This window comes from Helianthus annuus, chromosome 7, assembly GCF_002127325.2.
Source record: "Helianthus annuus cultivar XRQ/B chromosome 7, HanXRQr2.0-SUNRISE, whole genome shotgun sequence".
NCBI classification, from domain to species: Eukaryota; Viridiplantae; Streptophyta; class Magnoliopsida; order Asterales; family Asteraceae; genus Helianthus; species Helianthus annuus.
In genome coordinates this window covers 69087802-69231980 of record NC_035439.2, presented here as the reverse complement: position 1 = coordinate 69231980, position 144179 = coordinate 69087802, and the positions used below count along the sequence as shown (strand labels likewise).

The 144179-nt window shown below is 39.2% G+C and overlaps 5 protein-coding genes and 2 long non-coding RNA genes across 18 annotated transcripts; 3 read left to right on the top strand and 4 right to left on the bottom strand.

The window, feature by feature from the left end:
- Positions 1–9514: 9514 nt before the first annotated feature.
- Positions 9515–11431, bottom strand: LOC110944025 (zinc finger MYM-type protein 5-like). Its single transcript, XM_022185751.1, has 2 exons — positions 11323–11431; positions 9515–10236 (listed from the first exon to the last, which is right to left on the bottom strand). Exons 1-2 carry the CDS (start codon positions 11429–11431, stop codon positions 9515–9517), a joined length of 831 nt encoding a protein of 276 aa, XP_022041443.1.
- A 24773-nt stretch (positions 11432–36204) lies between these two features.
- LOC110944024 lies at positions 36205–36743 on the top strand. The gene is made up of 2 exons (XM_022185750.1): positions 36205–36246; positions 36330–36743. The coding sequence occupies exons 1-2, from the start codon at positions 36205–36207 to the stop codon at positions 36741–36743; spliced, it is 456 nt and encodes a 151-aa protein (XP_022041442.1).
- Positions 36744–57734: 20991 nt separating this feature from the next.
- LOC118480525 lies at positions 57735–60679 on the bottom strand. The gene is made up of 2 exons (XM_035975481.1): positions 60096–60679; positions 57735–60005 (listed from the first exon to the last, which is right to left on the bottom strand). Exons 1-2 carry the CDS (start codon positions 60292–60294, stop codon positions 59092–59094), a joined length of 1113 nt encoding a protein of 370 aa, XP_035831374.1. The 5' UTR covers positions 60295–60679; the 3' UTR covers positions 57735–59091.
- A 7450-nt stretch (positions 60680–68129) lies between these two features.
- LOC110941988 lies at positions 68130–73938 on the bottom strand. 12 transcript variants are annotated; one of them, XR_004863124.1, is made up of 12 exons: positions 73819–73938; positions 73669–73728; positions 73196–73243; positions 72908–73015; positions 72697–72830; positions 71809–72318; positions 71651–71715; positions 71435–71575; positions 71169–71319; positions 68580–68763; positions 68384–68446; positions 68130–68288 (listed from the first exon to the last, which is right to left on the bottom strand). It is a non-coding gene; the product is annotated as an uncharacterized LOC110941988 (long non-coding RNA). The 12 variants fall into 12 exon arrangements; XR_004863127.1 differs by having other exon boundaries at positions 68431–68446; XR_004863123.1 differs by having other exon boundaries at positions 68384–68763.
- Positions 73939–87052: 13114 nt separating this feature from the next.
- LOC110944023 lies at positions 87053–87676 on the top strand. The gene has a single exon (XM_022185749.1). The coding sequence runs from the start codon at positions 87053–87055 to the stop codon at positions 87674–87676; it is 624 nt and encodes a 207-aa protein (XP_022041441.1).
- A 16603-nt stretch (positions 87677–104279) lies between these two features.
- On the bottom strand, positions 104280–105864 carry LOC110939423. The gene is made up of 4 exons (XR_002592245.2): positions 105833–105864; positions 105693–105718; positions 105517–105607; positions 104280–104573 (listed from the first exon to the last, which is right to left on the bottom strand). It is a non-coding gene; the product is annotated as an uncharacterized LOC110939423 (long non-coding RNA).
- Positions 105865–136201: 30337 nt separating this feature from the next.
- LOC110941986 (protein WVD2-like 1) lies at positions 136202–142721 on the top strand. The gene is made up of 8 exons (XM_022183686.2): positions 136202–136390; positions 140039–140122; positions 140207–140576; positions 140756–140841; positions 140941–141031; positions 141113–141184; positions 142003–142113; positions 142218–142721. Exons 3-8 carry the CDS (start codon positions 140211–140213, stop codon positions 142506–142508), a joined length of 1017 nt encoding a protein of 338 aa, XP_022039378.1. The 5' UTR covers positions 136202–136390; positions 140039–140122; positions 140207–140210; the 3' UTR covers positions 142509–142721.
- Positions 142722–144179: the final 1458 nt, after the last annotated feature.

The following is a 144179-nucleotide window of genomic DNA, read 5'->3' as shown; positions in this document are numbered from 1 at the left end:
CTTATAGATAAACATATCTATATAATCATATATTTCACATACGGTAATATACACACCATTCATAAGGTCAATGTATTTAACAGATTCATATTTCCAAAAACAGGTGAGACATTAAGTCATGGTACTATTTAGGGAATTCCATTAACATAACATATACCCCATCTTATCCGGTCTCGCCGGAGAGGTACCCTCATCTTACCGGGACAAGCTGGAGAGTCTACCACACCATACCCAGTCTTGCCAGAGAGGTAATTATCATTGTATTTCCCATAAATAGATTTTATCAAATCATGATTAAAAGTTCATCATTTATTATGGCTTGCATCAAGAAATAAGGAAACTAGTATTCTCATGATGGATCTAATTCTAGAACCGAGTAGTACCAGTAAACAAGAAATAACAATGGCCAGGTGTTATCGCTTATTTATCATACTTGCACTGTTCTAGTTATTATCCTCACGACATACTAATACCCATCACACTTTATTTACACAAATAATTAGCTTATTTCGAAGCTTATACTAAGGCATTTTTTCTTAGGTTCAAGTCTAAATACTATCCTGGTTGTCACCAGTAAAAATCAATCTCCTAACTCTTTTGTTTAAGCATAGATATTATTATGGTTGTGGCTTTCTTTTGTTTGGAAAGTGGAGTTTTGACAAAAATATCATTGTCTTCATTAATTCTATGGCTAGGTTCAATGTGATGAGTATGTTTTATAGCTAATTCTATTTATGCTTGTACAACATTAGATTCCTTTGTAAGGAATGTTTTATTGAGACAAATGGCATTTTCAAAACATAACACGTTTCATGACTCATTTTTATAATGACTTCATGTTTTTATATGAATCATTAGTGATATTTTCTCTTATGTTTATCTTAAAGAAGATATTTGATTATTATATTATGTATACCATCAAGAAATTCAAATCTCTTGTTAATATAAAAAAAATTCATAATATCTATATATATATATATATATATATATATATATATATATATATATATATATATTGACGAGGTATGACCCGGAACGACTAACCCGACCCGGTCATTACCTATTATTTTGTTATAAATACTTAATTACACATGTTTATTCTAGAATGTTCCATTCTGCATGGATAAACTACGTAACTAAATCCCCAATCTTTTGGCAAGATCATGCAAATCCCTAACTTATCGAAGCCCATCCTAAGTTAGAGGAAACCCTAAAGGTAAACTATAAATAGAGGTAAACATCAAAGGTACGATTCATTCTGCTCTCGTTTACTTTCTCTCTCTCTCTACATACATTCTATTACTCCCAAACCGAGACTTATTCTCACGTCGGAGGGTGGTTACAGGAATAACCCCATTCCTGTAACGAGTCCTAACGGTGTTTTGTTTTGCAGTCAGCTGTTCGGATCGCCAAGAGTTGAAGTCCTTGTCGGAGCCTACCGCTCAGGTCAGTGTTTCTTCATTGGCGCCATCCGTGGGACCCTTCGGTAGTATCTGTGAACCTAGACCCAACGACAAGCGATCAGAACACGTCAACAACACCGAACCAAGCAGTGATAACCAGTAATCCTTTGCCGGTGACAAGTTTAGTGGTTACAACCATGCCGGTTTCACCCGCCATATCCAGGTCTCTGGACCTGGAATTTGAAGCACAAGCACCACCGGGGTTTGCCAATGCCTCAGTTACTCCCTCGGGGACAGCAGCCATTGACCCCCTTGCATACACCTCATGGCAGCTACGACCGGTGGTTCCAACCACCACAACCACCGTTGTTTCTACTCCACTATCGATGACAAGTGCACAGGCTATACGTCAAAGCACCATGCCCGTTATCACCTCCGCGGGTCCAGGCAATATTGCACAGCAGATGAGCATGGCGCAATACTATCAGCCGCCTATCATGCACGCTATGCCACCGCTATATACAACGGCACTTACAGCAGCATTATCCACTCCACCACATCAACCGGTTATCATGCCTGCTTGAATCATGAACGCTCTAGTCACTCCTGGGAATCAAGCTTATTTCCCAAGTTATTACTACGCACCTCCTTACGGGTACTTGCCCCCGTACAACAATCAGGCTTACTCGCCTCAGATGACAGCACAGAGTTATGCTCAGCAGCCGCCATACGCGGCCTACATGCCGCCCTGATGGACTTTCCCAACGTCACAGCAAACTTATGGTCAATTCCCGCCTACAGCGGAGCCTGTTTACGACAGAGGAAACACATCAAGACCTCTTTTTTTCACCAAACGGGGGTCCCGGCTCCACAATCAATATCACTACAGCCCAACCCCCTATCACTCAGGGAACAAGCTAGGGCGGAGCAACTCAACCGATATAGCCCGTTAATGTGGAAGATGACGACCTTACCAGGCTTCAGCCTACGGATGCTACTTTCAGGTCCAAGTTTACAAGGAGAATTGCTGAGGCCCCGATCAAGGAAAAACCCAAGATGGCCCAGACAGTAGGAAAATACGATGGTTTAGCTGATCCTGGTGACCATCTAAACCTGTTCAAGAGTGCCGGGGAGGTAGCCTGCTGGCCCATGCCTCTTTGGTGCAAGATGTTTGTCCAAACGCTGGTTAGGGCAGCCCGAGTATGGTGGGATAGTATACCTGTAAGGGAAATCGATACTTTCGAAGACCTCGAGTCCAAATTCACGTTGCAATTTAGTCAACAGAGGCGACAGACAAAAGATCGAAACGAACTCCTTCACATCCATTGGCGAGACAATTAAACAGTGGAGAGTTTCATCATAAGATTTAACAAAGAGAGCCTGGCGATCCCAGGTATAACAAATGATCTGGACTGCGGTGCTTTCTTACAAGGAGTAAATGATGATGAGTTGTTAAGGACACTATATGGAAGGGATGGCGTGCCCTCCACCATTGATGAAATCCTGAGGATAGCCAAAGTGTATGTCACACAAGAAAAGACTGTGGCAGCCAGTCACACGGCTAACAGGAAAAAGGAAGCAGAAAAAAGCCAAGACGATAGAGAGCAGCGAAACTCTAAGGGCAAAAACAGAGGATACAGGTTCCAGAAAAATGACAGGTCAGACTCACAATATGACAGATCCAGGAGCTCATATTCAAGAAACGAATCCTCCTCCAAGTCAAGGTCTGATTACCCTAACTTGAGTAAAACGCCGGCAGAAATCCTGGCTTCTGAGAAGCTAAAATTCAACCCTCCCAAGCCATTGAAAGACGCGCCCAACAAAGACACCATCAAGTACTATGAACATCACAAGGGCGGTGGCCATGACACCAACGATTACTATCAGTTGAAGAAGCAAATCGAATACTTCGTGAAGGCGGGTAAGTTGGCTCACCTGGTTAGAGATATAAAGCAGGGCCGACTCCCTAACAAAGAAGATGCTGACAAAGGGGCGGGCAAGAGACATCGGGAATTAAATATGGTCTACGCTGATAAGGGAAAGGGAGCAAAGCAGAGTTTCTCCACGCTCAAGCCCTGGATGCTGGCAACCATAACCGTCGAACCACGCGTTGAGGATTTGCACCTCACCACTGACCCCCTCATTATATCCGCCGATGTAGGCGATTACAACATGCGAATGATCCTGCTAGACACCGGAAGTTTTGAAGATATAATCTACGAGCACTGTTTCAACAAAATACAACTGGAAGACAAGAAACTTCTCGAATCAGTACACAGCGGGTAAGGCTGATCAGAGTCGGAGCACAGGTTAGTTTTGCAGTCAGCTGTTCAGAGTCGAAACACTCTGATATGACCGGGATACCATGGGATAAGGCGGAGCACAGGTTAGCTACGCTCACAGGAATCAAGCCAGTGGCCCAGGGTAAGCGTAGCATGGCCCCGGATCGAAAAGAAGCAGTAGTAAGAGAAGTAAGAAAACTGGTCGAAGCTGGAGTCCTCCGTGAAACTAAATACCATACATGGGTATCAAACCTGGTTATGGTCAAAAATCCGGATGGCACATGGCGAATGTGCGTTGACTTCAAAGACTTAAACAAGGCCTGTCCCAAAGACGCTTACCCGCTACCCGAGATGGATTTCAAGGTGGACTCATTGGTCCCTTTTAGGTACAAGTGTTTCTTAGACGCCTATAAGGGTTACCACCAGATCAAGATGTCAAGAGAAGACAAAGAAAAAACGGCGTTTCACACTGATATAGGCATCTTTTGCTTCACCAAAATGCCTTTTGGTCTACGAAATGCCGGGGCTACTTATCAACGTCTCATGGACAAGGCCTTTGAGAAGCAAATCGGCATAAATCTGGAGGTATATGTCGACGACCTAGTAATCAAGCGCAGGGAGGAAAAACAAATGCTCGAAGATATCGAGGAAACCTTTCAAAAGCTACGAGAATACAACATTAAACTCAACCCCAAGAAGTGTTCGTTTGGGGTAGAAGAAGGTAAGTTCTTGGGGGTAGTGGTCACCCGGGACGGCTTTAAGGCCAACCCGGATAAGATAGCCACTATAGCGCGAATGCCCTCCCCCAGAACTTTAAAAGAGGCACAAGCGTTGAATGGGCGTTTGGTGGCCATAAACAGGTTCTTGGCAAGACACGCCGAGAGATCTTTGCCATTCATAAAAACATTGAAAGCCTGTCTCAACAAGAAAAACTTCAAATGGACCAGTGAAGCTGAAGAAGCCTTGCAAGACATGAAGAGGTTCATTGAAAAGCTACCTATGTTGACGGCACCTTACCCAGAGGAACTTTTAAAGATGTACCTAGCGGCAGCCCATAACGCTGTAAGCGCGATACTTATGGTTGAAAGGGATGGTAAGCAAACGCCCATATACTACATCAGCCGGGTACACTTGAAAAGTTGGTACTTGCATTAGTCCACGCTACCCGTCGTCTCCGAAGATACTTCCAAGGGCACCGCGTGCAGATCTTAACAAACTATCCCCTATAGCAAATCTTACACAAGCCAGAAATTTCGGGAAGATTGGCCAAATGGGCGATTGAACTGGGAACCCTAGACACTGAATATCGAAAACGAACAGCAATCAAGGGGCAAGTGATCGCCGATTTCTTAGCTGAAATTCCTAAGGGAGAAGTGATACAAGACCCTGCGGTTAATGACATACCCGAGTCTAGCACAGCCAGGCAAACCTAGAAGTTATACACGGATGGATCTTCCAGTGGAAAAGGATCTGGGGCGGGCCTCATGCTGATAAGCCCAGATGAAATAAGGTTGATGTACACCATGTGGTTTGACTTCGAATGCTCCAACAACGAGCCAGAGTATGAAGCGCTGCTAGCGGGCTTGAGAATGGCCCAGTCTATGGGAGCCACAAGGGTCTATGCATATGTCGACTCTTTGTTAGTCAATAACCAGGTGAATGAGACCTATGAGGCCAAAGATGAGACGATGGCAAAATATCTGGCTAAAACCAAGGAGCTCATAGCTTCTTTTGAAAACGTCACACTCAATCACGTCCATCAGGGAAAAAATCAAATAGCGGACGCCTTGAGCAAGCTAGCTACCTCGGGCATGGAAAAGGAAGTGAAGATTGAAACGCTACAAGCACCTTCCATAGAAACCAGAGAAGTGTCCGCCGTCATAGCGGAAGAACCCTGCTGGTACACTCCAATTCTAAAGTTCCTCACAAAAGGGGAATTACCCCCGCCAGAGGCGAAGCCCAGAAGATACAAACCAAGGCATTACAGTACGAGTTGAATAACGACATCCTATACAGGAAGTCGTATTTGGGACCACTATTACGGTGCGTATCCCCAGAAGAAGCCAAGTACCTGATCCAAGAAATACACGCTGGTATATGCGGCATCCACGCCGGACCCCAGGCAGTCGTTGCAAAGATCCAAAATGCCGGATACTATTGGCACGGGATGCACGAAGACGCAGTAGACGAACTCAGAAAATGCCGCAGATATCAAAAGTTTGCCCCTCAAACGCTCCGCCCTAAAAACAACTTAAATCCTGTCACGGCGGCCTGGCCTTTTCAAAAATGGGCAGTCGATATCGTGGGACCATGCCCGCTGGCCCCAGGGAAGCTAAAGTACTTAATTGTGGCGATTGATTATTTCACCAAGTGGGTTGAAGCAAAGCCCTTCGCCAAGACAACTGCTGAGAACGCCAAGAAATTCCTATGGGAACACATAGTCTGCCGATTTGGATTACCGCTATACCTTGTGAGCGACAACGGAACACAGTTCACAGACAGGGTCCTACAAGATTGGTGTGTGGAGCTTCAGATTCAACAAAATCTTTACATCGGTTGCACATCCCTAAGGAAACGGCCAAGTGGAGCGGGCAAATAGGAGTCTGGTTGATGGAATCAAAAGAAGGTTAGGCTACGAGGGGAGTTCTTGGGTAGAAGAATTGCCAAATGTCCTTTGGGCACATCGAACCATGCCCAAGACAATAAACAACGAAACCCCCTTCAGCCTAACCTATGGCGCAGAAGCAATGATACCCGCAGAAGTTGGATTACCTTCGCTAAGGCGCCTTACTACTGATGATGATAATGACAGGCTCCTGCGGGAAGGCCTAGACCTCCTGGAAGAACGGCGTGAGGCAGCCACCATCAGCAAGACAAAATACAAGAAAACCTTAGAAAAGTACTATAACCAGTGCATGGCTCAGCAAACTTTCAAGGAAGGCGAGTATGTCATGCGGGATAACGAGGCCAGTAGGGCGAAACCCTCAGGCAAACTGGGACCCAACTGGGAAGGCCCATACATTGTCCAAGAAGACTTAGGCAAGGGGCCTACCGCCTATCCAGGCTCGATGGCACAGCCACGTAGTTGGAACGCTGCTCAGTTGAAGAAATGTTACATGTAGACTCCCGCCCCTAACGGCGGGACTGACTGATTTTTTTTTATGAACAAGTGTAATCCATCATTAACGATGTCTCTTTTTCTTTTAATTCATTGAGTTAATAAAAAGTTACCTTTTTATTCTCTTTTATTACTTACATGTACAATATCAATTACCATCGCATTCAAACTGCATATTACGGTACAAAAAATTACCATCGCATTCAAACTGCATATAACGGTAAAAAGCGTCCCTGACACGAAACATTTTTCATGCATAAGTCAGATGACTAAAACTATACAGCGCTAAGAGTGGGTATTTTGGTAATAGATACATTAACCACTACAAAAGAGAGGTATTTTGGTAATAAATATATACAACTATCTTACAAAAACCAAGTACTTGTCCCTGTTGTTAAACACCAACATACGGGAATACCAAAAAACGAAGATGTTCTACTTATTTACATATCAGGGAACATTGCTAACACCTCTGCAGGGGTATACAATGCTTCACCATAATACTCCAACGGATGAGGGTCGATGATCAGATCATCAATATTCACCCCGTCTACCGGAGAAGCTGACATCCTCCGATCACCAACCGGGTTAGCACATCGGCGGCCACTCCGGCGTCGTTCATATACCGCCCTACAACGTTGGACATACTCAGGGCCGGCTCAACCATTTTGGTGGCCTTAAGCGAAGTACAATATTGAGGCCTTAAAAAAAGGAAAAAGAACTGGCTGTACAGTTAAGAATGAAAAACATACCTGTTGTACCCATTCACAAACCTAGTGCCTTGATAAAAACCCTCCTCCTTTATCCGGGCTTGGGACCGGCAAAATAAACTAAAAAGTTTATACTTGGCGGAGTAAATTTTTTTTTTTTTGTGTTCTTATATATTTTTGTATGTGTAAAGATATGTTTAGATTAAGTTTACTTTTCTAGCTTTAACAGAAGCAAACTTTTTAATAAAATTTTCATAATCAGTTTCTTCTAACAAATCGTTTTCAATTGACAAAGTAGCTAATCCATTTAATCTTTCTTATGACATTGTAGATCTTAAATAATTTTTTAACAATTTTAATTTAGAAAAGCTTCTTTCGGCGGAAGCAACAGTCACGGGAATAGTTAACATAATCCTATAAGCAATATAAGCATTTGAAAAAGAGTTAAAAGTATTAATATAGTTTAGTATATTAATAGGAGTGTCACATTCTAAATGTATGATATGTCTTAGAACTTTTAGTTCTTCAAATAAATCTAAACCATCAATATCTATACTAGTATCATGTTTTAAAGAACTTTCAAGATTAATACAATGTTGTTTTAAGGTATTATCATCCAATAATTTCAACTTTTTTATACGTATCATGTTTTAAAGAACTTTCAAGATTAATACAATGTTGTTTTAAAGTATTATCATCCAATAATTTCAACTTTTTTATACTAAATAGAAAACCAAAAATACTTTCAAACATTTTAAATTGATAAAATCTAGTCTTTATTGAAGAAATAGCTTGATCTACTATATATAAAAAGTAATCGGTTTTAAATAATTCAATAGGAGTTTTAGTAGTTTCATTAGCAACATTTTCATCAAATCATCTATTTCTATGGATGATACGTTTTTCTTGAAACATACGTTCTACATCCATCTCTAAAGCAATTTCTTTTGCATCAATAATAGCATTTTCGAATCCATTTTCTCTATAATTTTCAAAATAACACAAAAGGCCATTTAATTTTTTTTATAGCACTATCAATACACATATCTTTTTCCTGTAAGCTCTTGCTAACACGATTAATAGCACACAAAATTTCATACCAAATAGCTGTTCCTAATAAAAATTCAAACTTATTGAATTCAAAATCTGCCAAGGATTTAGCCTCACTTAAAACTTTTACATCATCATCACTATATAATTTCATAAGTGCCTTTTTTATTTGTGGTGCTTGATATCTAATTGCCTTAACACTTTCTACCCTACTTTCCCAACATGTTTGTGATAAAGGTTTTAGAGTTAATTTTGGCAAACAATCTTATAGTATTTTTCACCTTTTGGTTGATGAAGCAAAAATTGTATAAGTACGTTGTATAATTCCAAAAAACTCACGAGCTTTTGTACACGAATTAGCCATATCACAAAGAACTAAATTTAAACTATGACAACCACATGGTGTATAAAGGCTCTAGGATTAATATCAAACAATCTTTTTTGAACACCTTGATGTTTTCCTTTCATATTTGAACCATTGTCATAGCCTTGTCCTCTAATATTATTTATGTCAAGTCCTATATTACTAATTTCTTCAACCATAGCATCAAATAGACCTTTACCGGTTGTATCATCTACTATTATAAATTCAAAAAAAAAATATTCTTTAACTTCAATCGGTATTGATGAGATATCTAAGCATCGTAAAATAATTGACATTTGTTCTTTGTGACTAGTATCGGGTGTGCAATCAAGTATAACTGAAAAGTATTTAGCTTCCTTAACTTTGTTAACAATTTTATTTTTAACTTCACATGCTAATAAACTAACTAGTTCGTTTTGCATATTATAACCAGGATAATGATTGTAGATCTCTTTGTTCTTTATTCGTCTAACATGTTCTTTCATTACAAGATCAAATTCTGCAATCATTTGAACAATAGCTAAAAAATTACCATTGTTTTTTCATAAAGTTTTTTGTTATCTCCACGAAATGGTATATTGTTCATGCTAAAAGTTTTTTACAACGCCAATAATTCTTTTAAGTACATCTTTCCAATGTTCCTTATCTTTATTTATAAGAATTTGAGTTTCTTTATCAATTGTATTATTTTTCGCTAATCTTGATTCTAACTCGAACCATTTGCTCATATTCATAATATGTTCTTTACTTGATTCATGCTTTTTTAGTTTATCATTCATATTTCTCCAATCCTTACTACCTCCTTTTGCTAATTTACTTTTACAAGAATTCACATCAAATAATTTGCAACAAAAACAAAATACCCTATCTAACTTTATTGAGTAAGGCAACCATTTTCTTTCGTACTTTTTCCCATTTGCCATTTTTTGCATATAAAAAGAAGAGCTAAAGTTTCTAGAATATTCATCTTTTGGAAAATCATAATCATAAATCTTTACCTGTCCCTTTTCTACAAGCAAATCTCTTAAATTAGTATTAATAACAGTCCATTCAGTTGGATTATCTAAATTTATAGTTTCGTCTACATTCAAATGTTCATCACTATTATTTTCATTAGCATTCAAATGTTCATCACTATTATTTTCATTAGCATTCAAAGGTTCATCACTATTATTTTCATCAACATTTAAAGGTTCATCACTATTATGCTCATCCACATTTAAAGGTTCATCGCTATTATATTCATCAACATTTAAAGGATCATCGCTACTAAGGTCATCCACTTTTAACGGTTCATCACTATTGTTATCTTACACGGTTGTTACATATTTTAATAAAGATCCTTTTAATGATTCCATCTGAGCTTCTAATTTTTGTTTCTTTTTTCTCTTAGAATGACCCGATTCATGCTTTCTATATCTATTAGACATTATAGATTCAGAAACCTAACAACTATCAACAATTCACACAAAATCTAATCTAAGAATTCAATTATCAAATAAATCAACAGTAATCTCAAAATCAACAGAAATCAAATTAGAGCAAGTATTGTAAGAGTACCTTAGAAGAACAAATCTCGGATTAATTGGCAGTAATCTCAAAATCAACAGGAATCAGATCTCTGCAACTTTGAAATTGGCAGACTCCAAAGTCCAAAACAACGTCCAACAACGGCTCCCTCAATCGCCTGTATTTTATATTCCAAATTTGATTGTCAGAAGAACTCAGAACAAAAACAATTTTGCAAAATCAACTATCACTTGATTCAGTTTAGAAGAACAAATCTAGGATTAATGAATATATATATTGTAAACTGAAGAACTAAGAAACCTGAATAAAAAACACGTTATACGGCGATTAAATCTTGCCTGTGAAGTGTGAACCGGCGCTACAATCTAGCATCTATCAGACCATCATTCGAAATCCATCAGGCTTCATTTCCCAAACTTTGCGCCGGTTACATCTTGATTCTTGCCTGTGATTGGGAGTCCGTGCGGCGTGCGGCCTTTCCAAGTTTCCAACTTTCCAAGTTCCATTACGTTCTAAATGATTACATCAGAAAGAACAGACTAAATTCACGCTTGTTTTGTTACTTGTTAGCCATACAATTGGCCCAATACACATATCCTGCTTTGTTTTAAGGCCCAATTCAAAAATAAGCTGTATAATTAAAAAAAATTATTGGAGGCCCTATAAATTTTGTGGCCTAAAGCCCTAGCTTGAGTACACTGGCCCATGGGCCGGCCCTGGACATACTCGGAGGGAAATGCTTGCATCAGGCTGTCGGCCGATAGACGAGCCACACCTACTTCAGCCTTAGAAGGGGCGTCTTCTCCGATATTCTTGCAAGACCTGTTTATCTAGGGCATGGTATCACCGGAGTCAGTTTGCTAACCTCTGATCATCTCCTCTGTCACCGGATCCTGGAGACGGACTAGACCCTCTGCTGCATCCAAATTAAGAAGTACGTCGGAAATTTTCCGATTATGGCATTGTCGGCCCATTTCTTCAGTTACCAAGTTTGGAAAAAGAATGACATAATTTATAGAAGATTAGGAGGTCTGACAATAGTGACGACAGCAAAATTAATAACAAGGCATCATTACATGTCAAATCGCCACACTTATGTAAAAACGGCGGCGTTATCATCATAACAATCACATTAATTGTCTGACAGAAAATCAAATGCTTACACGCACCCCAAACAAAATAGTGATTTACAAAATATCTAAGGAACAGTGTACATAGCGAATAAAAAACACTCATTCCTCTCCGGACTCCTCCGCCATGTCCAACATTTGGCGTAAGGAATCAACGCCATCTTCGGCCACTTTGTCAACCAGCTCCGCATATGCGGGCAGCGGATCATTGCAAGCCGCCTCAAGAGCATCCGCCATTTCCGCCTGTAGTTTGCCTCTATTCTCTTGGAAGGCAGGAGTAATCCTATCCGTTTGTTGACAATTAAAGTAACCCTAGTAGACACCATCATGATGCACTGACTGATACGCGGCAGTAGAAAAGCGGTCCAAAAGAGTCACAAAGGACTCTGATTGGCAAAGGTACTCGAACGCCCCAACGAAGCCATTAGTTATCAACCAGTTCCTATCACCTTGTAAACCAGCCAGGCGGCTGGTCAGGCTATCCACTTCAGCGTTTGACAGGTCCAATGCACTTTCCGCCTCTTTAAGGCGCGCCTGGTGGGTGGTGGAAGTCTTCACAAGCTGGTTCTTTTCAGAGACTAGGGAATCTCACATCTACTGCAACTCCCTAAGATTCTCTTCCCGCTCTTCCAACTCTGCCTGTTTGGCTCGGGCTTTGGCACTAGACGCCTCTAACTCCACGGCAAGACTTTGACACCTCTCCTGCACCTGAGACACAAAATCGGTGTCAATAAGGAACTTTTCGATCTCAACTGACAGCTCAGATCTCACCGTTTGAGCATTAGTAACGGCTTTACGTTCCAGCTCTTCCTGAACAGCTTTGGCGTGAGAAAGGACATGATCCTTTTCCGCTATATCGCGGGCCCACAATATCCTTTCCTCAGCAAGGTTGGCCGTTACACGCTTTAGGTCCTCCTCTGCCTTATTTTTCTCGGAGACAAACCGACTCTCCCTGAGACCAGCAGCTTGGAGTTGGCTTTCCAAGCGATACTTTTCATCCATCAGCTCCTGAATGGTCACTCGCACCTGGTGGAGCTCATTGTTATCATGCATCCACCGGCGCCGGATTTCTGCCAACCTCCGCGGTTGACTGACAGCGTCCACCATCGACGCATTCATCAAGTTCTCATTATTCAACCCTCTACATAGGCCGATTCAGCCGAGGGATATGCCCGCTCCACCTAATGATGCACCACTGGGGGGAAGATCAATCTGGACGACTCCGCTATATTCCTGTAGGATCGTTGATACGACCAAACGAGTCGTTCAGAAGAGTTTTTGATCAATACGAGAGGCGGAAACAGATGTATTGATGTTGAATCAGCTTGATATGCACTTAGAATCACTTTAACTATCTCTTGTATTGATTTCAGAACGTTTTACAAGCTGGAGATACTTCGGCAGAGCTTCGCTACCGGAATCAGGAATGTTGCAAATGAAAACACAAGACACCTATTTATAGGCCAGCCACTTCCCACGAACTAGTCATCCCAGTTCGCACGAACTAGCCTTGTCCAGTTCGCACGAACTGGTCAGTTCATGTGGACTGGCTTCTTTTGACCTTTTTCTCGTTTATCTCGTACTACGTGTCTTGTTCTATCTAACCTATTACAAGACTACGATACAAGACGAAGTCGACAGACATATGCACCAACAGACTCCCCCTTGGATGTTGACGAAGTCTTCGGTACGAGTCTTCAGTATGTCAAATCTTCAGTCTTTATCAGTCTTCTCGCTCTCTCCAAAGTATTTGACATTGTAAGCATCCTCAATCTCTATCTTTCTCTCGCTTATCAGCATCAGCAGCTTCTATCTTAAACACAGTTCCATGATCAGACACTGGCTCTTTACATCTTCAGACTCTCTCTTGGATGTTGATCCAAAATCTTCAGTATTAGTAGACAAGATTCGAATCTGGCTTTAATGTCTTCAGACTCCCCCTTTCGATAAGATGGGATCGCAGTCTGGAATTTACAATCTACAGGCTTTGGATCGGAAACCTGGCTCTTTCAAAGCTTTTACCTGCACAATCTCTACCCAAAAGTAAGATTTTTATTTATAACTATATTAATCTCTGCTTACCACTTGTAAAATCAAACTCAAAGCATCACTTGTAGATATCATTCAAAATGATTTAACATTTATAATCTCTGATGACCACTTGTAAGAATACCATCTTTCTTATTTCTAAACAAACTCTCCCAAACCTGTTGTTCATCATGTTTAGCACTTGGAATTTTGAAAATCGGCTTTTCAACATCAGTTGTCAAAAATAAGATGAAATAGAATCATTTTGAATTTTTCAAAAACTTTATACTAAAACACATTCTTTTTGGATTTTGTTTTTAATGAAAAGCAGTAAAGGAATATTTACAGACAATATTTTTGTGAGTTTATGTAAGAGGATCGTATCAGTTTATGACAAAACACTAGCACCGTTAAGCTTTAAACATTTTAAGTTCTAAACGATTCACTTAGATTGTCAGTATACTGATCCACTTAAATTTTCACACAAAGTTCAATTGTTTCGAGATACGAGAATTAGTGTTTTAAGGACTTAACTTATTCGCGTGTCCCACCTCAGAATATACTCTCGTATCCAGACTCCTATATTCAAACTTACAGGTGAATGTACACTAATGATATCTGTAAACGGGTAATGCGAGACCATGAGAGCTCAGAGAGATGATGGCTCGTCTTTCGGTGTGTCCCGTTTGTGGATCTTTTCTTCAACAGCACATGATTAGCATTTTTTTAATGTTTCTTCATTTTTTATGTTGAGGGTGGGCTTTATGATTAAAGCAGTGCAGAGTATTATACGAGGACTAGGCTATTGCTTCCGCAAAATCAGAAGTCCTGGTATAATACCCCAGATATCATCATGCACAAAGACCTAGTATGTTAGAAATAGAAAGCCCTTCAAACAAGATTTCAGGGGTTACCTATATATCCGATAGATGTTCCCCACGAAATAAGTAAGTTATGATATTTAGGTTTATATCTCGAAAACAATCTACTGAATGTGTAAAAACCTACTGGCATATCGTCAGTGAGATCGTTTATCACATTTGACATTCCAATTCTTTAGCATGTTGTGATCGTCAACTGATGTACTATCGTTTCCTCTTTTTTACAACAAAACTCATTTTTTATTTTTTCAATGTTTTTGGCTTTTTCAAATTTTCTAATGTTTTTGGATTTTCTGAAATTTCTTACTCCCCCTAAAATTCAAAACCATTTAAAGAAAATTTGACAAACCGATGTGAATTGCTTCAATTCTCCATTCACTTGGCATAAACAATCAGAACTCCCCCTGACAACAAACTATTTTCCCATTATGATTTCAAAACACTTAAGTTTGTTTTAATCAAAATGTTTTTTCCGGAAAATAAGTTTTGTTGATTTCACACACCATTTGTAAGATCGGGGATTTATTCATCACTTTGTTTTTCAACCACTTGTATGAAAGTTAAATCAAGTTCAACTTAATGACCTTGATTAACCACTTGTCGGTTCACTTATCAACAATACCATTTGTAAATTGAAATATGACACTTTTGAATTTTTCAAGAAAGATGCCGATTCATGCTCCACGATTACCAACTTGGGAGCTCCGGCAAGTCAGGATTTTCAGATATAAAGATTCTCCCAGGCCTGACGGTCCTTGGGAGATTTTGAGTCATCAACACTCAGTTTCTTTCCTTTCTTTTTCTTTTAATAAAATTCCTTTACCCCTTTGACCTTTTTGTCAACCATTTTTCCGAAAATATTTTGAACTGTAGGGTTAAAGGATTTTTCAACATCAAATTCTTTCTTTTCAGAAAAAATTGATTTGAAATCTCAACTTTTCCAACTTTTTGTTTAAAATTTTCAGTCTGCAATGGTGGAAAGTTGACATCATCCATTGGCGGAACTGAATTTTCTTCTTTTAGATCAACTTGTGGCTCTTCTGATTTTGACGAATCAGATTCATCGCCAGAACTAACATCTGAGTTCTTAACAACCCACTTTTGGTTGTTAAGCTTCACTTTTCTTTTGTAAAAACTTTTTGAACACTCACCAACCTCAAATTTTGAATTTTTGAAAACTTTAAATTGTTTGGTTGGTGGTTCATTCTCAACCATCTTTTCTTTCAGTTTTTTCAGAGACTCCCTGTTTTGTATTAGTTGCCTTTGGACAGTTCAAAGCAATGTGACCAACTACTTTGCATTGATAACAGGTTCTTGTCTCCTTCTTCTGAGCAGCTTCATTCTTCATTCCTTCTTGCTTCTTAGCAAGGAATTCTTTGTTCGTCTGTTACTTGAACAAAGTCTCTTTTTCTTCTTCAGAAGATGTTCCTGAAACAAAAACAGTTTTTGGTTTATAAATTTTCTCATTTTTTTTTTGATTTTCTGGTGGAATAAACCTAGACCTATCTTTTTGAAATTACCGTTATGGTTTGGTTTCTTTTGAAAACTCGAACCAGAACTGTAACCTTTTTTCTTGTTTAACCTTTGTTGAACTCTTGAGGTGTACTTTTTAGGTTTTCTAGAAAGATTTACATCTTTTATTTCAGAAATATTAATTTCTGTTAGTTTAAAAACCTTGTTGATCATTTCAGTTTTAACACCTCTTATTGGAAATTCTTCATTAGAATATAATTTGTCTGAATCATTCAAAGTATATGCTACTTTGAATGTTTCGTCATTCAAATTATTTTGTGACATCAGAAATTCTTTAGTGTAAACCCTTTTGACTTTTTCAACTATTGGACGTTTGTCTGATGAACTCGGATTTTCTGATTTAGACTCTGACTCTTCATCCTTATCCAACACCTGATCGAGCACTTTCTTTATTAACTCAGACATATGATCAGTGTCAGACGATGTGAATGTGACGTCAATGTTATCTGGCAATCCATCTGAAGGTTCATTTTCCCACTTTAAATTGATTGCCTCTTTGACTCTTTCTGAATTAGGATTTCGTGGAGAATATCCATTTTCAAGCGGCGGTGGACACTTGGTATAATCATGTTAGGATCGGAGGCTCTCATGATTGTGTTTGTTTGTAATAAATAAACAATGAATGAACATGATTCAGTGATTTATGCAGTGGAAATGAACACAATCTTTGTAAACACAATCAGTGAGGAAAATAGTTTTGATAAACACATGCTTTCAATTAGTCGAAAGATTACAAGTCAAATCAAAATAATACAATGCATGCTTACAAACTAAACTCCCCCTCAGCCTGATGCTCCCTGGTTGATTGCACAAGATGAAAGGATTGGATATATGGAGATCAACTCACTCAGTCCATCAAATGTAACAGTACAGGGTATTGTTCCATTTATAGGCAAATCAAACCACTGAAGCATCTAAGCTGACGTCACCATGAAAGTGACATCTAACCTCCTAACAAACTCTAACATCTGATCTATACAAATACTGCTTATGCTAACTACTATTATACATTACATTTCATAATATAAACTAAACAACTGTTGTATCCTTCCACTGATGTGAACCCAGCAGTACTTGATATATCTAGCAGAGCTTGACCCATAGCAGTAGATTGAACAGCAAAGCTTTAGTCTTCCATCAGTCTTTGATTTGGGCAGCAGTTGTAGGTCAGCAGTTTGTAATGATCAGTAGATTGGAGGTCAGCAGATGTTGAAACCACTTTCAAGGGGAGAGACTTGATTACATAACTTTTGCTTATTCTGGATCCACTGCTCTGACCCAGTTTTGGCTTTAATTATCTGTTCCTTTGATAGGGTTCAATCCCAACAATCTCCCCCTGGAACAGATAATGCCAAAACTCTTCATTATTGGTAGATCTTTATTGCCTCATCAACAGTTCCCTTATTTGCCCTTTGAGTTGTAACTCAAAGGCTAAGGCATCTGTGTCATCATCATCCCTGCTAAGTGGAAGATCAAGGAGATCTTGCAAATCCTCAAGACTTAGGCCAAGTGCTTGTTCCCTTGTTATTTTCTTCACTTCTCCACTAGACTTGATCACTGTCAGTACATGGGTCTGTTTGTCAGTTTTCCACTTTAGTACTTTTGAGTCTGGTGGGTTTCTTGGGAGATTTTTATTAGATGAGGTGTTTGGTGATGTTGGCCTATTGATGACTGACTGAGCAGTACTTGCAGGTTGATTCAGTCCAAGTTTCTTCAATCATCTTCTTAATGCCCTCTTTTACAAGTTCATCACCTGCCATTAACTCTTGCACTGTTTCAGCATCCAACTGTTTTTTGTTGCCTTCTTTTGAAGATGGCAGCACCAGCTGGAGCAGTGGCTCTTTTGACTTGCAGCTTTGGTGGTCTTGTTGTGACCTCTGCTTTGGAATAATCAGGTTTTTGTGGAACCTTTGGATTTTTCTTCCTTAGTTCCTCCAACCTTTTGTAGGTGGCCCTGAGTTTATCTTCTCTCCATCTCATCACTTGATTTTCAGACCCATAACCAGCAGCAATTAGTTCTTCTTTCATTCTCCTCAGCTCTACCTTTTTATCAGGTACATTCTTTTTGTATTTTGACCAATCTGGAGGAGTGTGCTTGACCTTATTCTTAATCGTTTCTTGGATCCTGGCTGCTTCACTTTTAAGCTCAGGAATGGTCCAGTCTTTATACATGTGTTTTTCTCCCTTGTATTTCTTGTGAGCCATGATATTTTCAACATAATCTTTTCTCAGGGATTCATCTGCCCTTTCTGAGATTTGCTGACATACATTCTTTGCAAATTGCTCCAAGGATCTGACTTGTGTAAGCAAAAATTGGTAGTTCTGTTGAATTTCTTTATCAGATTTCCCTTGTGAATTTCTTTTAGAGATATCCTCTGCTTGTTTAGCTTTGACCTTCAAATATTCTTCAATATTATTGGGCCTGGGATATCCTTCAACAGATGGTAAACTCCTTTTTGTAGGGTCATCCTCATAATAGAAGGACTTGATTTCTTCTCTAACTGCTATAAGCTCAAGAGGAAATTGAACACCTGCAGGAGCTAATAGCTTTTGAATCTGAGCTGTTGAGAGAGGAACAGGTTTTGGTATTGTAACAAGTGATAGAGATTTTGAAGATGTTGGTGGTGGTGAAATGTCATCATCTTTCAGAATTAGCCTTCTCCTTTTGGTTGAGGAGAGACTGATGATGTTTTGGGTGGATCAGTGGTGGTGATTTGAGTGAGAGTGATTTGTGATTGACTAACAGCTGTTGAACCAACTGGTGTTTCAACCACTGTTTCCATTACAACAGATGTTGTAACATCTGTTGTCTTCTGCTTTTTGGCAGGAGATGAGGATGGATTTAATAATGTTTCTTGTGGTGAAGTGATTTTTGGTGGTGGTGGTAAGGCAGTGGTTGTGGTGTGTGTTGAAGTGATGACAGGTGTTTGGCTAACAGTTGTTGAAACTACTGAAGTATCAGCAGTTGTTAATACAACAGGTGTTACAACAACTGTTTGGGTGGAAGAATGATGTTGGGGGCTTTTGGAAGATGGTTTAGGAGTATGCTTTGTGAAACTGGATGGTGTGGATTTGGGTTCCCTCACTTTTCTAGTGGGATTCTTTCTTTTTGGCTCAGGATTTTGAACATCCTTTGGCTCAGAACAACCCTGCGCATTCAGTTCCATATAAGCTCTTTTCTCCGCATTCCATCTTGACAAGTCCTTTGCCGCTCTGTCCCTTTTTACACTTGCTAGTGCTTCAGCAAGTGCATTTGTGGTAACATCAATCTTTTTGCTACCATCTGGCATGGGAATCTTTTTAGTCATGTCATCTTTTTCTGGTTCAACATAAAGACCATCATCTATTCCCTTCTTCTTCCACTCCTTGATTTTCTCCCCTTTTTTGGCATTATCTGGGGGTAGTTGATCAATGAAGAGAGCAGTGGGAGGAGTAGTACCAGTGGTATTCAGTATGTGGGCCTTTATAGCCTTGATGTCAGCTTGAGTGTTTCTAAACCTGGACTCCAGCATGTTTCTCAGCTCTTGTACATGTATTGCATGTTGCTGATCAGCCAGTTGCCTTTGTTGTTGGAGCAGGGGTTGAAATAAATTCCATAACTCATTTTCAGCAGGTGCTTGTGATGGAGCAGGTGCTTGAGTTGGAATAACAGTGGATTGCACCTTTTGAACTTTCAACAACTGGTGCAGCATTTCCTTAATTTTTGAAACAGAAGTATCTAGTTTTTCAACTCTATCTGTCAATTCTAGGTACTTTAAACCATCACCCAATTTAACGGGATCATCTGATTTCCCACTAGCAGTGGTTGTAACAGTGGTTGATGCAGGGAGTGTACTCCAAACATTATCCACTGATGCCCCTTTTTCTTGGTTCTGGGGACTTCTTTTTTCAACACTCGATAACCTTTGGATGGTACCAGTGGTCAAAACAAACTCACCTGTGGTTATCAGAGGTGCTATAGAAGGAATTTCCTCCAAGGAAGTCTTATTGATGTAACCACTGTCAAAATGTAAACCAGTGGGTTCAACATTTGTAGTGGCTGGTTCACTTGGACTACCACCAAGAGTTACTTGTAACTCAAGGGATGTAACCTCCTCAGGTTGTGTTGGTGGGTTAGCAATGATTGAAACATCAGACCCAGTCATTTGTTGAGGCATATTCTCATTGATAGGTGATTGAGAAGGACTGGTTTATGCCTGGTTCAAATCAAGAACATCCAACAAGATTTTTGTTTGTGGGGGAATTGTGGAGGTGAGGTTTGGTGTAGAAAGAGAATTGGCCCCGGGCATTGGGCTGTGGATGATGGAAGCAAGTGATTCCAGAGCATCATATTGTGGTGTCCCTATATGTACAACCTGTTCTTTTTGAGAAGAGGCAGGAGGAGTTTCAGCCATGGGTTGAGATATTTCTACCAACTATTGTGAGGAAGTAGCAACAGTGGTTTCTTGTGACTTTTGTGCTGTCACTGGCAGTGGCTCTGGTATCTCATCCTCCAGAGTTTCCTTTTTGGTAGGTTTGGGGGGCTTTTGAGTTTTCTTTGATTTTGGCTTTTTGGTAATTGTAGGTGTGGGTTTCAAAGCAGTTGTTTTGCTGTTTTGATCACCTTGAGCAGTAGGCTCAGCATCAGATACCTGAGGAGCAGTGGTAGCTGCTAAATTCTGCTCAGGCACCTCTGCTTGTGTTTTGCAAGGTGTTGACATTCTTGTAAAAGTTTCAATAGTTAAGCTGTTTATTTGAAAAGAGTCACCTTGTTTTATTACATGACCATCATCCTTACCAAGTTTCTTTTCAAAATAATAACTTAGAAATCTTGGAAAGAGTAAGAATGGCTTTTTATCAACATTTTTAACCAATTCATTAAAGATTTCCTGGGAATAATTGAAATTTTCATCTTGAAGAATAGCATACCCCAGGTTTTGAATCGTTAATGGTATCTCATTAAAAGAAGTGGTTTTGTTTGAAACACACATCAACAGGGTATGAAATAAAAATCTTGTTGCAGGAGGGAAGTAACCTTTTTGTAAGGTATCCCTTTTCATCATTGTATCTGCATACCCTCTTTCAAGAAAATCAATTTTTAATTCGTTTTTAGGAAAAGAAGTTTTACCTTGCTGATCATCGAGTTGAAAGACTTCTAAGATGGATTGTGGTGTGATTTTGACTGCTTTACCTTTTAGAGAAAAGTTAATGGCTATGACATCCTCACCTTGTTTTTCAAGGGTACAATTTTTCCAAAAACTCTCGTTGGGTTTGCAAGTAAATTGGAGCATCTGCGGTTAACAAAGTTTTGTACTTTGATGCAGACATGATGTCGATGATGGAATCGAAAGCATCGGTGGTGCCTGGTTTGGTAAGAAGACCCAGAATGTTATGAGAAGCTTTGTGTGGAATTTCAATGGGTGTCGAAGATTTTGAAGTGGATTTTGCAGATGACTTCAATTTTGTCATTTTGGAGAAGATGATTGAAGTAATTGTGAAGAAATTTGTGGAAAAGAGATGAAAAACTGCTTTGAGAAAGGAATTTTTAAGAATTCAATTCGACAGTAAAACCCTGTTTGGGATTTTGAAGGAGGGTTTTATAGAGAAAAAGTGAATGCTGACGTGGCAGCGGTTACAAAAGGTCTGACCACTATGTACTGTCCGCGTGTCAACCCCTGATGAAAAGATGAATAATGGAGGACAGTTGTTTCGGGGAACCACTGATGTAGCGAATATCAATGGTTGCAATGGTCAAAGTGAGGACAGTGGATGATTTTAACTATCAGTGGATAGCACATCAGTGGATAAAACACTGATTTTAAACACCAGTGCTTATCAAGAGAATGAGAGAACAGGGGTTGACTTTTAGCACTGGACAGTTTTTAGAAAATAGATGTTTGAGCACAACAGTAGTTAGGGGTAAGGAAAAGGTAGGGATTTGAAAGGCTATTAAGTCAGCAACTGTTAGTGCAACAGTGAATAGGCTTTTGACAAATGTTTTGAGTATCTGTTGATCTGTTGAAAGGAATGATTTTGTCTTGTGTGACCACAACATCATGTCCAACATCTGCTACTCAAATATCTGCGAGAATGCTATCCTTAACAAAATACATTTTAGATGCAAATTGTCAAGTTTAATATGTCAGTGGTTTAGTACCCCAGATGATGAAAACCTTTTTACTATGGTACTCATTTTGTGTCATAGTTTTTGAATTAGAACATGAGTACCCAGTATTTTAAGGTCTGTTAACAATCAATTTTTGATCTGTGTTAAAGCAAACTTGAGTTTGACATGACCTTGACACTTGCACCATTTCCTTTTGATCTGTTTTCAAGGATAGTATCACCAAAAAATAAGGGTTCTACATCCTGACAGGAGATTGAAACTTTTACTATCAAAAACAAGTAAAAGTACAAAATATATCATTCTAAAGAAAAAATGAAGATTAATATATCCTGTTTTATTTGAGAAAGACCTTTTTAAGAAAAATAGATAAAGATTATTCTGAAAACAGCATCAAAAAGGATCTGGCATACTTTCCATTTAAACTCATAATCACATCATTCTCAAGTTTTTATGAAAGTGGTCAATGATTTGAAATACATTGTAATGACCACTGTGTGAGACCATTTCCTTGTTAATTGATTGCAAAAATGAGGAGACATGTACACATAAGTTTTGAAAGTCCTGTTATGGACTTTGTTACCATGTGATGATTCTGAAATACTTGTCTAGTCCTCTTATAAGTTTCATCACTGATGATACTATTGTTACTTGGACTTCCCTGAATCAATGAATACACATAGTTGCTTGATGACCATTGTTCACCCAATTTTGGACTCTTAAGTGTTTTATATTTATACTCTTGTCTTTTGATTTCAAATGTTTTGAGATATACACACTTTTGAGTCTTTGTGATTTTTCTTCTTTTCCTTTTTACACTTTCCATTTATAAGTTTTGAAATACTTATTGAAAGGTTCCAAGGAAAGAATATTCAAATCCAAAATCATTTTTCATCAATGTTTTGAGAGATTTGGTCATTTCTGCACATGCTTATGCCAAATTTCACATTACTTATGATCTGGATACTTTGACTACTGATTTTCTTAATGTATTATTAACACAATTGATTTTGGTCCTTTTAGAGGATTCTCAACCTGTTTTTTTTTTCAATACATAAGATCAAAATAGCTAAAGTTTTAATTTCCCTCTTTTTATGCTAACGAAAACACTAATGTTATCATCCGAACATAGATTTTCGTTGACATGAGGTAAACACCTTAGCAGCAGTCATGATAAAAGTGTCACAACCTTCATAAGAACAACTGAAATCAATTTTGTAAAATAAGGAGATTATACCATAGTTATCCGACATCAGCTATAGGTGATTTATGCATGACATCACTTGTTGGGTGAAGTTTGTGTGTCTTATGACATCTTGGTTGTTTTACAGAGCTTTTGAATAATAATTTTGAACATGATTACTCGTTACTCTGTTTTACAGAGCTTTTGAATAATAATTATGACATCAATGATTTTTTGAGTTGAACTGCTATGTCAAGTTGATTGTTAGATCGAATTTGACTGTCCAAGCTCTGATACCAATTGTTAGGATCGGAGGCTCTCATGATTGTGTTTGTTTGTAATAAATAAACAATGAATGAACATGATTCAATGATTTATGCAGTGGAAATGAACACAATCTTTGTAAACACAATCAGTGAGGAAAATAGTTTTGATAAACACATGCTTTCAATTAGTCAAAAGATTACAAGTCAAATCAAAAGAATACAATGCATGCTTACAAACTAAACTCCCCCTCAGCCTGATGCTCCCTGGTTGATTGCACAAGATGAAAGGATTGGATATGAGGAGATAAACTCACTCAGTCCATCAAATGTAACAGTACAGGGTACTGTTCCATTTATAGGCAAATCAAACAACTGAAGCATCTAAGCTGACGTCACCATGAAAGTGACATCTAACCTCCTAACAAACTCTAACATCTGATCTATACAAATACTGCTTATGCTAACTACTATTATACAATACATTTCATAATATAAACTAAACAACTGTTGTATCCTTCCACTGATGTGAACCCAGCAGTACTTGACATATCCAGCAGAGCTTGACCCATAGCACAGTAGATTGAACAGCAGAGCTTTAGTCTTCCATCAGTCTTTGATTTGGGCAGCAGTTGTAGGTCAGCCGTTTGTAATGATCAGTAGATTGGAGGTCAGCAGATGTTGAAACCACTTTCAAGGGGAGAGACTTGATTGCATAACTTTTACTTATTCTGGATCCACTACTCTGATCCAGTTTTGGCTTTAATTATGTGTTCCTTTGATAGGGTTCAATCCCAACAAATTAGAACTATGTTTCTTACCAGTATCCTTTACTTCAGTATTCTCTTCTTCAAACGCTTTCATGCCTTCTACTGTAGGATAAATCATGTCAATCACGTAAGAAGCACATGAGTAACTTCTCAATAATCTGTTTACCCTTTTAGTTTCTATCCTCTGGGTTTCCAATCTTTGTTCAAGTACAGCACATTTTTCAATGTAATTATTGATGATTTTCTGCTTTGTCATGAACGCTCCATTGGGTGTCTTCATACCTAACGCTTGTTCACTGCTTGACTTGTTGTATTGATTCATAGCTTTGTTTAAAACATCATAAGATTCTTTCAGTCTGTTCATGTTATGAATCAATTTGTTGTTGTGCCTTTTCATAGTATCACAATTTTCACATTTCTCAGGTCTCTTTTCTGCATCAGCTTCCTTTTCAACCTTGAAAGCTGTAATTTCTTTCACCTGCTTCTTTATCACTCGAACATCTTCATCATCACTGTCATCTTGTTTTTTAACCTGCTTTTTTATTACTCAAACATTTTCATCATCACTGTCATCTTTCGAAGCTTATAGTTTTTTGTTCTCTTTCATTTTACCTGCATAATACGAATTATCATCATTACTATCATCTTTTTCTTTAACAGTTGCTGCTTTATGATTCTTCTTTTTCGCAGCTTGTTTTTCTTTGATCTTTTCCGTTTTACCTGCAAAAAACCAATTATCTTTATTAGATGAAAATTTTCTTGCATAATATTCAAGCTTTCGAATCTCTTCACTGTCATTATCATCACTCTTTTCATCTGATGAGTGATCAAAGATTGGTGCTCTTTCTGAAGCTTCTTTTGTTGCAACTGGTTCTTCTTCGATCTTTTTAGGACTGTACTGCTGAGATTGATAGTAAGCATACGCCAATTCTTCTTCAGCAGTTGAATCTTCATAAATTTGAGCAACAAATGCTACTTTTTCTGAAGTTCTGTTAGGATCCCACTTATCCCAACTAAAGCCTTCTGGAAGTCTCTCATCATCTTGATCTATCCAACCATAACAAGCTCTCTTTGATGGTTCTTCGATCTCCTTCCTAGCATGTGCAGTTTGTGGCGATTGTTGTTGATGCGGAGCAACTTGATGATAAATCGCCTTTCGATGATAATCATTGTTGCCGAATGCATTTTGAGCTCCACTTGCTTCGCGATTTATGCATTCTCGCTTAAAATGCCCTTTCTCCCTACAACGAAAACAAGTAACTTTAGATTTATCAAATCCTAAAGGTGATGTTAGAGCATCACGGAAATCATCTCTTCTAGTGATCTATTTAAAATTCTCAGCTCTCCTCAACACACTAGCCATACACCACTTGATATCCATTAATTCCATTTACTCAGCATCAATCTGTTCGTAATCCTCTTTTGTAAGCATAGGATTCCCGATCTTTCCCGCTATTAAACTCTCATAAGATTCTAACACTATCACCAACAAAGACATATGATCTTTGGCTACTTCTTTAGAGAAATTCTGACCGTTCTGAAGACGTAATGCAATGTTACAGTTTAGCACTTGACCTTTACCATCGTATGAGCTTTGCGATTTAGAACTGGTTGCTGAAAACTCTGGATCAAATGATGGATATGCAGACAATTCATTATTGTTGTTTGATCCTCGAGATGATCTTCCAGAAGAACTTTTTGCATTAAATGCAGTTTCGATCTTTGGTGCAATGTTGGTCCTATCACTAGTACCTCCTTTGTAATATAGACCAATGTCTTGTTCACCATTAAAGTCCTTCATTCTCACCATCTTCCGTTATTCAATCTCTTGAACTTCGAGTTTTTCAATAAACTGGCTCAACGTTAGATTTCCAAATTCATCATCATTTTTCAACATCACAAGATACGTGCCCCAAACATCTTGTGGCAACGCATCGGCCAACTTTTCAATCCATTCTTCTTTATCTTTCTTGATGTCTAATCTCTTCATGTTAACCACCAAATTGCAATATCTTTCAATAATCTGCTTGGTGTTTTCAGTTTTTAATCCACGAAATAGATCAAATTCTTTCTTCAAAAGCGATTTTTTGTTCATGATCATGTCTTTACTTCCAACAAACTTTGCTTTTAGTGCTTTCCATATTGAGTATGCACTTCCGTTGTGTTGTAATAAAATCAAGATTTCTTCTTTAATGGCTTGTTGCAATATACTCATCATCATCTTTTCACTTTTGTATTTCTTTTTCTGATCATCACTTAGATCTTTAATAGCTACATTCTCTCCGTCATCATCAGTCGGTCTAATATATCGTTGTTCAACACATTCCCATGCATCTAAGTAATTTGCTTGAACCCAATTTTCAAAACGCTCCTCCCATCCACTATACTCCTCAATATTCATGAGCTTAGGCGGTTTTTGCATGGTTCCCATTTAATTTTCTAAGGTCGCGTTCTGAGCAATAGTGATCGTAGTTGCAAATGCGTTGTAAAATTCGTTTTCCATGTTTAGGTTTTGAAAGTTCACACAATCAGATTTGTTCAAATGAACTAGAGACTTGAAACGAACTGGAATCCACAAACGAACTGAGTTTGATGCGATCTGAAAGGATTCAAATGACCTGATACTAACTCAAACGACCTAGTGACCTTATAGTCACTTCGTGCGAGCTGGTTAACCTCCCAAATGACCTGAGTTCAATCCGTGCAAACTTAGGTCAATTTCAAACGATTTTGACTTAATCTTAATCTGTACGAACTGATTTTCAACCTTACAAACGGACTGGTTCAAACCTCTCACACGACCTGGAATCTTTTCAACCCATGCGAACTGAACTGCCTTCAAATGACACCTCGTGTGGACTGAACCTTCTTTCACGCGACCTGGTGACCTTTTAAACGATCTAACCCACAAACCCTTCTCGTGCGAACTGAGGTATGCTAATCGTGTGAACTAGATCCAATTCGTGCGAGTTGGACGTTCAAACGATCTGACCTTCTCCCACTACGTGCAAACTGATGCGAACTGGGGGTTCAATCCGTGTGAACTGGGGTTCAATTCGTTCGAACTGAGAGTATCTTTCACATGATCTGGACGAAATTCAAACGAATTGAAATGATTTTGGCAAAATTAATCAAGTTTTAGTTTGATTTTAGGTCTGATTCTTTCAAGGATTGTTTAAAACAGTATTTCGTGTGTAATATGTGAAAATCAGTCCATTTTAACCGTGAAATCTCAGTTAATTTTGGTAAAAAAAAATGTAAAAGAATGAGTAGAAGTGAGAATTTTTGGTGAAAACTAGCTGAAATGGTAAGAACTCTTCCTCCTGAGCTCTGATACCACTTGTAGAATCGTTGATACGACCAAACGAGTCGTTCAGAAGAGTTTTTTATCAATATGAGAGGCGGAAACATACGTATTGATGTTGAATCAGCTTGATATGCACTTAGAATCACTTTAACTATCTCTTGTATTGATTTCAGAACGTTTTACAAGCTGGAGACACTTCGGCAGAGCTTCGCTACCGGAATCAGGAATGTTGCAAATGAAAACACAAGACACCTATTTATAGGCCAGCCACTTCCCATGAACCAGTCATCCCAGTTCGCACGAACTGGCCCTGTCAAGTTTGCACGAACTGGTCAGTTCGTGTGGACTGGCTTCTTTTGACCTTTTTCTCGTTTATCTCATACTTTGTGTCTTGTTCTATCTAACCTATTACAAGACTCGATACAAGACGAAGTCGACAGACATATGCACCAACAGACTCCCCCTTGGATGTTGACGAAGCCTTCGGTACGAGTCTTCAGTATGTCAAATATTCAATTCCATTTGGGTTGATAGCGTTTGTCCTGAGCATTTGGATCCCAGCAAATGGTGGGCAGGTAAATATCATCGCCCAAACGGGCCCCAACATCAACAAAACCGCTGCTAGATCCCCCAGCATCGCTTACAGCGGTATCTCTGGCACTGGTTGACTCGCAAGCAACAGATGCTGCAGGCATTTCTTTTTCAGACGCAGAAAAAATGCCAATGGGAGAGTCAAACAGGGACATGGGGGTAGCACTTGAAAATAACGGTGTAGAAACTGGGCAGAGTGTCACAACAACAGCAGTTGTAAACACCGACGGTAGCATAGAAGAGCTAACAGCGGCAGCACTCGCCTGGGATATAAGGTCTGAAAGGCTCGGTCCGCCAGCAGCGGAAGACATAACATCCCCAATTGTCAAAGGCATAGAGCACACACCCTCAACTTGGGCCTCAGTAAAGGAACCTGCATCAAATCAGAAGTTCAGAAACAGCACATAGGATTCAACTCATGCCTTAACAAATAAAATCACTCACCAGCGGGTAAGGCGTGAGCAGCCTTGATTGCTTGGAAAGAAGTCAACGGAGGCAGTATCCTACGTTTTTTCTGCGCGCGGGGAGGACTCACCACACTGGTAGGGGCAGAAACAACAGTAGCACCCTCCGGGGCTACAGAGATGCTAACCGCCACAGGTGCAGTAGTAGCCCCGCAGTCATAACTTTCCTCCCGGTGATCTTCACCCGGGTGGGTTTCTTTGTCTCTGCAGCAGAAACACTACTTCCTCCGCTGGGGGGAGGCTGAGATATATAAGCAATTGGATCTGCCGGCATGGCAGGTAGCAGAAACTGCTCAAGGTGGATCTTCAGCACGTTGGGTTCTTGTTCCCCAATCACGCAGTCCGCGGTCCTTAAAGCAGCGTTTCGAGGGGGATCAACGAAGTCAAACAAGCTCCACTTGCCTATTTGACATTTACACACGTTAATACAAATACAATTAGCAGAGTAAATTCAAAGTAAATTGCCACATACCTTCATCATCCCTCCAGAAGGAAGGGTACAACCGGATATCATGCCATAGCAAACTCATCCCCGCCATCACCAGGGCCCCCTGCGGGATCACCGTACACTCGGAGGGGCGTTGACACATGACGGGTAGTCTATAGGACAACCCTTAAGTGTGTTAAAAGACGAATTAATCCCTCAATTAATCATGTAATTGTCTTGAATTAGATGACTACAGTTGCTTATGTTTCAGGTGCATTTGGAGCTTAAAACGAGGGAAAACGCTTCTTTGGATGGAATGGAATGGAGCGGGATACACAAGGATGGAAAAAAGAAACAAATAAGAGCATTCAGGGCTCCACCGTAAATTACGGTGGCTAGCGTAATTTACGGTAGCCCCTGAATGTCTCTTGTCCCACCGTAAACCAGTAGCCAAGCAGCGTAACAATATTGAAGCTACCGTAATTTACGGTAGGTACCGTAAATTATGATAGAGCCTGACACACAAAGTGTAACTGCCCTTTATTAAACCGTTTTCAAGTGTCTTTTCATATCTATCATCATTGGGAACGTTTCTCTGGAGTTCTTGGGCGAAATTTAGCTTGTGCAAGTGATTGGGAACATTTCTAAACATTTTAGTTTGTATTTTGATTCATATGAACTTTGATTTTGTTGGAATGATGATTCATCAAGCCATGTCCGGCTAAACTTTCGGTGATCATCTTAGGTGAAGGTTTCTATTATGACTTTTGTGTGTTTCCTTTTATTTCTAGAATAATAAACTTGGTGTGTTTGTTATGTTTATTATAGTGTATGAATGTTTGATTGTAACTTGTTAATTGATGTTTTGATTCTATTCTAAATCGTACGTTCTTGGTGTCGTTGACAATCGAGATATCACGGGAAGGGTTAGGGTTGGATATTGATTAATTGATCATCGGGTACAAACGTTTATGCATTATTTATGCACAATTGTTAATGGAAACCGGAACCTAAGATGGTCATTTTCTCGTAATCTGATTAACAATCCAATTTTGATTTGCAATTAGTTAATAATTTAGTTCTTAAATCAAACAATACAAACTCTTGAATTTTAATTTCTGCAAATTTGTTTAATTGTAGTTAATTCACAAAGCTATAGAATCAACACATTTTCCACAAACTCCCTATGTTCGATACCCATTTGCTGCAATCTATTAGTTGTAATTTGGATTAAATTTGCGTGTGACTACGACAACACGTCAAATTTTGGCGCCGTTTCCGGGGAGTAGTGCGCAACGTGTGTTAATTTAGTAGTTTTGTTTGTTATTTTCGGGTTTACGTTAGTTATGTGTAGTGTGCATGTACTTCAAGTGTATGCATACTAGGGGGTCTCACAAGTCATCACCGCTATCGTTTGATCCGGAAATTGAAAGAACTTTGCGTCAAAACAGAGTTTTGTTAAGAGAAAACAAGATCATCGGTTCACCCACTTCACCCATTACACCAAGAAACATTATGGCTGATTCACAAATCCCACCCACAACGGGTCAAACGACCTCATCATTCATTCCTACATCAACACAACCTTCACCAAACACCACCATGCCTAATTCCACTACCGATCTTACTCCACCACATGATGTTACACCAACCAACACTACTACACCACCTATTACTACCCAAGTTGAACCTACCCTTACCTTTAGCCTTCTACTACAATTCCATCATTCTCACATTTTTTCCCAAATACGGGTCAATCATCTTCTACCTATCCATTACCACAAAGCTCAACTGTCATTCATGCTACTTCTACATATCGACCACCGAATCAACCGGGTTTTCAATATTCGTCTTTTCCATTTGTGCAATCTTCGGGAATAGGAGGAGATGGGTATGATGGTGGCTATGAAGAAGAATTTGGAGGGTATGAAGAAGAAGGTTTTTACTATGGAGGTGATGGAGGTAATTTGGGACCTCAAGGAGGAGCGGGTCAACAAAGTCAACCGCTACAACAAATTCAGGACACGGGTAGATTACCGGTTGGGATACAACATATTCGACCACAAGGGCCACAATTGCAACGTCCTACGCCTCTACATCAAGTGCGTCCACAAAACACACAACCTCAATTCCAAAGGCCGATTCAACAACCGCCAATGCAACAATACCAATTTCAGCCACCATTTGCACCTCAAGGGCCTATGCAAGGGCAAATGGGTCAACCAAGAGCACCACTGGGTGCTCCACGTAGACATCACCGGGAGGTAGTACGGGGAATCGAAGCTCATTTCTGACCCGTTATCACCAACAATCCTTCACCGGTAGTGATTCCTCATCACGCGGATGGAAGGACTTTTGAAGTTAGAACAACCGCACTCCAAAGTTTGCCAAAGTTTAAGGGGTTAGCAACGGAAGAACCTTACTTTCATTTGGAGACATACGATTCCATTTGCAACACTATTGGAGGTTAAGGGTTTTCTTCGGATGATGTCAAGTTGGTCCTCTTCCAATTTTCTTTGGAAGATAAAGCAAAAAGATGGTTTCACACTTTACCCTCCGCGTCGATTTATACATGGGCCGACATGCAACAAACTTTCTTGGAAGAGTTTTACACTTCTCAAAAGACAAATGATGCAAGGAGAAGTTTAAGAAGCTTTCAACAATAACCGGGGAGATGTTTCATGAAGCTTTCGAAAGATTCAACATAATGTTGAAAAATTGCCCTCACCACGGTATACAACTTTGGGAGTTATTGAATGCGTTTCACGAGGGGTTGAGTTCGGAGGATGCTCGTGATTTAATGTCAATCACTAACGGTACTTTTGGTACCAACTTTGAGCATGATGATTGGGCATTTTTGGAGCAAATGGCTATTACTTCAAAATGGAAGGCTCAATCTTCAAGACGGGCAAGGCATGTAATAGCAAGGCCACAAGTACATGGGGTAGAGAATGTAGGTGTGCAATCCACGAATCAAGTGTACAATGTGTGTACTAATTGCAATGAGATAGGCCACACGGCGGAGGTTTGTTTAGTAGGGGTGGTTGAGGAGCAAGTGGAAGAGGTGAATGCTATTCAAGGGGGTGGTCGAAACTTTAACATGAATTCGAACACATACCACCCCGGGTTACAAAATCATCCTAACTTCCGTTACGAAAACCCGGCGAACCAAGCTAACCCAAATTTCCAAGGAGCTCAAGGTAATTTCGCACCTCATCAACAATACAATAAAGGTAATTATCGGGGTGGAAATAATTATGGCTACCAAGGGCAATTTCAACAAATGGGTCAAAGTGGTTCGGGTCAAACTTCATCAAGCGGGAATGAGGTTATGGATATGCTTCGGGCAATGCAACAAGACATGCAAAAAAGGAATCAACTTGATGAAGTCCGGATGCAAAAAGATGAAGTTCGTGACAAAAGCATTCAAACACTAACAACCCAAATGGGTCAATTAGCAACTGACGTGGCGGAGTTGAAGAAAAGCAAGGGTCAACTTCCTAGCGAAACTAAGGTAAATCCTTCCCGTAGTTCGTCACGAGGTAATAATGTTAATATTAACCATGTTAGTGTGTTAAGAAGTGGCAAGGAATTTAAAGTAAATTTGTCACCGGGTTTGGTTGAAGGGGTGGTTGAGGATCTAATGGGTAATAAAGGTGAAGAAGATGAAGTTTCACCGGTTGTGTCTAAAGAATCACATGTTAAAAAACCGGGGTTCAGTGAAAGTGAAGAAGATAAAAAAGATGAAGGGGAGCCGAGACAAGTCCCATTTCCATCGGCTCTACTTGACACGGGCAAGAAAAATTTTATTTCATCAAGTGGTCCCCAAAAAGAGGAGTTGTGGGACATTTTCAAACAAGTTAAAGTTAACCTTCCATTACTTGATGCAATAAAACAAGTACCCGCCTATGCTAAATTTTTAAAAGAATTATACACACAAAAAAGGCAACAAAAGAAAAAGATGCCTAAGCGGGTAGACTTAACCGGGCAAGTTAGTGCGGTATTGAATGGGGAGCTTCCTCCTAAGCTCCAAGATCCGGGTACGCCATTAATAAATATTCAAGTTGGTAATTTTCAAATGTCAAAGGCGTTACTAGATCTTGGAGCCGGAGTGAACATTTTACCGGGGGGGCTTATATAACCAATACGACTTTGGTCCATTAGCAAGGGTAGAGACAACGGTTGTGTTAGCCGATTTGTCTCATAAGCTACCTCGAGGGATGGTTCAAGATGTAATAGTGAAAATTGATGAGTTTTACTACCCGGCTGACTTTTTAGTCTTAGACTACTCATCCGCGGACCCGAAACAACAACAAAATGTTATTTTGGGTCGGCCATTTTTGAGCACCGCGCATGCCGTGATTGATTGTCGATTTGGTACGGTCGACATGACTTTTGGAAATCGCAAAATGAGATTGAATGTTTTTACTAACAATTCTAACTATGAGTGTTTCATGGCAGATTTAGTCGGCGGATGCAACCCGCATGAGTATGAGGAGGATAGTATGGATATGTGTGTTTGTGATTTTTCTGAACAGGTACATGCTTGTGCATTACGGGTTAAAGAGGAGAAACAAGATGCTATGGCATTGAAGGAGGGTCGACCGCCATGGACCCATCAATTTGAAAGCTTGCCGGTGGAAATCAATTCGGGTACCAAACCATCATTGGAGGAACCACCAAAATTGAAGCTCAAAGACTTACCAAGCCATTTGAAGTATGCATTTCTAGGGGATAATGACACTCTACCGGTCATTATTGCCTCTAACTTGGAGATGGCACAAGAACATGCTTTATTGGAAGTCTTGAAAGCAAACAAAGGAGCTATAGGATGGACGATTGCCGATTTAAAAGGAATTAGTCCATCAATCGTCATGCACAAAATCATCACCACCGAAGATGCAAAACCAACAAGGGAAGCACAACGAAGATTGAATCCGAACCTAAGGGAAGTGGTAAAAAAAGAGGTAATTAAGTGGTTAGACGCGGGAATTATTTATCCTATTTCGGATAGTGATTGGTATGTCCTACCCAAGTTGTGCCTAAGAAGGCCGGCATTCAAGTAATCAAAGACGAAAATGGTGAACAAATAGCCACCCGACCGGTCACCAGGTGGCGTGTTTGTATTGATTACCGCAAATTGAATGCCGCCACTTCTAAGGACCATTTCCCGCTACCTTTTATTGACCAAATCATTGAAAAATTATCGGGTCAAAAATATTACTGCTTTTTGGATGAGTATTCAGGTTACAATCAAATTGCAATACACCCGGATGACCAACACAAGACCACCTTCACTTGTCCATATGGCACCTTTGCTTTTCGGCGAATGCCATTTGGCTTATGTAATGCACCGGCAACTTTCCAACGATGTATGATGAGTATTTCTCGGACATGGTTGGAGAGTCGCTTGAAGTTTTTATGGATGACTTTTCAATTTTTGGCACTAGTTTTGAATCTTGTCTCAACGAATTACAAAAAGTTTTAAAAAGATGTGTTGAGAAAAATTTGGTGCTTAGTTGGGAGAAAAGTCATTTCATGGTGCAAGAGGGTATTGTGTTAGGCCACGTGATTTCGGAGAGGGGGATAGAGGTAGATAAAGCAAAGACTCGGGTAATTTCATCTCTACCTCCACGGAAGAATGTTAAGGGGGTGAGATCATTTTTGGGACACGCAGGTTTCTATAGAAGGTTTATTAAAGGTTTTAGTGTAATTACAAAACCTTTATGTAATTTGTTGTTGAAAGATGTCCCTTTTGATTTTACTAACGAATGTTTGCAAGCATTTAATATTTTGAAGGAACACTTGGTAAAAGCTCCCATCTTGCAACCACCGGATTGGTCAAAGCCATTTAAAATCATGTGTGACGCAAGCGACGGTACAATTGGTGCAGTTTTGGGTCAACGAATTGACAAAAAGCCGGTGGTGATTTACTACGCAAGCAAGACGTTGTCCGAAGTGCAACTGAATTACACCACAACCGAAAAGGGTTGTTAGCGGTGGTGTATGCTTTGGACAAGTTCCGTTCTTACATTTGGGGAAGCAAAGTGGTTGTGTACTCGGACCATAGTGCGGTCCGGTGTTTGATGGAGAAAAAAGATGCGAAGCCCCGTTTGATCCGTTGGGTGTTGTTGTTACAAGAATTCGATTTAGAAATTCGATATAAAAAAGGAAGTGAAAATGTAGTGGCGGATCACTTGTCTCGAATTCTGGTGGAAGGGATTGATGATTTGAGCGAGATAAACAAAAGGTTTCCCGATGAGCAACTACTAGTCGTGTCTACTTTCGTTGCACCATGGTATGCCCACTATGTGAATTACCTAGCCACGGGTCCCATCCCAAATCATTGGACCAAGAAAAGAAGACAACAATTTATGGTCTAAGTGAAGCAATATATTTGGATGAGTCTGACCTTTTCAAGATTGGGCCCGATCAAGTCATTCGGAGGTGTGCGCCCAAAACGAAGGTGTTAGAGATTTTGACTCATGCCCACTCATCCGCTTGTGGAGGTCATTTTAGCGGCCATAAAACAGGTTACCGGGTACTTTCATGTGGGTTTTATTGGCCCACAATTTTCAAGGATGCATGCGAGTTTGCACGGAATTGTGTCAATTGTCAAAGGATGGGAAGTATATCAAAAAGGGACGAGATGCCTTTGCAGCCGATTTTGGTTGTTGAAATATTTGATGTATGGGGCGTTGACTTTATGGGTCCCTATCCGAATTCCAATGGGTTCTTGTACATTCTTATGGCGGTGGATTATGTCTCGAAATGGATCGAAGCTATTGCTACAAGAACAAATGATCATTTGGTTGTTTGTAAATTTGTTCAATACAACATCTTTGCCCGTTTTGGTATTCTGAGAGTTATCATTAGTGATCGTGGGTCGCATTTCAAGAATTTCAATATCGGAAAACTGTTGAAGCGGTACAACGTGAACAACCGGATTGCTACACCGTACCTTCCGTAAACAAGTGGAAAAGTCGAAGTGTCCAACCGTCAAATTAAAGAAATTCTCATGAAGACGGTTCGAACGGATAGGAGGGATTGATCAAGCAAACTAGACGATGCATTGTGGGTATATCGGACGGCCTACAAAACTCCAATTGGTACAACACCTTACCGGATGGTATATGGAAAGGGTTGTCATTTACCAATGAAGTTAGCTCATCGGGCGCATTGAGCAATCAAGACGGTGAATGCAAACTACGACAAAGCGGGTCGAATTAGGAAGCTTCAATTGAGCGAAATTGAGGAAATTCGAGATGAAGCCTATGAATGTGCATCCGCGTATAAAGAAAAACTCAAGAAGGTCCATGATGCAAAGCTGAGAAAGAAGACCTTCGAAGTGGGTCAAAAAGTGTGGTTGTGTAATTCGCGGTTGAAGATGTTTGCGGGTAAACTTAAGACTAAATGGATGGGCTCATATGTCATTCGGCGAGTCGGTAGATTTGGTGATGTTGATATTCAAGATGAGCAAACCAACAAGCAACAAACGATGAATGGACATCGGTTAAAGCCATACTTGGAAGGAAACGACATCAATAACTTGGAGCTTGACAAAGTGGGCTACATCCTATGCTCGGTAGATAAAGAACAACTATGAGAGGCCCAGGTTTAGTGGTGTACATAGTTAGTTTATTTTGTTTGTTTTGTTTAGTTTGCGCAATTACCGTGTTCGCTTGAAGCTCGTGTTTGAAACAAGTGTGGGGACGTTAGTATGAATAGTTCTAGCATCGTGTTGAGAACAACACGGGATTTTCGAGGGGGTAGAGTAATTTCTCCGTGTTTTTGAAAAATTTATAAAAACATAAAAATTATAAAACTGAAAAATAAAAAAAAAACACTAAAAAGCTGCATTTTTTGGTGAACCAAAAATCCCCAGGTGCCACCGTAAATTACGGTGGCTACCGTAATTTACGGTAGCCTGGGGAGATTTGGTTCCTTACGCGGGTTTGCTACTGTCTTACGCTGAGGATTGTTTGCCAGAGCTCACCGTAAATTACGGTGGCTACCGTAATTTACGGTAGCCTCTGGCGATTGAAGGAGCGAATCGGTTACATCTTTTATAAAAAAAATAATAAAATAATTCCCGTGCATCTAACCCTATCCACTCGTTCTCTGCATATTTCCCCAACCACAAACATCATCTATCTCTATCATCTTCCCCACACAATCCCTAAGAAACCCCACAACCTTCAAACCTTAAAATCTTCATAACTTCTTCAAATCTTAGTCAAATCTAGTGATTTTTGGGTCTATCTTGACTAAAATTTCACGAATTTCTGATTTTGAGGAGAGGTTTGCAAGAAAAACTTGTTTTCTTGGCCGATTGTCAAACCCTAGGTGCCGAATTTATGGGGTTTTTTGAAGCTTTTGATTTTCTTGTGTTCTTGCATCTTCAATCCAAGGTATGTGATGTTTTTACTTTATTGTTGATGATAAATTGTGAAGATAAAGGTTATTAGTGTTATTTGTTTCACACACTTGCTTGTTCTTAGTTTGGTCATGAAACTTGTTAGTTGAAAGATTGTTATGGTTGTAGATGTAGGATTGATGTTAAATTTGTGAACTTTTGGGAACCTCTACATTGTAGAGGCACCATGCCCAAATTTTGCGAAAACAACATATGAAACTTTGTGCTCTCTAGCATCTACAACCATAGTAACAAGCAAGTGTGGAGATTTTTGGAAAAAGGGGACTGGTTTTTGTGTTTGGTTGTTTTGTGTTTGTGTTTGTGATGTGTGTAGGAAATGGTGAGAACTAAAGAAAAAGCAGGAGCCAGTTCTTCGAAAGGCAAACAACCTGAAAAACAACCGAAGAAGCGAAGATATTTAGGAAGAGATGATGATAGTGATGATAGAGATGAAGAGGAAGTGATGGAGTTAGACCCGGCTGAAAAGCCGAAGTGGGAAGCGGGTCCGTTAGACGACCAACCGGAAGAATGGCAGCCTACATTATTCAATGACCGAATGAATCGTTTAAAAGATAAAGCCGCTACATTCATTTGTGAAAGAGAGGTTAGAGAAGTAGAGTTCGGGCCGTTCAACGTGTTTGCTCAGTTTCGCGCCTTGGGTTGGGAGGCGGCGCTTAATTGCTATGACAAAGACAACAAGAACTTGTTCATGGCTGAAATTCAGGAGTGGATGGCTACTCTAACATGCAACAAGTATGACAAGCCGTCTCAAATGAAGTTAACGGGCACTGTGAATGGGATATGTGGAGATGTCATTCGACACATTGAGGAAGTTGGCAAGGTATAATAGCTTGCCCGCACGTGATTATACAATACCGAGTCTTGATGATTTACTTATCAAACCGGAGGCCCACCCAAGGTGGAATGACATGTTGGCAGCCTTGTTCTTACCGGATACTTTTAGTGGCACGCTGTATAGAAAGAATTTGAAGATTGAGGCAAAATTGTTGCTTACTATTTGTATCTTAAATGTGATTCCAAGGAGAGGTGATAAGCAAGAAGTGAGGTTTCCAGAGATACCCATTCTTTACTCGTTGCTTCATGGGTCATCCCGTTTCCCGTTTCGGTATTTGGTAATGAATCATGTTCGGATATGCCGAAATAAAGTGGGAAGAAGTATCATTCCGTGTTGTCAGATGATCACGGGGTTACTGAAATTGTTCAAGGCTATCACACCGGAAGATAAAGGGGCACCAAAAAGGCACAAGCTGTTTGACATTAGGAGAATGGGTGTTGGATGGACTTATGATGAGTCGGAGCGTTATCATAAGTTAAAATCGAAAGGTCAAAGGTGGAGAGCTTTAAAGGTTGATGCAAGGGCATTATTACCGGGCAAAGCGGATGAGCCCGAGAGCGAAGATGAGCCCCCGAATGGGGATGAAGATTACGCGGATGAACCGCATGGTGAGCACATGAATGTGGACCAAGGGGGTCCAAGTCGGGGACACGGTGGTGGTTTCTTTAATTATACGAAGCACTCGTATGAGCCAAACTGGGCATATGATGGAACCATGCAAGAAATCATTGAAAACCAACGTCCACCAGCATCGGTTTTTGACACATGGTTGGGGTCTGAGCGCAGATTCTTTGATCATCAAACATGAATGGGGGCTAGTATGGAGCGGGCATTGAAGCACAACTTTGACCGACAGGAGTCGTGGAACTGCACACATGCTTATGCCTTTGAGCAGGAGATGAACAACAGGTACATCGATGATCAAAACCGGCGAATGCACGCGGATTGGCATGCGGGGCGGCCGGTGGTTGTGGATCCACCTACGGTGGATTATGTGTCTCTACCACCTTATGATGGTAGTGTTTCATATCCGACACCGCCGCTACATCATTCGCAATGGGTGGACCCCTGTCAAGACCAACAACATGGAGCCTCACAACAAAGCGGAAGTGGAAGTGGTAGCGGTTCGTTTGCTTTTGGAGAATGGAATGAGATGATGACTTCCATTTTTGGGCCTCCTCGGTCGCGTTACTATTAGCCAGGTTGTGCTCTTTCTTGTATATTTTTGTGAATATTGTTTGTTATGTTCATGGTTGGGAGGATGGGTGGCGTATTGGTTTTTGATGTTATGTGTTGGGTTGTGCGAGTTTGGTGGTGTTTATGTTTTTTAAAAATATATATATAAAATGAAAATACCAAAAAGAAATTTGGGGTTTGAGTTTTTAAGCTTTTGATGATGTTGAATGGTTTTAGCGATCAATTCCTTCCAAAACCATACATTGGGGTCAATGTATCCCAAGTGTGGGGATGGGGGAAATTTTTGATGATTTTTAAACATTTTTAAATCAAGCTAAACATTGTTGGAATTTGAACACTTTGTACTACACCCGAGTGACACACCTGCAACCCTTAATTACCCTTGTTCTTGGTGAGAGTTGAAGCCACAATTGTATATAAATAATGCTTGTCTTTGATGAGAGTGGCAACGGGTGGGGGTGCATTAGAACTTGTGCTTGAATACGGTTCGAGGCTTTAGTTAAACATGAATATAGAAAGGATAAGGGTATTTAGGTAGCCTCGTCATAGTGTGAGCGAGTGTGGGATTTGGGGGTTGGACCTCATAAATTATATATATGAGCTTGGTAGTGAGAGGGGCGGGGGTTTGGACATTTAGTTGCCCATTTTGTGCCTAAAGCCGATCATTTGTTACCCCTTACCTAGTTCCTAAAAAATTTACCCGACTTGACCCGGTCTTATAGTGTTAGTAGTTATTATAGTGGGGTTTAGTTATGTTATGTTGAATGTTTCGTTGTTGATATGCTATGTTAAAAAAAAAAGAAAAAAAAAAGAAGCAATGAAAAATGAAAAAATGATGTGTGAGTTGTCTTGTATATACAAGTTTATGTTTTGTTTGTTTGTTTCATTGTGTAATAAAAGACCGGGTTAAGTCCCTTGCTACTGCATATATATTTCCATTTCCTACCTGTATGCCTAGCCACATTACAACCTTAAAGTCCCTTTGATTTGCATTCATGTTTTGACAATTGTTAGGTGGAGGACCGATTTAGGTACAAGCATATAGTTGTGCAATCACCCGTTTGCCTTTTGTGTGTCTAGGTTATCTTTGCTAGTGCTTACTTGTCGCCGAGAGGAGAGATATAGCGAGGGGTGTGTTGTTTGGGTGTTAGGAAAGGGTTAGTAAAAAGATGACATGTTTATGCTTGATTTATGTTGATCGCTTGTGCATTTGAAAATGGTTTTGATGGGTTGCTTGGGGCAAGCAACGGTTAAGTGTGGGGATGTGACGGGTGGTCTATAGGACAACCCTTAAGTGTGTTAAAAGACGAATTAATCCCTCGTTTAATCATGTAATTGTCTTGAATTAGATGACTACAGTTGCTTATGTTTCAGGTGCGTTTGGAGCTTAAAACGAGGGAAAACGCTGCTTTGGATGGAATGCAATGGAGCGGGATACACAAGGATGGAAAGAAGAAACAAACAAGAGCATTCAGGGCTCCACCGTAAATTACGGTGGCTAGCGTAGTTTACGATAGCCCCTAAATGTCTCTTGTTCCACCGTAAACCAGTAGCCAAGCAGCGTAACAATATTACCGTAAATTACGGTAGAGCCTGACGCAAAAAGTGTAACTGCCGTTTATTAAACCGTTTTCAAGTGTCTTTTCATATCTATCATCACTGGGAACGTTTCTCTGGAGTTCTTGGGCGAAATTTAGCTTGTGCAAGTGATTGGGAACATTTCTAAACATTTCGGTTTGTATTTTGATTCATATGAACTTTGATTTTGTTGGAATGATGATTCACAAAGCCATGTCCGGCTAAACTTTCGGTGATCATCTTAGGTAAAGGTTTCTATTATGACTTTTGTGTGTTTCCTTTTATTTCTAGAATAATAAACTTGGTGTGTTTGCTATGTTTATTATGGTGTATGAATGTTTGATTGTAACTTGTTAATTGATGTTTTGATTCTAGTCTAAATCGTACGTTCTTGGTGTTGTTGACAATCGAGATATCACGGGAAGGGTTAGGGTTGGATATTGATTAATTGATCATCGGGTAACAACCTCGCGTTTATATAATCCGAGTACTTCGTTCCCTTTTATCACAACAAACGTTTATGCATGAGTTATGTCTATGTAACTCTTTCTAGTTGGATTTATGCACAATTGTTAATGGAAACCGGAACCTAAGATGGTCATTTTCTCGTAATCTGATTAACAATCCAATTTTGATTTGCAATTAGTTAATAATTTAGTTCTTAAATCAAACAATACAAACTCTTGAATTTTAATTTCTGCAAATTAGTTTAATTGTAGTTAATTCACAAAGCTATAGAATCAACACATTTTTCCACAAACTCCCTGTGTTCGATACCCATTTGCTGCTATCTATCAGTTGTAATTTGGATTAAATTTGCGTGTGACTACGACAACACGTCAACACAACCTCTTAAACAGAGCATTTTCAACATAAGCGTCAGCAGGGGAACCGTCATCCTAGAATTTGTCCTTGGGCCCCATTTCCCTTCATTGCATTCCCCCGGGGATAACACCGGCATCAATGTAGAAGAACTTCTTTTTCCATTCCTTATACCTGGAACTAGTAGGGATGTCCCTCAAATAAGACACACCGATGTCCCGTCTATCAAAAGGAAAAAAGGGGGATTTCCAAACAAGAACGAAAAAAACCCTAAACACTGTAATTTCAGGGATATGACCCAGGGCTATGCAAGCAAATTCAAAGTAGCGAAGTTTAACCAACCCTAAAGGATGCAGTTGAGAGATGTGAATGGGATACTTGTCAAGAACGGACTTACAAAACTTGGTGATTGGCAACCAGAAATTGCAGAATTTGAAAAAAACACTGAACAGAGTGACTTTGCCCTCTTTCAACGGAAACGCCATGTCTGTCTTTGACGGCAGCACCGGATTCCACTCCGAGTTAATATCGTACTCTTGTACAAGATTGTTGTATGATACAGGCCCCCATTTGCAATATAGTGCTTCAGAACTTGTGGGGGCTGAAGAAGATTCGCCGGTTTTGGTGGCCATTTTCGAAATCAAGAAAGTGAAGAAGTTGTGAGCAAAGATGGAAATGGAAAAATCCTAAACGGGAAACCTATTTATAAGGGGTAACAACCTTTCGAATTTAAAAAGGCAAACGGGCGGGAACGCGTGTCAAGACAGGGGAGGTACAACTGTCATCCTAATGATGACCTAACTGTCACATCCTTTCCCATCGCCGCCATTTTTCAAAAAGCAATGGTATTCCCACTCGAAAAACTGGCACTCAAAGGGGGTATTTTGACTTTTTCCTTTTTAGTCCGACCCCATGAAATTCATTTCATAACTTCGGACTGGGGGGACATGACAAGGTATGACCCGGAACGGCTAACCCGACCCGGTCATTACCTATTATTTTATTATAAATACTTAATTACACATGTTTATTCTAGAATGTTCCATTCTGCATGGATAAACTACGTAACCAAATCCCCAATCTTTTGGGAAGATCATGCAAATCCCTAACTTATCGAAGCCCGTCCTAAGTTAGAGGAAACCCTAATGGTAAACTATAAATAGAGGTAAACATCAAAGGTACGATTCATTCTGCTCTCGTTTACTTTCTCTCTCTATATATATACATTCTATTACTCCCAAACCGAGACTTATTCTCACGCCGGAGGGTGGTTACAAGAATAACCCCATTCCTGTAACGAGTCCTAACGGTGTTTTGTTTTGCAGTCAGCTGTTCGGATCGCCAAGAGTTGAAGTCCTAGTCGGAGCCTACCGCTCAGGTCAGTGTTTCTTCATATATATATAAAATACTAAATCATTTTGTAATATCTTTAATTTATAACAATCCAACTATATAACCGATGGTACCAATTATCGAGCTTATTTCCATACTTTGTTTACCTTTTTTTATAAAAGTAGTATATTGAAATAAATTTCTGTTAAATTTATTGAATATAATATTTTGGAATTAAAGATGGATAAATAAAAGTTTTAAAGAAATAAATTAATCAAAATATAAAATTTATTGATTTAGGGGAACAATTTCATTTTTAACTAATAGGTTGAACCATATTGATTTAAAATATTAAAACTTAACTCTTAATTTATTGTATATTATATTATTTATTCAAAGGAGTATTATAGTAGGTAATACAAAGTTTGACGTTTCTAAAAGTGATTCTAAATATATTAGGTAATTAAGTAATATACATGTATTAGAATATGTATGTATATCTCAAACAATAGTAATAGTAATTTGTTTAAAGATATTACAATATTAAAATTGTAATTTGATTTTTAAATAAAGCTATATAAAGGACAAACGTATTAACGCACATTTGAGTCAATTATTTTTGTGTGGGTTATCCATTTTAATTCTAGCTTGAAAAATGAATAACTAGAACGTTTAGGAAAATTTTAACGTGCCTGGTAAAAAAATATAAATAAATAAAATACTAAATTATTCATTAAGTCGAGTAAGAAAAAATGTTTTCATTTTGTAAAAAAAATATATCTACATTCTTTTATATGTACCGATTGTACAAACCATCAGACTCATCTTTTCCATTCTTTTATAATATATCATAAAATTAAAATTATTACTTTTATTATATTTTAAATGATAGAGAATAAGAACATGATTACAGATACACAACTATTCATGTATATTAGCTGAGGTTTTGTCCCACTGGGTTTTCCTAGCAAGGTTTTTAACGAGGTAGTATCACCAAACGTATTAAAAGTATGTGGATAGTCAAGGGGGAGTGTTATGAATAAGTCATTTATATGGTGACTCTCCACATACATAACTCATATCTCTTCATTTTCTTTTGTATTAATGTATATGCCTAAATATATAGAAGCATTTGTATATGGTGAAGATTGAATAATCAATAAGAATTCTCCATGTTCTATTCTCTACATGATTTTATAGTTTTGTTCTCATGTTTATATACTTATATATTAGTAGCTAATAGACCATTGTTTTACAACATAAATAACTTCAAAATTAATCATTATAGTATTAAGTGTTTTACCATAGATTATTAAATGCTATGTATCTATATGTACTATGTGAAGAAAGTATGATTATGTTAAATTAAATAAAAATTGTGCAATTCAGATTACTTGCTAGTGTTAATATGACTTATTTGATAGGCGTTTCAAAATGGCAAGAAATTTAAAATAAACTGTTAAGTCTCTCAAATCATTGTAAATATATTGAAGACGTATTTAAATGAATTGTTACAAGTTTCCAAAAGGTTCAATTTACAATCTATATATCTATATATATTAATAAATGAGATGATGTGGGCTATGTGTCCTTGAATGGTGAAGCCAATTTGATGATGTGGCATCTATTTGTTTAGTGCTCTTTGATTTTGGGAGGGAAATGATGGAATCTCTCTATAAACAAAAGAACTTTCACAAAACACAAACTAAAACCTATGTTGGACGCGGGATCCGGAAGACTACGGATTGGGTCGGGCTTTTAATTTTGGATCCTTTATATTGCTTCTGACTCCCATCTTCTTTCTCACGCTTCATTCCAAACTCTAAATCATTCTTTCAGCCGCTGTCTTCACTCTACATCCTCTTCAAATCAAACTTGGATCCATCACTGTCTTCTCCAAACGATTCAACAAACAGGTAACAATTCTTCAAATAATGTCGCTAACTTCATCTTCTTCATCAAGAAATTTCAGGATTCTTCTTCGTGACACCATCAATGTGTGAACCGGATTGGAGAAACATGCTCCTTATTCGTGACACCGTCCATTTTATTTGGATATCTAATTAGGGTTTCTTGGTCTCATCACAAACTCAAAAAAAATTTCGATCCCATCTGCTTTCTCTCTCTTTCTCCCTGGCGATTCAAAAAGATGAAGGCGATTCAAGTCGATTGGTGAAGATTTCACCATATCAATGAAGAATCTAACCTCTCAGTAGGTATATAAGTTTTTAGGATTTGATTTTTAGTTATCTGTATTAGTTTATATTTTTATAGTTGTAATCTGTTTTGACATTTTTGGTGTGATTTATTGTAGGTATAATAAGGATATTAGGAGTTTAAGTCCTAGTTGTGTGTTTTAAGTCCATCACAAGCTGTCAATAGAGGACCTCCGATAATCCTTACCATGGTTCTGGTCGATTATAGTGTTTGAGAACTTGAATTTGAGTTCGATAGTTACAGGACCCATGCAAACTTGAAATGGTACCAGGTGTAATTACAAATTATTCGACTTCATCTTTTGCTGAGATATTATGTGATAAAGATAAATAGATGTCAAGCTTTTTCTTTAATCGGTGGGAGCCATGCCTCATATTACAGTGCTTGCATAAGCCTGTGATGGTTGTTACTTGCTACAAGTGGCAGTTTGAATGGGTTTAGTATAGGTCAAAACGAGTTTGGGTCAACACGGCTCCATTTTAGTATATACTTTGAATTGTCAGTGGGTTGTTAAGGGATTAATTTTGTTGCTTCGGATTACAAACTATATGAATTTTAATAAACATTATTTTTTCAGATTTATTGTAGATTCAGGAGGTGTTTGGGTGTAAATTCTTATGAGGTGAATTGTGGATACATGTCGTCACCATGAAATGTTTTGTTTCTTCTAATACTCACAATTTTATTTACTTTTGTAGGTTATTGAAAGCACTTATTCGTAAGTTTTAATTACATGAAGGCATTCTTTGGTTTCGAGTGGAGATATAGCAAGAAGAAATGCTCCAGTTTTACAAAAAGAATATGTGAAGAATTCTTGACCTCCATCAGCATTTACTAAAACTTAAAACCAATTGACAAGGTAAAGCATCTGGTACTTCACGGTTTGGTCATTTTAGGTCCTGTTTGCTCAAAAAAAAACTATGGATTTGGTTTTAAAACCATAGCTGAACATACAGATATGAGATAAATACCTTTTTTTTGTAATTAGTATCATTATTTAGATGGCCTTTCTTTGTCGTTTGGTTGGAATAAACATGGCACTCTGGTATAGACTATGTGAAAATGGTGAGTTCACGCAAGAATAATTCAGTTCATCCATGTTTTTTTTTTATTTAAATTTCAACGCCACCAAAAGTAACAAATCTGAAAATAATCAGTGATTTAAAAGAGGGAAGTAAGATTACAGTAACCGCGAATGTAACTGGAGCTATAGAAGGATCCAGCAGAGTTCAATGGTTCAAAACATTTTCCTCCATTCTTGATGGTGAAAATGGTCTTGACGCACCAAGCACTTCCAAATTGGCCAAGGTTGGTTGTCTAATTATAAATGATTAGCCTTGATACATTTTCTTAGCACGCTATTTTTATTAAACAAATATTTATGTTTCACGTCAGGCATTCTGTGTACCTTTAGGAGCTGTTGGATACTACATTGTTGCAAAATTAACTCCTGTGAACGCAGATGGTGAATCTGGTGAACCCGCATGCGTTATATCCGATAGAGCAGTTGAAATTGCGTTAAATTAAAATCATTTCAATAATAATTTCTCTTTTGGTAGCAAATGGTTCTTAAAAATTATTATTAAACCTTTGCAGCTCTTCCGCCGTTAAATTTTTATCCATAACTGGCGACTACACTGAAGGTGGTATACTGACAGCAACTTACGGGTACATAGGAGGTCATGAAGGAAAAGAGTATTTACAATTGGTATCTTCATGAGGTATTTCTGCGTTCATTTTTTTAATAATATCATAGTATTTATCGTCACCAAATATTTTTTCATTCATCTTGCTTGGGTTATCTGCAGGTTGAAACTGACCCTGGTATTTTGATACCTGAGGTTTCGGGTTGTTCAGTACAGTGTCACTAAAGACGCTATCGGTAAATTTATCTCATTTAGATGTACTCCATTGTAGCTTTTTATTTATGGAACGAATAGTGTGTTTAATTTCTGAATAATATGGTAATGAAGTTTAATTTTTCATCAATCAATAGTGTTCTTAACTAAACTGAATCTGTAGTTTGTTTAGTTGATTATAGTTGTGAGCGAACCAATTTCGGCGGCGCGCTATTACTAAGGTTTGCCTTTTGCAAAACCATTCATGCGTTAAGTAGATCATCAGCGTTTCCACCACACTGCTGGCAATCAAGGTGATTTTACTCATTTAAATAAGCAAAATATTGCATATAGATTTTTGTATAAGATATGGACTGAAGTTTAGAACTCATGGTTTTCTAAAGCATTTTTAGTGAATCATTAGATTATAACTTAGTTTAGATGGTTTTTGGGTACTTGACGTTTATCACTACTTTATTTATTTATATGTAACACTACTTTATTTGTTTATATCTACATTTATCTATCGGGATTTTGTACTTATTGATTGTTACTATTGTTGCAGTATAAGTTCAAGTCTTGCATTTAACTTCTTTTTAACTTTTGAATATGCTAATTGTCATTTTGTGTGCTGGTAACTAAGTGTAGGGAAATTGATTGATCATGAAATTCCTTAATAGGATTTGGACAAGCTTTACCACCTTCGTAACTTTGCTTTGATTTTGTTAACAGTTGCTTCCTAATTTGTTTCCCTTTTTAGTGCCAGTCGTTCAAGATCTCCTGAAAAAAGAGAACATAGTGTGCACCATGAAGGGATGCCAATAAGTCCCCTTGACTGCAGCAGGCGAAGCCACACTCGCAGTCCCGAGACGCATGGTTTTCCATCTTCTTCAGAAGGAAAGAATCAGTGCCCAACTTCTAATGAAGACAGGGCTGGCCCATCTCTTGGCATGGTAAACTCTCATTATCTACCTTTGTATCCTTTTAATTTAGTTGATAGTTGTTTGTCTTTTGTGTGCAAAGTTTTAAAAGCAAATGGCTGAACATGTAGGAACAGAGGCATTGCCGCCTTCTTTTGATTATATGCTGTGACTAATGAAATGGTTCAATTACCCATGGTGAAATGGTTATTATGTTCTGTCGGAAACCCTTTAATTTTAAAATACATTAATTTGTGCAGACTTTGGTCTTTAATATAAGATATAGTGTAATACATGGATCTTCATCTATTTTATATTCTTTTTGTGTTTAGGTAAATGATTGTGTGCAATTTGAGCTTTAACGAGACGATTTTGGTGTTTTAACATGTGATACTCATCTGAAGCAGGTTCATCTATTTTGCTCTAATATATAACCTGACTTCCTGAATGCTTTTAGTTTTAAATATAATGGACTATTATTCTGAATTAGCTTTTGTTATACATACAAAGCATCATCACCTTAGTGCAGTGTAGTTTTTTGAGTTTTTGGTTTTGACCACCAACCTTTTCCTTTTTGTTTTGCCAGGTTACACGTTTTTTTTTCTTTCAGGCCACAAAACAAAGAGAGAGAACCGGGAAGAGTATTCATGTGAGAGAGACAGCGAAGTGACGGTGATGATGGTGTATGATAGTGGTGGTCGACGTATGTGAAGATGATTATGACTTAACTATTTGTCTCTGGCGAGACTCCTATAACGAAGCGGAGATGATGATGTCAGTCGGATCCAAATGTAGTATTCCTGTGCTGAAGGTCTGATAATTGAAGGTTTTCTTGCCTATTTTTCCGGCACGCTCGAGAACTGCCTCTAATTCGTTGGTCCGCTACCGTCAGCATCCTGTCCGTCACACCGCGACACCGCATCTCGCTTCAGGTAGTCTCACTCTTATTCGCTTAGACATTGGCTTCATGAATCCATAGATGGTTGCATTATTTAATAATGACTAAAGTATTTTAGGCTTCTGAAAGTAAACCTACTAAAATATTCAATTGTAGATGAACGGATGATATATCGAGGCATAAATTTGGAATTATATGAAAGTAAATGTTGTTCCATGTGTTATTTTATGAAATGAATACAATTATATAATTAAAATCCCTTGGAACTTTCTATACATGCATCATGAAACATGATCCTACTTATTGTTTTGATCTTAATATGCATTGTTTCCTAATATGCTACTTATTGTACATGTATATGTTTTTTTCTTGCATAATTAACGTTACATTTTTATGGTGATTCAGACGAAGGTGTTGGTCAGTGGCGACACATAATATGAATGGTGATGATAGCTTCTACTCTTTCTTTAGGTATGTTCTTAGATACACCTTTTATCGATCATTGTTTACGATACTCGATTTCAAGTTTGGAGTTTTCCTCAGATTTATCATATACTTTTTCATTTTTGTTGCTTATTTTGGTTTTTCGATGACGGGTTTTGTTTGAAAGATTATGTATATATGTTTTACTTTTAAAACTTTTGTTATAGATTTATGTCTTTTTTTGCTTTTATTAGGGGGTAGCTGCATTGCTTTTGATGCATGTTGAATCTGATCCTATTGGGTGAAATTGGTTTCAAATTAAAGGGTTTGAAAGATTTTGTTCTTTGTTTGCTTGATTTACAGGTTGAGATATTTTTGAATGGAGGTGGTGGTGGTGGCATGTGGGCCTTACAGCAGTTAATTGCAAGCCCATGGATAAATGAGTTGAAGAAGATGGTACGCTCAAAAATATGTATAGATAAAAGGTAAGCATTTGATATTATTGGGTAGTTTTGATAGAATGTATGGATAAAATGGTAAGTTTTTTGATATTTTTGGGTAGTTTTGATACGATCTCAACCTCATAGGTCGTGCCTATGGATGAGTTAGTCGTGATTTACTTGATGATGGATTTACTTTGTGATTTACTTCATTTTTGGGTAGTTTAGAATGTAGCATTCCTAATTAAGAAAAGTGGATAAAGAGGGCTGAGAGTGATTACGGTCCCCGACCTATGCCCACTTAACAGTTTTTTTTTTTATTGTTATGTAGTTTTTAGATGGTCCCTGGGCAGTGGTTTGTTGCTCTGCTTAACTTCGAGTTTTGTATAGCATGGAGTGATTATAAGACTAAACTGAACTTAATATAGGATGGTTGTAGTTTTTGTGTGAAGGGTTTGTAAAGTATGATAGCGATTTAAAGTATAAATGTATGCAAAAATGTGTTGCAACTTAAAATTCGTGCTCTTAAAACGACAAGATAGTTTATTGTGTGTGATAGGCATAAAACTGATTAAACTCGACAACATCAACTAACCTATCATGTATCTCAGTTGTTTGTGACAGCAAAGTCGATAGTGGGACAAAACTTGATGGATGTTAGCTCAAAAGAAAAGATGAAAGTCTAGAGTGCACCAAAGATCTTAAATACCTTCTCGAGCTTTCATAGTTTTTATTTGATAGCTTTGGATTTTGATGCATTAGGAATGCAACTACTGTGTTCATGGATCAAAATTTATATTTATAGGGTATGTTTGTTAAACATACTAAGAAATCTTTACAGTTTTATTTTTATTTTTTAGGTTTCTTAACTTTCATTTCTTTCCTTTCCATAAAGTTTTAAGATGTTTTTTTTATATTTATGAAGTTGAGATATTGTTTGGTTGATGTTTTTCATTGCAATGAGAATATCATTTCTTTACACTTTTTTTTACTTTTAAAGTTTTTTTTAATTTCCACGTTTACATCTTCAAAGTTTAGTATACATTTTTTGCTAAATTCTAACGTCAATTACTATGTAATTTCATTAAGTCATTATAATTAATATAATAATTAGTATATTTTATAAAAGAATAAGAGATGTGTCTATTAAAAGCTGGCGTATCAATTAATAGAATATACATATGAATATTAGGAAAATATGCGCATCTTATTAGTGAACTTGCTTTTTTATACTTTTTATGAACATATCTTTCACTGCGAGCTTTGTTACCTTTTGTTTTTATTTAACGTTTGTCTTTTAATTTGTAGATCTATAGTGATGGTCGTAGCAAGAAATTCTAGATGGCTTTGAGAAAGACTAACTGTTGTTTGTCTGTAGACACCTCTGAGAAAGAGTAACTATTGTTTGTCTGGTGACACCTTAATTCTTAATAGAAGTAAAAGATATAATGTTTTATACTTCAATACATTTTAACTATATTTTCACTTTGTCAATAAGTAATTTATGTAATGTGTTACTTTTGTATTTATATTATTTATACACTTTGTGATAATGTAGATTAAATTTTCCGACCCGCGAAGTTTGCGGGTGATAACCTAGTTACCTAATATGATAAATACTGTAGATGTAATTTACTATAATTATTTATATGATACACCTGTAGGGGTATTTAATATAAATATTTTAGATATAATTTAATATGATTATTTACAAATTTAGTTAAAATACACTATGAGGGCCAATAGCAACATACTTTCACTTGCACAAAAAAAAAAAAAAAAAAAAAAAAAAAAAAAAAACAATTCTCAAAATAAACAAAAACCTTATAGTTTCAGCTACCAAATAGACAACAACGTAAACCGAAACAACATCAACGGTCAATCAACACATTTCAGCTAATAAACTAGCTGATAACATACATGCATTTATGTAAAAAGAAAAACCTGCAAATTATAATTGGGTATTTTTGTTCTTTCTTTTAAATATTTTAACAATAATAAATCTTAATTAATTAATCTAATTAAACCTATCAATAATTAAGTGCTCACTACATTACTGTGCATGACTAATAGAGGATTACAATAGTTTTAACAAGTCTAGAAGGGTGTTGGGGACATATGTCCGGCCGTACCTAACAAAAAAGTTTGTTTGTTTGTTTGTTCGTCATATTTAAACAATTCATTGAAATTGTAGTGTACCTACATATTTATATAAATGAAAAGTTCTACATATTTAGCGTCAATATGTTTAAGTCACTAAAGGTGGTAAATTATAGGGTGCTTATTTTTACATTATCATTACGAGGCTAGATATGTAAGGGTGTTATGTTCTACATATATATAATGCATTAAAAGTCAAATATGGTATTTGAAATACAATGTGCAATTTGGTATATATCCTGGTATTGGGCATTTAAATTTAAAAATACTAATTTAAAGATTATGTATATTGATCTACGTGTTTAGTTCTTAACTAAAACTGAAACAGTTTCAAGTTATAAAAATATTAGATTTTGATCTACATAGTAGCAGTACCAAACTTCTAATTTCATGTGTACGTACTATGAATCAGATTTTAAAATAACATAAAAATCATAATATACATATGAAGATTTATCTACACAGAATATCACATAAATTATAACATTAATTTACTAACATAATGTTTAAATTTTAGGTATTAAAAGAACATCTAAATCGCTTAAACCAGTGGCTCTGATACCACCTTCTGTCACAGCCCCCGACCCCATCCTGTGAGCGAGAGTCGCGAGTCAGTCAGATGGTATCGGTATTTATTAATTATGCAGCGGAAATTTTCATCAGTATTGTAGTTAGGAAATAGTTTCAGAGTTTTGAAACACCAAGATTTTATAATAAATACACGGGATAAAATCCGAGTTTTTCTGATAATACATTTATAGGGATAACCCCTAATTATTGAAAACATGATCTCATTTTTTTAGGTAACTTTTATAGCCACTCTTCTAAGCCTTTAGTGCTCTCCAGCTGGCTTCTATTAGCTTTATACTAAGTTATCTGAAACGCGTTTTAAAAAGATTTTATCAGCAAGAAATACTGGTGGGTGCATCCCAGGTTAATCAAAACAAGCTTTTATATCTTTACAGTATTGAGAGCGGTTACAATGTTTATATCTACCCAATTACCACCCACGGTACTATCAGTTCTGAGTTGTGGTCATGCTACTACTCAGAGTGTAGTAACAAGTAATGTATACAAAACCCCAATATACCGACAGTAATTGTAAAATATATAGACTCAATCACTGTTGTCACAATTTAAACCAATTGAGGTTTTGGTAAAACATTTTGACTCACAAAAACATTTACAAAAGGAGAATGTACTCACAAAAAGATTTACAAAAATAAGATGTACTCACATTTGTAGACTTAGGTATTTCTACAAGCTTTCTGGTAATATTATAGCTTCCTGTTGTTTTTCCTGGTTATTATTTATTAAATTTAAACAATGCACATGTGTTAGTAAGATAACCCAAATTACATTAGTCATATTACCGAGATAGAACTCCAACGAACTGAGTCAGGCAGAGCCTTGACATGCGTTACGTAGCCCTAGATCAATCGGGTAGGGTAACTAATACGTAACCGGGGGTTATAATACTTACAATGAGGCAGAGTTTCGGGTTTTAGGGGTATTATTCCTGATAATTTCGCACTATAACTTTGAGAGAGAAAAGAATTTTGAGCGACGAACAACTGAGGCCATCGCTGCCTTTTATAGGCTGGAAGTAGGGCGGCTCGCGCCCCGTCACTCACTTCTGTCTCTCCCTCGCGGCCCGTGAGGGACCCAGGCTAGACTCTAGCTTTGGCAGCTCACTTGTATAGGTTCAACGCGTATCAGGACATGTGGCGCAAGGGGGTGCCACCATTTGACCCTTGGTCACGCCCCGCGAACCACCCACCTTACTGGGTCGCGGCCCGTGAGAGACCTATATATTTTGTTTTATTTGATTTTTGATGACATTAGGGTTAAACGGGTTCAACTAGAGGTCTCCTGGTGTAATTTTGGGCATAACTCCTGAGCTCTTAATAAAATTCACTCGCTTTAAGTATAGTAACCCCATTCAACTTTATCAATATGTCACGAGACAGAACCCCAACGTACTTAGTCGGGCAGGGCCTTGACATGCGTTGGTGGGTCCTAAATCAATCGGACAAGGTATCGACTCAGTGATCAGGGGTTACAACACTTAAAACGGGGCAAGGCTTTGTAGGATTTAGGGGTGAATAACTTAAAGAAAATTAGGTGTAAATTTATCAGACCACCCGTAGTGGGGCGGTATTTTTAAAAAAAAAATTCAAAAATTACGCCGCAAAACGCCCCCCCTCCCATTACAGTTGGCGTTATTAGGCGTTTTTTTTGAAAAAAAAAATTAACTTGGCGTTTTAAATAAAACGCCGAAATTTGCATAGGGCCAAGAGATGACCGTTGCCAACGGTCAATTGTTTAACATTTTTATTTATTTCTTAATTCCAAAATTTACCCACTATATAAATAATACCCACTTCTTCCTATTTTGTATAAAAAAAATCACACTTTCTCTCCTACTTCTTCTATATTTTATACAAATATGCATCCATTCCGACCCCCCTTTGGTGTCCCCGCAAGACCCATGAACCCGAACACAACCCAACCGCAACACCCGAATAACCTTCAATACTTGGACCCGAGCGTTTTAACGTACGCGGCTTACTTGAGTGGCGCCACTCCGTTCATGCCTCCGACCTTCGGCTATGGTCAAGCTGGCGGGTCGCAACCTTCACAACAACAAGCCGAACCCGATGTCGATGTCGATGTCGTGCCGGAGACGCAACCCGAACCGGTGCCAGAGAAATCGAAACGTGGCAGAAGGTCCCTCAAGAAGAAGGAAAATGACAAACCTCGACGTACAAAAACTCACCTTAAATGGACGAAGGAGGAGGAATTCACGTTGACTCGGGCGTCGCTCGACGTTTCGGAGGACCACAAAACTGGTAACTTTTATATTTTATTTTTTACTTATATTTTTTCAATTTGTAGCAAACTTTCAAAAGGGCCCCGTTTTTTGGGATAGGGTTCGTGCACTCTTTTATAGCACGTGGGGTCAAGGCGAACATCGGGACAAAGATTCCATTTCTAGCAAATGGACCGACATCAACAACAAGTGTCATGCCTTCCAAGAAGTGTACCAACGTAACTACGATAATCGCCCGAGCGGTGAAGGTGACATCGGGGTTTTAACGAAGACTTTGGACGAGTTCGAGAAAACGAAATGCCCTTTTCCCGTACTATAAGAGTTGGGATCTACTACGAAAAAGTCCAAAGTGGGCGCTAGTAGGTACCATGACGTCTAGTAGTAGACGTCGAGCTAAACGGTCAAAAACATCATCCTCCATTGACCCTGAAACACCGACATCGGATGCCCGCAATGTCGATCTAAATGAGGTGGTGGACGTTGACGAGGAACTTGAAGAAGAGTTGACCCGACCGCCCGGTAGAAGAAAGGATAAGCGAACCGGGAAAAAAACGGTGGAGTCGTCTTCCGATCTCGAGTTGAAGGAAGATTTCGAGGAGATGAACCGTCGTCTCCAAGACATTCGCGACCTTGGCCACAAACGTTGGGAGGTTATGAAAGAACGAGTCGCCGAAACCAAAAAGTTTAACGAGATGCAAGAGGCGAGGCAAATGGAAAAGGACATTGAGTTTTTGTCCAAACCGACCGACCACCTCCAAGGCTACGCGTTGATCCTTGCGCAAATGCATCGCCAAAAAATTCGAGAAAAATATGGACTCTAGATCATCTTCTTTTTTTTAACTTTATTTTTTTCGGTTTTTTTTATTTTCTGTTTTTTTTTTCGGGTTTTTTTTTTATTTCAAGTAGTGTAATTTTTATTTTAAATTAATGAAGTTTTTTATGTTTTAAATTAAAAAAAACAAGGCAAATTGGATTTAAATAATCCCAACTCACTGTTATTGGCCAATAATAATCCCAACTCATTTAATCACCAATAATAATCCGAACTATTCACTTTTGTTTGTAAAATACTCCCAGTTAAAAAAACGCTAACTAGGTTAAAAATTTGCTGATGTGGCCCTTTTAGCTGATGTGTCATATGACGTGGCAGTTGATGTGGCATTTTTTGATGACGTGGCAGCTGATGTGGCAGTCTACATGGCATTTTTTGATGACATGGCAGTTGATGTGGCATTTTTGATGACGTGGCAACTGATGTAGCAGGTGACGTGGCAAGCCACATCAGCAAATTTTTAACCTTGTTAGTTTTTTTTAACTGGGAGTATTTTACAAACAAAAGTGAATAGTTCGGATTATTATTTGTGATAAATGAGTTGGGATTATTATTGGCCAATAACAGTGAGTTGGGATTATTTAAATCCAATTTACCAAAAGATAATTGTGAAATGATTGCATGGGCGTTATTGGGCATTATTCCCACTACGCCACTTTTGCAATAATGTCCCATGCTGACTGGACTGCCAGTGTCGCAAAACGCCCCATGGTGGGGGCATTATTTGGCTTAACCACTACACATGGTCTCATAGAGTGAGCGAGAGAGAAAGAAAGGAACAAAGCTGAACAATTTTGGAAGCTCACAAGTTGGTCTATTTATAGTTGAATTCAAAGAATGGCTTGGAGGTTACGTTATTGCATTAATTTCCGCTGCTCACAAAGCTTCCACGTACACTACATTTGAATTCCTTCTGATCCATATGAAATCCTATATAATTAAACTAGTGATAATACCCGCGAATTTCGCGGTGTTGAGAAATGATATGTTTTTTTATTTTTTTAATTACGTTTATACTACTTAGTATACAAAATTAAAAATATATTTGTAAAATTGTTAATCACTATCTAACTCAAAGTAAGGTGTGCATCTAAACACACCAACATTTAAAACTTAAAAACTCAAAATTTAAAATACAGTCTTTTAACTTGTAAAAAGAAAAGATAACATAGGTAAAAGATCATTTCAAAAACAAAACGTGAACGTTTGAAATTTAACCACTCTCTTTAATATTACCAAATTCATATTGTAAGTGTATAGTAGTTATTACCACTTAGATGTAGTTGACCTCATGTTTTAAAAGTGGTAGATTTAGCTAAAATTTTGAGTATTTACACTCTCATTACATTTGATCCTGGTGGTGTCATGAAGATATACTTAGACATATCACAACAAATTTTCTTCTTCTGGTTCTTTTTATCCACCCACTATACAATAAAAAGGGGAAATTACATTTTTCGTCCTTTATGTTTATATCATATTGCAATGGATACCCTTTACCTTCAATAATTACAGTCACAATCCTTTTATTGTTAAAACCATTACACCTTAGGTCCTTTGACACTAACCTGGTTAAAATTTTCAGTTAAGTTCTATCATATAAGGGTAGTTTAGTCTTTTTACTAATTTAAATAAAAAAGTTTAATAAAAAAACACATGTATGGGCATGTTTGGGTAAGCTTATTGAAACAACTTATTGACTTATTGGCTTCTTGGAAAAGTCAGGATTTTGTGACTTATTGGCTTTTCCCCCTCACATACACCCTCTTTGCCAAACATCATTTTAGAGCTTATGACTTTTCAAAAAGCCAATAAGTCAATAAGTTGTTTCAAAAGGCTTACCCAAACATGCCCTATATCCAAATAACAAATTTGCATCTCAGTTCAACTTTACCATTATTGGTTCCTTTCTCAATACACTCATACATGTGAAGAAATCATTGAATGTGCAGAAGCAACATGCCTTTTCATCTTTGTTTTCATCTCTGTTGCTTCACCTATAACTTCCTTTAAACCATAACCCCACTCAGTTTCTGTACAATCATTATGCCTTTACACTATTTTTAAGTATATAATCCTCATTATAGACCGAGAGCAAGAAATCAACATTCAAAACCCACATCACATCACAGCAAACCAAAACCCCTAAAATTCTACTCTGCCGCCAACCACAAAATCCATCTTTCCATCTTTCAATATTGTTATTTATTACACTTTTCAAATCGATGGTGGTTGTTGACCCAAAAAAAAAGATAGGGGAGGTGAAAAATCGAAGAAAACGGGGGTGGGCCATGGTGGTTCGGCTGTCGGCGGTGGTGGTGGGTTTGTGGTGGTTGTATCCGGTGATGGTGGGGGTTGGTTATATACGACGGCTGGTGGGGGGGGGCTGGATCCGATGATGGTGGGGATGGATCCGGTGGTGGTGGTTTCTAGGATATGGTGGTGATGGATGCTGAATACAGTGGCGGTGGAGATTGGTTGGAGACAGAGAGCTCAGAGAGAAGAAAGAGATAGGGTTTTGTCATTTATGTGTGTATCAAAGGACAAAGAAAGTAAAATTACTGATCTACCCTTATGTGTAAGTTACATGACCAAACTTAACTAAAATTTTAAATCAGGTTAGTATCAAAGGACCTAAGACTACATGGTATGGTGATGGACCATCCTTGGAGGATGATCCGCCACGTAGGCGCCACATCATAGTCCTCCCAAGGATGGATCATCCTCCAAAACTAGGGGGCATGGGAGGATGGTCCTAGTCATCATCCTCCACCACTTTTATATTTTTTTTTTTTAAATCTCCATCTTTTTTTAAACATTTAACAAATAAAGTAATAAAATATTTTAATTAATATTATAAAACATTACATAAACATAAAAAAAAATTAAACTTAAAAAAAATAAACTAAAAAAAACATAAACTTAAAAACCTAAAGTTAAAAAAAAAAAACGTAAAAATATCCTAACATACTAAAATAAGCTACTAGTCGTCGTCTTCCATGTGGTGGGCGGGTTCGTTTTCAGCGTTGTTCCAAATATGCTCCACCAAGTCCGCTTGTAGGTTGTGATGTGTGTACTCGTTACGTAGAGCGAAGGCGTTCAAATCTTGTTCTTGCTCACTAACTGGAACAGAATTTCCAGTAGACGCGTTTTCGTCGTAATCACATATCGCTCTCCCTTCGTCTTCAATGATCATGTTATGAAGGATGATACAAGCGTACATAATGTGTCGTAACCTCCTTGGTGTTTGCGAACGTGCTGGAATAGAAATGATGTGCCATTTTTTTGTAGAACACCAAAAGCCCGTTCAATATCTTTTCTTGCGCCCTCCTGAAACTTTGCAAATTTTTTCCTTTTGTCGTCGGTCGGGTGCGGGACAGTTTTAACAATTGTCGAGTACGTTGGGTATATCCCATCGGCTAGGTAGTAACCTCGCCTGTACTCCACCCCTGAAACCGTAAAGCTTGTGTCTGGACCTGTACCCGCCACTACATCATCAAAAATCTGTGACTGGTATATGATGTTGAGGTCGTTGAGTGAACCAGGTAGACCAAAAAAAGCATGCCATATCCAGAGATCCTGTGACGCAACAGCCTCTAGAATGATAGTCGGATGTCCCTGATCTCCCCTAGTATACTGACCTTGCCATGCAACCGGGCAGTTCTGCCACTGCCAGTGCATGCAATCAATGCTCCCGAGCATTCCTGGGAAACCATGTCTCTGTTCGTGGGCTTGATATAATTTTTGAACGTCGTTTACGTTCGGTTTCCGCAGGTATCGCTTGCTATACAATTTGACAACCCATTGGCAAAACTTGTATAAACATCGACGTGCGGTTCTTTCAGACATCCTAATGTACTCGTCTAATGCATCTGGTGCGTAACCGTACGCAAGTTGGCGAATGGCCGACGTACATTTTTGTAAATTGCTGAAACCCCTTTGACCCCTAGCATCGTTTCGCAATGTAAAAAACGGATCAGACTGGGCCATGTCGCCTGCAATACGTAAGAACAGTCGACGACTCATGCGGAAACGACGTCGAAAAATCTCGGCTGGGTACACGGGTTCGTCGGCAAAATAATCGGCTACTAGTTTATCGTGGCCGGCTATAAATTTAAAACCAAAAATAAATGAAACTAATTAAAACATACATTTTAAAATCTACAAAAAACATAAGGAAAAAAAAATTAGAATACCTTCTTGGTCTCGATTATATTTTGCTCGTCTGGTTAGCGGTTGGGACGACCCTTCAGCCGCCGACATGAACACCTGAGCCGCGTTCATAATCATGTTGTGCATAATAACATCCTCTTCCGAAGATGATGAATACCACTCGGACGAAGACGATGAAGACATAGACGAAATTGAAGAAATGGAAGAAACGGGTGAAGCCATGGTAATTTTTTTAGCGAGAGATGGGGTGGAAGCGGGTAAAAAATGATACAAAATATTATGAGTTTTTATAAAAAGGGAAGAGTGGTTTATAAAATGTGAGAGAGATGGGGTGGTAGTGGGTGAAAAGTTGTGAAAATTGGGGTTAAAGAAGTGAGTATTTATAAAAATGGAAGTGAAATGGGTGTAATTTAAAAAAGTAGCCGTTGAAAAGTTTTTTTTTTTTTTATTAATATCAACGGTCAAATGAAGGGGGCCCACCTTATTCGCACCGTCGCCAACGGCAATATTCGGACGGACAGGACGACGACGGTAGAGGGCGGCACGGTGTTTGGACCGTCGCCGACCCGCGACGGCCCGGGGCCGACCCCCATACCGTATAGCCTAAGGTGTAATGGTTTTAACAAAAAAAGGATTGTGACTGTAATTATTGAAGGTAAAGGGTATCCATTGCAATATGATATAAACATAAAGGACGAAAAGTGTAATTTATCCTATCTAAATTTTACATCAATTTGTTTATTAAAAGAGTTATATTCACTTCGAGAAACACTTTTGACTTTTACAGAACACAGTTTTTTTATGTAAACATCTATAATAGAACATCATAAACATGCCATAAAAAAGTTGACTCTAACTGTTTGTATCCTATAGAGTTTTTCTTTAGCAAAGATGTACTCGATTATGGTCTCACCATAAATCTCCACAATCTTTGTGCAAAGCAATTGACGAGGTATGGTACTGGACCCGACCCGAACGGTCGGACTTTCCTGTTATTTGTCATTTTTATATTATTATATGTTATTATTGCGTACTAACCCGCGAAGCCTAGCGCATTGTAGTTTGTATACTACACTAGGTTGTGGGCTCGTAGAGACAACCCCTAACTGGGCCTGGCCCATTGAGGTTAGGGTTTTCCCATATCTCCTATATAAGGAGGTCTCCACCTCCTTATTAGGGCATGAGATATAGGGCAACACTTTTGTAGCTGGAAATAGGGGATTTCTTCCTCTACCGGCCGTCTCTACATTGCCCACGTTTTTTTCTCTCCTTGTTTGCAGGTCTAGGATGAGACGGAGAAGATGAGGTGTGGCCATGTTCGTGTTCATCATCGTAGAAGTTCCGACCCGCTCAGGTTCATACTTCTTCATTGGCGTCATCCGTGGGACCGGCAACAATCACATCTCATTTATCTCTACTCGATCTTGATGTCTGCATTCACCGTACAGGTTTTTGCAAAGTGTAAGCCTTCAAATCTTCTCTATTAATTAATACTAAATAAAATTATTAATAGACATCTCTCTAGATATGTTTCGTTGGGGTCCAAATCTCCAAATCTCCTTTATTGGCTAAGCACATATACTTGCTCTAGGTCTAGAGGTCTACAGAGACCTGACATCTTTGTTTCTTGAGAGATCCAAATAAGAAGGTTTGCTAAATAGGAAGATTTGCTTCACAACTATATTTTGATGGCTGATGCCATGCCACAAAACGAATTAAGTTCTAAAAAGGTGTATGCAAGGTTTTCAATACACTTGATACCTTTTTTATTATTATAACACGAAAAAACAGGGGATAACTCCCACCAATCTTCTCTTTTTTAATCATACTGTATTTGCGCCTTTTTCTTTCAAACACGCATACGGGCGGGTACACGGAGATACACTATTTTCTTTCAGTATTACCAGGTAGCCTTTAAACATGTATTACCAGGTAGCCTTTAAACATGTCGGACAACTTATACGCGCATGCCTGTGCGAACTATCTTGTTCCGCCATCTACAGCGGACCACCAACTTCCGCCATCTGCGGCCTGATCGCCTTCGCTCCGCTCGTGTTCGCCACCCGCCTTCGCATCACCGGCATGCATAAGCACTTGCAGTTGACAACCCGGTCGCATTCTTCGCGGATAGGCGTTCCTTTTTGCCGCCAAACACAACACATCCCGGCCACCTCCGGGGGGTCACTTATATGCCCCGCCACCTTAGGTGGACTACAATCACGCTCCGCCGCCACAGCGCGCACAGCGAACCATCTTTCTCCGATATGTGATGCAAGTAAGCTTGAACCAGTTTATGCTAACCACAGATATCGGCACATTAATCCTTTATGTGATTTTGAAAGTGATGCCCATTTAACCTACACCAAAACAACTATTTGTTTGCTCGTTAACTAAGTAGCTATTTCCAATTTCAACCTTTCTACTTAAAGGTGTTATAAAGTGAATGTGTACAGAAAGAAATAACATTAAGATGTACGCGATGCACCTCACTTGGTGTTAATGAGACTTTCATTAGTCTTACATCTCCCCATTTATTGAAAATGCTCTCTGGTCCCATCTTCTACATATTGCGATGGGAACTTGGTTGGAAATTTTAATGCCAATCACCCTACTACTGTCTTGATAGACTACGATGGCTCATTGTTAGGGGAGGCGGGGTGGTCCGTGATGGCCACCCCATCACGCGTGAAACAACAACGAACACCGCCGCCGCCAAGCTTATAACGCGTGATTTTTGTAACGCGTTGAAAGTTTAACGCGTTTTGGAACGAATTTGCAGAGATTGTTTTGTCGTATTTGTTTTGCAGAGATAGAACTTTGATGAAAAGTTCAAATTTAGCCCCTCAACTTTGGTTAGCTATTTTTAAATAGCTATTTTCTATCACTAGTGACCACAACTTTGGTTAGCTATTTTTAAATAGCTATTTTCTATCACTAGTGACCACCCCCACTATATTTCTATCACTAGTGATAGAATATTGGGTGATGAAATGGCATGAGTTGATTTGGTGCTTGGTAGTGATAGAATTGTATCACTAGTTCCGCATATGCTAGACACGCGCCCGCCGCACGAGCAAGTTCGACATGCGCGGACACGCCGTTGCGCAAGCGAGCAAGTTCGGCATGTGTGTGACACGTCCGCCGCCACGCGAGTGCACCTCGCCTACCGGACACAACCCGCCGCGGCGAGAGTAATCTCCGCCTACCGGACATACTCCCCCGTCGCGCGATTACACCCCGCCTCTATGGACAAGCTCCGCCTATGCATTCTTTGTCCGACACAATGTATATTACTTACTCGTCAAAACTGCCAATTTTGAAAGAGGCTGTAAAAGCTTTAGTCTTTAATTTTTGTGGGACTAAAAGGAACGAGTCCGAACTCCTCTTCGAGTTCACAAGTCTTCTTTTAAAAATTTATACCATAAGCTCATACTTTATGGCTCAGAATACATACCGGCATATTATGAGAATTGGTGCATGACTTTTAAACATACGTATGGACATATACTTTTTTAACTGACATATGGCCAAACATCCGCATTCACATGACACGATGGGAAAACTAGGCCGCGCACACGCGTACCATGCATTTGCCAGAATAGCTTCACCGTGTATGTCGGACACGCACTCCGCTACCCGCTCACTCCAAACTAGTATACTACTACGCGTACGGGGCAAACTCTACCCGTGTATCCACCGGAAAAGCTCCGCGCACGAATAAACTCGGCTTGCGCCAGTCAGACTCCGCTACGCAGTGGTGCAAACTAGATGATCTTAGTCAGACGACCCTTTTAACACAAGGCTTATTCTCGAACCGTATTTAGGTGCGAAGGATTTTTATTCGGTCTATATGTCTGACGATCTTCTTGTTACTCCAAATATACATATGGGTATTAGAGTTTCACTACGAACGACATGCGATGAAAATGGCATATCGTCATTTTCTCCTAACACACTCAGCAATAAATCAGTATATAAGGTAAGGTGATTCATACGACCTATCTCCGGTGTACCTCGTTACTGATTCGTGTTATCTATACAATTTAAAAGCAGCATTGCATAATTGCTAATTGGTTGCAATAATTGGTACGTCTCTTTGCATTATTATGGTCCAAGAGAAAGTTGTAGCCAGCTCCAAATGAATTCTAAAGACCCAGCGATGCTTGATTCCCCTTTATGAAATATTTTTAAGACTCCATGACGTCCACTATGACCCAGTGAAGATGACTCTACATGTTTTAATATTATTAACCCCTAACGAAGTATAATCGTCCTTGTCGGCACGATTGGGCATACTCCATAGTCGATACAACCCTGCTGGCATGTTTCGACATGTCTCATCAACGGGTTTCTTTATTACAAAACTTACTCTTGATGGGAATCAAGGGCCCGGACGAAAAATTATATCCACCCCGCAACTCAGGCGGTCACTCTTCATCCGCCCACATATCCGGCGGACACCTTTATTCGTCTCGCCACCCCAAGCGGTCAACTATCTTCGTCGCGCCACCCTTGGGCGGACAACCTCCTAGGTCACGCCATCTCCGGCATACACCTTTCCTAGTTGCGCCACCTCCGGCGCCGGACACCTTTATTCGTTGCGCTACCCCTAGCAGACAGTTTTCATTCTACCCGCCACTCCGGCGGATTTTTTCACTCACTCCCACCATCTCTGGCGAGATGCCTTCGGACTCCGACTATCTCCGGCGGGTGACTGTTTTGGTCACGCCATTACCGCACCCTAAACACACAACGTATAATAGACTCTGCCATCTGCACAGCGTACCAGACCTCCTTCACCCTTCGCATATGACGCGCCAGCAGACACATCTCCGTCACCGTGCGCAGCGTGCCATGTCTCCGACAACCACTCGCAACTAATCTCGCTCTGTTACTTCATATTGCTCAGCCCTCTCTCTGGCAGACTACTATCCAGGTCCGCCACATCCAGTGGATCATCAACATGTAGCCCCGGTGGGCTATCGTTCGTTTCCCACTAGTACAATGATTGTAAGTTATTTCCGGAGAGCACAATAGCAGAAGCAAGCATTTACAGTGGCCCTCTTTAATTGCTGGATATATTACAACAACTAATGTCAAAACTGAGGACAAGTCATACAAATTTTGAAACAATACTCAAGACATGACATGGGTGGTTAACAAATATACACGTGGTGGTTGGACTTTAGCAACCCTCATGATGTCTTTATTTGACATACCCATGGACAAAAACTGTTGAAAAAAAAAGCATGATCATAAGACTTCGTTGTCACTAAACAAATATATGTTCGTTTTGTTTGAGCAATCACAGTGATGTGATATACCCATTACATCTGGTATATTAATATACATATGTTGCTTATTCACAAACCAATATTTTAGTTCAATCTTGCTAACTTTATCAGCAATAAACTTGAGGACTATCATGGCGCAACCCTCCCACAATATAGAATAGTCATCTATTTCAAAAATAGATATTCATAATGTTCCACCAGGAGACTTTGCGATACATTCAATTGGCAAAACACGATGAACGATCTTCACGCACACCTGAAAACCCTTCGTCAACAATGAGATTTCGGTTTGACAGCCTCTTGTCAAGCTTTCTTACTGCTAGGTAATTTCTCACCATACCGCCTCAATTGCTGAATTATCATATCCGATAGACAGTCTTGAAATCGGCGCAACCGCGGAAGACTCACGGGTGACAGGTTCTTAATCTCCTCCTTAAATATGGAACTCTCACATAACCTGATAGCCTAACGGAATCCTCCATAAGTTATATATTTACTTTTCAAAATAACCTGACAATCCTTTCATGTATTACATGAATACCTATTAGAATTGCCCACTAAAGAAAAAGTGTCGATAAAGGTTTCACCTCTATTTTACGCACACTTATTTACAATAAGTTTAAATCAATTAATAAGCATGTTAGAGTCTTCTTAGCATGTTATACTTCGTGTTTACTTGTCGATTTCTTTTTTGTACCCTTCAAGTTCAAAGCTACTAACATACTTTAGCAGCACTGAACTGGGGGACTAGCAGGGTATAGCACCATTACGCCTTAAAAGTGATCATCTTCTCTCAGGCTGCCCATTAAGGTTATACCCACTGTACATCATCCCGCATCGGATCTCATATAATGTGGGTGTCTTGATACGCCATACGATATTTATACTTCTCACATCATTTGGCCTATGACTATACCACTTGACACAACATATGCAATTTGGTAGTCAAGACAAACGCACGAAAAAACCAATATACGTGATCATTCGAATAAGTATTCCACACGCTATGCGACAGGAAAAATGCTTATTCGGATGTGTGTTCTCCACACTAGTCCGCGACATGGATAAAAGAAAACCCTCACGCCACAGTCGGCGAGGTAAACAGACATGCCACCTACTATAAGCATTCCACACGCCAGGGCGCGTCCAGGAAAAGCACATAGTAGCTTACATAAGTGCTCATTCACGCCTAGCGCGTATAAAGCATTTTATTATCTCCATAAGTGCTCATTCACGCCTAGCACGTATAAAGCATTTTATTATCTCAATAAGTGTTCACTCACGCCAAGCGCGTAGAAAGCACTTTGTTGTTCAAGTGTTCATTAACGCCGCGCGGGTTATAAAGCACTTTCTGATATCTACAAGTGTTCATATAAACATTTGTAAACACAACATACCACCGCATTTGAACTGCATATCACGGTAAAACATAGCTCTGACACGAAATACTTTTCATAATAACAAGTCAGATGATCAAATTATACAGCGCTAAGAGTGGGCATCTTGGTAATAGATGTATTCAACCACTACTACTCCAGTGGGTATCTTGGTAATAGATGCACAACCACTGATGAAAAACCAAGTACTTGTCCCACAATTATAAAAACATTGTGGGGAACATAAATAACGCTCTAAGCACCCTTTCAAGGTCACTGAGCATAGCGAGCACTTCTGCAGGGGTGCCTTGTATATCTTTCTTTCCGACTGCAACGATAATTGCTATAACCAGATCGTCAATAACAACGACTGGTACAACCACTAATGGCTGCACATTACGACAACGGGGATCCCGGTGACACGGACGCGTGGTAGGGATCGTCGTCACATTAACATCGGCTCTTTCAATGGGTTGAACGCCGTTAGCGTACCATATGCTAACCAACAAAAGTCACACCACATGGTGGATATTCTACAGTAGCCCACACGACAGCGTGCGCACCGCTAAGGCAGGGCCACATCCGCAAAAATAATCCAAGGGAGAGCCACTGAACTACCAAAACTCAGCCTGCTCCAAGGCTCACACGCGGGACCTAATCGCATACGCGCAACCTTAACAAGCTCATGGCAATGCGCCAGTACAACTGGCAATTGTCTATAACCAACCAGCGTGCGTCAGGTTTACCCAACCAATTCCCACGATGAACAATCGTATACTATTCATTGCTCCATTATCTCTACTTACAGCCAGCGACAACCACAACAAACGTGGCCAACAACTCTCTCGCACTCGGACAACATGTAAGCCTAAAATTAGTGATCTTCACTCCCGAGCTCCTAATAAGTCTAAGTGCTCCTCCCACGCTTGCACGCGGGAGCAACACTAGACTGGGGGACATGACGAGGTATGGTACTGGACCCGACCCGAACGGTCGGACTTTCCTGTTATTTGTCATTTTTATATTATTATATGTTATTATTGCGTACTAACCCGCGAAGCCTAGCGCATTGTAGTTTGTATACTACACTAGGTTGTGGGCTCGTAGAGACAACCCCTAACTGGGCCTGGCCCATTGAGGTTAGGGTTTTCCCATATCTCCTATATAAGGAGGTCTCCACCTCCTTATTAGGGCATGAGATATAGGGCAACACTTTTGTAGCTGGAAATAGGGGATTTCTTCCTCTACCGGCCGTCTCTACATTGCCCACGTTTTTTCTCTCCTTGTTTGCAGGTCTAGGATGAGACGGAGAAGATGAGGTGTGGCCATGTTCGTGTTCATCATCGTAGAAGTTCCGACCCGCTCAGGTTCATACTTCTTCAGCAATCACATCATATATCATCTTCAAACTCCTTCTTCTTGCCCATCCTAGGATAGTCGGCATTAACCAAAACTATAATTGAGAATCGGTTTTGGTTACCATTAAAACGCTAACCGAACTGAACCGCCTTTTGCTCACCCCTAATAATTATTCATCCCCCGTGGCCTGCACATTATCTCTTGATAAGTGTGACAAAAAATGAACTGCAATTTAGCTTATGAAAATCATATCCCTTGGCCCCATATTATATCAAATTTCACCTTCATTTTCACTATCATTACCAAATCTTTAATCTCACGGGACATACCTATATAATGCAATCACTGCCCAATAACAAAACAAACACAAATTTCAAAAGTCAAAGTCGATGGGTAGTGCGACCACTTAGTCGGATCATCTCCTGTTTCTGCATAAATTTTACACATTTTGCTAAAACAAAAACAAAAAAAAACTTACATTTTGGCAACCCGGTAGCCAAGTATAGCGAGTAGACGACGATTTGTAGGTGGCCGAAAAGTTTGTGCCCTAACACGGTTTATAAACCTGAATGTTTTAAGCATTTGGTTTCTTCAGTGGACCTTCTTCACCCGCAAGACAGGAGGGAGATAAAGGTCTTATGTATGGATAATTTTATGAGTACCTATATAACAATAAATTAATTTTTTTAGTTAGCCACTTAGGAGCCATGGGAAAGTAATGCAATCCCTTAAAAGAAACATAAGATAATATAGGAAATTTTGGGAGATACTCTATAATCGTACATAAAAATCAAAGGTACGTGTATCAACTATTATTTGCATCTTGAAATTCGCTAAAAATCAGTACAGTGTGCACGATAAACCAAAAAGATCAATATAAAACAATAGAGGTAACAACTTCTTTGAGATTACACATGGAGAATTTGTGATACGAGCAAAATGCAACATATAAATTATATCAAATTTGGCATAAAACTAACCCTTTTTTAGTAATAATGTTGGAAAAAGTGTGTTTTTGTCTTCCTTTTATATTTTCAGGATTAAATGAGCTCAAATTAACAAAAGGAGCAAAAAGACGGCAAAATCTAACATAAATACAAGAAAAGGAACAAAAGTGGATTGCCCGACCCCTCGACAGCATCCTCCCAAGCAAAACAGAGAAGGCAGAAGACTGAACACGCCCCGTGCTCAGCGAGCACGGGGCCGTGCCCAAGAAGCAGCAGAAAAGACAAACCTGTAGAAGCTTCTATTGCTCACCACGGGGCCGTGCCCAGTGAACACGGGGGCGTGCCCAAAGTACTGCAGGCGCATTTATTTTAATTGCGAATTACAATTAATGAAGAAAGAGAGTGTCAGACGGGCACGGGGCCATGCCCAGCGGACACGGGGCCATGCCCAGGCTTCTGTTCAGCCTATAAATAGGAGTGCTTGGAGCTCTTGCAACTCATCCCTTGGCACACCACCTCTCTCACACTTCACCCACCACCACCATAACACCATCATCCACCACCATCATCCATTGTCCATCATAGAGTGTGTGAGTCGTCTCGAGATCCAAGATTGATCGTAAGAGTTCTTGACAATCAAGGCCATGTTTGCCTAAGTCTCTTACATCACTTGGTGAAGACAAGTGTTTAGTATAATACTTTTTATTTTTAATCTTTTGCACTTCTTAATTGGTTTTATATTAATGACTTTAATAACTAGTTTCTTATGTTGAAGGTGATTCTTCCTTATCGTTTGTCCGTGGTGTCTTGGCGTTATTTTACTGTCTATATAAAATAAAATATTTTCACCATTCATATCTCCACGGTTTATATGGAGGTATGTTGGCTACCTGGTCGGGGGTTAAGGGAACGGTTTGGTAAGGGTCTTGCCCTTGTTCAGCATTTAGAGGTCCTGCAAGGGACCTGGGTCAAATTTAGTAAGACCTCCTTCAATACCCAAAGGTATTGGATGGCGGGGGTCCAAACTCTTTGATCCCCTCATAAGTTAACTACTATTAATACTATAACCCGGCTATTTAGGACTGTATCCCTGCTGACTCAGACTACTTAGTCGAGGGTAACGTCACCTCCAAAAGAAGGGCCTACCATAATTTGCATTAATAACTTAATTAATTATCTTTCAATAATCCGACCCTTTAGGATTGTATCCTTGCTGACTCAAACTACTGGGTTGAGGGTAACGTCGCCTTCAAAAGAGGGGCCTACTACAATAACTAAGATAATCTCTTAAACAAGTGCAAAAGTGCGAAAATAATCAAAGGTTATACTAACACATGAGTCGGATCCAAGTGATTCATCTTGTCTATCTGTTTTTATTTTAATTTTATTTTTCAGCATTTAGTTAGTTTTATTTTCTTAGTTTAAAAATCTTTTTCTAACATTTTGATTTGATTAGACGTTGAGGATAAACCGGTACTAAAAGCTCTTGTGTCCTTGGACGACCTCGGTATCTTACCAACACTATACTACGTCCACGATGGGTGCACTTGCCCATATGTGTGTTTAGTGTTATTAAATATCGTGTTTCATAAATTTAAAACTTGGCTAAAGTGTAAAAAGGGCTTAAAATATATACCTAAAACATATTACACCTAACGCACATCAATTTGACACACATAAAAACCAATTAATTACTTTAATACAAATTTTGAAGTCCCAGATTGTGGGTAGCTATTTGGCCATGTACGCTCGACTAACACATTTTGTTTGCCACTAACTAATTACATGGGCAACATGTTGGATAATTTTTTGCTATTTCTATTACTTCCTGATAAAAATTGTGGAAATTTGAAATCTCTACCTAAAAGAAAAGGCCTCACAACAAAATCTTTAAAAGTACTGTTAGTCAATTTGACAAACAACTTACTTGCTATTTCTATTACTTCCTGATAAAAATTGTATAAATTTGAAATCTCTTCCTAAAAGAAATCAGATTCAACTTTCTAAAATCTATAGATGAAGACCGTTAGGGATTGAAGTGGATTGATCAAGAATTTTAGTAATTTTTATAGTCATTGAAGAAACTGAATTATACGAATAGGTGGAGCAAAAATTCATACCCAGTGTGCGAGAAGAGAGGCTAATGGCAATTGCAACGGTAACTTGTTGGCCCAGCAAGAAGCAACCAAAACCGAGTACTTTGACATTAATTCTTCTTCTTTAACGTTGGCCTTGGCAACCCTTCTGATCTCATCCTCCTTAATAGCATAGCTTGACAAAGAACAAATTAAACCATCATCGAATCAGCAAAAGAAAACCATAACCATAAACCAAAACCTGAAGAATCATAGCGCATTATTACACGTAGATTTAGAAAAAAAGATACTTGTTTGAAGAACCCTTGGCAGCATTGATAAGGTCATCAGCTGGCACTCCTAAATGCACTCTCGCGTGTTCTAGTAGCACTTCTCTTCTGCTATTGATTCAATTCTAAAGATGAAGAAATATTACATTTTCTGCAGGGGTTCTGCATTAATATATAATGAATCATGTAACATGGTTTAATCTCGAAAATAATAAATCATAAATTTTGTAGTACTACCTGTGCATAGCACAATATGTTGACCATTTAGTTTGATATGTCCCACCTTTCTTAGACGAATGCAACTAAAAGTTCATTTTAGTATCATCAAGTTAATACTACATCTGAAAAAAACCATCTTCATACTTATTTTCAGACAAATTGAAAGAAAAGATTACCTCGACACCGTAGCTAGCACATGAAGCACACATAGCATGGAAGTATGTGGCGTATTTGCAACATTGTGTGCAAGAAACGTGAACTTGTTTGCAAATTCCACATCTCTACAATTAACTACCAAAAAACACGACAAATTATGACTTCGGTCGACATTTCAGTGAGATGTTTTATTATGATTGTTTTGTCAATCCAGTGGAATGCTTAAAAACCCGACTGCAGGTTCCATCTTTTGTCCGCTTAAAAAGCAACATCCGGCCGAAACCACTCACATATGACATGGACCCACAGTGTATCAATATTAGTTGGCTCCAATGCACATGTAGAACCAAGATACAAAAAAAATAGAAAAAGAAAATAAATTAAAAACGGAGTAAATAACTATTTTAACCTTTTATAGAGAAGGAGGGCATTCTCTCACCTCGGGTGTTTGACACGTCCTACAAACCCAAGATGTGAAATCATCCATATCTCTAACTACGTAGCATTCTTGATGGACCACAATTTGACAACTATTAAGAATAAATTATATTAATAAGTAGACTTTTTACATATTGTTGCATTACATACTGTAAGGGTAAACACACCTGTTTCAGATAATAATTTTGTTAACATCAGAATCTTCATCCCATCAAAAACATTCAAAAAAAAAAAAAAAAAAAAAAAACATATTCTAAAGTCAAGATCCTAACACTAACCAAATAAAATTAATACAAATTAACTTCAAAACACTCAAAATTCATCTAAAAACTATCAGATCTAAACACAATATCATCTAAAACGGCATGACTATTAAAAATCCCTAAATATGATATAATCGACAATTTTAATTTATGAATCTACAAACAAATTCTAGTATACGAAAAAACTTAAAAGAAACTATGAATCACCTTCAATGAGGAGCCTTTTGGGTGAACCAAGAAATCCTTCCTGTCGCGCACTATAACCCGAGTCCTAGTTGCCGCCTAGAATCACCGTTAAACCCTAGATCTGCTGTAAGACCACCATCACAGGCTCTAATCATCTTCATCCACATAATAGAATAACATTCAATCAAACATACAGAATAACATATTTTATCAAATAAACAAAAACTTATACCTAATCGCAAAGTGGTATACGGATACTGCTTTAAGAGATGACTCGTCAAACGTGAAATTAACCTTGGCAACCCTTATTCTTGCTCCGGACCAAAGAGAAAGGTTGTTTCTTATTCATAAAGATCACAAAACAAAATTATAATTTTAAACTCTGCAAAATCTAATAGTTTCTACATACAACAATGATTTAACAAATCAAGATCTGAAATCAAGTAAACAAAAAGGAAGGAATCGAGAAGAAAACAAAAGAAAATCAGGAATGACAGTTCGTTTAGAGATAGAATTGTACCTGTGTGTGGAAGAAAATGGTGCAGATCAATCGGCGACGGTGGAGGAGCTGTAGAAGAATCAGGGATATGATAAGATTAGTAGTAGAAATTAGAGTTTAATTAGAAAGTTTGTATGAAATGGGTTATATATCATCAATGGTCAACTCCAACAATGATCTAAAACCTCCGTTAGTCATGGAATCACAAATATGTAAATAAAACAATTTAAATAGTAATAAATCAATATGGTAATGTAAATTAAACTTTTAATACTCATGAAACATTAGAACAGTAAGCGCGAAAAACAATTTTAGGGTTTCCATGAAGATTGATTCAAAATCTCATATTCGAAACCTGAAATAAAACAGATCACAGAAGATATTCAAACTAAATGAATCACAATACAAAACCTAATATCAACGAAACCAAAGAGATTTGGGTCGCACACTACTAAACATGATATATCGAAACTAATTGAATGGTAAAGACTTACCAGAATTGATTGATATAACGGATGCAGCAAAAGAGATGGTTGTACCCATTGGATTTGCGACTTCATTAAGAACACAAATAAATCTTGATTAGAATAAGGAATTAGGTAAGAAGCAACACTTGGAATATGAAAATAGAATGAAGAGCAAACCTTCATCCATTAATTTTAGGGTTTTCATATGAGAGATGGAGTGGGTAAGGATTAGTGTGTATGAGAGAAGACGAATGGAAACAAAAAGAAACCCTAACCGACAAAGAGTATGAGAGAAGACGAACAATGGAAACGGTTTCTTGCTTTATATATGGAAGGAACAATAATGACCCGAATTAGGTATTCGGATCCCGCGTCGGGTTTCACATCAGGGAAATCAATAGATTGGAAAAATGGCGGGAAAATGTGATTTTGTGGCCCTAGATGGGGGACATGTGTCCCCTAGGTATGGCTTTTATTAGATTGTAAAGATTTCAATTCTAATGCATACGTAAGCCTATTCAAATTCTCATGCATGCATGTTAGATTTACATTTTATTATTTTATTTAATGAATATTGACGACGGGCCAATGGGAAGCCCCATTTACCCGCTTTGGGCTGTCACCATACGAGCCCAACAGGAAAAGCACAACAAGAATTTACCTTGCCCACCAAGGTTATCGTTATGAGCGGGAAAAAGGACCAGAGAAGGCAGGCAACATTTAATGCTTGATGGAAAAAGGATCTCTCGCTGGAAATGTACTTCTTCGCCGGAAACATTTAATGAAACTCTGATCTTACCGTTGGGGGTCAGACACGTGTCTGAGCCCCCCGAAGACCCTCAGAACCCGTTGGATTATCCCATCAAAATATCTCACGTGAAACACAAGGCTTGGTGGTTATATAAGAGGAAAACAGGATGATCACAGGGACATGAAGGTATCTCATTTACTATACTCTCATTTACTACTCCTACATTTACTTCCGACCAATATTCCCACACATTGATCATACAAACCACATTTATTAGATTCACACCTTAGAGGAAGCATCCCGGTGATCATACTCATCGGGATAAACTCCTCAACTCTTCCGGCAAGTTTACTTATTCTCACGCCGGAGCTTGGTCACGGATTCCCCCTCCGGGGCCCTCCGTGGCGAGGCTAACGGTTTATTCTTTTGCAGTAACGAAGGTAAAGGCTCTTGACGTCAGTGAAGATCCATCTAACGTCACAACGGGATTTGGGTATTCGACATTGGCGCCATCCGTGGGACCTCAGCCTGACCGGTGTTCCCACATCAAACTCCGACGTTAAGAGTAGTTTATCTCGCCAACAACAACATGGCAACCCCACCCAACTCATGTATCACCCAGACGGCACAGAATGATCTGGATAGGGTCACTGTAGAAGATATAACTCATGAAGAAGGCAACGAGAACCAGGTGGAAAACCCAGAAAGAACGGAACACATCACTCCAGATTTTGTGGCCATGCACAGAGAAAAATTAACAAAATGTCTCGAAGAGTTAGAAAGACAAGAAAAGCTCAACAGCCTCAGGGCTAGGCTTTCCTTTGACACACCCTCCAACCAGGAAGGGACAGACCCTCAAAACAAAAGCAACAGTGATGACCCACTGGAAACATTCATGACTGCCCTTAGACAAATGTCTTCAGAAGAAAGGGAAGACCTCATCGTAGGAAAAAAAGCCAAAGGAGAAGGGAAAGGAAAGGGATAACCAAAATGGTGATGGCTTGAATCAACCTTATCTGCCACGGGATTTAGCTGAGGTCTCAAAGTTCACACGGAGGATTGCAGAAGCACCGATGCCCCCCAAGACAAAGCTACCCCCAAACTTTGACCGCTATGACGGGACAAGAGACCTCGAAGATCACCTCCATGCCTTCAGGGGAGCGGGACAACTTGGGCGATGGCCCAGGCCTGTGTGGTGCCACACGTTTGTACAAACTCTGACGGAGGGAGCCAGGCTCTGGTTTGACAGCCTCCCTCCGGGGGGAATCGACAGTTATGAAGAGCTAAGCGAGAAATTCCTCAGGAACTTTGGTCAGCAAAGAAAGGTGGTCAAAAATCCAAACGAAATCCTACACATAAGGCAGAGGGACAACGAACGAATCGACTAGTATATGGAGAGTTTGTCAAGGAGAGCATGAACATCAAGGACGTCCCGGAGGTCATGAAGATCAGCAGTTTCATAAACGGGCTAAAGCATGCACAGCTATGTGAGAAACTGGGGGAGGAGTTCCCTTACTCGTTCGATAACCTCATGGACAGGGTCAGAGCCTTTGTAAGAGGAAAATATACAGTCAGCAAAGCCAAGGAGACGGACGTCACGCCTCGAAGGGTCACCCCAGCTGCAAAGCCTCCGGACAAAGGTACACCTTACTCCAGAAAACCCACTTTCGATAGAATGTTGCACGACAGTGCAAGGCCTTCATACTCCCCATATAGACCTCGGGGAAGAGGTCCCCCTCCTTACTCTGATAACTTCACCCCTCTCACCAAAACCCCCAGCGAGATACTGGCCACTGAGAGGGTAAAGAACTCCTTCCCGAGGCCACCACCCATAAAACCTGGGCCAAAGGCACAACCAAACGAGTATTGTGACTTCCACAAAGGTTTTGGACACAAAACTAATGACTGCATGTATCTGAAGAGAGAGATAGAAGCCGCAGTAAAGACGGGAAGGCTGGCCCATTTGGTTAAGGAAATTAAGGAGGGGGGAGGGGATCGCAAGGGAAGAGATGCAAGGGAGCCTGGGAGGGCAGATGTTGATATGATTAGAAGGAGAGATGAATTCGATACTACCCGGAGTGTAAAAGCCAGGATCTTGGGCTCCCCGGACTGAATGAAAGCTCCCATCCTTATGCCACACTTGGAAGAAAACGAAGTGCAACGACTTCCCCTCAACATCTCAGCCATAATAGCTGGCCACAAAGTGTCTCGAATACATGTGGACGGAGGGTCCGGTGTCGAAGTAATATACGAGCATTGTTTCCTCAGATTTGACAGAGACGTAAGAGACCGGCTTGAAGAAGACTCCATCCCCTTAGTGGGATTCAACAACAGTGTATCACACCCTCTGGGGAAAATCAGGCTCCCATTCACAGTTGGGGTAGGGGATCGGGTTCGAACAATAAACCTGACCTTCATAGTGGTCCGGGCACCCTCAAAGTACAACGCAATCCTAGGAAGACCTGGAATCGGGGACCTACAAGCACAGGCATCCACCCCTCACGGAGCTTTAGTGTTTCAAACACCGAAGGGCTTAGCCTGGGTAAAGTCCGCTTATGAAGTAATTTCCTCCGTATCCGAAGGAGAGGCATCTGAGAAGCCCCGGAAAGAGGGGATAGAGGAGTGGGCCCTTTGCGATAGATTCCCAGAACAAACGATCAAAGTAGGAAGTCACTTAAGTGACAAATGCAAGAGTGCCCTGAAAGAACTGCTTCTCCTGAACATAGATGTGTTTGCATTCCAACACGGAGACATGACAGGAATCCCCAGGAGCCTAACCGAACACCGGCTCAACACATACACATGGGCGAAACCAGTAAGACAGAAAAAACGAAGCATGGGACCCAACAAAAGAAGAGCTGCTTGTGAGGAAACCAGAAAACTGCTCAGGGCAGGAATAGTCAGAGAAGTAAAGTATCCGTCCTGGGTCGCCAATCCAGTCATGGTTCAAAAGAAAGACGGGGGATGGAGGATGTGCATTGACTTCCAGGATCTAAACAAAGCATGTCCTAAGGACTGTTACCCCCTCCCAGAAATAGACGTCCAGGTAGACTCTTTGTCTCAGTACCCCCTGAAATGCTTCCTGGATGCCTACAAGGGATACCATCAGATCCAGATGTCAATAGAGGACGAAGAGAAAACCGCCTTCATCACAGAAGAAGGGACATTCTGCTATACCAAGATGCCCTTCGGTCTTAAAAATGTTGGGGCCACATATCAGAGGTTCATGAACACCCTGTTCAGGGAGCAACGGGGAAGGAACTTGGAGGTATACGTCGACGACATTGTTATCAAAAGCCTGACAGAAATGGCCATGATAGATGACATAGCTGAGACTCTTCACACTATGCAAGATGTGAATATGAAATTAAACCCCAGAAAGTGCTGTTTTGGGGTAGAGGAAGGGAGTTTCCTAGGGGTAGTGGTCACTAAAGGAGGAATCAAAGCTAACCCAGTGAAAACTCAAGCTGTGGCTGAAATGCGATCCCCCAGGTCCCTGAAAGATATTCAACAACTGAACGGGAGGTTAATAGCACTAAACCGCTTCTTATCAAAGGTAGCTGACAGGACCCTCCCCTTCATGAAAGTGTTGAAGGATTGCCTCCAGACGAACAGGTTCAAATGGACCCCAGAAGCGGAGGCTGCCTTCCAAGAAATGAAAACTTACATCTGCAAGCTCCCAACATTGGCCACCCTAGTACCCGGGGAACTCCTGCTCCTATATTTGTCCTCCTCGAAAACGACCATAAGTGCGGTCATGATGGTAGAACGGGAAGGGAAGCAGATCCCCATATATTTCATCAGCAGAAAAATTAAAGGCCCCGAGGAACGCTACATGCCCCTGGAGAAGCTGGCATTAGCCCTTGTTTTCGCATCCCGAAGACTCAGGAGGTACTTCCAAGGGCACAAGATTACCCTGATGACTGATCAACCTCTCCAAAGGGTACTCAGGAGGCCGGAGCTGTCAGGACGGTTGGCTAAATGGGCTGTGGAGCTAGGGGAACACTCTTTAGAGTTTAAGCCCAGGACGGCCATGAAGGGGCAGATACTGGCCGACTTTTTAGCAGAAGTCCCTGAGGATGAAGAGAGGGAACTTTTAAAATGGGAAGACTTGGAGAAAGAAGAAAGAGAAAAGGAGGACAAGGCTGTGTGGAAGTTACTCACCGACGGGGCCTCTAGTGAAGAAGGGAGTGGAGCAGGCATCACATTGATAAACCCCGAGGGGATTGAGCTGACCTACGCCATAAGACTAGACTTCGAGAACACCAACAACACTGCAGAGTATGAGGCCCTCTTGGCAGGAATGAGGCTGGCACAAAAAATGAAAGCAAGGCATATGGAAGCTAGCACCGATTCACAACTGGTGGTTAAACAGTACCAAGGAGAGTATGAAGCCAAAGACAACACCATGGCTCAGTACGTGGCAAAAGTAAAGGAGACAGCCAACGCATTCAAAACTTTCAAATTAGAATACATCCCCCGAGGAAGAAACAGAAAATCTGATGCCCTCAGTAAATTGGCCTCAGTGACATTCGACCACCTAGCAAGAGAAGTCAAAGTGGAAGTCCTGACCTCCCCTTCCCTCAACACGAAGGAGGTAACCGTAATTGAGAATGTGCGGGAAACATGGATGACACCGATCATAAAGTTCCTCAGAGACGGAACATTGCCCGAGAGAGACTGGACAGCTAGAAAAGTAAGGGTTAAGGCCCTGCAGTATGAGCTGATTGATGGGGAGTTATATCGAAGATCATACCTAGGCCCATCCCTGAAACGTGTCGATACGGAAGAAGCTGAGTGTGTGATTAGGGAAATGAATGAAGGGATTTGTGGAATTCATTCGGGGCCAAGGACGATAGTAACAAGGGCAATGAATGTGGGGTTCTATTGGCCGCGAATGTATGAAACAGCATCCGAGGAGATCAAGAGGTGTGATAATTGCCAGGTACATGCACCAATGACCCACCGACACAAACACCCCATGGTACCCGTCTCAACATCCTGGCCCTTCCAAAAGTGGGCTATCGACATAATTGGGCCATTCCCGGAAGGTCCATGAGGGGTCAAGTATGTGGTAATGGCGATCGATTATTTTACCAAGTGGATCGAGGCGAAGCCCTTGGCAAAAATAATTGGGGAACAGATGAGGCGATTCGTATTAGACAACATCATCTGCAGATATGGGGTCCCAAAGGAACTGGTGAGCGATAATGGCGTCCAATTTGCTGGAAGACCTTTTAAGCCATGGTGCGAGCAGATGCACATTCAACAAGTATTTACCTCCGTCACCCATGCCCAAAGTAATGGATTGGTAGAAAGAGCTAATCAAAGTGTCATCAAGGGAATGAAGGGAAGACTCGGGAGAAAACAAAAGGGATGGCTGGAGGAATTGCCATTCGTGTTATGGACATACATGACCACTCCTAAAAGTTGCAATGGGGAGACTCCTTTCAGCCTAACCTATGGGACAGAGGCTGTCATCCCAGCTGAGATAGGATCCCCAACTGCCCGAATGAGGCTCCGAGAGGAGGAGAATGAACAAGACCTCAGGATGAACTTGAATCTCTTGGAAGAAAGAAGAGAAATAGCAGCAATCAGGGAGGCCAAGTACAAGAGGCAGCTGGAAAGTTATTACAACGTCAGGATGAAGAAGCTCAACCTCGTCCCAGGGGATCTAGTCCTAAGAACAAATGAGGCCAGCCTGCAAGAAAGCACCAAAAAGCTAGGCCCCAACTGGGAAGGGCCTTACCGAGTCATATGGGCAAACGGCAAGGGGAGCTGCAAATTGGAAACACTCGAAGGCAAGGAGGTTCCCAGAACATGGAACCTCATGCAGCTTAGGAAATATTATATGTGAGGGGTCTGCCCCCAGGAAAAATGGCCAAGAGCCACTTTTGTAACATTTGACTATTAATCTGCGGTCCCCCCAAGGACAGATCTTTGGTAACAATTTATGCTGGGGAGTCTAATCCCCAAGAAGTGAATGAAAAACGGACAGTCAATGTGTCCTCTTTTGGCAAAGTAACGGGTATTATACCTAGGCAGACGTGCCTAGAAACACCATAAAACCTAGCTAACAGGCAAACACACGTGTATAAAGCATATCAAACATGCCAAAAGCCCGGCCGTGGGGCAAAAAGGGTCTAGCTAACCCAAAGAAAACGGACAAAAAAGCAAACCAAAAACATAATCTCACATTATAAATTTGTCCAGTGATTGGCCTCGAACAGACAATCCATGTTTACCAGACAAACCACAAACACAATATATCTTTGTAAACTAAACTGCAAAAAGAAATCATGTTTCATTCATTTACAAAGCAAATGTACAAAGAAAAGCCTCAATAACTTTGGCCGAAATACAAAACAACAAAGCATGACAAGTTCAACCAAAAGAGCCAAAGCTCAACCTCTTGTAAAATGGTCCAAAAGTCCCCAGGAAGAACACTGTCTTGATCCTAAGCAAAAGCCCCTGCAAAGCAACAAACATAACAAAAAGCATGCAAATAACAGGGCAACAACACAAGAGCATAAACTACATGATTAGCTACCAGGGAGGGCCCCCACACAAAGGCCCCCAAACACCAAAAGTTTAAAAGTATCCTAAGGCAAGTAGTTAAGTTACAACCATATCGAAGGAAATATTTGTTCAGAAATCACTCGGGGGCACCCCCAGACAAAGATGGCGGAGAGGAAGGGCCAGCAGAGGAAAACAGGGCTTTTAACTCGTCAATCGATATTAAGGGATGCTCCAGGATTTTCTTCAGGACAGCAGGGGTCTTGCTTCCAAACTCCTCATCCAACTTGGACAACTTCTTCTTAGCTTTGGAGTTGTACAGCGGAGTCTCTTTCCTGCCTAGACCCTGAGCAGAGTAAGCATAACCATCCTTCAAACCGGCCTGGTAGCCAACATCCCGGTAAGCCCTGTATATCTCCTCTAAACCGCTCTTAAAATCTTCTGACTGGGCAACAGCAGCAAGGAAAGCTCCAAAACCTTCAGTAATTAGCCAATGCTTCTCCTTTGCCAACCGCTGATTATCATCGGAGGTTAACCCATAGTCTGCATACATGGTGTTAAGTTGCTCCTAGGAAACGGAGCCAACCTCCTTCAGATACTTCAACTCAGCAGCCAGCTCTTCTTTCTCTCCCACCAGCACCGCCATCTCCTGCTCCCAGGCTCGCTCCTTCTTCTCCAGCATGGCTCCAGCCCCCTGAACAAAAAGATCAGTGTATAAAATAAAAAAAAGAAGGGGGTAGGAGGAAGGATTGTACACCTTCTCCTCCTGCAACTTCCTCTCAGCTTCAACCACCCGGCACCTAAGTCCGGCAGCAACAGATTGGGAAGCCTTAAGCTCAGCCTTGAGTCCTTCATTTGCCCTCCTCAGATCATCAATCCTCTGCAACATACCAGCACCCCTAAAAAAGCTCTCACAAAGGGACATGCTGTATTGATCCTCGAAAAGGTCGTCCCTCAGAGCAGAATTCACGAATTTATGTGAGGGAGGAATAGCATGGTTCAAGAAGTCTCTAGCAGCTTCAGGAGTCCCTATCACCGAGGAGCTAGTCACCTTCCATTTGGGGACATAGGTAAGTGGGACAGCATCAGCAAACAGAGGAGCAAGAGGGGATCGATGAGCGGGACCCTCAAGGAGAGTGGGTCTACTAGTCCCAGTAGCATGAGAAGGTGAAAGCTCAAAAGCTGAGGAAAAACGGGCTATGCCCACCTCAGAAGCCTTATCCCGAACACGGGAAGAAGAGGGACCAGTAGGAATCTCTATGGGATCCTGAGAACTCCCCTGCAAAATAAGAAAAAGGATATCAAAGACAAGACAAGGATAGAAAAAATGGAACGAAAGGAAGAAAAAACCCACCAGCAAAGGTGCACTCACAAGACTTGAAGACCTCAGGTGTTTAGACAAACAACCTTTGACCCTAACAGGGGGAAGATCAGAAACAGTCTTCGACGAAGGAGGGGGCTTCTGACCACTGACCACTGGCACTCCGAAGTCGGCTGAGGACTTGCAACTTTCCGTTTACGAACCAAACAAACCTCCAGGGCTTCATCGTCACTTTGATCAGATTGTTGAACAGGGGGAAGGTCGGGGGAAGTCTCGTCAGAAGGATTTTCCTCATCACCCCCCACGGTGATAGAACCCCCAACCTGGGCAGATCCCCCAGTAACCTGCACCTCCGCATTCAAGCCGGGATCGACCTCGTTGTCGACCACAAACTTGACATCCTTGGAATCACCCTGAAGTAGCCTCCACAAAGTTAGCTCTGCACAAGGAAAAAACACTAAAGATAACTACACAATCATTAAAGCACAAAAAGGGACAACCACAAATAACATATCAAGAACAAAGAAGTACCCTTTTTGCCAAAAAAGGCCCTGGGACGAACCGGATAGGAATGGCTCAATCCCCCCATGGCAAGCATCCCTTCGGAAAAAGTAAACGCCCTCGTCGGGTTTTCGTACATCCGTTTCCACTGAACGATTTCGGTAGCAGACAGGGTAGGAACAACATCCTCGATCGCAGCATCAAGATCCCTTGGCAATGAGGATTCCGGCAGCACAGCAGCAGAGACAAAGATGAATCTGCTTTTCCAATCCTTCGGATAAGTAGAGGTGGGAATGAAATTATAACAAGGTTTCGACACGCTGTTCTGCCGTTTTGCAAAGGTAAACCAATCTCCATCAGAGACTAGTTTATAAAACATGCAGAACAGAGGAATAGAAGGCTCCCCGGAAATGGCTGCACAGGATAACTCGAAATGGACCACCTTCATAAATCCTAAAGGGTGAATCTAAGAAAAGTGAACACCAAAATGACGAAGTAAAGCAACTTTAAAAGGGGAAAGAGGATACCGAACCCCACAAGTGGAAAAGACCAATGTGTAAATAGGGATCCTGTCTGGTGTACACTCCGCCGGTTCATTAGGACCCGGTAAGGAAGGAGAAAACTGTTCAGGAATATCATACGTTTCAACAAAGGACTTCAAATCCTTTGCCGTCAGAACTGATCTTATCGACGAACGGCCGGAACGGCTCATGGCAAACGCAGAAGTGACAATCGGAGAAATGTTAAGGGAAATAAGAAGGGGAAGATGATGGTGGAAACAGAGTGAGAAATTAAAAAGGCAAAAGAGTGCATTTAAAGAGGTGACTAGAGGTGATAACCGTCACGTCAGGGTCCTTTCGAAATTCAAAAAAGGGACACGTGTAACAAGGGGATTACACTCCGCCATTAATACTCAGCAGGATGATAGAGGGTTAATGATAACTACGTGGGGCCCGTGCCCACATTTTCTCGGGTGGAAAACTACCTTTTGAAAATACGGATATGGCTCAGCCCTGGATCATGAGCCTCGGGTCTCAGAACCAGGGACTAAAGATGACTTGACGACGGGCCAATGGGAAGCCCCATTTACCCGCTTTGGGCTGTCACCATACGAGCCCAACAGGAAAATCCCAACAAGAATTTACCTTGCCCACCAAGGTTATCGTTATGAGCGGGAAAAAGGACCAGAGAAGGCAGGCAACATTTAATGCTTGATGGAAAAAGGATCTCTCGCTAGAAATGTACTTCTTCGCCGGAAACATTTAATGAGACTCTGGTCTTACCGTTGGGGGTCGGACACGTGTCTGAGCCCCCCGAAGACCCTTAGAACCCGTTGGATTATCCCATCAAAATATCTCACGTGAAAGATAAGGCTTGGTGGTTATATAAGAGGAAAACATGATGATCACAGGGACATGAAGGTATCTCATTTACTGTACTCTCATTTACTACTCCTACATTTACTTCCGACCAATATTCCCACACATTGATCATACAAACCACATTTATTAGATTCACACCTTAGAGGAAGCATCCCGGTGATCACACTCATCGGGATAAACTCCTCAACTCTTCCGGCAAGTTTACTTATTCTCACGTCGGAGCTTGGTCACGGATCCCCCCTCTGGGGCCCTCCGTGGCGAGGCTAACGGTTTATTATTTTGCAGTAACGAAGGTAAAGGCTCTTGACGTCAGCGAAGATCCATCTAACGTCACAACGGGATTTGGGTATTCGACAAATATATATATATATATATACATATTATAATTAATTCAGATGCTTCACTCATTTGACACTTATAATTTCTAAAATATGACGTTTTATGAAACGATGAATATGTCATTGGAACGAAAATATTGTTATCTGCATTTTGGCCTAAGTTTTATTAAAAACGGAGTAAGGTTAATTATAATGTGTGTTTATTATTATAATTATTAAACGGTTCCTACGTTTGCCAAAATACCTCATATTTCTATCGGTCAACTTACCCATGATCTATCCGTTTGATAACATAAGTTTTTATATAGTTTATTTTAAATTTTATAAATAAAAATTTTGGGAATGTTACAGCTTGATGGATGTCCATTATCTCAATGCTTCTCCTTACATAATTTTTTATTCGATCATATATTCAACATACGAGCATTGTTTTATGTCTTGTATACGGGTCGTATAATGTTATACGACCCGTATACAATTAACCAACTTTCTTTTTTTAATTGGTATATGTGGAATTGACGCAAAACGTAGTAACGCTGAGGATTTAGAACTACGAACTTTGTTTATTAACTGGTCATTTGTCTGAGTGCTCTTATTTTTTTGAAAAGTATATTTAATATTGAATGGGATATTGTTGAATCTGTTGCTGCAGCTCTATACATTAATTGTGGATTTAACTTGCAACATACATTGATTGTGGATTTAACTTGCAACATACATGAAAAGTATATTTAGACACTTACTTGAACCGTTAGTCATGCTTAATGTCATTTTAGCTGAACCACAACCTATTACAACATTGTATGAGGCGTGTCAAAAGGACAGAAAGCAACTTGATATACAATACCAGAGGAATGGTGAGTGTCTATATAGATGGTACACTTATCGTGTATAAACACGCAGGTGACAGAACCATTGCAAGTGTCTGTATGGATGGTTCACTTACCGCATCCCGCTCTTCTGACACCAAAGAGAATGCAAAGCTTCATGCAGTCGAAGCTGCTTTGCTAATTTTAATGAAGCAACAGAGATTGAAGGTGCCAAACAGAAACTAAATGAATTATGCAACATATCCATATCTCCATGGTAGTTGTTACCATATCCATTATCCCAGTTTACATTGTACACTGCATGTAAACACAGGGGCTTTGTGATGATATGTTACAAATTGGGAACCACATATTCGTGTGTTGCAGTTTGGAAAGATGACCGAATAGAGATCTGAATAACCAATACAACCCATTTGTAACCCAACTAAAATCTCGTAATTATGAATCTCTTCCCTTGAAAACCACCATCTTGTCGCGTATGGTCTCCTTGAGTCTAGATTTTTGCTTAAACAATGTTCTGATATCGAGAATGTTCGTTGGGGAAAATGTTCTGGAAATTGAAGGAAAAGGAATGTTGAAACTGTACAATAATAATGATTCAATACCATATTTCATTTGTCCACATGAAAAGATGGTGGACCACAACTGGTTTTAGTGTTCTTTTTACTTTGAAACAAATCCTATTTATTCAAAGAGAAATAACATTCAGACTCTTGATAATCATTGTGAACTTGAGAACATAAAGCTCAACACTAAGACTCTTGATAATCATTGCATTTTTTAGCAAGCATGACTGATGATAGATGACTTGCACTATCAAAAGAAAACTCAAACAAACCACCAAACTAGGACATCAACATCAATTGATGTCCAATTGACAAACACGAATGTGTGAAATGGGATTTATTTAAAAGTAAAAAGAAAACTGAAACCATTTTGTCTGAGTTTTCTTTCTCTTTGAGGAAATGAGATTTGTTTCAAAGTAAAAATAAAACTGAAACCCGTTTTCCTTGATAGTAGAAGCCGTTCAATTTGATGGTTCTGAACACTATATAGACTGTCAGATCGAATGGCCATTTATCTGAGTTTTCTTTCTCTTTAATGAAATGGGATTGTTTCAAAGTAAAAAGAAAACTGAAACCCGTTTTTCTTGATGGCAAAAGCCGTTCTATTTGATGGTTCTGAACACTATATAGACTGCCAGATCAAAACCCTAATGTGTGAATATTAACTCAAAAAAAGGAAATCCTATCTATACGGTCGTATACCATTATACGACCCGTATAGATTAATATAAATTGACAAAGGCTGCGCCCATAGACTTTGTCAGTTCATGTTATTCTATATGTGCAGTATAACCTTATACGACCCATATACAACATGTTAAAACAAGATTTTACCATGTGTTAATATTAACACCAAAAAAATTGTATTATGTTTTATTTTTAAATTAGATTAAAACAATTTTTTTTCTAGATCCACGTCACCTTGCCACCACGTCAGATAAAAAAAAGTCATTGGCAAAGGCAAAACCTTTAAACACCTTGGGAGAGGAGGTCTTGGGTTCAAGTCCCACAGACAGCAGGGAATAAAAGAAATTTGCCGTTAAAAAAAGATAAAAAAAAAGCCACATCGGGAATAGAACTAAAGTAGTCAGTGCATGGTTAACTCCGTAGTGACACAACAAACAAAGTGTTAAGTTGGGAGTGGTAGGAGTCAGTGTGTTAGTTAGAAGAGATATCGGTCGTATACGTGAGAAGTTTTTCGCCGCAATGGGTCGTGGTGAATATCGAACGCCTGACTCTTTTTCGGGAAAGTGGGGTGCTATGAGGACGAAGGTTACCAATTTCAACAACATATATACTAATCCCATCAACAGTAGTCGAAGAAAAAGTGGTTCGAGCGACGTCGACGTCATGACCCAAGTACACAACGACTATAGATTGTACCATGGGCATGTTTTTACGTTGGTAACAACATGGGAGCTTCTTCTCAAATCTCCGAAGTGGCATCTTGTACCACCATTCGACCCAACCCGCCCTAGGTCTAAACGGTCCAAATCGACATCCACTACCGAACCATCCGGGTCCGATGCTCGTACAACAATTAATCTGAACCACGATGTTGACGAATTTGAAGAACCAAAAGAGCTGCCTCGACCAACGGGTAGGGATAAAAGTAAGGAAGCGACACGAGGAAAGTCTTCTTCAACTCCATCGGATGGCCCGTCAAAGTTGAGCGACTTCGAGGCAAGTCTCAACAAAATAATCTCGATTAGGGAAAAAGACCAACAAATGAGAATGGAGAAACAAATCCAAAAAGGCATGGATTTTCTCGCGATAGATTTGTCAAATCTAGCGGAGGAAGACCAAGTCATTCGGGCGAAATATATGTAGTTTTTTTTTCTAGTACCTTGTGTTTTTTAATGACTTTGTAATGTTTTATTTTTTTAATGAAATTATGTTTTTTTTTAATTTTCTAGTTATTAAAATTGTCATTTAATTTAAAAAAATAAATATATAAATAAAAAATAATTAGGTAATGATGTCGGGGGCTCCATCACACACCCTGCAAGTTAAAGGGGGGCGTGATAAAGCCCCCTGGCTGACGTGGATACTATGTGTCGCTGACGTGTCTTGATAAAGGCCCTAGGGGCTCCATCCCACACCCTCTAGCCTTAGTGATTAGTCTTGGGTTCAATTCCAAGCAAAGCGATAATTTGATGTAATTTATTAGTGTTTAGGAGTTATGTACCATTAAAAAATTCATATATGATAAAAGAAGTCAATGAACAGTTATTGTTATATATTATTATTATTATTATTATTATTATTATTATTATTAATGAATACTAATTTTAGTATTATAATAAAATACATGTATGATTCTGTTCGGTATCGGTACAAGAAGATAAAAACCGGCATCAGTCTGGTATAGAAAACGCCAAAAGCCGTACCGAATTGATATTGAAAATCTTTTAGTTCGGGAATTTCGGTACTGCTACCCGGTACCATTTGCTCATCCTTGATCACGGGTGCCGTAGATTTTCTTCAACTTTTAATGATTTCTTTTTTTTTTAGTTTCAAGGGTAAGGATGAGCTCGGTACTAACCGATACCAAATCGATACTGGTACCGAAAATACCGGTTACGGTACCGGTATATGAAGGTAAAAATTGGTACCAGGAACACCAAAAGTCGGTACCGAATTGGTACTTAACATCTTTCGGTTCGGGAAATTCGGTACCGGTACCCAGTACCGTTTGCTTATCTTTGACCACGGATTTCATACGAACAACATCATTACCATACAACTTATTTATTGATTTTCTTTTGGTTATCTTTTAGTGTTTTTTTCTACATTTTCTTTTTATCTTGTCAGCAGTTACATGCGCACCGTGCTCGTAGCAGTGGCGGCGGTGTCGACCGACACCATTCAAATTTGCGCTTTATATGTATCATATAATAGAAAAAATACGAGTGACACCATTATTTTTTACGAGCGACACCATTGCTTTTTTTACAAGCGACACCATTGCTTTTATTAGAGTCAGTTTTATTTTTTTTCTAAACGTTTTACATAATAAACATATTTAGAGTTTAAAAATTAAGACCATTTAGGTTTTTTTATACGGTAAGCCTTAAATCAACAAAAGACCCATATTTGTCTAACTTTTATAACCCAATAACTATTATAGGCCATATCCAATAAGTGGATTCAATTTTTAAACCTAACTAAAACAAAAAAAAAATGTTGCATGATTGATCTCCCTCCCTTCTGTTGAATCGCATCAAGTTGCCAGAATACTAAAAAGTCACGTTGCCTCTTGAGTTGCAATTTTGAATTTTGATCATTATTAATATTTGTTTTTCTCATTTGTTTTTTCTCATTCAAATATTTGATACATATGTATATATTATAATTTATATATCAAGATTGAGGTGTGAAGATGACATATTCGCATGAGTGTATTTTATTGATTTACACCGAACTCCGAATCCGTACTTTATTTTTGCTATTTGTAACCACAATCGTCAATCAACTATATCAAGTTTAGTTCCTAGTTCATATATGCCTAAACTCAGGTTTTGTGACTTTATACTTGATAACTTTGAACTTTAAATATAGGATAAATTACACTTTTCGTTCTTTATGTTTGTAGCAGATTGCAATGGATGACCTTTAACTTCAATAATTACAGTCACAGTCCTTTATTTGAAAAACTCGTTGCATGTTTTGTCCTTTGTCCCTAACCTTGTTAAAATTTTCAGTTAACTATGGCATGTGCATTGCATATGAGGGCTATTTGGTCATTGTACATGTTAAAAATATATATTATAATAAATAGAATAGAAATACTTTAAAACAATCAATTAATTATTTAATATATGTTATATATATTATTTGACATAACCTACCTGCACATCTAAACCACCACTATCACCCATCTCCACCGCCGCCCCACCACTACCCCAACCCTCCGACGACCAAGAGCACCACCTAACCACCACCACCCAACCCTCAGAGTTCTGAAACCCTTGTAGATCTTAACCTCAGATCTTAATCTTAAGAGAAACTATCCTGTTTCATATCACCACCAAAACCCCCCAATCGAGATCTTAAGAGAAACTATCATGTTTTACATCACCACCAAAACCCCCCAATCAAGATCTGCTGAATCGGAATGGTGACGACGCTTATGGTGGTCATCGCCGGTTCAAGAGAAAATATTGTTTGTGATCCAGATCTGATTTACATGGTGACGGTGGTTCAACAAACGAAAGATATATGGAAAAATATCTAAATCGAATGTTTATCTCAAAAGCCCTTAAGAAAGTTATTAAGAAATTTATAGATTTGGTATGCCGGTGCTAGTGAATCTTTGTTCTTCAAGTTCCATCCATGATTTTTAATGAAATTGATCATCGTCCTGATGTGATTGGTGGTCGGCCGTCTATTGGAGGTAAGTGGGGTAGTTTGGGGGGTTTAGATGAAGAAAAGGTCGGAGGTGTTGTGGTACTTGTCGGAGAAGACGGCCGGAAAAACGGTCGGTCGCCGGAGGTAATGAAAAAAGATTAGTTGTTTTTAAAGATTGGTGGTGGTGGTGAGTTTGGTGGTGGGAGTTATTGGTTTGTTTAAAGAGAGGGAGAAAGTTCAAAGTGTGTGTGAGAGAGAGAAAGAGAGTGTGAGAGAGAAAAGTGGTATTTATATTTGATGTATTTTTCTTTTAGTTTGTGTTCTAATAATCAAGTAAAAAGACTAAATTGTCCTTAAGTAAAGAGACTTAACTGGAAATTTTCATCTGGTTAGTGCTAAAGGATGAAAGGTGTATTGGTTTTTCCAAATAAAGGACTGTGACTGTAATTATTGAAGTTAAAGGTCATCTATTGCAACCCGCTACAAACATAAAGGACGAAAATTGTAATTTATCCTTAAATATATATATATATATAGTTGAAATTAGTTTAGTTAAAATATGTAATTTGTTTATGTGATTCTTATGTGTTATTTTAATAGATTATAGACAACTAGACTTGGTCCCTTGTTTATATCATAATGAAAGTATAATAGCTTATAGAGTTACGGGGTTATTAATATTGAAGACGTTATGAATCATTTTCAAAACATTAAAACACGTAGGGAGCAACTATGAAATGTATTTTATTATAAATGACTTTGTATTTTTATTTTGTGACATGGCACTTTTATTATGATATTGATTTTTATTATGTAATTCGACCCGACTCGACCCGATCCTACCCGATCCGAAAATTTGAACTCCAAATTTTTACAAATCCGGATATCGAGAAAAAAAATGACACCATAGGAAAAAATTTCTGGCTCTGCCACTAGCTCGTAGTGATTTCAAAACACATGTAAACACAGACTAAATAATAAAAGAAGTTTGCCGCAACACGACGACGGTGATAAACCTAGTTAAAGTAATAATATATGAAGATTTTCAGATATTAATTTAGTTCGTGTTTTCTCAAAATTTATAGGTTTAATCTTCTTTTTTCAAAACTGTTTCTGTTTCCTACTTTTTTTTATCATGAAGTAGTGTCCTCTTATTTGTTTGGATAATAGAATTCTTACGAGGGATGCCTTTATTTTTATTAATTTATAGAACTTTTTATGATTATGCATTTTTAAGATGAAGTCTGATTCTTTATCGATACGCTTGGTTTATTGACCTATTAAATTGAGTTGGTAATATAATCATTATTAGTAATGAACATAATAATTGTTTCCAAACAGTGGTAAATAATTTTATGCACCTTGATTAGATGATGAAACCAATAAACATGGACCATATTTATTCTAAATTAACATAATTACACATCATTTTGGGTTAGTGGCAAAATCATTTATGGATTCAGTAAATACGATCATGGATCCATGGTGAATCAGAATCACTCTTCTACACATGTAGACATTTCAAAGTGCTCTTACAAAAATGTGTACAAACCCGTCCTATGGTTATATTTATCGTATATTAGGAGGATAGTTAGTTAGCATGCCAACTTTGATCTCAAAGGTGTATGAACTGGTCTACCTATAAATCAACGTGAAACTTCAACATTCAAGATTGAGGTGTTACATTAATGATAGAAATCAATGAGTTTCTTGCTTTATTTTCAATATATCATTGTTTTGGAAATATTCAGATATATCTTGCAAGCTGGTTAAGGGGCTATTTGGCAACATCTGAATGGTTAAGTGCTGAACCAGTAAAGGTCTAGGTCTGAACCATTAAGTGTTGAACCAATAAGAGGTCTGAACCATTAAAAGCCTGTATAATGCTTAACTGTTCGGAGGCAAATGACTGACCAATTCAGATTAGAGGTCTTAACCATTCAGACTTTGTATAAATCTTAACCATTCAGAGGCAAATGTCTGAACCATTCAGACATCTGCTCGTGAAACAAACAGTCTGAACCATTAAGTATTGAACCAGTAAGATGTCTGAACCATTAAGAGCCTCATTAAGAGATAAACAAACACCCCTAAGCATATTATTGTATATAACTTGTTCCTTTCTGACTTTCTATGTTGTTTTTTCCAGCCTCTTGCTGGCTCTTTATATATATATATATATATATATATATATATATATATATATATATATATATATATATATATATATATATATATATATATGAGAAGGTTCATTTGAGAATAAATTTAATCTGAGAAGAAAAAGAAAAAGGGCATAATGGTAAAACATTAAATAGTTTATAAATCTTCCCATTAATTATGCCTTTCTCTAATTAATAAAACAAAAAACATTTTACTCTACACATTTCAAAATTTATCCTACATATATCTTACACTTACCGAAATTTACCCTACGCATATCTATATTTATCATACACATTTAAGAATTTATCCTACACGTGTAAGAATTTATCCTACACGTATACTAAAATTTATCCTACACATGTCGAAAATTGTCCTACACACTAAATTATTTTATCTTGAAAGAGTATATTTAAAAGTGAGCTACAAGTTTAATTAGTTATCTAATTAATTACAATTAGAAATTTACCTATATGCTCTTATTAATAACATTAAATACACATATTAAATGAAGTAAAATGGTGCATTTCTATTGGTTTAAAACTTATTCTTTTTATTCTTACAAAATTTTTCTTCTCATTTGAACTCTCCACTATATATATATATATATATATATATATATAGTGGACCGTTAAAATGAAAACCACCTCCAGTTGTAAGAACCGTGAGAACCACTCTTAGCCAATCAAATTATGCCAACTAAAAGGGTATTTTGGTCTTTTACCCCAAATGTCAAATCCATTTATTGTCTCTGTCTTAAAATCATCTCTCACCTCTCTCTTAAAATCACCATAATCTCTCACCTCCCTCTCTCTCTTAAAATCAGATTATAACCTTCATTCATCTCTCACCTTCTCTCTTAAAATCCAAGAATTGAAACCACACCCACACCCCTATCACCTCCGGCCGGTCACCCACACCCCTATCACCTGTGACGGCGGTGCCCCCTCGTTTCTCCGGCGACGCTGATGCCAAACGTCCCCTCAAAAGGGTTTTTCTCCGGCGACACTGATGCCGGTCACGTCCCCTCGTTTCTCCAGCGATGCTGGTGCCCCCTCGTTTCTCCGGCGACTCTGATTTGCGGTGGGTTTGGTGGTGTGACTGTTCGCCCGGTTTTTAAAAGCCGGTAAGTACGCCGAGCGTGTTGGTGACGGTGCTCCGGTCTACCTAGCTGCCGTACTTGAATATCTTGCCGCTGAGGTAACTTTCATTCACAAAAAAGTGGAATTTCAAACTTTCTATCTACACATCTGGTTAATCTAAAAAATGTGGAATTTGTTGGGTTTTTTCTCTTCTGAATTTTTTAAATTTAGTTCTTTTTTTTTTTTGCATCCACATTTTGCTTAGTTAAAAAAACTGAAATGTACAGGGTTTCGTAAAATTAGGATTTTTCGCGTTTTTCTTTTGCGTCTTCTGGTGGCTTTTTTTTATAAACAGAAATTTCAAAGTTTTGCATAAAAAATTGAATTTATAGGGTTTCGTTAATTAGGGTTTTTATTTTCCCTTCTCATTTGAAATTGATGATCTGCAGGTGCTTGATGATGAGTAAAGAAGTTTGGGAATTGGGGGTTTGTTGTTATGGTTTTTTTGGGTGTTGAAGATGTGGTTTAGTGCTTGTTGTTAGAGATAGGGGTTTAATTAGTTAGTTACGCGACCGATATCGACTCGATTCAACTAGATACTAGCTTATGTTTAGATATATTCAACGAGAAATTTTATATATAGTGGTTATATTGTTGAAAATTGATTGAAATTTTTGAAAATATATCGACACTTAGTTGTCGGGATCGTCCAAAAAACAAAGGAAACGTAAAAAGTTTAACGTAAACTTTTTAACGTAAAACGTAAATTTTTTAACGTAGAACGTAAAATTTTTAAGGTAAAACGTAAATTTTTAACATAAAACGTAAACTTTTTAATGTAAAAACGTAAAACATAAAAAATTTAACGTAAAACGTAAACTTTTTAACGTAAAACGTAATTTTTTTTCGAGATACACTTTGTTTTGATGTTGGACTATTATTTTTTTCCCCTATTCGATGATGATAACAATATATCTGAGATACCTCCCGAGTTTGCGATTTCTGGGTGCATTCTTTTTTGCGTAAAAAAATTTTTGTAAAAAAAAGTTAAATCGTAAACTTTTTAACGTAAAACGTAAAAAGTTTTATGTAAAGGGTAAAACGTAAAAAGTTTTACGTAAAACGTAAAACGTTAAACGTGAAAAGTTTTACGTAAAACGTAAAACATAAAAATTTTAACGTAAAACATAAACTTTTTACGTAAAACGTAAAAAGTTTAACGTAAAACTTAAAACGTAAAAAGTTTAACATAAAACTTAAAACGTAAAAAGTTTAAAAAGTTTAACGTAAAACGTAAAACGTAAAAAGTGTAAAAAACGCCGAGTTAAAAAATGTGAAAAAAACGGCGCGTTAAAACGACGTGTAAAAAACGGCGTGTAAAAAACGTGTAAAAAACGGCGCTTTAAAAAAACGTGTGAAAAATGACGCTTGAAAAAACTGCGCGTTAAAAAAACGACGCTTGAAAAAGCCCGGCGTAAAAACGGCGCGTTAAAAAAAACGACGCTTGAAAAAACCCGACGTAAAAACGCCGTGGTAAAAAAACGACGCTTGAAAAAGCCCGGCGTGCAAAAACCGGCGCGCAAAAAAATTTGTCTTGTTAAAAAATTTGAATTTAAAAATTCTTTTAATAAAAAATTATTTTTAAAAAACAAAAAAATAATATAATAAAACAAAAAAGTAATAAAAAAATAATAAAGACAAAAAGACAAAATAGAGTAATTTTACTAAACTACCCTTTTGGATTAAAATATTAAAGACATAATAAGACAAAATGTATTTAATATTCATTTTAGTTACTTTTAATCTCATCCATCCATCTTTTTGATCTAATGGTTAGGAACCGGTTATCGCGGTTCTTACAACTGGAGGTGGTTTTCATTTTAGCGGTCCCCTATATATATATATATATAGGATGAGGATCAAGAGTGAACAACATCCTTGGTTGTAAACCTTGTGAACTAATCTCAACCATTGGTTTCAATTTTTGATAAAAAGGGCAAGATTGTAATTAAATAAATTATTTTTTTTTAAATTCCTTTCCATAAACCAATTGCAGTTACAATTCCTATTTCCCTGCATATCTTACGTGATCTTTTTTAATTATATTCAAATCAGATTCAAACCCTGCTACTTCTTTGAATCACGACATCATCGAATCATGGAGGATGATCATAGTAGCGGCTTCAACGGACAAGACCCAATACAACAAGATGACTTCAATCCAGTTTTTTACACAACCATGAATCGCCCAGGTTTAGTTTTTTTTATCTGTTTTTGTTCGGTAGTGCATCCAAATCGACGTAATGAAGTCCAGGTTATTTCCTGCAATTTTGTTCATCTTCTTCGCCCAGTTCTTTGTCTTCAGTTTCCCCTTCATGGCATTTAATGATCGTCCAGGTTATTTCAATTCATAGATCTGTTTTTGTGTATTTTGTTTGAGTTTTCGAATCAATCGTGTGTGATTTCACCTAATATATGTGTGTATAGTTGTTGTTTTTGTGTATTTTGTTTGAATTTAGAATCAGTTTCGTGTAATTTCACCTCATATATGTGCGTATACGAGACCGATTGGGGGTTAGGGTTTAGTTTTCGTGTTTCAGGTCGGTGTACACATGTGTACTCTGTTTATGTAAATTGGGGGTTAGGGTTTAGTTTCGTTTTTCAAAAACTTGTGTATGATTTGATGATTTAGCTTATCTGTGTGGTAGAGTATTGTGTATGTGGAGTGGAATGTCGACATTTATCTTCTGCATGTGTATTTATTGTTGATTAGTTGTTTCTTATTGATAAAGGGTGCGGTTTTCTTGGAAATTTTTAAACTAGCCCATATTTAGCATGGCAAAAAAACATGAAGAAGAGTAAGAAAAATGCTTCAACGGCTAAACGGCTATGATCACCGACGAAACCGCCATTGTTTCACCTCAAGGTTTGCTTCTGTTCATCTTCATATACATTCAATTACATACCGTGTTTGTGAGTGCGTTTTTTTCTAAAAAAAGTGATGTATTCGTTTGATTATTCTGTAGTTACAGCTATGGACACGTCAGAGATTGTAGCAATAGCTTCTAGTTGATCTCAAATTAGCAGGTACTGATTGATTGTAGATTGTTTATGATTTTAGTGATGATTTGATTATACATGTGTTTCGGTAGTTATTATTCGAAGCTGGAGTAGTGTTTAGAAGTTATATTTGACTTTAGTAGAATTTGTGGCTAATTTAGGTTTTTTTAGATGATTGGAAAACACAATTGATAATTTGATCTGTTTTAGATATGTTAACTGGTTTTAACTTCTGTTAATGGTCATTCTGCCAGTGCATGAATAGATAGATTTACACGATGTTTTAGTTTCTGTTATATAGGCTAATATAACTTAAAGTCAGTGAAAGTTTTGAAACAGAGTAGAAAAGGTTGATAAATGCTAACTAGCATAAAGTATGTAAACAGAAACCTCTGCAGTGTTTAAATGGTCACATGAGTTGGTTGTAACATGTTAGGGATGTGTGTTTGATGGACAATGAAGTAATGAACACCTATGTAAGTCTGCTCAGTTACACTTTATTTTTTGTTTAATTATGCTTGTTGGTTTATTGTCATTTAGGATGTCATATATTGTTCGCTTTTTGTTTAATTATGCTTGTTGGGTCACTGGCATTTGGTATGTTATATAGTTAAAATAACTGAGTTTTAAATGATGTTCTTAGCTTTAATGGGTTATATGGACACCAACTATGCCACCTCAGTTTCAACCATTTCTAAAAGCTAGATTTAGAACAATAGAGGAAGCATAATATTTATAAAAAATGAGATACATAGAAATAAATTCATCATAAAGCCCACTACTGTAACATTTTTTTATTTACATATGTAGGTGAAATAGAGAATAAAGGAATGGTTATTGGAGCACAAAAATCCGACCCGACCCAGTTCACTACAATGGTTCATTCACACGTGAGAAGAAGACGCCATATCCATAACAGCTCTTCTCCCAAATCCACCAATTCTCCATGATTCTTGCTTTCTCTCTTTGTACAAACTTAAAACTGTTTTTATCTTTAATATTTTATTATACATCAGAACACTTGTGTATATTCAGAATACATTTTTGTATATACACATGTAATTGTGTATATTCATTGATACACCTGTGTATATTCAGTATTTTTGGTGTCTTAATTTATGCGAGTGCCGCTACCATGACGAACCAATTCTGACCGATATTTGTTATTACGATTTTCAATCAATTTAAAATACGTGTCAATATCCTTTTGGCATATCAAGATTTTATTTTATGGTATTTTATCTTTAAGTTGTTATAACAAGTGCCGTTACAGTGTAAAAACAGAATCGATACCGATCAAACTCCCGCAGCGTAGTGCGGAGATATCCCAATAGTTTACTTTAAGAGATGCAATAATGCAAGTGCAGATGGCTGATCCACAAAGACAGCAACCAAATGGTTGTAAATTCAAAACAAAAATATAGAGAGATGCAAAACTAACGAGTTTGCACTCATGCACTAGTGGGTTGATGATTATCAAACCATGAGGATAACGGGTCGTGTTGCTTGATATCAGACGCACTCATACTTTTTAAACCTCTGCTTTAGCCATTAAATTGGTATGCCAGTTGATTAAGGATCCATGTATGTTACAATCCTCCTGGGATCAAATATATCAGTTACAAACCTAAAAAGTCAATGTTCATGTCTGAATAAGAAAGTCAACGATCAGTTGAAGTTAATAATTGTCGACGAAGATGAGCACATAAACAGAATTGAAGCCATAAACAAACTGCAGTTGCATTATTCAAGAAAACTTTACCCCATAACTAGTTGCAGCGATCCAAACACAATTGGGTATACATTTCACATCGTTAACCAAACAAATTGAAAACCCATGTTGAATCAGTATCATACTATCATATAAGTTATAACAACCACACCAAAAGCAAAACAATGGTTTCGCCAATTGGCAATCATCAACTAACATCTTCTATCAGCTGATTAACCTTTTTTCGAATATGAAAATAAGTCAAATCCAAGGGTAAAGAGTATAATCAAACATTCATCAACATAGTCTACATAAAAATAGTCCAAACAGTCGGTTGCAGCAGCTACACAAGTGGTGGGTATTGCTTTGCTTGCTGGCGGACCCGTCTCTTGTACTCCCTTTGTTCTATTAGCCTCTTCATAGTTAAGAATCGAAGCAAAGCAGTTGATAATCGCATCTCCCATCCACATATTAGGTTGAAAATCTTTCGTTTGAAAGTGCATTAGACCTATTCCGAACTCTGTTAGGAACACCATTTTCCTGCACATTATCCGTAAACTTAAATGACCAAACGGTCTTAATATCACTGATTTGTATTCTAGGTTGCAGACAAATAATCAATCTTGTGTACACCTGTGTATTGACTGCTTATACACATGTGTACATAGTGTACAACCTTTTGTACACTTGTGTATCTATCGCTTATACACGTGTGTACATAGTGTACAACCCAGGTTGCAGATAAACAAAAAAATCCCCTGTTCATACACACATCCAATTAGTACATACAAAAACCAACGGTTACACAAACACTTTCACACGATATGACGGATCAACAAACATTCTACCTGTGCTTGTACTAACATCTACTGTTGTCTTCTTTTCCATATCATGACTAGCACACACATTCACTCCATCTCTTTTAACATCAGCCATCTTAAAACCTGTTTAAAAATACAAACCTCAAAACACAATAACATAGGGGCATACAATACACTTATGTATATCTATTCCATTACATATACCAACTGTGTTCCTATCCATATGTACTTGAAAAAACCTATTAACACATACATCAAATTGGTGTACACATTAAAAACATTAAAATCCACATATGTACTTCAGTGTGTTTACTTTATGTTTACAGCAAGCTGGCAATACCTTCTGTACATATAGTACACTAATGTACACTAGTAACATTACATCATCCTATGTAGATAACAAGCCACCACATGGATACACCTGTGTAATCCGACTATATCTTTTGTATCTATTTTTTATTAAAACAAGCACATTTACACACACATCAAAATGCTCTACACAACCACTACATGAAAATACACTCGTGTACTTCGGTTTTATACTCATTTTTCAACACAAGATATTTATACCTTCCGTACATACAATACACCAGTGTATACCAAAAACATTACACCAAAATATCAAGAACACATGCAACCCACAAATACACCGGTGAACAAAAAAAATTCCCAAAATATGAAGAACACATGCAACCCCCAACCCTTTGCCACAATTAGGATTTCCGGCCACACAGAGCACCGTCGATCATCCGATTACAAACCCACATTCCGACGGCAAAGGTTGCTCATGTCATCGACTGAAAACTCAGCCAAAAACACATTCTCAAACGAACATCGTTCGATTAAACACATAACACAACAACCTATTGATTCCATACGATCCGGATGAATAAACCCTAACTTTTTGATCGAACAAAAAAAACAGAAATTAACACTTATGTACATCCAGAATCAAGCTACTGAAGTTAAAACTTATCGTCCTTCAAGTTCTGTTCTCTATCGCCGGAGGATTGCTTCTCCATCATCGTTGAGTTAATCACGAGTTGGGGGTTTTTTGAAAGAGATATACAATTGTGATTAGTAGCAAACTTCAAGGATATTTAGTTAGAGTGGATAGATAGCTATGATTATGGGGAGAAAAAGATTTCTCACAATCAATTCAAACGAATACGGTTATGTTTCCCATAATTATATAACTTGTATTTTTACAAAAATATACATAGCAGTTAATTATACCTATTTTGTTTTAAGAAATAATTAATGAATTGGATTACAATCATATCTCAAGATCTAATAAAACCAATGGCTAGGATATGTTCACTTTGTTCACAACTTAACCCTTGTTCACTCTAGAACCCTACCATATATATATATATATATATATATATATATATATATATATATATATATATATATATAGGGTGGGAGTTAGCTACAAAGTTTATTTTTCCTACAAAGTATAGGAAGTGTTCTAAGGGTGACATGTGGCATTTAAAGATTTTATATTAAAGGGCATAAAGGTAATTGAATAATTAACTTATTTATGAAAGATTTATTTCTTAAACAAAATAAGGAGATTTTTAAGTAAACAACATGTCTTTTAAAAATTCAAAATTGTCAATTACTTATAATACAAAGAACCTATACATAACAAATTAACATGACATGCGATCACTCATGAATAAATTCTTGACATTGTGTTTTATCAGTTATTAGTTTATTCACGTTGTGTTTTATCAGTTACAAGTGTAAGCAACTTACATTTCCGTATAACACACTGGTATAAATAGTTTAGATTCTGTATAATACACCAATATAAATAACTTACATTCTGTATAACACACTAGTATAAACAGCTTACATTCCATATAACACACCAGTATAAACAACTTAGATTCCGTATAAAACACCAGTATAAACAGCTTCGATCGCCAGTATAACACACTATTATAAACAACTTAGATTCCGTATAACACACCAATATAAACAATTTTGATCGCCAGTATAACACACTAGTATAAACAACTTAGATTCCGTATAACACACCAGTATAAACAACTTCGATCTCCAGTATAACACACCAATATAAACAACTTAGATTATGTATAACACACCATTATAAAATCTTGCATTCCGTATAACACACTAATATAAACAGATTAGATCGCAAAAAAATGTATGAACATCTTTTGGAATAGATGATAATGTTATTGTTCTCCATTGTTTGAATATTCTTGAATCATGATGGAATGAATCTTCTTTAGTTTGGATGTCTAGATCCATGATTTTAGAGATTGGTGGTTAATTAATGAATAAATGGCTAGAATAAAGGAACTAATGGTAGTTTCTTTATTTAAAACACGATTAATGACTACAATGCCCTCACCCATTAAATGAATCAATAATTAAAAAACAAATATTACAAAGATGCCACCCAACTAATCTCAACCATTGATCAAACACATCCAATGGCACAAAATACTTCCTACACTTTGTAGAAAAAACACACTTTGTAGAGAAACCTCACCCTATATATATATACTAGTAGGAAACCCGCGCGATGCGGCGGGAATGACAATTTACCACACGGCATTCGTTTTCCATTAGTATATCAGTCCTCACTTGATATATTGTATATTACGTTTGCTCGTTGACCGAATTTGGCTGAAATCGGTCATCACCCCAAGCACTCCATCCCCCATTTTAACAACCACTTCCTTGATTGAATTTGACCATCACTGTCGACTTGTGGCACCGGAATCCTTCATCGTAGCGGACTACCAGTGTTACCAAATGGCGGCAGTCATCAAATCTTCACCCGAATATAAACACATTCATTCTTTTTCTATTCTACAAACTTTGTAGAATAGGGATGGGCATTTGGTGCTGGGTACCGGTAACAAATTTCCCGTAGCAAATTATTTTCGATACCAATTCGGTACCGACTTTTTGGTGTTTTCAGTACCGGTACTTTCGGTTCGGTTTGATACCAATATTTTACTGAATTTTGCCTTCAAATACCAGTACCTAACACTTTTGGTACGGGTACCGGTACCCATAATTAGCGATTTTTGGTACCCATACTAAGCTCATCCTTACTACAAACACCATCAAAGAAGGAATGTTACAAGAATTTACACCTCGACTAATACTGGTTTCAATTAAATGGGTATTAGTTAACATGTGTTTAGAAGTTCAATAATTTAAATATGAATGACAAAAGTAAAAACTTTTAGCTTTATACGTGATGGGTTAGATTGGGTAGTGACAACAAGTCAAGAACTCTAAAGTCACTTCTAAGTGTTTTAGTGCAATTTATTAAGTGCCCAGGTCTAAACAAGAGTATTAGTTAATATTTGGTGAAGAAATTGGTAAAATAACCAACAAGATTTTGAATTGCACATCAACCTTTACATGAAAATGTTGGATACCAAGCATATTTAAATACACAAAAAGGGTCATATCAATATCAATATCCATATGTATCGTATAGTCAATAAAACTCTCTCAGTTTGCAAGAACATGATATTGATTAAGATCAACAAACTGTCAACCGAATTGGCAAATTCCTAAACAACCATTTAAGCTAACAAGTGAAATAAGCTACGAAATTGATTAAGAACAACCATTCAGTGAATAGAGGATAATATTACACAGATTCATCCAAACATATTATCACTATTTACTACTGGCTCTCGTAATAATAATAGGAATAGTAATGAAAGATGATGAAAAGCAGTTTCTTCTACTTATCTACATGAGCAATTAGCTAAATAGTTTAAAATGCTACAAGGAACTCCTGACCACAATAGCATCGATTGCTCAAAGAACAACGACGATTGTAACCAAAAGACACATGGAAAAAATATCCACAACAGCTGAAAGAAGATTATGTCTTAGAAGTTCATAAGTCAACCAACACAGCAAGTTTCACCAGTTATAGCTGCAAAGTTTATGGTGAATTTACTAAAACCCTCAAATGCTTATAAAAGGGCATTGACACGGCATCTAAAATCGTTGTTGATTAACCCCCACTTGTATCTTCATTAGTTGCGGTATCAACTGCCCCACACGTTATTCATACAACAATCAATAATCCTACAAAACATATTGTTCCTGAGAACAGGCCAAACACGTTTATGAAAAAATCATACAATAAATGAACAAAGTTACTATCTTTACAACATCCATTCTACATATGATTGTATAGACCCTAAAAAATGTAATAATAATAGGAAAATATACCTTAGAGAACGTCGTATGCTCGTTTTACCCTCGAATTGTCTTTCGAGAAGTACCACTGAGCTATAGTCCCATTGATTACATAAATCTGTACTTCCACCATTGCAGCACCAGACCACGACATCGTAACTTGTAAGAATCGCCAACGCGTAGTAAGCCGGAACCCAACAATCCTGTTGCCACTCACAAAAAAACTTTCCCATGCTTTTCTCTAGGCACAATCTCTTCATTCAACCAAGAACACAACGATAGGAACAAACTAAGTAACCAACCCCAACCTCATAACCAGAAGTAGGGCTGTCCAAAAAGCTCGTGGCTCGGAGCTCGCTCAGATTTAGCTCTAGAAAAGGTCGCTCGATATGGCTCGGTTTGAAAGTGAGCCGAGCCGGCTCGGCTTGGTTAGAAAGTGAGCCTAGCTCGGCTCGGCTCGTGACGAGCCAAATTGGCTCGGTTTGGCTCGCTTGGTAGCTCGGCTCGGCTTAGCTCGAATTATTTTACTTATAATATATTTTATTTTTATATACATATAATATATTACAAAAAAGGTGATTATTATTTACATGTATTTAGGCTTGTAATTTGATATCTATGATATATTTAAAGGTTGATTGCCGTGCTAATGAACAAATATTGTATTTACTTGAAATATAAAACTTATTTTCCGTTGTTGAACGTGATTTTGGCTTGTAATGTATTAGTTTGAGCTTATTTTGAATTTGTTCTTTTGAGGTATTGAATAATATTTTAGAATACTGAATTTTGAGAGCTATGTATTAATTTTTGTTTTTAAAATCGAGCCAAACCAAGCCGAGCCGAGCCAGCTCGGTTTAAAACCAAGTCGAGCCCGAGCTTAGATTTTCAGCTCGGTTTATAATCGAGCCGAGCCCGAGCTTGCCCTAGCTCGGGCTCAGCTCGATTATAAACTGAGCTGGCTCGGCTCGGCACGACTCAAGAACAACACCCTGTCGATTCCCTAATTATCCTCCCAATCAACTCAGCCCTGCTCCAATTAACCACAATTATCCACACCATACATTATAACATAGTATATAGATAAAACTGAATCGGCTTAACTTGAATGATTGAAAAATGATATTGAAACATACCAAGTGTACCTACACCCCACAAAACTAACCTTGGAAATCATGAATTTGTTCTACAAGAGAACATGCAGAAGCGAGCCTGGTCACTGGTGCTTCGCCAAAGCTTGCTAGAATCGCCATCAACTCACCATCGGTCAGTTAACCCACCCGTTACTCTTGAACAACAGATTGCAGATCCAATGGCATTTGATAAGACTGCATAACAATAATCAAAATGTTTCTAGTGATATATGCAGTTACAATCACAAATCCATAGGCTAGTTATCTCATATGCATTTATGTTAATTGGATTAAGGTGATTTTAGTATACGTTTAACAATATATGAAACATAATGTTTGAACTCACTTTATGGTTTTGCATCACAAGGCATTCTTACCTCAACCTTGCAATCAATTCTAGAGGAAAACTATAAAATAACAAAACATTAAATTATCACTTTATGGTATTGCATAACATCCTTTGGTAACATGAGACAAATTTTCGTTCCTTAATATTATTATTTCTTTAATAACAAAAATCTTCTCAACATTAAAAGCAAAAAATGGATTAGTACCAATGCCATTGATTTTTTTATAAATGATTCATGCATACAAATGTATCTTCCTACTGATCAAGTTTAGTTACACTTACGGAAGCCTAATTTTGTTCCCGCATTGTTATATTGAACTGGTGTGCAACATTTTCTGATATAATGCCCATTGGAAGTATACAATCTTGACCTTGTACCATGGTATTCACTTAGTAAAGTTGGCACTAAGCATTCCAAATCCCCAATCATATCCAAAAGGAAAAAAAAGCAAACAAGTGATAGATAGATATATAGATATTATCATATGGAGATATTTGTGGATGTGTGCGCAGAAGGAGTACCTTGGGGTTAGCTGATCATTTCCAAGCCATAGGATTAGCGGTCATAGATTACAACCCAGCACCGACACGTATTCATGTTTAACAAAACGTATTGCAAACTATACTAAAAAAATCAAGTCAATTTCACAGACCAAACAAAAAAGTAGCATCATTTGCTCTACCAACGATGTCAAACATGCATGGTCAGATTTAACCTAGAAAACCTAAAAACCTAAATTCAAAAAACAATTAAACTAAAACACTTATAAATCAAATCAAAGGGAAAACCTCAATTTGTATAGTATGATTTTCAAGCACGAAGCGCCCTGGGAGGTATGATTTTAGCAGCTGCACATAGATTTTTAGCCCTAATTGTAACCTGCGTAAAAATCTCCAAAAAAGATAATCAATTAAGTAAAGCTATACTATCAGACATGGATATCAGAACACAAGATTAAACTAACCCTTCCTTGATTTTGGTGTTTCCAACCTGATTATAGGAGAACCAGAAGAATTAGGCCATGAAAACAAACTTGCGTTTCCAAGTAACCACTGCAGAAAACGAAAAGGTAAAAAAAAAGAAACTAAAAATGAATATGCAAACCTGGTGATTGAGAAGTGTTTAACCACCGGAAGGTACGACAGATGATGGTTGAAGATCTCGAGAGAGAGAAAGAGAGAACAAATTATAGATCTAGATGAAAAACTCTGGGTGGGGGAGTAGAAGATTAAAGCGGGCAGGAGCTATATTTGGGAACTCAAATTTTAAAATTAGAGCTTAAAAATATCTAGTCAACCTTTGGAGAGTTTCGTTGTTGCTTTGTTTAGTTGTATATTACACTTTAACATTTGTACCTTTAACCTATTTAAAAGGTAAATATAACTACTAACTAATTATTTAAGATTTAGTTGGTCAAAGTTGAAGGATTAAACCGTAATTAATATGCGGGATTAAAATGTAATTATTATTTAAAAGACTAATTTATTTTCGTTTTAGGTTGTGCTTATACATTAAAGCCAAAAAGTTATTAAACATTTTGTGGCATTGACGGTATTTAATCACTTGACATTCTGTAACTATTAAACATTTTATGGTAATGACCAATTACGTTGGGCTTTAATTATTTGTACGCAAAGACATCATTTATTTGTACCTTTTAATCCGCACGTCGATACTGAACAAGACAATTATCGAAACGTCGACAAAAATGAGTAGATCGTCATGGTGCCTTTGGATTCTTTTAAAACATTATATTTTATAAGATATAATAAGAATACGTAAAAGAATTATAAGTTTGTTGTAGAGGGGGAAAAGTGTAACTAATTATCTATAATTTTGTTAAAACATAAGGGATTTAAGTGTAATAAGTTTAGGGGCTAAAAAATAAATAGTGTTTAAAGAACAAACTACCCTCATTTTAGGGGTCATTCTATAAATAAAGGGGGGAAAAGTTCTTATTTTTTGGGTATCTTAAAATACCCCTCTCTCATGCATTATAATATAGTAAGTATAGATAGGGAGAGGATTATGAGAAAACTATATATAAATGAGAAAACTAGAAAACTAACTAAAAAAAGCCAAAAAAAAACAAAATTTTTTTTTACAATTTTTAATAAAAAAATCGCTAGTTTTTATGCCTAGAAAAAAATTTTCAAAAAAAAAAAAAAATTTTGTTGTACTGCACATGTGCAATATATGTGATTATATGTGTACTACACATGTGCACTATATTCGTAATAGTGCACATGTGCAATACAACCAAAAACTTTTTTTTTTAATTTTTTTTTTTGAAAATTTTTTTCCATGCATAAAAAGCTACGATTTTTTTATAAAAATTAAAAGAAAATTGACATGTTTTTTTTTGCTTTTTAGTTAGTTTTTTGGTTTTCTCATGATCCATCCCCTATATATATATACGTATACATATATATATATATATATATATATATAAAGTCTGGTTGTCGTTTAAAAAAAACTTGTTCCTTTCGATGGATAGTACTTTTTTTTAGTTTCGCGTTTCATACTAGAAATAATATACACCTTTAATTTATTAATAATTTTATTTTGTCTTTGATAACTTGTGTTCGTTAATTTAAAAAAAAATACGCAATTGTGTTTGATTTTTTCTCAACATTTCGATATAGATTTCATTAAAAATAGAGTTGTATTCAAAATAAAGTATTATTTTGGTGTCGTAAACTACATCGAATACTTGTACCGCACCGGTATCATAACAGACATTACTGATACCGACCGAACAACATCGGTACCGATTTTGGTATTTTGGAACATCGACATTAGTGTCTATGGTTTTCGATCGGTATTGTAATGATGCGAACCAATACCGACCGAACGTCAGTTTCAGTATCGGTTTTATTGAAACCGTTATCGGCATCCGTTTGTATGGTTTTTTATCGATATAAAACATGTGTCGATTTCTTTTTGGGGTTGTACCGGTAATGAAACGAACCAATACGAACTGAACAACATCGATAGCGGTATCAACACTATCAGTACCGACATTGTTATTTGTTTTTTTTATGGTTTTTTATCGATGAAACATGTGTTGATAACCTTTTGCCATATTCCAAATTTATTTTTTGGGTTTTTTTGTTACACAACAATAACATATTCAGTAGATCCTACTCATAGCGAAGCTATTGCTGGGTCTGGGGAAGGTGGGATGTATGCAAACCATACCTCTATCTCAGATATAGAGAAGCTGCTTCCAGTGAAACCCCCAGCTCCAAAGTCATACCACACATAGAAGTCAAATTAAGAGGTACATAGGTACTCAAAAACTGCACCTTTGTAGTACCATATCAGAAAGACATTAGCAAGACCCCAACATGCAATAACATTAAAACACCACCCAAAAGAACACAAAGAAACTAGCCTCGTAAGGTAATACTAAAAGAACAAATCATACCTTACTCCTAAAAGTCTTTAACCTTAATTTTGTGTCTCCACGTACTCCTCTCCTGAACCATGTCCCTAGAGAGATGTAAGTTTAACAAATCATGCCTAACCCGCTCCTCCCAAATCAGTATAGGTATGCCTCTACTCCTCCTCCCCTCCATCGTAAGAGTTTCCATGATTCTAACCGTAGCTATCACTTATCGCCTTTTTACATGCCCATACCATCTCAACAACCCCTCTCTTATCTCGTCTGATATACTAACCACCCTAGTCTTCTCAAAAGACCTCATTTCTTATCTTATCCAGCCTAGTGTGCCCACACATCCACCTTAGCATTCTCATCTCTGCTACATCCAGCTTATGAGCTTGTGTCTTCTTAATTGCCCAACAATCTGTACCGTATAACATAGCAAGTCTAACTATAACCCTGTAAATTTCCCTTTAATTTCGTTGGGAACCTATGTTGGCACAATACTCTGGTGGCTGCTCCCCATGTACACCATCCAACTTGGACATGGTGCACTGCATCACTATCTATCTCTCCATCACTTTGAACATACGCTCCAAAATACTTGAAGTTAGTTGTCTGCGAAAGCACCTGACCCTCAAAGGTGATATGAGTGTTCTCGTCATTTCCTACACCACTAAAATCTCAATAAAGGTACTCGGTCTTAGAGCGACTAACCCTTAAACCTTTTCCTTCTAAAGATGCTCACCACTCCTCTAACCACACATGTAGTCCTATCTCCAGTTCTCCACAAAGAAGGGACTAGTATCCCCTATAAGTGCACGGAAACTAGTAACTGTCCTATCATACATATCCCTACTGATGTTTATATACTTTCCTGGAACTCCTCTACCCTTCAAACTATCCCAAACAACATATTTGTAGATAAGTCCAATACTACTATAAATATTTCTTTTTTAGTTTTTAGTATATATTTTTACGTGCGGCATTGTGTGCGTGAAAGTTACTAGTTAAGAATTAAAATGGCTTCGATCTATCATTAGTGTGTTGCCAATATGGTTACCAGAACCGGTAAACATACACACTGATTATTACATATTTGCTTGGAAAGTAAGTGCAAGTCCCACTAACGATTCTTTCAATGATATCAATTAACTACGTGTTTGTGCGGAATCCAAACACTTAGCGATTCAAGAAAAAATACAATAAAGAACCCGATGATTACTCAAACTTGCACACGTTCGATTATTGTATTAGCAAAACGTCTAGTACAAGATGAACAATGAATTTCACCGCCTCTCTCCCCCCCTGTAATTGAAGTGCTAACCTAATTATGATTGGAACAAAACATTATATATTAAGTAGGTTTGAGCCTGGGGCACATGGCGTAAGAGACCCACGACCCAAATGCTCTATACGGCCCACAACACCTAACCTATTGATACGTAATCCTAACAATTTAGGTCCGTACAATGTCCCCCTAGGATTATGCTATCAATGTCTTCAAATTATGATCTTCGTTGATTTTGTTATTGGTCTCCTGACATTTGTTTTTTTTTTCAGCGGTGTGGCATCTAATCTGCTTCTCCCAGGATCAAGTATCTTGCAAGTCCTAGGATTTATAATAGTTGTTGAATTAAAATTAAGATCTGTTGAATTTGCACTAGAGAATGCTTCATGAGGAGGAATCACTTCTACTTCTCTGTGTCCGACTCTGATGAAACAATGGTTAACCGGGCAGGGTTAACTCACTTGTCTCGTCAAGAAGGGTTAATCCCTTCCTCTCGAGGATCGCTGGCTGGATCACCGGTGGGTTGATCTCCTGCACAAGGAAACAAGCCGTGACTCGTAACAAGGAGGATGGGGTGGGGGTGCTCCTTGTTACCACTCTCCGGCGTGAGAATCAGTAGTTTGCTTGGGAAGCAAAGTAAGATAGTAGTAGTAGTGAGAGAGTTGTGAAGAGATACCTCAAACCTGGTTTGGGGTTGGTATTTATAGCCGAGGAGTGAAGGAGGAGGTGGATGGATAGACTGACGGCATGCTGCACCTTTGCAGGTGTGTCAGACATGTCGGCCGTTGAGACGACGCCACGTCAGTCTGTCGCTTCCGTAGATCTGACAGGTGACTGCCATTGGTTCCACTTGCACTGTGGTGTCAGTCCCACTTGTTGGGCGTATAGGATGCGGTGCTAGCCGCATCGCTGCCTGCGGTAACATCCGATGTTATCGCGTCTCTTACTAGTGATCAAGAAATACGCGAGATGCGGTGCTGGCCGCATCGTCGCCTGTGGTGACTGTTGCTGTTATCCAGCTTCCTTGTATTGATAGAAGTGTTCACTGGACGCGGTGCGAGGCCGCATCGCTGTGAATACTTCCATTTTCATACACCAGATGTGATGCTATGTCGCATCACTCTACCGTTCTCATGTTCCATGTAAGTCCTCCTTCGTTACTAGATAGATTGGATTCACCCCTTGTGTCGATGCGTTCTCGCATGGGCACAAGTAGGTTGTTAACTGGTGGGGGTTTTGATAAGGGTAATGGTCACTCGCGGTCGATGCTGACGCGAGATCTGGGACCATACCCCTTCAAGTCCCCCAGTCTAGTGTTGCTGCCACATACAAGTTGTATGTGGGAGGAGTACTGGACTATGGTGTTTAGAAGGTAGTTTGGAGTCTGGAGAAGATCCTAGACCATGGGGATGGTCTTTTCTGTTTGTAGATCAAGCTGGAGGTCTGGAAGGGTCATTTGACGCCTCTTCCGTACCGGTGAAAAGTTTCGTCTGGTGCGAAATTCTCAGCCTTTGGCTGGTTGCCACCTGTTGGTGTGCCGAACCAACTGGAGGAATTAGTTGGAGGAAGTGTACAAACTTCGAACCAATCTTTGAGATGTGGTTGAAGGTGTGCACAAACTTCGACCCAACCTTTGAAGTGGTGAATGAAGAAGAGAGCATGTTGTTCCCATGATTGGATATCTAATGATGATTCCTTTCGTGGGGTGTTCATGTTCTTCCCATTAGCTCTCAAGTAACCGCACGTCCTTTGCGGTTACCTCGTTGCTTGACATTGTTGGCCACGGTTGTGGAAGCAACGTTGGGCACTTGCGTCATTGTTGGCCATGTTTGGTCGAACAATGTGATTCTGGATAACGGTCAAATAAACATGATCATAGGCATGGTAATGCCCATCATTGTTTATTCTATCCAATGTACGAGTAGGGTAACAAAGTCATAAGCAGACTTGTTACCGCTTGTTCAACCGCTTGTTGTTCGACAAGGGCTATTGTGATTATTAGGGATCTCGTCCGCCTCTCTTCCTTAGGCACCTTCCTTCCCGCTCCAATACCGAGGAGTTTTCCTTGGAGTAGTTTCGTTCCTCGATGTGGAGTTAGTTGTGGCTCTACCGTAGCAACTATTTCCGGAAGCTATGGTTATGTCCGCAGTGACTCATGAGTGTCTGCGGTTTTGCATTCCCATATTCGCTCGAAATGGGTGTGTTGCTCGGATGTGGCTCTTGAAGGTTCAGGAGTCAGGGTTGTTGATGTGCGCGCGCGTACATTCCCTTCCTTCTTCTCGTTAAAGAAGGTGTTCATGTACCCTCTGCGGTTGTGAACCGGACAGGAGGGATTTGAAGCTTGAAGAGAATGAAGGCAATGCGGTTTACCTGTATCTGAGATGCGGTTCAGTCCAAAGAACAACGCTGGTTCTGAGTATCTGACACACCTGAACGGGCTCGTGTGTGTCATTTCCGCATATTCCACGTGTGCTCGTGGGTAGTGCGGAAAGGTATTATACCCCCTTATAGTGTGAAGACATATATTTTGCCTATTTTTAGGGGTATGTAAAAAAAACGATATGCGGTATGGGTTATGGTGCGGGAAGCAGAGAAACCGCATACTGCTTGCAATTGGATAAGGTAGTCGCTTTTTGTTACATACGTGGCTGAGCGCACGTGTGAGTTGGTGGAAGTTGGTGAGATTTTCTGGCATGTGCTGAAATGAAAGGACATTTGCACTGCCCGAGGCATTAAATGCACTGTAGCAAGGAGTATAAACGTCTCCTATGTCAGGCGCGTGGGCGGCCACGCGCGCGTGATAACCGTCAGCGGAAACGGCGCTTGACACGTGGTGTCGCGTAATTCGTTCTTTTTGAACGTGATGATTCGTTTTCTCCCTCCTCATTAATTGCGATGGGTATATAAGGGGAAACCGTTCGTGGTTTCCCCTCACTTGTTCAAAATTTCAAAAAATTTGCCGGTGAGAGAAAAGAAGTTACTCGTCTTCTCCGATCAATTGTTTGAAGTTTCCGGTGAGGTTTTCTGAGTTTAGTGTTTCTACTCACTTTCTTTCGTTTCTTCGATATTTTCTGATGGCTGAACTATCAAGTCCACACAATGTGGAGGGTGAAAACCCTGAACAGCCGGTAGTGGCGGAGGAAGAAGAGGGGGGGCCGCCGGTGGTGGTTTACCGGAGTTAAAGTGGACCAAGAAGACCTTTGATCGTCTGATGCTTGATGTCCAAATGCCTCCTGAATATGGGGCCTGCTACCCATCGGAGGGTGACACCGGTGCCGATGCTCCGGCCGGTTACGTGACCATGTGGGCAGACTTTTTTGGTGACTGTAATCTCCGGTTACCTTTGACTGTTTTTGTTGTCGAGGTTTTGGAGTGGTACAAGGTCCACATTTCTCAACTGAGTCCGTTTGGTATGATCCGGATTCGAAATTTTGAATTCACCTTTCGTGCTCTTGGCATAGAGCCTACCATTGGAGATTTCCGACGGTTTTATCAAATGACGGTGTCCTTGGGGTTCTTTTCCTTCCGTCAACGAGAGGGTAGTCCCAAACTAATGACTCCTCCCAAGGGGATGACGAAGTGGAAGATGAAGTTCTTTTATATCAAGGCTGCTGCCATTGTTGCAAATATGACGTTTCGGAATGTGACCGAGACGATCATAGCAGAGACCATTGCGGTCCCAAGTTTGAAGACGGTGGAGTGGTTTCCGTGGTTGCAGACCATTGAGTCTGTGAAGTTGAACAACACACAGTTGTGGGTGTTGCGCATGATGCTGACAAGGAGGAACAAGAAGTCAAAGCCCGTGGTGCGGGAGAAAAGTGGTGGTACGTACTTTTCATTTGTTTAACTTTCTTATCCCCGTATACGTTACTGAGTTGTGCGTTTACTATCAAAGGATGCTCCCTTATGGAGGATGTTTACCCCGGATTTCCAGGGTCAGGTGGAAATAGTTGTTTGTGCGGATGGCGAGGAGGAGTTTAATGTTATCATTCGAAATAACTTCCGGGTGCCTACTGAGGCCGCATTAGCAGTTGAGTTGCCGCGGGGCAAAGGTATGTTTAGGAATCCTTTATTCTTGTGATAACAATAATGGTTGCACTGACTCACCTCTGTATGGTTTTCATGCAGGTGATCTTGGGGCCTTAGGGGACCCTGATGCGAAGGGTGTGCCTAAGAGGCAAACGGTGAAAGGCGTGCGCTTTCGCCAAAAGAAAATACCGGAGGTCACTGTTGTGCCTCATCTGGTACCGCAGGCGGCAGGTATCTCTCACTCTTCTTTCCGTAGATACTTGGATTATGTGATAGTATCTGATACCCTTGAGGGTTTGGGTACAGCTGTGGGCTCGCAGTCTGGTGCTGGGAAGAGGCAAGTAGAAGAGACGGCCGCTGGTGCCGGTGGACCGAAACGTCGGAGGTTGCAGTCTAAGAGGACTGGTCCGACATCAAAGAAACCTGCGGTTACTGTTGGTAAGTGTTGTTTAGCTTGTCTGAAGTGTTATGTACAACCTGTGTTTTGATAGCTATTTGACTTTGTTTTGCAGAGCTTCAAGATAAAGATTTTTCTATCTTTGATGCTCCGTTGTCACATCCGCATGCCACGGATGCAGGTGCGGGTGCGTCAGAGGAACCTTCGGCACCCTTTGTCAAGGTGGTGCCTGATTCGACCGTACAAACGGAGGGTACCGCAGAGAAAGTCGCGACCCAGATATTCGATACCGTTGATTCGTCCAACAATCTGATCTCTCCCAATGAGGGTGATAATTTGGGTCTGCGGTTTTCTGATTCTGGGAAGCAAAAGTCTGATGCTGAGCCGCAAAAAACTGATGCTGAGGTGCGGCAGCATGATGCTGAGCCGCAGAAGTCTTCTGCTGGTGAGAAGGGTACCAGTTCGTCTGCCGGTGGTGCGGGTTATGATGGGCCTCCAATTCAGCCTGGAGAGTCTGAATTGGAGTATTATTATCGCACCTATACCCAGGGTCGAAGTACTGTTTATCACCGACCCCCCTGGACTGTTATGCAGGGGGATGATATTTCCAACGACCCCTCTGCGTGCAAGGAGATTCTGGGTGGTTTGGGCACCCCCTTTGAAGTAGAACGTGCCCGTGCCGCCCCCCGTGAGTTGCGCATTAATCAACTTTCCACCTTGCTAGTAGGAAGTTCCATAGTGGCTAACGCCATTTTGGAAGACTACAAGGTGCTAGGCCGCAGAGAGGAGGAAGCTGCTCGCATGCGGTCCGAAGCGGAAGAGTTGATCAAGGCTGCTCGTGCGGGTGCGGAGCAGCTTGAGAAAGATAGAGCTGCGTTTGAGAAGCAGAAGCAGACCTCGGAGTGGGCTGCCACTGCTCAGCTGAAACAGGTTCGTACTCTTGCCAAACTCCTTTCTGATGAACGCAAGAGCTGGAACGAAAAGTTGTCCAATGAGCGCAAGAAGTGGAATGAATCTTGGGCTAAGCAAAATGACAATTTGTTCCGTGCTCGGCAGGAGTTGACGAACGCCAAGGCAGCGAACGTTGCCTTGGGTAGAGAGAAAGCTGCAGCTGAGGCAATTGCGGCTAAGGCGCAACAAGCAGAGGCCCTGGCTGTTAAGGCGCTGGAAGAGGCCAAGGAAACGGGGGCCCGTACTGCGAAGGCCTTGGAGGAGGCCGAAGAGAGGGAGAGCCGTTCTTCCAAGGCTCTTGAAGAGGCGAATGCTGAGCGCATTCGTTTGGATAAAGTTGTTGCCAGCCTTCAGGTATGACTTGTTACTTTGGTTTTATATTTCCCTGCTTTTTGAGAATGTTTACTGAGTAAACTGTTTTCTGCTCTTTGACAGGCTGAGGTTCAGACCCGGGAGGTCGCGGTTACAGACCTCACAGCGCGCGTGACTGCAGCGGAAGAACGAGCTAACACTGCTGTTGAGGCCAGAGATGCTCTGACCTCTTCGTTTAACCAGCTTGAGGCTGACCGTGAATGGATGCGGAGGCATGGTATCGCGCGTGTAAGTATCCCTTGCCTTTATATTTGCTTGGATTAGTATCCGAGACTTATATCCTTTGTCTACTTCAGATTGTTCAGGCCATTATGGATGCTCCTGAAACCGCAGCTGGTTTAGACCTGGTCAAGGAACGTGCCCGCGATGCCGGTTTTAAAGCTGGTTACAGCCGCTGTGTCAGTCATATGAACGTCATGTCTCAAGGCGGTTTTACTGCAGAGCGATCTGGGTTCCGTGACGTGGACACCGAAGGTCGTCTGAACGCAGCTGTAGCCGCTTTTTATGATACATCCCTCGCTTATGTGGAGGAGTTGGATGACTGTTTAGAGGCTGCTGATTACGTTGACCGGCTGCGGAGGCTGTATGCTGATGCAGAAGAGGAGGATCCCGCTAGTGGTGCTGGAGATGACGCGGGTACCAGCGGTACGAAATAGGGTTTAGGTTGGCAAGTGTGCCCCCTTTTTGTTTTCCTCTTGTATATATTAGGAACTTTATGTAAATCCATTAAGCATCGCGTGGGTGCTTGAATTTTTTGAATATAAAGTTTTTTGTTCAGTTTGTACAAGTGTTTTTAATTCTTGCATGTTTGAACGTATGTATGCGGAACTTTACCCATTTGTGAATGGGGTCCAGTATACTTCATACTTTTGTCGTATGAGTATGCGTCAATTTTGTTATTTACCCCGTTAGGGTTTTAGAATTGTGTAAGCTTTGTAAAAGCTTATATATCCGGAACTCTACCCATTTGTGAATGGGGTCAAGTATACTCCATACCTTTGTCGTATGAGTACGCGTCAATTCCATTGTTTGCCTTTTTGGGCTCAGGAATTGTGTTAAGTGTGAACAAAACTTGTTTATCCGGCCGGATAAATATGCAAGTCTTTTTGCCTTTTGCTGGCCTATTACAATATTTGTGTGTGGTTACCACTTTGTATGGGTATCGCGAATGAAGATTTTGCCAATCTGTTTTTGGGATACCGCAAAGTGGAACACGTATTTGTAATAGTAGTAACAAACAATAATGTATAAAATTGCTTATTTATTTATTTGCCAATGGCCTGCGGCCCGATATGTTACATAGAAAATGTAGGAACATGGCTTACATATAACAGCGTCGAAGCTGTTGTGCGTTCCATGTTCGTGCGATAGGTTCGCCTTCTATCGTTTGTAATTTGTATGCGCCTTTCCCTAAGACCTCTTTGATGAGGTAGGGCCCTTCCCACTTGGGGGCAAGTTTGCCTGGGCGCTCAGCATTAGATGCTTCGTTGTCGCGTAGGACGTAGTCTCCTGGATTGAAAGTACAAACGCGGACGCGCGTGTTGTAGTATTTTTCTAGTTTGGATTTATATTTGGCCTCGTTGATGGCAGCATTTTCGCGCCTTTCTTCCAAGAGGTCCAAATCGATCCTGCATTCTGTGATGTTGTCTAGTTTTTCAATAGCCAACATTCTAGGAGAGGGGAGACCTACTTCCGCGGGGATCACCGCTTCTGAACCGTAGACTAGGCTGAAGGGTGTTTCCCCATTGCTTGTTTTGGGGATTGTACGATGAGCCCATAAGATACTTGGGAGTTCATCGACCCAGCCACGCCTGGCTGTTCCCAATCTTGCCTTGATGCCCTCGACTAGGCTTTTGTTGATACTCTCAACTTGGCCGTTTCCTTGCGGATGTGCCACGGATGAGAATATGTGTTCAACGTGTAGTTCTTTTAGCCATTTTTGAAATTCGTCAGCAGCAAAGTTGGTGCCATTATCGGTGACAATGCACATTGGTAAACCGAAATGGTAGATGATGTGTTCCCAAATGAATTTTCTTGTTATCATAGCAGTGGTTGAGGCGAGCGATTTTGCTTCTACCCATTTTGTGAAGTAATCAACCGCTACTATGATAAATTTGACCGCACCCGGAGCGTCGGGGAAGGGTCCCACAACGTCAATTGCCCATTTCTGAAAGGGCCATGCGGTTGTGACGGGGACTAAGTCGTTCTTTGGCCGCAAAGTTTTTGGAGCATGACGTTGACAGTCGATGCATTTGCGCAGCTCTTTGACGGCGTCCAGGTGCATACCGAGCCAGTAATACCCGGCATTCATGATTTTGGCCACTACCATGCGTGGTCCAGCGTGTATGCCACATATGCCCCCGTGTATCTCTCGGATGAGGTATGTAGCATCCTGGGGGTTGACGCATCGTAGTAGTGGTCCTAGGTATGATTTGCGGTATAGGATACCGTCTCCCATTTGATAATGGCACGCTTTGTATTGTAGCTTGCGTGCCTCTGACTTGCTTTCGGGAGTCACACCTGATTGCAGATATGCGATGATAGGTGTCATCCATGATGTTGTACCGTATTGAATGACGTTGACTTGGCGCAGGGGTAACGAAGGATTTTGCAGAATTTCGATGCGTATCTCCTTTGCCAAGTGCTGGAAGCTGGTGGATGCAAGTTTTGATAGTGCATCCGCAGACTTGTTTTCACTTCGATTAATATGTCGGATATTGAACGAAGCGAATTTGAATGTTAGTTGCAGGGCTTGCTCGAGGTAGAGGATCATGATATCCCCCTTTGCGGCATAGTCGCCGCGTATTTGTCCTGCAACCAACAAAGAGTCGACGTGTGCTTCCAAATGCTGCACGCCGAGTTTGACTGCTAAACGTAGTCCGGCCAGTAGGGCTTCATATTCGGCCTCGTTATTTGTGCTTTTGAAAACGAGGCGGATGGCATATGTAAGCTCTTGGCCATCAGGGCTGACGAGTCGCAGACCTGCGCCCGCACCTTCCTCGTTGGAGCCACCGTCGGTAAATAGTGCCCAAGTTTCTGAGGAAGATGGCGTTGGTGCAGGGTTTTGTGCTTGTTCGCATTCTTGGATGCGATTCACCGGTACTTCGGCAGCGAAATCAGCTAAGATTTGGCCTTTTATCGCGGGGCGCGGTTTGTAGTTCAACGTGTGTGCGCCTAGCTCTATTGCCCATTTTGCTAATCTCTCAGAAATGTCAGGTTTGGATAGGATCGGGCCGATCCTGTAATTGGTTAGCACCGTGATGACATGGTTCGCGAAGTAGCGTCGCAACCGTCTTGATGCGTGCACTAGTGCTAATACCAATTTTTCCATTATTGAGTACCTTATTTCTGGGTCGTTGAGCATCTTGCTGATGTAATAGATGGGTGTTTGAACCCCCTCCCGCTCCACTATCAATACCGCACCTACCGCGTTGTCCGCGGCAGATAGGTATAATATGAGTGGTTCCTCTTTGCGTGGTGCGGTTAAGGTTGGGAGTTGTATCAAACACTCCTTCATTTCCCTGAAGGCGTTTTCGGCCTCTGCGGTCCACTGGAATTGTTCTTTCTTTAAACAGTTCCGCAGGGTCTTGATGAAAGGATAAGACTTAGCTGCATGGTTGGCTAAGAATCTGTTGAGTGCCGCTAGCCTGCCGGCTAATCGTTGCATATCTTTCATCGATGAAGGCGATGGCATGCGCTCGATCGCCTGAACTTTCTCCGGGTTTACCTTGAATCCATCTTTTGTCACGATGAACCCAAGGAATTTGCCTTCTTCCATTCCAAACGAGCATTTCCCAGGATTGAGCTTTATGTTAACGCTTCGCAGAGTCTGAAATGTTCTTTCAATGTCTGTGAGCATGGTATCTTCCTCCATGCTCATGACGACTAGGTCGTCCATGTAGATCTCGACACTTTTGCTTATTTGGCCGCGGAAAGTGTCGTTCATCAGCTTTTGATAGGTTGCGCCCGCGTTGCGCAACCCAAACGGCATTTTTGTATAACAGTAATTCCCGGTGGGAGTGCGGAATGCCGTTTTGTCTTCATCCTCGATCGCCATTTGGACCTGATGGTACCCTTTGTAGCAATCGAGGAAACACTTCCATCTGAATGGTGCGAGATTATCGACCTTTTCGTCGATTTCTGAAAGTGCGTAACAATCCTTGGGGCAGGCTTTGTTAAGGTCTTTGTAATCGACGCACATGCGCCAGCCCCCGAATGGTTTTTCTACCATAACTGGGTTGGATAACCAAGTCTGTTATTTGACTACCCGCAGGATGCCTGCGGAGAGCAGTTCTTCGACTTGCTCTTACATCGCCTGATTTTTAGCGGACCCAAGGTGGCGTTGGCCTTGGATCACCGGCTTGATACCTGGTGAGGTATTCAAGTGGTGTTGCGCAATATCACGCGGGACCCCTATCATGTCTGCGGGTGTCCATGCGAAAATGTCTTGGTTCCCGAAGAGAAGCTGCTTCAGGTGCGCTCTTGTGGTCGGTGACAAGGCGTGACCCAATGTAACCTTTTGTTCTGGGTATCTCGCGTTGAGAACCCATTTCTCCGGTTGGTTACTGGGGGTAGGCCTTGCGACCTTGGTCGGACGTAGTTCGTCCGTCATCATGACGTCTTTTCATGCGTAGATTATCGCGACCCCCGATTCAGTTGGAAAACCGACGACAGAGTGGGGGACGGATGTAATCATATTGAAATCTCCTTGGGATTCTCTCCCAAGGAGTACGTCATATCTGGAGGTGTGAGGTAAAACCATGAAGTTTACCTCCTCTATTCTTGTGTATCTACCGCTAGTAAGACGCACAGGAAAAGTGATTTGGCCCAGGGGAAAGACAGTTTCCCCTGCGAACCCGGCCAATGGATAATCTACTGCTTGCAACCGATCTTTGTCCTCCTGGTCGAACTGGTTGAAGCATTGTTCGTAGATTATGTCAGAAGTACTGCCCGGGTCGATGAATAGACGCTCGGTGCAGTAATGTGCCAGTTAGCCTGTAATAACGACGACGCGCCTATCTCGCGGTCCGCCTCGGACTTTTGGAAAGACGACTTGCTCGTCTTTCCAGTCATTGTCCGGCCTTCTGGCCGCTTTGCGCGGCCTACCTTTGCCTCCGTTGATCATGTGGGTGGAAGCCACGTACATGGTTCTCTTTCCGGAGGAGGTACCTTCGCCATGAGGGGTGATGCGCTTGGTGGGTTTTTGCCCACCTGGCAAAAGGTGTTGCAGTTTCCCCTCTTTTAAGGCCCGCTCAATCTCCAGCCGGAGACTGATGCAGTTGTTGGTGGTGTGGCCCGAGTCCTTGTGATACTCACAGTAGAGTGTGAGGTCCTGATTTTTCTTGGACTTCATTGGTTGGGCCGGTCGCAAGAATTGCGGGTCCGCAAGAAGGACTTCGCTTGGCGACATGTTGATCTCGGTCCAGTTGCGGTCACGAGAATCTTTCTTTTGTGCACGGTTGTCCCGTTGAGGGCTGCGTTTCCTCGGGTCAAACGGGTTGGTCCGCGGGACGTATGGTTTGGAAATATCGCTATTCCCTACGTCCCGGTTGCGTTTATTGCTACGCTTGGACCCGTGGTTGGAAGTTTCGGCCTGGGGTTCTGCCTTTGTCACATGCGGTTCGAGGGACCGCTGTGTCTGGGCATATGTCTTAACTGCGGTCATGACATCTTCCCATTTTTTAGGCAGGCCTTCTTTGCCGGAGATGGTCATAACCATCTGCCTATCTTTCACGGCCCTGATGAAATGGTTCCGTGCCATTTGATCTGCCACGTCGCCTATTTCCAGGCACTCCTTATTGTATCGGACAACGAATGCTTCTAGGGATTCGTTGTCTCTGCGCCAGATATTCATGACGTCCAACGAGTCACGTGTGTGACGTCGTTGTTGGCTGAAATGAGCGAGAAACTTGGCATGAAAGTCCTCGAATGAGTCCAGTGATGCCACTGGTAAAGAATCGAACCAAGCCCTGGCCAGACCCGTAAGGGTCTGGGGGAAAAAATTGCACCAAGTGGGTTCGTCCCACTGGCCATTGCACCCTGCGCCTATGAAAATGTTCATGTGGTCATCCGGGTCGGATGAACCACTATATTTCCCAACGTTGAATGGGAATTTTGTTGTGGTGACATGGGCGTGGGCTATTCGCGGGGCGAATTTGGAGTTTTCGGCCGCAGCTTTCGGCCTATAGGGCTGGTTCTCAGGGCGTTTTGCAGCCCTGAGGTATGTACTGCGTAGGTGAGTGGGAGGAACATAGTTGCGTCCTCCCGGTCTGCTGCAGGTGTCATGTGAATCCCCACAATATGTACGGCCGTCCGGGTCGGTACGACCATACCCTTCGGTGTATGGTTGTGGGCCCAACCGGCTCTGAATTCCAGAGCCATGTCGGGATGCAGACCGTCGTCTGTCCTCAACATAAGGACCTAGGCGGGTATGCACTGGTCCCCTGGTGTGGGACTCGTATGCGGAATCATCCTCGTTGATTGTGTGGACCGAACAGTAAGATGATCCGCGGTTCTCACGTCTGCTTCTCGAAGCTGGACGTGAACGCGTCCTGCCTTCGTATTGTAAAATACGATCGGCAGGGGTGTGCGGTGCTGGGGTTGGCCCAGCTTGTATGTGCGCTTCCGCACAAGCGCGGTTGTATGTTGCGGCTAGCAGGGTGGCCTGTTGGTCATACCAGATGTGGGGGTCCATGTTCGGGGGGATCACAGATGCGTACTGTGATAACTCATGCCCGAACGTTAGAGATGGACCCCTTTGCGTTGATGTGCCGATATGGCTCGGATTCGGTTCCGGTGGGGTACTCCCCACATTTCCTGTGTTGGTGGGGAGTGGATTATCCCCTGTAGTATTGTTTTGGTGATCAGTCATGATTTTGAGAGAGGACAAAGGATGATCGAAAAAGTGCTAAGAGTAGCGGTGGGCGCCAATGATGAAACAATGGTTAACCGGGCAGGGTTAACTCACTTGTCTCGTCAAGAAGGGTTAATCCCTTCCTCTCGAGGATCGTTGGCTGGATCACCGGTGGGTTGATCTCCTGCACAAGGAAACAAGCCGTGACTCGTAACAAGGAGGATGGGGTGGGGGGGTGCTCCTTGTTACCACTCTCCGGCGTGAGAATCAGTAGTTTGCTTGGGAAGCAAAGTAAGATAGTAGTAGTAGTGAGAGAGTTGTGAAGAGATACCTCAAACCTGGTTTGGGGTTGGTATTTATAGCCGAGGAGTGAAGGAGGAGGTGGATGGATAGACTGACGGCATGCTGCACCTTTGCAGGTGTGTCAGACATGTCGGTCGTTGAGACGACGCCACGTCAGTCTGTCGCTTCCGTAGATCTGACAGGTGACTGCCATTGGTTCCACTTGCACTGTGGTGTCAGTCCCACTTGTTGGGCGTATAGGATGCGGTGCTAGCCGCATCGCTGCCTGCGGTAACATCCGATGTTATCGCGTCTCTTGCTAGTGATCAAGAAATACGCGAGATGCGGTGCTGGCCGCATCGTCGCCTGTGATGACTGTTGCTGTTATCCAGCTTCCTTGTATTGATAGAAGTGTTCACTGGACGCGGTGCGAGGCCGCATCGCTGTGAATACTTTCGTTTTCATACACCAGATGTGATGCTATGTCGCATCACTCTACCGTTCTCATGTTCCATGTAAGTCCTCCTTCGTTACTAGATAGATTGGATTCACCCCTTGTGTCGATGCGTTCTCGCATGGACACAAGTAGGTTGTTAACTGGTGGGGGTTTTGATAAGGGTAATGGTCACTCGCGGTCGATGCTGACGCGAGATCTGGGACCATTCAGACTCTTTGTTTCTCCAACGGATTTACGGATACTTGAGGATTCAAAATCTGTTATATTATCTCTTTGTCATCTGAAGATTCCAAGTTGACTTGATCAATAATAGGTTCTTGTGGTTGCACAAATCTTTTCTAGAACATATTATTGACCTTTGTGATCTGTGTCATCACTCCCCTTTTCTAGGTGCCTTGGTTGTGGGGACCCACCATGTTTATGGTGGTTTCATGCCATTCCCAACCCATCTTTCAAAACAATTCCGTTGAAATGCCCTGGTTAAACTTTCCTATTGACGGTTTATTTTTTTATAAAATAAAATTAGAAACAAAAAATAAAAATAGAAAATAAAAATAAGAATAAGAATAAAATAAATAAACTGAACAAATATACAAAATTTTACAAGGCAATCGCATATGAGATTAAATCACTTGCTAACTGACGGAAAACACTTTTCAACACGTTCCACTAAATTTATACTTGTTAACAAAGCAAAGAATTCGTAGCTGAAAGAAATAGGCAACTACCAAATCTAGAAGTTTGACTTGAGGTGTTCATCATATCTTCGTGTTACCACCGGTCTTTTGGGAATCCTATATTTTAAACGTCAACTTCGTGCACTCTCAACATGACACGGCTAGCACTCCTTTCTTTCATCACATTTTTTTTTTAATTTTAAATTAATTAATTAATAGTCGATCTTATATTCACTTCCTTTTCTTCCTTCTATACTATACAAAACCGACATTAAATACAAGTCAAACTTTTATACATATTCGGTATTTATGTCCGATAATTCGTAAACTTTTATAATATATGATAATCAAGATTTTTGTAGTATATAAAATTTATCTTTTTCAGTTTTTTTTTATATAAACTGGCAGGTTGAGTTTATCTATTTGTCAATACAAACACAAATAATTCTTTATTCTAATCTATCTTAATATAGCTAATTTTGTAACAAACTAATAATTGAACATGTCACAATTATTGGTTTAATGGTTTTTTATTCTTCATAGAATCAACTGAAATATTCTAGAAATGAAATATTATTATATATGATTACTAGGTTATAACCCGTGTATTACACGGATCGAATAAATGAATTTTATATACTAAATAATAACACAATATATTTTTTAAAACCTCTTTTATTGCACAGGTTGAATAAATATAATTTTATATATTAAATAATAAAAAGTTATATCTATAAGAACCATGTTGTACGGGTTGAATAAATATAATTTTATATACCAAATAAAAAAGTTATATATTTAAAACCGCTTGTTTTACACGAGTTGAATAAATGTAATATTGTTTACCAAATAATAAAATAATACATCTTTAAGAAACCTCATTTATTACACGGGTTGAATAAATGTAATTTTATATACCAAATAATAAAAACGTTACATCTTTAAAAAATATGTGTATTACACGGGTTGAATAAATCTAATTTCATTTACTAAATAATAAAAAATATATATCCTTAAAAAACCCCGTGTATTGTACAAATTGAATAAATCTAATTTTATATATCAAATAATAAAAAGTTATATCTTAAAAAACCTCATCTATTACACGGGCCGAATAAATGTAATTTTGTATAGTAAATAATAAAAAAGGTAATGCTTACAATGAATGATAGGTGTTACATATTAATGTTTTATTATATAGTATAGTATAAATATATATTTATATTGATATAAATAGATTATTATATTGTAGTAAATTCGTTAACAAAGTCTCAATAAATTTAACCCTTTATTTAAAACTTGTAAATGCAACGAAGTCTCAATAAATTTAACCATTTATTTAAAACTTGTAAATGTAGAAATGATAAATAATATTAGTTAATTTTATTTTAAGTTTCGTAAAATTTATTTGATATTAAACTAAACAAAACGTTCAAATATATAGTTAATATCAAGAGTAAATTACGATTTTGGCCCCTGTGGTGATATCACTTTTACCCTTTTAGCCAAAAAACGAATCTTCTAACATCTGAGCCCACAACGTCTTTTTTTCTAACCTTTTTTACCTCTACCAAAAGGGTTAGAAAAAAAGACGTTGGGGTCCAAAAGGGTTAGAAAAAAAGACGTTGATGGCTCAGATGTTAAAAAATTCCTTTTTGGGCTAAAAGGGTAAAAGTGATATAACCACAAGGGCCAAAATCGTAATTTACTCTAATATTAAATTAGATAACTAAGTTTGAAATTTGAAGTAAATATAAAAGGAATAATTAAACTAAATAATATTTAGTAGGAAGATTATCTATAGTTAATTAGAAGAGATTAAACTAAAATTATAATTATCTATAAGACATAGTCTAATATGATGAGAAGTGTATTCAAAGTGGTTTCTTTTATTATATGTATAGATATAGATTTTATATCCTGTTTTTTATAACTCCAATAATTAAATTAACATTAACATAAGACACTATATTTGTTTTTGTTAGTACCCGTGCGATTAAGCCAGAAGAAGAAAGAAAAGAACAGGGCACCGTCGTTAACAAACGTCGTTAATATAACGGAAAAGTTAGCTGGGGAAAATTCAACCAACAAACCAATCATGCATTTACCACTTGTACTATCCACTGCAAGCGTTTGTAATACGCTTTGTTTCAACAACCTAATAGAATGTAGCTACCTACCTATTTGGTAAGCACCCAAAACAAAAGAAATAATTAGGTCTATACATTAACAAAGACCATGTTTGTCCTTGTTTTTTTTAACGTCTAACATAAGAATCGTCGGGTATTTCGTATGCGACACCCACTGGCCGAAAGGTAGCCCGCGGCAGCCTAACCTGCATGCACAGAGCCCCTAGCCCACCATGCCACCAGTTTCGAAGAAAACCCAACCCTACACCCGCCCAGGGACACGACAATTCAGAGCCAGTAAAACCCGGGTGGATCGGGAATCGAACTCGAGACCATTTGGTCAGGAGTCTTCTTTCATATCCATGACCACTGAGCCAAAGCCCAGGGTCAAAAACAGATAGAGAGCATGTTTGTCTTTGTTCGTTTAACTTTAATCGAATAAACCATCAAATACAAACAATTCAACCGACGTTTTTTTTGTTTTTTTGTTGATTTTTTTTTTTTTTGCGTGTGTACAAAGAAATGAAGCCGTTTGTGCTCATTTGTTAATAGTATACACGAACATAGACGAACAAAGACATTTACAAAGAGTGGCAGATCTCAATGCTTTAAAAACCGGTAAATACCGGCCGGTTATACCGGTATTACCGTTTTCGGATGTAAATCCGGTAAGAAACACCCCGGTAAGTAGGAGAAACGGCATAGACTTTGTACCGCCGGTAAAAGCCGGTATACCGGTTTGAACCGTTATACCGGTATCGTCTCAGGTCTGTTTTTGGGTTGGGATTTTACTTTTTATCATCCGATCTCCATGTTTACTCTTAGCTTTAACCTAACAACTTTTAATATTTTATCTTCATCGATTAAAATTCAAAACTTGCTTCATCACTCCAGCATTCGTGACTTCCATTTAATATTTTATCTCCATCGAGCAAAATTCAAAACTTGTTTCATCACTCCATCATTCGTGACTTGTTCCAGACTTCCATCAGCCCCATCGTTTGTTCCAGATTTCTATTTTAATCCAATTTTGGATTATTTTTTAAGTTAGTGTTGTAATTTATGAAATTATACAATTAACTAGTCAACCTGGTTGAACCGCCCGGCACAACCCGGTTCAACCGGTTAAACCATTTTTATGCCTAATCCGGTATGATTAAAAATCCGGATTTTAAAACATTGGGAGATCTAGATCACAGGGGTAACGTTCAATTTTTTTACCGTACTTTCATACAGGGCGGACGCTGAGCATGAGCCGGTTGGGTAACGGCTCAGGGTCAAAAAAACATTCAGGAAGGCCGAAATTTTGTTAAAAAAATATATTATATGTATCAACAAAATTGTTAAAAATAATTTATATTTAAAAAACCTTCTATATTTACTTTTAACTAAGCTCAATCTCTTCTAATACTTGAGTTACCACCATTTTAAAAGACCAAAAATTTAAACACAAACTAAATAACTAATGACAAAATGCCTCACTTAGTTTTAGAAAACCCAAATTTCAAACCCAAATTATATATACCAAAATCGATCATTTTGCTACACTAGTTTTGTTTAATTTGTCGCTTGTTGCCCCCATCTATATATATAGGGTGAGGTTTTACAGCGAACACTAGTATATTTGTGAACTGAGAAAACAAATCTTGGCCATTGATTTACATCATCAAATCGTAAAATACACTAGTCTACTTTCATTATCAAATACTGGCTATTGATTTACACTTGTGTATACACTTTTGATAGGGTTAGGTTCATGATTTAATGATGCAAATACACTAGTGTACTTTACGATTTAATGATGTAAATCAATGGCCAGGATCTATGCATTCAGTTCATAAATACACTAGTGTTTATTCTAGAACCTCACCCTATATATCTATTTATATATCTGTCAATATATATATATACACACACACACACATAGAGTGGGAGTTGGCTAGAAAGCCTAAGTTTCTTAGAAAGTTTAGGGGGAAATAAGAAGGTGACATGTGGCATGGAGGGTTTTTAATAAAAAGGGCATTTGTGTAATTTGAATATTATTTTAATTATGGATTATATTATTAGGATAACTAACTTACCAGATAATTATGGAAACTAAATATCCCATTTAATTTGAATTGACAGTTTTAATTTAAATCATACAATCCATACAACATATTCACAGGAAATTCGTAAATCTGGTCTTTCACAACATCTTTACCAGTAATGATTTTTGTTGGAGGATTTCTTGATTTATTGACATTGTGTTTTACCAGCAAACAGGCTAATACCATTGAGTATTAAACTTGATTTTTCTAAAACGCAATGACCTAAAAACACAAAAGAAAGTGTTTATTCTAAAACACAATAGACTGAAAACACATAAAAATGTGTTTTACCTAAACGCAATTGACTAAAAACACTTTAAAATGTGTGTTTTTTAAACGCAATGGACCAAAAAACACATAAAAATGTCTTTTTTCTAAAATGCAATAGCCTAGAAACACAAAAGAAAGTGTTATTTCTAAAACGCAATGGAATAAAAACACTTCAAAATGTGTTTTTTTTAAACGCAATGGACCAAAAAACACATAAAAATGTCTTTTTGCTAAAATGGAATGGCCTAAAACACAAAAGAAAGTGTTCTTTCTAAAACGCAATGGACTAAAAACACTTTAAAATGTGTTTTTCTAAAACGCAATGGAACAAAAAACACACAAAAATATGTTTTCCTAAAACGCAATAGATAAAAACATAAAAGAAAGTATTTTTTTTCTAAAACTCAGTGGACTAAAAACACATAAACTGTGTTTTACCTAAAACGCAATGGACTAAAAAACAATAAAATGTATTATTTCCAAAACGCAATGGACTGAAAATACAAAAAACAAAACTGTTTTTTCATTCCTTTGTAAAACGCAATGACTCAATTCAAAAACCCAAATCGTAAAAATGCAATTCAAAATTTTTTTACATAGATCGAAGCCGATTTCTTCAACGATTGACGAAATTTGAATGCTAGAAACACTTATCAGGGATCGAATGGAACCAATCGAGTGATTCGCTTCAAAATCATGGGAAATAAATGAGATATTGTATGAAATTAAAGTGGGTTTCTTCAAAAAAGTTGAAGAACACGTTGATTGGGTGTTTATATCATTGATTGGTGACGAAAATCGCATTATAGTGTAGTGATTATTGAGATAGAAAGTGAAGAAAAGGTTGAAGATGGTGGGTTTTGAAAATGGTGAGTTTTGAAGTTATAGAGGGAAGAAAGGAGAAGATTGGATAAAATTGACTAAAATACCTATGGGGTAATGGAATGAATGAAGAAATGGAATGGACGAGGGAAGGCAATGGATCATTACCATTCCATGTCTTGTTTGGTTATCATGTGTGAATGGAATGAATTATTATTGTGTATTGTTCGGTAGGCAAGAAAAACGGAGTAATAAAATCAGCAGTGAGTGGTGGTGGTGGTCGGTGACTCGGTGGTAATGATTGTGGGTGGTTATAGGTGGCGGTGATAGGTGTCGGCGGCGGCGATGGGTGGTGGTAGTGGCAGCGAGTGGCGGCGCGGCGGTGACAACGAGTGGTTGCGGCGGCAAGGTGGCCGTTGGTGGTGGGTGGCAGCAAAGGTGGCGGTTAGTGGCGGCGGCAGCGATTGGTGGTGGCGTCGACGATGGTGGTGGGCGGCGGCACCGAGTGCGTTGGCGGTTGGTTGCATCTGTGGGTGATAACGGTGGCGAGTGGGCGGCGGTGGCGGCGATGGCGTCGGTGGCTGTTGGGGTGAGGTGGTGGCGGGTGGCGGCGATGGCGTCGGTGGTGGTTGTGGTGGTGGTGGGTTGTGGCGAAGGTGGTGGATTGTGGTGTTGTTGATGAATGGTGCAAGAGGGGATGGAATGAAAAAAAAACATGGGGTGGAAGGAATGATTTTGAAGGAATGGAATGCCTTTTGGAATGGGTGATTCTATTCCATTGACCAAACAAACACTCTTTTCTTCATTCCTTCGTAATCATTCATTTCATTCCACCTCTTATTCCTACATACCAAACACTATCTTACTCTTTATTTTAAATTTTGACACATGTCAAAATACTATTGATTCATATCTTCCTAGCCAAAATAAACTTTCTATTTAATACTAACTAGAATTAAGAACCCCCGCGTTGCGGCGGGGGCCTAAACTATGCCAAATAACATCAATGCCACACTGCTGGTAGCGATCACCAATACTGAAGTTGTGGCGTGTTGATGCGAAGAAATAAGACTGAAATATATAACATATAAAAAATAACTATGTCGATTTAGGACCCACGCGTTGCGACAAACTTATTAAATGGAAAAAAATAGACGTAAAAACGCTGAACCACACACGCACGTTGCGCCGTGTTAACTCGTAAAATAATGTAGAAAAGAATAACTAAGTCTATGTAGGATCCGCCCGTTGCGGCAAACTTGCCAAAGGGGGGAAATAGACACGTTGCGACATACCTGTCAAATGTGAAAAAAATAGACCAAAAACGTTGAACCACACACGCACGTTGCGATGTATTAACTCGTAAAATAATGTAGAAAAGAATAACTAAGTCGATGTATGATCCGCCCGTTGCGGCGAACTTGCCAAGGGGGGAAATAGACACGTTTCGACATACCTGTCAAATGTGAAAAAAATAGACCAAAAACGTTGAACAACACACGCATGTTATGACGTATTAACTCGCAAATTTTAGAACGAAACGTAAAACCAACAACTTGCGAAAGATAAAACGTATGAGGGGACCAAAGTTGTAAATAACAAAGTTTTGGGTTAAATTACAAAAGATAAAAAGTTTTGGGTTAAAAGTAAACAAATTAAAAGGGTTAAAATATAAAAAATAAAAACCTTTGGGTTGAAAATAAAAAGTTACAAATTTTTTTTTGAAAAACACCCAATGCTTTTTTTTTTTTTTTTTGAACATTGACTATCATTAAAAACGGCTAGCCCTCAAACACGAGAACCGCCAAAAACTAAATACACATGTACAATGGATAAATGGCCCAATCCTTCCAATCTATACATTTAAACTTCGACCTATTTTTTAACCATAGAAAAGACCTTGATTTCACTTCAGCCACCACCTCCATTATCTTCGTATCTTTATCTTGGAATATCTTTACATTCCGAGTGTTCCATAAAGCCCAAGTTGTGACCATCACGATTCCTCTAATTATCTTTTTCCTCCACTTACCACCATGGACATTCTTGTACAACATTAATAAATCATCATAATCGTAAGCAAAGAAAGGATCCAACTTACACCACTTACAAATACCACTCCACACTCCATAAGCAAAGCCACAGCCCACCAACAAGTGCTTTAAATCCTCATCCGCAGTGCTACAAAGCGGGCAAGACATATCTGGAATATTAATACGTCTTCTAACCAAGGCGACCCTGGTGGGTAATCTGTCGAGTTCAGCCCGCCAAGCAATCAAATTGACTTTTAAAGGAACCCAACCTTCCCATTTCATGTGTGTATCAATCGGCCCATTCCTCCCATCAATTAGCATCTCTTTACATTTTGCGACTGTGAAAGAGCCATTTGACCTATCGCCCCAAGCCCAAGAATCTCTAGAACCACCAATCTTACAGGCTAATAACATTCTTTCCAAGTCCTGGAACTCGGACAACTCCTCAACTGATCGTGGAAGTCTATACCAATTCCCATTAAAAACCAACCCATCCCTACCTTGGGCGACTCTATCCCTCACCTTGCACTTTTTATTTTTCTCTAATTTGTAAAGACAAGGCCATCTAATTTTTAATATCACATCACCAAACCAATGATCTGACCAAAAGCAAATTCTTTCACCATGTCCCACTATACCCCGAATCAGCTGATGAATCGACTTACCTTGTATCCGGGTTGACTCCAAATACTTCACAATCGTCTTCCAACAACCCTGAATAGCTTTTTTAACCGGCAAAAAACACCAACATCCCCTCCCACCATGGACAGATTCAATGATCTCCCGCCACCTCGATCCACACTCGACCGTGAATCTCCACCCCCATTTCGCCAGTAAAGCCAAATTAACGTCACCCAATCTCGATATCCCCAACCCCCCCTTTTTCTTGGAAGTAGTGACCACTTCCCAAGACACCCAATGGGCTTTTTTCACCTCATCTGTACCTGTCCATAAAAAGTTTCTCATCAGACGCTCCATTTGATCCAACACCTTCACCGGCGCCTTATAAATGGACAAGTAATAAATTGGAAGACTAGATAACACCGACTTAATAAGCGTCAATCTCCCTCCCATGGATAAAGTTTTAGCCTTCCATGAGGAAAGCCTATTTTTGATAGTCTCAATAACCGTGCTCCAATGACAAGACTTGGTCATGTTAGCTCCAACTCTAATACCCAAATAATCAAAAGGGAGAACTCCCACTCTACACCCAATAACCGAAGCCATGCTTTCCACTTCACTGCCCTCTAAACCGATCCCATACAAATATGATTTCTGGATGTTTATTTTTAAACCCGAGCATAAATGAAAAACCCGAAGCACCCTAGCCACATTATCCATGTTATCCTTAGACCACTCCCCCACTATCAAAGCATCATCAGCATAAAAAAGGTGAGACAAAGGCTTTGCCTCATCCTTAAACCGAAGCCCCTTAATTTCCCCCAAAGAAACCGCTTTGTCTAGTAAACAATGGAGCACTTCCATCACTACAAGAAAAAGAAAAGGGGAAAGTGGGTCTCCTTGCCGAACTCCTTTTTCACATTGGAATTCAAACGTAGGAGACCCGTTTACCAATATCGCCGATCTAGCCGATTCTAGAATTCGTTTCACCCAAATACACCATCGATCATGAAACCCCATTTGCTCAAGAGTAGATAATAAAAATCCCCAGTTAACATTATCGTACGCCTTCTCGAAATCAAGCTTCAACATAAAAGCACGCTTGCCGGACTTCTTAATCCACCCAATCGCTTCATTAATAATTAGTGGACCATCCAAGATGAACCTTCCTTTAAGGAAAGCTGACTGAGAATTCGAGATAACTGTATCCAACACCTTCTTCACTCTAATGGCTAAAACCTTGGATATAATTTTACTAATAATCCCTACTAGATTAATGGGCCTATAGTCTTTTAAACCCACCGGCGTTTTAGACTTCGGGATCAAAGTAATAAACGACGAGCTACACCCTCTACTAATAATACCATACTCATGAAAATGATCAAACATCTTAACAAAATCGTCCTCCAACCAACCCCAAAAGAATTTCACAAACCTGAAGTTAAAACCATCGGGGCCCGGAGCTCTATCTGAACCACACTCAAAAACAGCTTCCTTGATCTCCTCACGCGAAAATCTAGCCACCAGAGCATCTCGGTCACTTAATGGAATTGTTTTCATGTTATCACAGCGAAGGGCAGGTCTTAACTTCACTTCTTCAGCAAAGTGTTTTCTAAAGTGCCTCAATACTTCTTTTTTCACCAAAGAAGGCTTCGACACCCATTCCCCATTAACCATCAATCCCGGAATAGCGTTCGCAGCCTTTCTCCCATTCACGATCCCATGAAAGAAAGCTGAATTTTCATCCCCATCCACGGCCCATTTAATTCTAGATTTTTGTTTTAAGTCCCTATTATGACACAAATTCAAGTGATCTACACCTTTCCGACATTCCTCCCACACCCACTCCTCCTCCTCCTCAAGAGCCCGAGATTCCATAGCTACCTCCAACTTCTGAATTTCGTCTTTCAAAACCCTCATCTCCTCCCCTTCCTTTTTCAAAACCTCCTTCCACCATTCTTTGAGAATATGCCTAAGGTAACGAAACTTGGCATTAATAATCTCATCGGGTCGCCCCTGCACATTGCAATCTTCAAGAGCATTTATAATCACCCTTTCGCACCCGTCCCTGCTTAACCATGAATTGAACCACCTAAAAGGCTTAGGCCCATAGTTGGCGTCAACCACAGTCAACAAAAGCGGGCAATGGTCCGAAAAATCTCGCTGCAGCGCCCTCAAACACGCAGCCGGCCACCTGTTAAAAAAAGACTGGCACACCAAAACCCGATCAATCTTACTAAGTTTATGATCCTTTCCATTCCCTGCCAAAAAAGTAAACTTGTAACCCCTCATATAATACTCTTTAAGCCCCATCTCATCAATAAAGCAATTAAAATCCGAAGCGACTCCCTGATTAAATCTCGAGTTTCGTCGCTCTTCAGGAAAGCGCACTGCATTAAAGTCTCCCAACAACACGATCATGCCTTGACAACCTCTGATAATCCCAGCCAAATCATCCCATAACCTTCTTTTCGCTCCTGCCCGTTGAGGCGCATAAACATTAAAAATATTCAAAATAGTCCCGTCCGACACTAAGTAACCTGTGGTAACCAGAAAATTCTGACTCTGAATAACCGAGAGTTTATGCAACACCTTAGGATTCCACATATTCACAATACCACCCGATCTACCAGAGGCATCAACCACATCAAAATCCAAACCCCCATCACCCCAAAAAGCCACTAACTCACGCAATGACAGACCCGACACATGAGACTCCTGCAACCCCAAGAAATCGACTCCATACCTTTTACGAAGACCACGAGACCATCCTGCCTTTCCCCCAACCCTCATTCCTCTTATGTTAATGGATAACAAATTCATTTGTCAACCACTTGTACTCCTTCAACCGTAATCGCCTCCTGTACCAGCTGTCTGTGATCTTGTAACTGGGCGCCCAATAAAATCCCCATCCGTATAGTTTCTTCCACTTCCACATTCTTTGCACAATTTTCTTCAAAGTTGTTCGCATCATTCACATCATCTGTGTAGACATTGTTCAGTGTAGTAAAGTTGTTAGATAGTTCAATATTAATTTCATGGTCCTCCTTATCCACAAGATTACAATTTAGACCCTCCCCATTCTCATTATTATCCCCCAAGTCCTCCATGGCCCACTGTCCAACTCCTTTTGGCTTTTTACCCATTTTTGTCTTCTCAATACTACTAGAATATTCTAAGTTTGGCTGGCCCACACATCCATTCGTCAACTGTTTCTTTTTTCTCTTATTGACATTTGAATAAATATCTCCCAAATTATTGTCTTGTATCTCCTTTTCAAAGTCAAAGTTTATTCCAGGAATAAATTCCTCCTCATTGCCACCTTCCTTATTAATATCTCCATTTAAGGAAACATTAATATCTTCCATAATAGGATCCATAACTGATGGGCCATCACTACCTGTTGTCGGACTAACACCGTCGCCGGAACCTGCAACAGGTTCGTTCGTCCCCTTAACATTCAAATTATCGACCACATTAATCTGGCTCGTCGACCCACTAACTTCTTCTTCGACATTCAAATCATCCTCTTTGTCTTCGAAGAAATCTGGAACCCAATCCCCAGCCTCCTCCGAAACCCAGATTCTGAACCTTCTATCTCTCCACTGAATCATCACCTCCTCAGAAATCTTCCTTCCTTCTCCCACCAAAACTCCGATGTAGTCGTATGAGAGATCCGAATCACCTTCCGACCTGGGCGGCCTATGAATAATCTTCCCAAACCCTTCCCCCACTTTATCAATCACCTCACTAGTCAACAGTTGAACTGGTAAGCCTTGGACCTTAAGCCATGCTAAACGTTCATATGCCAACGCTTGCCCTTCCCAATAGGAGACCGACGAGAATCTGCCGATCACCTCCTTAGCCGCCTTGTAAACCACCTCTGCACTCTCTTTATATTCAAACGTGACCATCACCGATAGCCCACCCAAGTATTGAACCTTACCCACTTCTGGACTGATCTTTTCCAGAATACTATTAAAACGTTTGAGAGCATCCCAATCCATCATTCGCATAATCAATGCTCTCCCATGAGTATTCTGGTAAGCCTCAATCCGATCTTCAACACGAACCACCCGCATCTCCTTTTCACCACTTCTTTTCCCCGTTAAAATCTCCTGAAAGGATCTTCCGCCCTGCATGAAAGTATTCGAGTCTGACCTAAGCTCTTCACTTTTCTCCTCGGCCCGAACTCTGTAAACAGGCTTTCGATGTTCTTTAGATTGCGGACCAATCTCACCATCTTCAAGAGTGAATCTAGCGACATTGGCTCGTAGGCCATAATCTCCCATACGAATATCACATAAGTTTCTAACCATCTCCTTCGTATCTTTAACGTCCAAAAACGAAACAAATCCAAACCTATTCCCTCCTTTGTCCCGCTTCCTTGCAATGTAAAGATCAAAAATTACCCCCAGGTGACGAATGAATTCCGCAAGTTCCTTCCCAATGCTTTGAGTACAACAACACCATGCAACAACATATTGCTAATTTATATTATGAAAATTCAAATATTTTTCACCCAAACTGATTTATGAACTCAACCGATTTCTCCTCAAGTAGGTTTTGATCAAAGCGATCGGGTTTACCACCCAAACCAGTTGGTTTGGTAAAAAAAAAAAAAAAAAACCACAGTTTATACCCCTCTAATTACGGCACTAACCGAGATGACCAATAGCACTTCCGTTAACAAACGCCGTTAAGAATAGCTGGTCAAAATTCTACCAACAAACCAAACATGCATTAAGCACTTGTACGATGTTCTACAAGTGTTGTACTCTGCTATTGTATTAATAACCCAATAGAATGTAGCTAGCTACCTCTTTGCTAAGCATAACCAGCAGCACAGCGACAATAACGGTTTCGAGATTCCAAACGCCATTGAAATTTCCACCTTCATTCCGTTGGTCAACGACTTTGCCGCTGTTTTCTTTTTGTAGCAAAATTTAAATGACAAGATTTGGTTATGTTTCGTGACAGATCGGAAGCTTATTGAGTTGGTATGTTTTTGTTAACTTTTTTGATGCAGTCTGGTGTGAATTGTGTGGATCTTTGTTGGGTCTGTTTGTATTTTGTCTGATTTGTGTTGCTTTTAGCTTTAATTGCATGTTTAATGTTGTTATGTGTCTGATCTTGTAAATGTGATATGTTGGTCCTAAAGGGTTACTTTATAGGGCTTGAATATCTTCTCTTAATTGTTGACTGTTGGCTGGACTTAAAGTTAAAGAATTTATTACTATAGACATGTGCTTTTATATTTTGATTTTTGCATTTAATTAGTGTTTTGTTAAAATGAAGTTCTAGGTTTGGTTCTAATAATCTAATTCTAATGATGTATTAATTTTAAGCCATGAATCTTGAAGGGGTGGTGTGGTGGAAGCACCTGATTTCCTTTTCAGGTTCGAACCCTGCTTCCACTCGTTTCTGCCCTAACCTCTTAAAGGCCAGAAGCTGCAATTTACCTGATCCCGTTGGGGAATTGGCGGGGTCTCTGAGTTTTTCAGCTTTCCTGATTACCCGTTTCTTTTTGTGGTCGTATTGGATGAGTTGTCAAAGTCAATTCAGGAGACTGTTCCTTGGTGCATGCTTTTTGCTGAAGATATCGTGTTAGTGGCAGAGACAAAGCAAAGCCTGAATGTGAAATTACAAGAATGGCGAGAAGCTTTAGAGGGCAAATGTTTAAGAATTAGTCGCTCTAAGACACCATTGAGGGTCAAGAGGTTTCGTAGACAACTAAATTCAAGTATTTACGATCGTTTGTACAAAGGGATGGGGAGTTAGATGGTGATGTAGCCCACCCCATCCAAGTTGGCTGGTGTAGGTGGAGAGCAACCACAGAGGTCGCGACAAAAGGTTTCCAACTAAATTAAAAGGAAGATTTTATAGGGTTGCAGTTAGACTTGCTACGTCATACGGGACATACTGTTGGGCCATCAAGAAGACACATGCACGTAAGATGGAGGTAACAGAGATGAGGATGCTGAGGTGGATGTGTGGGAACATAAGGTTAGACCGGATTGGAAATGAGGTTTTTAGAGAAAGGTTAGGAGTCGCTAGTATTTCAGATAAGATAAAGGAGGGGAGGTTGAAATGGTTTAGGCATGTGAAGAGGAGGAAAACAACAACGCTAGCCAGAGCAACAGAAACCTTCACTGTGGAGAGGAAGAGGAGTAGAGGCAGACCCAAATTGACTTGGGATGAGCGAATTAGATTGGATTTGCTAGAGTTGCACCTCCTGACAGACATGGTCCTGGATAGGACTTCGTGGAGACGTAGGATTAAGGTTAGGGATTTTTAGGGATGGAAAACGCCGTGGCTCAACTTTGTGTTAGGAGCTTAGATATTCCTGCTCTTTAGGTGGATGCTGCATATATGCATATACGTTGTTTTAGGATGTTATACCTGATCCTTCGTTTGCTATGTCACCCTTTCACCACTTTTTTCGTTTTCGTGTTGTTATTCACAAATTTGTTATTTCTTTATCTTTAGTAATGTTTGTTTGTCGTGTTGGAGCCGACGCTCTCATTGGAAATAGCCTCTATATTCCTACAGATAGAGGCAAGGTTTGCCTACATCCGTCCCTCCCCCTCCCCTACTAATAGCTCTGCTATTTGTGGGATTTACTGGGTACGGTTGTTGTTTTATTTACAAAGGGCATGTTCATTAAAAGGTATATAAGCCTTAGTTGTCAACAGCGAGCGTAGCGATCGCTATAGCGCGCTACGTAGTGTATAGGTCTAGGCTCGCTATTAGGGTTGTAGCGATAATAGCGACAGTTTATTTATTTTTTTGTTTTTAAAATATAAATAGCAATATAGCTATAAAATAGATGGATTTTAGGCTTTTGTTAAATATACATGTAAAATAGCAAATATAGTATATACCAGGGTATTTTGATATAATATACATATAAATTTTTTTTCTAGTGTATCGCTATTTTATAGATTAGCCGCCCGCTATTTATCGCTATTCACTATGTAGCATATAGGTACCTTATCGCTATTCTCCATCAACAACTATGATATAAGCTCATCTTGTATTTTTGTAGCCATTCCATAAGATGCCCTCGGTAACATGTTTTTTTTACTCGACCCATAGTTGCCCTTGTTAAAGCGAAGTCATGGAACTATTACTAGGTATACCTATGACCAAGTTAACCGGAATATTTGGAACTGATTCTAACAGAATTCGGTTATTTTTTAATTTGAAAAAGTACTATGAATTGGAATGTTACTTTGGGTTAAAATTTGGATTTAACTTTTTTTAGCGGCAAAATCGTCATATATAATCATAAAACAGGGGCTAGCAAGACACTAAAACCCCAAGGAGATACAATCACACCAAATAACTAACCCACCCCTAAGGGGCACCAATTTGTAAGAGATATCTGTCCCAATGAAACCCCTGTTTTGGAGTTTCAAAATAATGATCTAGTCTGATTAAGATAGCTTTTGTACACATTTAAAGTATATGCAAACCATACCATATGTTCATAAATAGCTAGTTCGATGCATACACAATGAACTAACTATTTATCAACACATGGTATGGTTTCTATATATTGTAATGTGCATAGAAGCTATCTTAATTAGACTAAATCATTATTTTGAAACTCCGAAATATAAGGGTATTCATTGGGAGAGGGGTGTCAAAGTGTCTTGAGTTGTGCGAGTAGGGTTGTTTGGGTTTGAATTTCTTTAGCTAAATTCTAAGTTTGTTGTGGGTTAAGGTGGTATTCAATAAGAAGGCAGTATCTTCTACAAATTGGTGTCCCTTAGGGGTGAGTTAGTTATTTGGTGTGATTGTTGTTTGGCGAATTGTATGCTTGGTTTATATGTCCTTGGGGTTTTTTTACCGAATTCTGTTAAATAATCCGGTTAATTTGGTCGTACAACTACGTATGCATTGTGGTAATACCATGAATTCACTTTACCGACGGGTTGAGTAAAAAAACAAGTTACGAGGCAATATTTTTTGAGTAACTGCGGAAGTATAATAATCCCACCTCTTCATATGTGGTCATATATATTATAACCTTAGATAACAAGATTGCCAAGTCAAAGAGGGACATGCATTTGTGACAGAGGGTAGGTTTGCTTGTGTTTGTCAAACTCCATTAAATAAGCTTCTACTTATGCTAACTTAACTGATGTGGTCTTTCTTTAACTTATAATATTATCTGACAAGGGTTAGGATCGTGTGAGAAGCACTAGGCTAATTGAGAAACTTGAGAAGCATTCTGGACTGTACATTTTCCCTAAGCTTTTCGTAATATACACATATGTATAGTTTAAAATTGACTATATACATATATGTATATTGTCAAATCTTGAATTATACACATATGTATATAGTCAATTTTAAACTATACATATGTGTATATTAAGAAAAACTTAGGGAAATGTGTGGTCCAGAATGCTTCTCAAGTTTCTCAAATAGGGTGGACTTCTCTTAGGATCCCTACCCTATCTGACAATATGATCTATAATCATCAAGTTACCTGCCCACATTTTGAGCTATGATTGTTCTTAAGGTCCACCTCCGTGTATAAACTTTGGTTCCCTTATTTCAGTACATAAGATTGCAAAGTAGTTGCGAAAACAACGTTAATACTGTATGTGAGTTAAAACATGACTATCGTTTTGCAGTACCTGCTGGGAAGCTTGTTTGAGACTGGAATCAGTTTTTTAAATACCAAAAGTTCGGCGTAATCTGGAACAACCAATTTCTAGGTAAGGTTCACAGTGACCTACAACCAATTTCTAAGTTAGGTTCTATATTCTTGTTTATAAATCTAAGTGCATTATTTCATGCAGGGTGATGGGCAGGGATACTGGCAGTCTACGTGTTGATAAGAAGCCAAATATTGGAAAGGTGAATTCTAATGGTGTCTCTCGTGGTGGTACGAATCATACTTCCCCAAAACCACCAGGAGAAAGTGTTAACGTAAGAAAAAGTGAGGTTGAGGAAGGGCCACAAGTTGAACCAAGTTATGAGAACCCGAACCCGAACCAAGAAGCCGAAGTTGTTAAAACCACTAATCAAGAAGCTGTTTCTCCAAAACCTGAACCTTCAAAATCAAGGGAGAAAATTATAACTTCTCTTGAGGAAAATGTCACTGCTGGTCTGCATATATCATCAAACAACAGTACTTTCCATTCCCCTATAAAACCAAAGCAATCACAGGTATACATACATACATACATACATACATACATACATACATACATACATACATACATACATACATACATACATACATACATACATACATACATACATACATACATATACTCTAATAGTTGATTCGGTTGTTTATGTGAGGAGTTATAGTAACAAAAGCATTATGCATATTTGAAACGCAGAGCTCTCCTTTCTCGATACCAAGAGCTCAAAAATCTTTTACGGATAAATATCGTGATGATGAAGATAATTGGTCTCTGGCTTCATCGTATCCTTTTCTGATATGTTTTCCATTATCATGATTAAGATGATCATTTCTTATGTTTAATCCATGTAATATATGAGTGTTATCCTTAGCAATGCACAGTGCTGCAACCTCACGGACGGTCAAATCACGAGTAACGGTTGGAGTAGCTCCCTCTTTTAGAAGTGCCCAACGTGCTGCACAACGTAAAGAAGTAATTTCCTGCCTACCATCATGATTTCCTGAATTGATTCATGAGTGTATTAATGCATATTATTTATGTTTTTTCTTGCAGTTTTATTCAAAGTTAGAGCAAAAGCACCAGGCTCTTAAGGCAGAGAAGATGGAGTATGAAGCAAGGACCAAGGTACATTACAAATTGGGCTGTTCATTTTTTATCTGAAATTTGAAACCCGACCCGAACCTGAATTGGAGAACACCTGAAAAAACCGAACCCGAAAAACCCGAACCTGACTAACCCGAACCTTCTATGGGTCGGTTATCGGGTCACTTTTTCCCTGCCAAAAACCCCAACAATCCGACCCGAAACATGAAACCCGAAGAAAAACTCCAACATTTATTGTTTTTCTTTATATCTGTGTTTTGGTTTGGAGTCTCTAGCATTTGGAACTTAAGTTTTGCGATGTTTGAGCATTATAATTTCATATTGTAAAATGATGTTTGTCGTTTTGATGATTTTTTTTTTTTTTTTTTGGTAGCAATATGAATTTTGATGATATTTTGTAAAAGCAAACATTTATTTTCATTTCACATCTAAACCCAAAAACCGAGCAACCCGACCCGAACCTGAATAACTCAAACCCAACCAACCCGAATTTTAAATGGGTCAGTTATCAAGTCACTTTTTCCCAGCCAAAAACCCGAACAATCCGATGCGAAAAACCCGAAGAACACCCATATTTACAATATTGTCAACCTACTGCTATATAATCGGGTCAAAGTTGCCAAGTCTATTTTTTGATTAAATCATTTAATTCAATGATCACGAATAATTATAACTTTTGAAGGGACAAAGTGTTAATGGGTCAACTTGACCCGCCCATTATGACCCATATTAAAAATAACCAGCTACCCAATGCTTCAATTCTTGTTCATAATAATGGCTTTTTTAATTACCAATATCGGGTTCTGTCTTGTAAAACTGTTGACAAATGATAATGGCAGGAGGAGCAAGAAGAAGCTATAAAACAGCTCAGAAAGAGCATGGTTGTCAAAGCAAATCCCGTTCCCAGTTTTTACCGTCAAGGACCTCCACCAAAGGTTGAACTTAAAAAGGTAACTAATTTTTTCTTTTTTATTTACCCACTTGAGCCGGTCGTTTACAAGTTAATGAGTTGAAATTGCCACTGATAACAAATATTGTTTGTGTACCCTGACAGCTACCTCTGACCCGTCCCAAGTCACCCAATTTAAGTAGGAGAAAGAGTTGTGGTGATGCCCCCCCTCATCCAACCGTCAACGAGAAGGCTCTTTGTTCACGGGTACGTCACAGCATTGGCACTTACAAACCCGGGAGTGCTACTTCAAGTCCAATCAAGCAGACTCAGGGCCGCAACATCAGCAAACCTACGGACCGCACCACCAAAATCAAACAGGGCAATGAAGCACCTAAAGTTACGCCTCTTAAATTGTCCAAGGAGACCAACCCAGACATCACGGTTCAGTCATGACTCGGGTGAAGGTGAAAAAGAAAGTCGAATTCCGCTGCATTAATGTTAAGTCAAGTTGTGATTTCTGTGCTGGTATATTTCTGGTTGTAATAGTATATATCATATTAGATAGACAGAGAAGACAGTGAGACACACTAAAGTGATGTAAACTATTTTCATTCTAATGTCTGTAACACTTGTCTTTTCACTTTCCTAATTTGGCAATTTTGATTTTTTTGGCCCATTTAGGAGGGAGGGGGTTATGTTTTATTTAAAATTGACCCATTTAGGAGGGGGTTATGTTTTATTTAAAAGATGGGTCAAATGGGGGAGTTAAAATTCACTCCAATTTAGTTATGATGGGTCAAATATGTTTTATTTAACAAATTAGGCTTTTGTTGCTTCCTAAATCCTAATGAATAATTTTTTATTTATTCAATAGACGAAAATCTGGTCAAACCGATACACATGGAAACATCAAAGAATACCATAATTAGGAATCATTCTGATAAGTTTATTTCTTTAGTTGAATAATGTAAGCTATAAGGTCATGGGGTATAGTTTCACGCCCCTTAACTACACGTAAGCTCCATGTCACCCATTTGACCTTCTTTCACTTCACCTCACACCAAGAAAATGGTTTAACCCCGTTTACGCCCCCTTAAATTAATTAAAATACATATATCTAGCATGTAGTGTGTGTGCAAATTTCCAAATGCTTGATTCCCCCTCTCTCTCTCCTAGTTACGCCCCTTAACTTTTTAACATGTGAAACTTTTAATGCCCCTTAACGCCCTCCAGGAGCAGTATAGCAAGTGTTAATGGATGTCAACTAGGATTAACATCTATGGATGTTAGAGTCTATCAGATGGTCTAAAGGATTATATATTATGAACTAAATATATCTAAAAGTATAACTGTGAATTTATGACAGTCCATTAGCATGATATGACTTAAAACAAAGTTAAACGTTTAGGTTTTAGTTATTTGTTATATCATATCATATTATAATATTAATTGTGTTAAGTGAGGCGTGCCAATAATTGTGTTAAATGTGTCATGTAACCCGTGGCATGTAACTTGTGTATCGAACATGTTCGTATTAGTGTTTAAGTAAATGGCATTTTAGTTAAATGTGTTGTGCTTAGTTCGAGTAGTCGCCTTAAACGTGCCTTGTCAAACATGACGCGTTTTACACAATAAGATACGTTTTATTTTAAGTAAATTTTATATTTTATTGTGTGTTCTTTTAATGAGAATTTAGAACTTTGTCATTGCCTTTTTGTTATATTATATGACCCGCCCGAAAATTTTAACTGAGTTATAATTTCGAGCACCTAAAACTGACCGTAATTTATCAACCACAATGTTGATTTTGTCAGCCTTAATGAAAAAAAAATATGATTAATGTGTAGTTTATTCCACCAGATAATTGCCAAAAATATCTTGGACAACCTTTGTGACTTGGAAATGTGCTGGTTTGGTCAATACAGGAGAGATCTTGGTGCAACACAACAATATGATGTATTAATTCTTATATATCATTGGAGAATCTCAATCTCTACAATTGATAGGTTAGTTACAGATATGTAAGAGTACAAGTGGATTCAAAACAAAATGACACGTAATCATAGAATACAATATCACACATAACCGAACATCACCGATACGACACGTATATAGCATATACTT

Bases quoted from the DNA above. Each gene is read 5' to 3' on its own strand.
- LOC110944024 (XM_022185750.1), top strand. From the start codon at position 36,205: ATGCATTGTGGGTATATCGGACGGCCTACAAAACTCCAATTG. The intron at 36,247-36,329 runs GTACAACACCTT...TGAGCAATCAAG, and splicing joins GGCCTACAAAACTCCAATTG to ACGGTGAATGCAAACTACGA.
- LOC110941986 (XM_022183686.2), top strand. From the start codon at position 140,211: ATGGGCAGGGATACTGGCAGTCTACGTGTTGATAAGAAGCCAAATATT. The intron at 141,032-141,112 runs GTAATTTCCTGC...TTTTTCTTGCAG, and splicing joins GTGCTGCACAACGTAAAGAA to TTTTATTCAAAGTTAGAGCA. The intron at 142,114-142,217 runs GTAACTAATTTT...GTACCCTGACAG, and splicing joins CAAAGGTTGAACTTAAAAAG to CTACCTCTGACCCGTCCCAA.
- LOC110944023 (XM_022185749.1), top strand. From the start codon at position 87,053: ATGGGTCGTGGTGAATATCGAACGCCTGACTCTTTTTCGGGAAAGTGG.
- LOC118480525 (XM_035975481.1), bottom strand. From the start codon at position 60,294: ATGGCTTCACCCGTTTCTTCCATTTCTTCAATTTCGTCTATGTCTTCA. The intron at 60,006-60,095 runs GTATTCTAATTT...TTAAATTTATAG, and splicing joins ATATAATCGAGACCAAGAAG to CCGGCCACGATAAACTAGTA.
- LOC110944025 (XM_022185751.1), bottom strand. From the start codon at position 11,431: ATGGGCCGACAATGCCATAATCGGAAAATTTCCGACGTACTTCTTAAT. The intron at 10,237-11,322 runs GTTAGCAAACTG...CAACCGTGTAAG, and splicing joins GACAGAGGAGATGATCAGAG to ATAACAATAGTGATGAACCG.